Source organism: Lissotriton helveticus, chromosome 11, assembly GCF_964261635.1.
Source record: "Lissotriton helveticus chromosome 11, aLisHel1.1, whole genome shotgun sequence".
Lineage (NCBI taxonomy): Eukaryota > Metazoa > Chordata > Amphibia > Caudata > Salamandridae > Lissotriton > Lissotriton helveticus.
The window spans coordinates 780,251,187-780,395,365 of record NC_136072.1 but is presented as its reverse complement, the minus strand read 5'-3'; the positions used below and the strand labels follow the sequence as shown (position 1 = coordinate 780,395,365).

Sequence of the window (144,179 nt, the reverse complement as noted above, 5' to 3'; positions counted from 1 at the left end):
CGACGACACCCTCAGCACCGCCGAACACCTACACTTCCAGATCCACACCGATCCCAACACCACCCTCAGAGGAACCCTCGTCTACAGACCCCCCGGACCCCAGCCACAGTTCAGCGACTCCATCGCCAACTTCGTCAGCACACACGCCCTCGCCTCCACAGACTACATCCTCCTCGGGGACCTGAACGTTCACCTCGATAACAACAACGACACCAACTCCACCACCTTGTTCAGCAACCTCGGACTCAGACAGCTCATCACAACACCCACTCACTCTGCCAGCCACAAGCTTGACCCCATCTTATCCGCAAGCTCCCACATCTCCCTCAGCCACTCCACCGTACTCCACTGGATCGACCATTGCTGCATCCACTTCACCTTCCAGAAACCCACCATGCACCACCACACCCAACAGATCCCTCGCCGATGCTGGAGCAAAGTCACCGAAGACCAACTAACAACCACCCTCGCCCGGAGCCCACCCGCCGACCCCACCGACCCTGACACCGCCGCCTGCAACCTCAATCAGTGGATCGACGACTGCGCCAACACCCTCGCCCCGATCAAGATACCCTCCAACAGACACAATAGCAAGAAAGCCAGTTGGTTCACCAAGGACATCCAGGCCTCCAAGCAAACTTGCAGAAAACTAAAGAAGCTATGGCTCCATGAACCAACACCGGACAACTACGCAGCCCACAAGAACGCCATGCGCCAACACCATCACCTCATCAGATCCGCCAAAAGGGCCTCCTTCAAAGACCGCCTACACAACAACACACACAACAGCAAAGAGCTCTTCAACATCGTGAAGGAACTCACCAAACCCAGCTCCAAAACCAACCACATCCCACTTCGCAAGACCTGTGCAACTCCCTTGCCACCTTCTTCCATTGTAAGATCGCAGACATCCACAACAGCTTCAATGCCACGACCGCCACTGAGACCCCCGTCCCCATGGCCACCATCCGCACTGATCCCTTGCTCTCCTGGACCAACCTAAGCGACGATGATACCATCAAAATCATGAACACCATCCACTACGGATCTCCATCAGACCCATGCCCACACCACATCTTCAACAAAGCCAGCATCACCATCGCTCCCCATCTCTGGAAAGCCATCAACATCTTCTTCGAGACAGCGACCTTCCTGGAGAGCTGGAAGCTTGCCGAGATCAACGCCTTACTCAACAAACCCAAGGCCGACCCTAAGGACCTCAAGAACTTCCGGCCCATCACCCTGCTCCCGTTCCCGGTGAAGGTCATCGAGAAGACCGTCAACAGACAACTGACCCGCTATCTCGAGGAGAACAGCATCCTGGGCCTGTCCCAGTCTGGGTTCCGCAGCAAGCACAGCACCGACACTGCCCTCATCGCTGTCATTGACGACATCAGGGCCCTGCTGGACAACGGCGAAACCACGGCCCTCATACTCCTGGACCTGTTAGCCACCTTCGACACTGTCTGCCACCGCACCCTACGCACACGCCTCCACGACGCAGGGTTCCAAGACAATGCTCTGAACTGGACCACCTCCTTCCTCTCCGGCAGAACCCAGAGCTTCTGCCTTCCCCTTTCCACTCCGAAGCCACCAAGATCATCTGCGGTGTACCCCAGGGCTCATCCCTCAGTCCAACATTGTTCAACATCTGCATGGCACCGCTTGCCCATGTCGCCCGACTACATGACCTCAACATCATCTCCTATGCTGACACCCAGTTGATTCTATCCCTCACCAAGGACACCCTCACCACCAAAGCCAACCTCCACGAAGGAATGAAAGCCTTCGCCGAATGGATGAAGAACAGCCGCTTGAAGCTAAACTCGGACAAGACAGAAGTCCTCATCCTTGGCTCCAACCCTCGGCCTGGGACGATTCCTGGTGGCCCACCGCACTAGGAACAGCACCAACACCCACCGACCACGCACGCAACCTGGGGTTCATCCTCAACTCTACTCTCTGCATGACAAAGCAGGTCAACGCCGTCTAGTCCTCTTTCCTTAACACCCTCCGCATACTCCGCAAGATCTACAGATGGATCCCCACCGAAACAAGAAGAACGGTCACCCAGGCACTCGTCAGTAGCAGGTTGGACTACGGAAAAGCCCTCTTTGCAGGAGCCTCTGCTAAACTCCTGAAACGACTACAACACATTCAGAACTTCTCTGCACGCCCGGTTCTCGACATACCTCGCCGCAGCCACATCACAACCCACCTGAGAGACCTGCACTGGCTCCCCGTCAACAAGAGGATTACCTTGAGCACCTCACCCATGCACACAAGGCACTAGATGACACCAGACCAGCATACCTCAACAGACGACTCACCTTCTACACCCGCAACCGCCAGCTCCGCTCCGCCGACCTCTCCCTCGCCGCCGTCCCACATGTCCGGAAAGCGACCTCCGGCAGTAGATCATTCTCCCACCTCGCCGCCAAGACCTGGAACACGCTCCCCATCCTCCTACGGCAGACCCAGGACCTACTAACCTTCAGAAGACTACTCAAGACCTGGCTATTCGAGCAGTAGCAGCTTCCCTCCCCCCAGCACCTTGAGACCCCCACGGGTGAGTAGTGCGCTTTACAAATGTTCTGATTGATTGATTGATTGATTGATTGTAGGTGGTCATAAGCTCTTGCCCTGCACATTCCACCTAGGACCCACTCAGAGATTTACTCCTCTTAAGGATAGTAAATCACTCCACTGTACGGATGGTTAGGCTTACATTTCACAACAAAACTAGTTCCACGCTCGACATTAGTCTTCCAGTGACGTCTGACACGAAACTAGGGGGCATATTTACTAGAGTTTATCGCCAGAGAAACGTCACTTTTTATGACGGTCCTGTGGCGATAAACCCTTCGCCTTATTTATTTGTGAATAAGGCCCTCTTTCACGTAGCCCTTAGTGTGAAAGGGGCGGGCAATGTGCGTTGTCGTGGGCGTTCTGCCGCAACACCCATTGCTTTTTGACGCTGCCCCCTATTTACAAGGGTTGCGTAAATATGGGGCAGCGCCAAAATTAACACCAAAAAAACCTGGTCTTAACATGATGAAATGAGGAGAAATTAATGTATCTTAATTTTTGCTGTTTGTATGTGTGCTACTGCATTGTGAAGCACAAATAGAAACAGCAAATCGGCATGAATGATTGTTTATGTGCAGGAAAGTGTCCTTTCCTGCACACAAACAATCATTAAAAAAATGACGATTTGCAACGTTTATGTGTGCTGCACAATGCAGCACAAATAGGAGTTACAAATCACCGTTAGTGATTGTTTATGTGCAGGAAGGGACACCTTCCTGCACATAAACAATCATTCCCTCAATGCATGCACCCTTCGCAAGGGTGTCTGCGTTCGCGCTAGGCAGCTGAATTCAGCACCAACGCTGGGGAAAACGTAGGGGTGAGCCCTATCATTGTAAATACGGCGCCTCCCTGCATTCTCAGAATGGCGAAGCGCAGGGTTCCAAAGGTTGGCTTACCGCCCGGCCATTCTCTTGTAAATATGCCCCTATGTTTGTTGTGAAGTGTTCCTTTAATGTTTTTCAGTTGTCTTTAAAGTTATAAGAGAAAGACATGCAGTAGGCCAAAGACAAGAGTCTCTGTGGCAGCCAAGGTGTAACATTCCAGACAGACGCCACCTAATACGTTGTTTTAGAAATGTGTCCAGAAATATAAAATTGTTAACTGGGTAACGTTATTCATTTTTAATTTGATGCAACGTTAACTTTTTATAACTTTTCCAGTCTTATTGTGCTTACAGCAGCCACCAAATTCGAACTATTATTTGTTCCTTGTCAATATTACGCCTCTACATGCGTTTTACTTTTGCACTACGAAGCCCTCAAGCTTATTGACACTTATGGTACGTTTTGTCAGTTACAGGCGATGCTGTTCATAGTCACACAATTAAAATATGAAAGCCTGAGGACAAAGCACCCGGAAGGAATTAAGGGTGTCCGGTTAATACAGTCATCAGTTAAAGAGGAAAGATCTTCTGTCCATCATACAGGCTTTTTTGTACCCACAGGATTCTGTGGGCCCTTAAACACCTAGATTATGCACCACAGTTTAGTAAATAAACCATAGCTACAGAATAAAGACAATGAACAGGACATAGTACCCATAACACCCATAAGTGCTGCAAGGCCCTACCAATGGCAGAATGTGCACTGTACAAATACGATAACATAACAGTAAGCTGTTGGCACACTTTGAATGCATATTGTGGGGCGGTGGAGGCACAAAGAATGCCTGTGGTGCAAGGGGAGAGCCTTATTGGGTCATGAAGGAGCCCAGGGGAGGACTCAGGCGGCAGTGGTTTTTCCCGCCTGAGTTGCCCTTCAGCTCGTATCAGTGTTAGTGAGCTCTGGTCTTCCTGTCGTCCTACTGCACCCCCAGCACGGTGCCCACTGGGCCCTGGTGCGGTCGGCCTCTTTAATGCGACATGACTGGCGCGAAAGTAGGGCAGCCTTCGGGAAGAGCCGCACATGGAAAGTCCGCCAGAGGCTAAGTGCTGCTGTCTATCTACAGGATCCCTTTGTCTGAACAGGGTGTGTGTCAATCCACCGCTGCCCGGCTCCACAAAGATGCTCCATCCGAAGATGCATGAAATCCAACAGTGTCTGTGCAAGCCCACATTTGTGCCATTGCTTTTCCTATGTTGTGCTACTACAGTGCTTTAAATGGACAGTCAGAGGCTATCAGGTACTCAATACCAGCACTTCTCTAATTTAGAAGGGATTGTACCGGCACTTCTCAGGACTGCTCCACTGGATTTAATTGGAAAGTACCATCATTTTGCAGCAGAAAACAAACTCTGTGACAAGGAGTACCTGCACTTCCATATTTCCATTCAAAGTACTGGTGCTATAATATGTTAAGGTGCATGTGTATAGCACATTGACCGCCAATTACATGGCCTCTTGGTGCTTTATCAGATAGACTTTGGTCAGAGGTTTTGGGTTTCCTCAGTATTGGTTCTTTTTGGGGGTGGAAATGACTTCAGTTTTTCATGATCCCAGTGGATACATCTGATGCGGTTTGGCAGCGATGTGTTATCCCCCACGGTGGTGCACCATAGGTGGAGGTGGAGATTGGAGTACCCCAACATGACTTGTGCGATTGTGGTTCATGTTGTGTGCTGTCTCTGCAGGGTGGTTCAGGGGTGGGATATTGTTGCAAGCAACAGCCAATATTGAGAGCCTCTGGCTAAACAAAATCGGCTATTGCGTGGTGGGCCTGGTGGGCCTCTTACAAGCAGCAATGATGGTGTTTTTTCCTGCAGACTAAGAGGTCAAATGAAAAAAAGGCACTTAAGACTTCTGTAGTACTGTTTTTGTACTCTTACATGCCTTTGTGATTTGGGTGCACTGCAAACATCCAAAATAGGAATAAAATGGAAATAAAATAGGACTATCCACATGCAATAAGAGCAGATTGAAAGGAATGATCCCTCTTTGCACTTTCATTGATAATGAGAATGTAAATGGTTAATCCTGGAGTACTCAGATATGGTTTTATGAATAGGCCCTCGGTGTGGTAGGTTTAGGGCAGTCCTGTCACAGGGTTCTACTAGTTCCTGCTGTTTATGTTGATTTAAGAATCCATACTTCATGTTTTATGAATGTTATGTGAATATATAATTTCTAATGGCATCTTATCTGTATAGATGGTCTTTCAGCGCAGAATAACCAGACAACTCAACAGAGCCAAATATGCATACCCAGTCAACTACACTTCTGAAAGGAAAACATTTGGCCTCGAGAGCCACTGTGGATCATCAGAACTGGAAGGTGAACGATGAGTCCCTATTGTACGGTAGCCGGTGTTCTGTAAAAGCATGGTGCTCGAAGAGAAAAGGACATGCAGTGTTTGAACGTGTCCATGGTCTATTGAATGTTTGCTAGATGTGGACAGTAAGATGGTACCAGTGATCACAACTGTGACCTGTATGTGCTTCATGACAACCGTTAAACTCTAGAGGTTCTCAGCTCTCAGACGAGCAATCATCTATGTCTTTTGTACGCACGCAAGTGGATCCAGAGGTCCTTTTCAGCACCAACTCACAGGAACAACAAAGCAACTGATGAACAGGTAGTTACAAATGTTGTAGTGGTCGCTACAACAACCCTTTTTTTGCATATGCTACAGTGTGCTTTTCAATTTTTTTTTTAGAGTGGCATCAAAAGCGTTGAGGTGTCGTTTCTTGTTAAGCTACTGGGGCCAAAGGTCATGGCTTGCCACTTCCTTTTTTGTTCAACAGAAGGCTTTTTTAATTTTTAATTAATTTATTTATTTATTTTAAAGGTTTTATATAGTGCTGGCTCGACCCGGAGGTATCAGAGCGCTTTACATGAGTATCAGATCATAGTTACAAGTTACATCGATTACAAAGGTTACAAATTTATTAGAGCATGGTGACATAGTTACTTGTAAGGTCGAGATAAACAATAAGCACAATGCATAAGGGGAAAAGCAGGCAAGGGGAGAGATTCAGGGGAGGGGGGTAGGAGCAAGGGAAGTAGACAGATAAAGAAGTCGGGAAAGAGGAGGGGAGGGTGTTGTAATGATGTCAGTCCTACTGCACAGCAAGCTTTCATTCATAGGCTCCAGCACCGGAAGTCAATCAAGGACTTATGAACAATGGGGTTAGACTTTACATGGAATCACGCTGCAGAATTGTGGGTGATCAGTTCAGGAAATACTGGGAGGTGATTAGCATAATCCTGGCAAAATGACCCAAGCACAGTTACCATCATCACCTGCGTTCAAATACTAAAGTTTTGACCACAGGGATATTCAGATGAATAAGTGATAGCTGGCTGTAAAATTAAAACCCCGTTTTTCACCGTTATAAATGTTTCCTCGTTAAGGGCGTCCTGCCTGGTGAGTTTATGTCAGCTGTAGTCAAACCCCGCCTGAAAGCACTTACAGATACGGAAAGCTTTAGACCTATTTCCATGCTGCCATACATCTAGAAACTTATTTGAAAGCACAGTCACTTCACAACTACAGTTTAACCGCATGCGCGCTAGCGGTTTTCCCGCAGCGTTTTGCAAAAAGCCGCGTTACATGACGAGCTCAGCTCATCATCAGCGTGCGAGCGGCGTAACTCATGACGAGCTGAGCTCGTCATGAGCGCTGAAGTGGTTAAAAAAAAATCATCTTGATTAGTTTTACTGCTTTTATGACAAACAGTCCCATTCCTTACAACCCCAAGCAACCTGGGCTGGACCATCAAACTTTGCTGCTTGCTTTGACTAGATGAGTTTAGTGTTAACTTTCCACAACTAATTCAATTTGAGACTGAACGTGTGCTCATGAATAAGCTGAGGTGTTCACATTTTAATCTGGCATCACCACTGTTTTCTTCGAGTGATTTTTTTATTTCAGAATATTTTATTTGCATTTTTAGGTGTAACCTGTACAATTATGCATCATTAAAAGCAGAAGTAAGAGAGATCAATAAAATGGACACCACTGTGGGCTAGAGTTAGGCACAAGGGCACCTCATCCATAATGGTGGAGGAGCTTCACCCCACTGCCAGCAGATGATAAATAAAACGATAATAAAACATTGCTAATATTGATTTATGTTTCTCTGTCTGAGCTGCTTACTTTGTAGTCCGAAGAAGATGGAGTGAGAGGGGCAGGGATTAGCTACGGTAGGAAGGAGTAGTGTGCACTTATAAGCACACATGTCAGTTCAGCTGGCCATCTTAGGCCGGCCAAACAGACTTGCTCACTTATGTTTCTCCAACCCAGCTGTGTTCTACAGAAACACCGCAGGCTCCCAGGCACTGTTTGAGTAGCAAACAAGGCCACTCAGACCAATCCTGGCGCTCCTCCCATCCAGGGAAGGCATGGCTTGGCAGTTGGGCTGGACTGTTCCAATGAGGCACAGGGTCAGACTGATTTGCATATGGCCATGTCTGCACTGGGGTGGCCGAGTGGGCTAAAGAACGGTGATGGATTAAACCCAGATCTTTTGACTGGGTGTGAGTGTTTGATTGGTTCAGTTGCTCCGTCCATCACCACCCCCTTTTGTACCGCTTTGGCCGCCATAAGTGTGGCAGGGTATGCTCAGACGTGAGTCCCTTGCTCACTTTGCCACTGGATTCAAGCAAGGCGGGCTGAAGACGGCTGTAATGCCAGAAACCGGTCCTCGGAAGCTTGTTTCCGGTCCAGGGAAGGCATGGCTTGGCAGTTCGGGCTGGACTGTTCCCATGAGGCACAGGGTCAGACTGATTTGCATATAGCCATGTCTGAACTGGGGTGGCAGAGTGGGCTAAAGAACGGTGATGGATTAAACCCAGGTCTTTTGACTGGGTGTGAGTGTTTGATTGGTTCAGATGCTCCGTCCATCACCACCCCCTTTTGTACGGCTTTGGCAGCCATAAGTGTGGCAGGGTATGCTCAGACGTGAGTCCCTTGCTCACTTTGCCACTGGATTCAAGCAAGGCGGGCTGAAGACGGCTGTAATGCCAGAAACCGGTCCTCGGAAGTTTGTTTCCGGTCCAGGGAAGGCATGGCTTGGCAGTTCGGGCTGGACTGTTCCCATGAGGCACAGGGTCAGACTGATTTGCATATGGCCATGTCTGAACTGGGGTGGCAGAGTGGGCTAAAGACTAAAGAACGGTGATGGATTAAACCCTGATATTTTGACTGGGTGTGAGTGTTTGATTGGTTCAGATGCTCCGTCCATCACCACCCCCTTTTGTACCGCTTTGGCCGCCATAAATGTGGCAGGGTATGCTCAGACGTGAGTCCCTTTCTCGCTTTGCCACTGGATTCAAGCAAGCCGGGCTGAAGACGGCTGTAATGCCAGAAACCGGTCCTCGGAAGCTTGTTTCCAGTCCAGGGAAGGCATGGCTTGGCAGTTCGAGCTGGACTGTTCCCATGAGGCACAGGGTCAGACTGATTTGCATATGGCCATGTTTGAACTGGGGTGGCAGAGTGGGCTAAAGAACGGTGATGGATTAAACCCAGATCTTTTGACTGGGTGTGAGTGTTTGATTGGTTCAGATGCTCCGTCCATCACCACCCCCTTTTGTACGGCTTTGGCAGCCATAAGTTTGGCAGGGTATGCTCAGACGTGAGTCCCTTGCTCACTTTGCCACTGGATTCAAGCAAGCCAGGCTGAAGACGGCTGTAAAGCCAGAAACCGGTCCTCGGAAGCTTGTTTCCGGTCCAGGGAAGGCATGGCTTGGCAGTTGGGGCTGGACTGTTCCCATGAGGCACAGGGTAACACTGATTTGCATATGGTAATGTCTGGACTGGGGTGGCAAAGTGGGCTAAAGAACGGTGATGGATTAAACCCTGATCTTTTGACTGGGTGTGAGTGTTTGATTGGTTCAGATGCTCCGTCATTCACCACCCCCTTTTGTACCGCTTTGGCCGCCATAAGTGTGGCAGGGTATGCTCAGACGTGAGTCCCTTGCTCACTTTGCCACTGGATTCAAGTGAGCCGGGGTGAAGACGGCTGTAATGCCAGAAACCGGTCCTCGGAAGCTTGTTTCCGGTCCAGGGAAGGCATGGCTTGGCAGGTCGGGCTGGACTGTTCCCATGAGGCACAGGGTCAGACTGATTTGCATATGGCCATGTCTGAACTGGGGTGGCAGAGTGGGCTAAAGAACGGTGATGGATTAAACCCAGATCTTTTGACTGGCTGTGAGTGTTTGATTGGTTCAGATGCTCCATCCATCACCACCCCCTTTTGTACCGCTTTGGCCGCCATAAGTGTGGCAGGGTATGCTCAGACGTGAGTCCCTTGCTCACTTTGCCACTGGATTCAAGCAAGCCGGGCTGAAGACGGCTGTAATGCCAGAAACCGGTCCTCGGAAGCTTGTTTCCGGTCCAGGGAAGGCATGGCTTGGCAGTTCGGGCTGGACTGTTCCCATGAGGCACAGGGTCAGACTGATTTGCATATGGCCATGTCTGAACTGGGGTGGCAGAGTGGGCTAAAGACTAAAGAACGGTGATGGATTAAACCCTGATCTTTTGACTGGGTGTGAGTGTTTGATTGGTTCAGATGCTCCGTCCATCACCACCCCCTTTTGTACCGCTTTGGCCGCCATAAATGTGGCAGGGTATGCTCAGACGTGAGTCCCTTTCTCGCTTTGCCACTGGATTCAAGCAAGCCGGGCTGAAGACGGCTGTAATGCCAGAAACCGGTCCTCTGAAGCTTGTTTCCAGTCCAGGGAAGGCATGGCTTGGCAGTTCGAGCTGGACTGTTCCCATGAGGCACAGGGTCAGACTGATTTGCATATGGCCATGTTTGAACTGGGGTGGCAGAGTGGGCTAAAGAACGGTGATGGATTAAACCCAGATCTTTTGACTGGGTGTGAGTGTTTGATTGGTTCAGATGCTCCGTCCATCACCACCCCCTTTTGTACGGCTTTGGCAGCCATAAGTTTGGCAGGGTATGCTCAGACGTGAGTCCCTTGCTCACTTTGCCACTGGATTCAAGCAAGCCAGGCTGAAGACGGCTGTAAAGCCAGAAACCGGTCCTCGGAAGCTTGTTTCCGGTCCAGGGAAGGCATGGCTTGGCAGTTCGGGCTGGACTGTTCCCATGAGGCACAGGGTAACACTGATTTGCATATGGTAATGTCTGAACTGGGGTGGCAAAGTGGGCTAAAGAACGGTGATGGATTAAACCCTGATCTTTTGACTGGGTGTGAGTGTTTGATTGGTTCAGATGCTCCGTCATTCACCACCCCCTTTTGTACCGCTTTGGCCGCCATAAGTGTGGCAGGGTATGCTCAGACGTGAGTCCCTTGCTCACTTTGCCACTGGATTCAAGTGAGCCGGGGTGAAGACGGCTGTAATGCCAGAAACCGGTCCTCGGAAGCTTGTTTCCGGTCCAGGGAAGGCATGGCTTGGCAGTTCGGGCTGGACTGTTCCCATGAGGCACAGGGTCAGACTGATTTGCATATGGCCATGTCTGAACTGGGGTGGCAGAGTGGGCTAAAGACTAAAGAACGGTGATGGATTAAACCCTGATCTTTTGACTGGGTGTGAGTGTTTGATTGGTTCAGATGCTCCGTCCATCACCACCCCCTTTTGTACCGCTTTGGCCGCCATAAATGTGGCAGGGTATGCTCAGACGTGAGTCCCTTTCTCGCTTTGCCACTGGATTCAAGCAAGCCGGGCTGAAGACGGCTGTAATGCCAGAAACCGGTCCTCGGAAGCTTGTTTCCAGTCCAGGGAAGGCATGGCTTGGCAGTTCGAGCTGGACTGTTCCCATGAGGCACAGGGTCAGACTGATTTGCATATGGCCATGTTTGAACTGGGGTGGCAGAGTGGGCTAAAGAACGGTGATGGACTAAACCCAGATCTTTTGACTGGGTGTGAGTGTTTGATTGGTTCAGATGCTCCGTCCATCACCACCCCCTTTTGTACGGCTTTGGCAGCCATAAGTTTGGCAGGGTATGCTCAGACGTGAGTCCCTTGCTCACTTTGCCACTGGATTCAAGCAAGCCAGGCTGAAGACGGCTGTAAAGCCAGAAACCGGTCCTCGGAAGCTTGTTTCCGGTCCAGGGAAGGCATGGCTTGGCAGTTCGGGCTGGACTGTTCCCATGAGGCACAGGGTAACACTGATTTGCATATGGTAATGTCTGAACTGGGGTGGCAAAGTGGGCTAAAGAACGGTGATGGATTAAACCCTGATCTTTTGACTGGGTGTGAGTGTTTGATTGGTTCAGATGCTCCGTCATTCACCACCCCCTTTTGTACCGCTTTGGCCGCCATAAGTGTGGCAGGGTATGCTCAGACGTGAGTCCCTTGCTCACTTTGCCACTGGATTCAAGTGAGCCGGGGTGAAGACGGCTGTAATGCCAGAAACCGGTCCTCGGAAGCTTGTTTCCGGTCCAGGGAAGGCATGGCTTGGCAGGTCGGGCTGGACTGTTCCCATGAGGCACAGGGTCAGACTGATTTGCATATGGCCATGTCTGAACTGGGGTGGCAGAGTGGGCTAAAGAACGGTGATGGATTAAACCCAGATCTTTTGACTGGCTGTGAGTGTTTGATTGGTTCAGATGCTCCATCCATCACCACCCCCTTTTGTACCGCTTTGGCCGCCATAAGTGTGGCAGGGTATGCTCAGACGTGAGTCCCTTGCTCACTTTGCCACTGGATTCAAGCAAGCCGGGCTGAAGACGGCTGTAATGCCAGAAACCGGTCCTCGGAAGCTTGTTTCCGGTCCAGGGAAGGCATGGCTTGGCAGTTCGTGCTGGACTGTTCCCATGAGGCACAGGGTCAGACTGATTTGCATATGGCCATGTCTGAACTGGGGTGGCAGAGTGGGCTAAAGAACGGTGATGGATTAAACCCAGATCTTTTGACTGGGTGTGAGTGTTTGATTGGTTCTGATGCTCCGTCCATCACCACCCCCTTTTGTACCGCTTTGGCCGCCATAAGTGTGGCAGGGTATGCTCAGACGTGAGTCCCTTGCTCACTTTGCCACTGGATTCAAGTGAGCCGGGGTGAAGACGGCTGTAATGCCAGAAACCGGTCCTCGGAAGCTTGTTTCCGGTCCAGGGAAGGCATGGCTTGGCAGGTCGGGCTGGACTGTTCCCATGAGGCACAGGGTCAGACTGATTTGCATATGGCCATGTCTGAACTGGGGTGGCAGAGTGGGCTAAAGAACGGTGATGGATTAAACCCAGATCTTTTGACTGGCTGTGAGTGTTTGATTGGTTCAGATGCTCCATCCATCACCACCCCCTTTTGTACCGCTTTGGCCGCCATAAGTGTGGCAGGGTATGCTCAGACGTGAGTCCCTTGCTCACTTTGCCACTGGATTCAAGTGAGCCGGGGTGAAGACGGCTGTAATGCCAGAAACCGGTCCTCGGAAGCTTGTTTCCGGTCCAGGGAAGGCATGGCTTGGCAGGTCGGGCTGGACTGTTCCCATGAGGCACAGGGTCAGACTGATTTGCATATGGCCATGTCTGAACTGTGTGGTGAGTGAGTCGCTGCCTCTGCCCACAGCCTGCCTGCCTCGCAGGAACCACCGGACGCTCTCTGCTTGCCGCCGCTGCCCCCTCCTCACCCGCTGACCGCCGCCGCTGACCCGGTCACTTGACCCCCGTTCTCCCGCCGCCGCCCCAGTCTCCTCCTCCGCCTCCAGTCCCGCCTCCCCTCCCTGCCCATTGGCCACCCCGCCTGACCCTCCCTCCCGGCTCCTTATTTATGACGCCCCCTCAGCGACCGCGCAGCGGACGCGCGCAGCGGGAGCACCGATTGAGCGCCGAAGGTGCGCCAAAGGTAAGCCCGTCTGCGCCCGTCCGCGCCTGGACCGCGCCCAGCGCCAGAACCCCTGGCCCCCACCGACGGAAGACGACCCGACGACCCTACAACGCCGCCGAACTCATCGCACTCAACACCGGCGGCATCCCGGGGTGCCACCGAGCCACCCCGAAGCACACCCACGGACCCTTCAACTGCCACGCCTGCAATTTCTCTTGCATCCGGACCTACCCTGCACCAGCCAAGCCGAACATCAGCAGCAACCACCTCAAGTGCATCCTGCTCAACACCCGCTCCGTCCACAGACACGCCATCGAACTCTGGAACCTTCTCGACACCACAGCCCCTGACATCGCCTTCCTCACGGAGACCTGGATGAACGCCTCCTCAGCGCCCAACATCGCCATCGCCATCCCAGAGGGCTACAAGATCACCCGGAGGGACCGCACCGCCAACCAGACGGGAGGAGGCATCGCCATCATCCACAGAGACACCATCCGCATCACGACCAACACCGACGACACCCTGACCACCGCCGAACACCTGCACTTCCAGATCCACACCGACCCGAAGACCACCCTCAGAGGCACCCTGATCTACCGACCCCCGGGACCACGCACACGATTCAGCGAGGACATCGCCGACTTCATCAGCCCGCATGCCCTCCCCTCCGCCGACTACATCCTCCTGGGGGACCTCAACTTCCACCTGGAGAACAACAGCGACCGTAACACCATCACCCTGCTCGACAACCTCGCCAACCTCGGATTTAAGCAGCTGGTGTCCACCCCCACCCACCTCGCCGGACACACACTCGACGCCATCTTCTCATCCAGCAAAGACATCGCCTTCAGCCACGCAACAGAACTCCACTGGACGGACCACAGCTGCGTCCACTTCACCTTCAAAAGAACGACGATCCACCACCACCAGCAACAGGTTGCCCGAAGAAGCTGGAACAAGATCACAGCCGACCAGCTCACCGCCTCCCTGAGCCAGCACCCTCCTGCCGGCTCAGCGAACCCCAGCCAGGCCGCCGACAACCTCACGAAGTGGATCAGCAACTGCGCGGACGAACTCGCCCCGCTGAGGACCCCGCCCAGCAGACCCGGCAGCAGAAAAGCCCCATGGTTCACCGACGAACTCAAGAGCTCCAAGAAGAACTGCCGAGCCCTCGAGAAAGCCTGGAGAAGGGAACCAACAATGGACAACATGAACACCCTCAAGCTCGCCACCCGGAAACACCACCAACTGATCCGCGCCACCAAGAAAAATGCATACAAGGACCGGCTGGACAACAACGCACACAACTGCAAGGAACTCTTCAACATCGTGAAGGAGCTCTCCAGCCCTAACGCCGGAAACAACGACATCACCCCGTCGCAGGACCTCTGCAACTCCCTCGCCTCCTACTTCCACAACAAGATCGCGGACATACACAACAGCTTCAGCATCCAACCGACGCACGCCACAACCGCAGCAACGCCACCCACCACCACCCTCCGCGCCTGGACTCCGATCAGCACCGAAGACACCGTCCGCACAATGAACTCCGTCCACTCCGGATCTCCGACCGACCCCTGCCCTCACCACGTCTTCAACAAGGCCGACGTTGTCATCGCACCCCACCTGCGGGACATTATCAACACCTCCTTCGACACCGCCACCTTCCCGGAGAGCTGGAAGCACGCAGAACTCAGCGCTCTACTCAAGAAACCTACAGCGGACCCCACCGAACTCAAGAATTACCGTCCCATCTCGCTCCTCCCGTTCCCGGCCAAAGTCATCGAAAAGACCGTCAACAAACAGCTGGCCGCCTTCCTCGAGACGAATGGATCCCTCGACCCCTCACAGTCTGGCTTCCGAGCCAACCACAGCACCGAGACCGCCCTCATCGCTGCCACCGATGACATCCGAGCCATGATGGACAACGGAGAAACAGCGGCCCTTATCCTCCTGGACCTCTCCGCGGCATTCGACACTGTCTGCCACCGCACCCTAGTGCAGCGCCTCGGCAACATCGGAATCCAGGAGAAGGCACTGGAATGGATCACCTCCTTCCTCGACGGAAGAACACAGAGAGTCCGCCTACCACCGTACAAGTCAGAGGCCACCGAAGTCATCTGCGGCGTCCCTCAAGGATCCTCGTTGAGTCCCACCCTCTTCAACGTCTACATGAGCCCCCTCGCGGCCATCGCACGCCAACACAACCTCAACATAATCTCCTACGCTGACGACACCCAGCTAATCCTCTCCCTGACCAACGACCCCGCCGCCGCCAGAGCCGACCTACACGAAGGGATGAGAGATGTAGCCGAGTGGATGACGACCAGCCGCCTGAAACTGAACTCAGACAAGACAGAGGTCCTCATCCTGGGCTCCTCGCCCTCCGCCTGGGACGACTCCTGGTGGCCCCCCGCCCTGGGCACCGCACCCAAACCGACGGACCACGCACGCAACCTGGGCTTCATCCTGGAATCTTCCCTCTCCATGACCAGACAAGTCAACGCCGTCTCCTCGTCGTGCTTCAACATCCTGCGCATGCTACGGAAGATCTTCTGGTGGATCCCCACCGAGACCAGGAAGACTGTCACCCAGGCCCTCGTCACCAGCCGACTGGACTACGGCAACGCCCTCTACGCCGGAACCACCGCCAAGCTCCAGAAGAGACTCCAGCGGATCCAGAACGCCTCAGCCAGACTCATCCTCGACATCCCACGAAACAGCCACATCTCCGGACATCTGAGAGACCTGCACTGGCTCCCCGTCAACAAAAGAATCACCTTCCGCCTCCTCACCCACGCACACAAAGCCCTACACGACCAAGGCCCGAGCTACCTCAACAACCGAATCAACTTCTACGCTCCCAAGCGCCACCTCAGATCAACCAGTCACGCCCTCGCCGCCGTCCCCCGCATCCGAAGAGCGACAACAGGAGGAAGGTCCTTCTCCTACCTGGCCGCCAAGACCTGGAACTCCCTCCCAACCGACCTGCGCCTGACCCAAGACCACCTCTCCTTCAGGAAGAAGCTCAAGACCTGGCTGTTCGAGCAGTAACGGCACTCCCCCCCCCCCCCTAGCGCCTTGAGACCCTACGGGTGAGTAGTGCGCTCTATAAATGCCTTGATTGATTGATTGATTGATTGATTGATTGAACTGGGGTGGCAGAGTGGGCTAAAGAACGGTGATGGATTAAACCCAGATCTTTTGACTGGCTGTGAGTGTTTGATTGGTTCAGATGCTCCATCCATCACCACCCCCTTTTGTACCGCTTTGGCCGCCATACGTGTGGCAGGGTATGCTCAGACGTGAGTCCCTTGCTCACTTTGCCACTGGATTCAAGCAAGCCGGGCTGAAGACGGCTGTAATGCCAGAAACCGGTCCTCGGAAGCTTGTTTCCGGTCCAGGGAAGGCATGGCTTGGCAGTTCGGGCTGGACTGTTCCCATGAGGCACAGGGTCAGACTGATTTGTATATGGCCATGTCTGAACTGGGGTGGCAGAGTGGGCTAAAGAACGGTGATGGATTAAACCCAGATCTTTTGACTGGGTGTGAGTGTTTGATTGGTTCTGATGCTCCGTCCATCACCACCCCCTTTTGTACCGCTTTGGCCGCCATAAGTGTGGCAGGGTATGCTCAGACGTGAGTCCCTTGCTCACTTTGCCACTGGATTCAAGCAAGCCGGGCTGAAGACGGCTGTAATGCCAGACACCGGTCCTCGGAAGCTTGTTTCCGGTCCAGGGAAGGCATGGCTTGGCAGTTCGGGCTGGACTGTTCCCATGAGGCACAGGGTCAGACTGATTTGCATATGGCCATGTCTGAACTGGGGTGGCAGAGTGGGCTAAAGAACGGTGATGGATTAAACCCAGATCTTTTGACTGGGTGTGAGTGTTTGATTGGTTCAGATGCTCCGTCCATCACCACCCCCTTTTGTACCGCTTTGGCCGCCATAAGTGTGGCAGGGTATGCTCAGACGTGAGTCCCTTGCTCACTTTGCCACTGGATTCAAGCAAGCTGGGCTGAAGACGGCTGTAATGCCAGAAACCGGTCCTCGGAAGCTTGTTTCCGGTCCAAGGAAGGCATGGCTTGGCAGTTTGGGCTGGACTGTTCCCATGAGGCACAGGGTCAGACTTATTTGCATATGGCCATGTTTGAACTGGGGTGGCAGAGTGGGCTAAAGAACGGTGATGGATTAAACCCAGATCTTTTGACTGGGTGTGAGTGTTTGATTGGTTCAGATGCTCCGTCCATCACCACCCCCTTTTGTACTGCTTCGGCCGCCATAAGTGTGGCAGGGTATGCTCAGACGTGAGTCCCTTGCTCACTTTGCCACTGGATTCAGGCAAGCCGGGCTGAAGACGGCTGTAATGCCAGAAACCGGTCCTCAGAAGCTTGTTTCCGGTCCAGGGAAGGCATGGCTTGGCCGGTCGGGCTGGACTGTTCCCATGAGGCACAGGGTCAGACTGATTTGCATATGGCCATGTCTGAACTGGGGTGGCAGAGTGGGCTAAAGAACGGTGATGGATTAAACCCAGATCTTTTGACTGGCTGTGAGTGTTTGATTGGTTCAGATGCTCCATCCATCACCACCCCCTTTTGTACCGCTTTGGCCGCCATAAGTGTGGCAGGGTATGCTCAGACGTGAGTCCCTTGCTCACTTTGCCACTGGATTCAAGCAAGCCGGGCTGAAGACGGCTGTAATGCCAGAAACCGGTCCTCGGAAGCTTGTTTCCGGTCCAGGGAAGGCATGGCTTGGCAGTTCGGGCTGGACTGTTCCCATGAGGCACAGGGTCAGACTGATTTGCATATGGCCATGTCTGAACTGGGGTGGCAGAGTGGGCTAAAGAACGGTGATGGATTAAACCCAGATCTTTTGACTGGGTGTGAGTGTTTGATTGGTTCAGATGCTCCGTCCATCACCACCCCCTTTTGTACCGCTTTGGCCGCCATAAGTGTGGCAGGGTATGCTCAGACGTGAGTCCCTTGCTCACTTTGCCACTGGATTCAAGCAAGCTGGGCTGAAGACGGCTGTAATGCCAGAAACCGGTCCTCGGAAGCTTGTTTCCGGTCCAAGGAAGGCATGGCTTGGCAGTTTGGGCTGGACTGTTCCCATGAGGCACAGGGTCAGACTTATTTGCATATGGCCATGTTTGAACTGGGGTGGCAGAGTGGGCTAAAGAACGGTGATGGATTAAACCCAGATCTTTTGACTGGGTGTGAGTGTTTGATTGGTTCAGATGCTCCGTCCATCACCACCCCCTTTTGTACTGCTTCGGCCGCCATAAGTGTGGCAGGGTATGCTCAGACGTGAGTCCCTTGCTCACTTTGCCACTGGATTCAGGCAAGCCGGGCTGAAGACGGCTGTAATGCCAGAAACCGGTCCTCGGAAGCTTGTTTCCGGTCCAGGGAAGGCATGGCTTGGCAGTTCGGGCTGGACTATTCCCATGAGGCACAGGGTCAGACTGATTTGCATATGGCCATGTCTGAACTTGGGTGGCAGAGTGGGCTAAAGAACGGTGATGGATTAAACCCAGATCTTTTGACTGGGTGTGAGTGTTTGATTGGTTCAGATGCTCCGTCCATCACCACCCCCTTTTGTACCGCTTTGGCCGCCATAAGTGTGGCAGGGTATGCTCAGACGTGAGTCCCTTGCTCATTTTGCCACTGGATTCAAGCAAGCCGGGCTGAAGACGGCTGTAATGCCAGAAACCGGTCCTCGGAAGCTTGTTTCCGGTCCAGGGAAGGCATGGCTTGGCAGTTCGGGCTGGACTGTTCCCATGAGGCACAGGGTCAGACTGATTTGCATATGGCCATGTCTGAACTGGGGTGGCCGAGTGGGCTATAGAACGGTGAAGGATTAAACCCAGATCTTTTGACTGGGTGTGAGTGTTTGATTGGTTCAGATGCTCCGTCCATCACCACCCCCTTTTGTACCGCTTTGGCCGCCATAAGTGTCGCAGGGTATGCTCAGACGTGAGTCCCTTGCTCACTTTGCCACTGGATTCAAGCAAGCCGGGCTGAAGACGGCTGTAATGCCAGAAACCGGTCCTCGGAGACTTGTTTCCGGTCCAGGGAAGGCATGGCTTGGCAGTTCGGGCTGGACTGTTCCCATGAGGCACAGGGTAACACTGATTTGCATATGGCCATGTCTGAACTGGGGTGGCAGAGTGGGCTAAAGAACGGTGATGGATTAAACCCAGATCTTTTGACTGGGTGTGAGTGTTTGATTGGTTCAGATGCTCCGTCCATCACCACCCCCTTTTGTACCGCTTTGGCCGCCATAAGTGTGGCAGGGTATGCTCAGACGTGAATCCCTTGCTCACTTTGCCACTGGATTCAAGCAAGCCGGGCTGAAGACGGCTTAATGCCAGAAACCGGTCCTCGGAAGCTTGTTTCCGGTCCAGGGAAGGCATGGCTTGGCAGTTCGGGCTGGACTGTTCCCATGAGGCACAGGTTCAGACTGATTTGCATATGGCCATGTCTGAACTGGGGTGGCAGAGTGGGCTAAAGAACGGTGATGGATTAAACCCAGATCTTTTGACTGGGTGTGAGTGTTTGATTGGTTCAGATGCTCCGTCCATCACCACCCCCTTTTGTACAGGTATAGCATGAAGGCAGTCTCTGAATTGGGTTGGCAGCCTATGTTTTCAGACCTATCCACTTCTGGGACTAGAGGAGCAGGCGCAACAAGGTGTCCGGCAGCGGGAGCAGAGTGAAGCTGCAGGTAGGTGATTATTTCCCAACACTTCTTCAACCCCCCCGCTGTCCTACCAGTTTCGATTGGTAGCAGCCGTCACTGGTTAGGCACAGAACTCACAGTTATCATTCTACAATTGGCTAGATCATTTTCTCCTCTCCATGCAATGACCACATGTTCACCCAACCCTTTCCTCCCTTTCCCCTCCTTCTGACCGCACATTATCATGGGCCTGTCGGGGTTGGATGAAATTGATCTGGTCCGGGTGTATCAGTGTGGGGAGCACTCATTTGAGGCGGGTCGCTAGGATCTTCATGTATAGTTTTGCGTCAAAGTTCAGAAGAGCTTTAGGTTAGTAGGATGCATAGTCTGCACAATGGTTAAACAGAGCAGTAATGTTTGGGATCAGCCTGGGTGCAAATATTTTGTAACATGGGGCCATAAGACCATTTAGCCAAGGGGCTTTGTTCGGCTTAAGGGTTTTATTAGCTAACTTAACCTCTTCTGAGAGGATCGGGCACTCCAAGGAGTCTCTTTGATCGTCTATGAGTTTAGAAAGATGTATGTCTTTTACAAAAGACTCTTCTTGCCCGGTGGGTGGACTGTGCCTCAATAAAGGGTCTCATAAAAGGACTGGAATTCATCCCCCTTGTCTGCAACCTCCACTGTCATTACCACCAATTTTGGTCTATCAAACCCACTGATACAGGACAAACCTGGTTTCCTGTGATGCCAAGGATCATGGCTCTTCAGGTTAACTTGTGGCAGTAGTTTTTACCAAATTCAAACTATTCTTTGCTTCCTCGCCGTTCTCTGATAATGGATGAGGCTTTTAATATCGACCTAGATTTTTGCCATTCTCTGTATGTGGGTCTCCCACATACATCTTTGGAACAAATTTTAAAGAGATCAGCAAGTTCCCCTTCAGGCAATTTTTGGGTTTCATAAAAGGGACTGTGTGAAGTCAGCCTGCAGATCCCTGCATTGGTGACCAATGAATGACTGAACCAAGTTTAGCATCATCTTTGCCTCCGCTGCAGACATCTTCATCGACAGGGTCCTCTATTTCTGCTCCATGAGCGCTCCATATTCCCCTTCCTGGGATCAATGGAGAAGTAACAAAATCAAGTAAACAGACCCATGTTCAATCTTAAATCTTGTGGTGTAACCCAGATTGTGCTAGATCCTCACTCCTGATGGAAAGTACTCTACTTTATGATTACTTAAGGGAAGTGAGAACTTGTTGTATGGTTAGGTAGTATTTAAGCTCATCATTGAGAGACCCCTCAAAATGGTGGGTTCCGAACAAATGTGGGCAATCAATTAGAAAGGCAGGTGGCTGGACCACCTTAGATAGTTTCTTAGAACTGCATTGGCTCTCTTTCATGATTCATGTTGAACAGCTGTGTTAACCTCCTACTTTTCTGGATTAGCTCCACTTCTTCTAGTTGAAGGGGACATGGTGGGGATCCTTGGCCACTATCAGATCTACAACCCCTCCCCCCCAGCATACTGCTGTATCATAACTAAGGCTCCCTGTTTTTAGTTTTACGGATTTTTACAGATAAATACGGACAGAAAACAGTGTCTTTTCTGTCTGCATTTATTTTTTAAAGTGGATACGTACAGAAAATGGTCCTCCTTTTAAGTGACTCTCCATGCTGTCTTTCATGAATTATAGGCCAGCAGCTGAGCATATGGACAGCATGGGAAATTAAAAAACAGGATGAAATGTATTTAAATAACAGCATATGTCAACATACATTTATGGTATAATGCTAGTATTTACCAGTGGAAGTATTGTATGTAATATTTGACAGCTTAAATAGCTAAAACATGACAGACATCGAAGTATGAGGGTTCATCTATCAGTTAAATAAATATGGAAATGTATAGTTTTTTAGCTTCATTTATACACAACACACAAAATAAATATGGATAAATACAGTTAAAATGTCCCAAAAATAAATATGGATACAAACAGATGGAAATGTTATAAAAATAAATGCCATAAAACCGGGAGCCTTATTCATAACCCACTCCTTTGCATCTTTGTCTCTGCCTTACATTTTTGTTTGTTATTTTGGGTTGGGCAAGGATCATCTATGTTTAGGTTTCCATCATCCTATATTTGGCCAATTGGTCTTGTCCAGCAGTGCGACCCACCCATTCCTGGTTGTGAAAGGGTCTCGGAGGAGAACAACGGAAAATATTAAAAAAAAGGCTAAGGAATGAGTGTCTACTGATTTAATACAAGTGAGTTGCCATGGGATTAAGTCATGGACATTATGCCTCTGTGCATGTAGGAGGTATTTCCCCTCCATTTACCTTTTACCATTGTCATGGTTTAATATTATTTTATGAAATTGCTTGGAGTGGAAGTGGTTGAGGCAATGAACATAAAGGCATTAATAAGTTTAGATAGACTGCACAAAAAGTGATGGATGAAATCTATCTTAGTCACTGGCAATAGCATATCTTAGTGAGTACCGACGGGTAGGCTGGATATGACAGTAATAGGTAAAGCTCTTTGCTGATATGAGTGACTGAATTAACCAAGTTGAAATTAGATCCCCAATAAATGGCTAACATTTCATGTTGTTGCTTGACAGTGTTGGTCCTGAACAAAGGTTTTCAATCATGCCTGGTGTACCCTTCTGTCATACTGCAGAATTCCTGGAATGCAGAATGTTCCCTGACACTCCTAGAGCTTTCCACCTGCTACCACTGTCTCCTAACTTGTACCATTCACAGCGGCCTGAGGAGTTCACTGCGGCAGTGCGTGCTACCACTGTCTCCTAACTTGTACCATTCACAGCGGCCTGAAGAGTTCACAGCGGCACGGCGTGCTACCACTGTCTCCTAACTTGTACCATTCACAGCAGCCTTAGGAGCTCCCAGCTGAATGGTGTGCTACAACTGTCTCCTAACTTATACCATTCAAAGCGGCCGGAGGAGCTCCCAGCTGCACGGCGTGCTACACAGGGCCGGACTGGGAACCAAAACCGTCCCTGGCAAAGTGCTCGGCCGGCCCCCCCAACCCCCAGGGGGGGGGGGGGGGGGGTTGTGGGTGTGACCACGCTCTTTGCCAGGGCCAGTTTTCGGTCGATTTTGTTACAGGGCCGTTTTTGCAGCAATGCTCCAAAAACGGCCCTGTAACAAAAACGGCCCCCAGGACCCCAAAACCGGCCCCCACCCTTGCGGCGCACCGGGGGATTGCCCGGTGCCCGCAACGGCCAGTCCGGGCCTGGTGCTACAACTGTCTCCTAACGTATACCATTCAAAGCGGCCGGAGGAGCTCCCAGCTGCACGGCGTGCTACCACTGTCTCCTAACGTATACCATTCAATGCGGCCGGAGGAGCTTTCAGCTGCACGCTGTGCGACCACTGTCTCCTAACTTGTACTATTCAAAGCAGCCTGAGGAGTTCCTAGCTGCATGGCTTGCCACCACTGTTTCAAAACTTGGACTATTCACAGCGGGCTTAGGGGCTCCCAGTTGCACGGCGTGCTACTACTGCATCCCAACATGTACCACTGCCTCCTAACCTGTACCATTCAAAGCGGTGTGAGGAACTCCGAGCTGCAGGGCATGCTACCACTGTCTCTTCACTTGTACCATTCACAGCGGCATGAAGAGCTCCTAGCTGCACTGCATTGCTACCACTGTTTCCTAATGTGTCCCATTCACAGCGGCCTGAGGAGCTCCCAGCTGCATGGTTTGCTACCACTGTCTCCCAACATGTACCATTCACAGGGGCCCAACGAGCTCCCAGCTGCACGGCAGGCTAAGACTGTCTTCTAACTTGTACCATTCAAAGTGGCCTGAGGAGCTCCGAGCTGCATGGCGTGTTACCCGTGTCCCTTAACGTGTACCATTCAGAGCGGCCTGAGGAGCTCCCAGCTGCACGGCATGTTATCACTGTCTCCTAACATGTACCATTCAAAGCAGCCTCAGGAGCTCCCAGCTGCAGGGCGTGCTATTATTGTCATCTAGTGTGTGTCATTCAAAGCGGCCTGAGGAGCTCCCAGCTTCACGGCGTGCTACCACTGCCTCCTAACATGTACCATTCAAAGCGGTCTGAAGACCTCTGAGCTGCACAGCGTGCTACCAGCCTCCTAAGTTGTACCATTCACAGTGGCCTGAGGTGTTCACAGCGGCACGGCGCGTTACCACTGTCTCCTAAGTTGTTCCATTCACAGCGGCCTGAGGAGTTCCCAGTGGCACGGCGTGCTACCACTGTCTCCTAACTTGTACCATTCACAGATGCATGAGGAGCTTCCAGCTGGATGGCGTGCTACCACTGCCTCCTAAGTTGTATGATTCACAGCAGCCTGAGTAGCTTCCAGCTGTATGGCGTGTTACCACTGTCTCCTAAGTTGCACTATTCACAGTGGCCTGAGGAGTTCACTGCTGTACGGCATGCTACCACTGTCTCCTAACTTGTACCGTTCAAAGCAGCCTCAGGAGCTCCCAGCTGTACGGCATGCTACCAGCGTCTCGTAACGTGTACCATTCAAAGCTGCCTCAGGCACTCCCAGCTCCACGGCATGCTACCAGTGTCTCCTAACGTGTACCATTCAAAGCGGCCTGAGGAGCTCCCAGTGGCATGGCGTGCTACCACTGTCTATTTACGTGTACCATTCAAAGCGGCCTGAGGAGCTCCCAGTGGCATGGCGTGCTACCACTGTTGATTTACGTGTACCATTCAAAGCGGCTTGAGGAGCTCCCAGTGGCATGGCGTGCTACCACTGTCTATTTACGTGTAACATTCAAAGCGGCCTGAGGAGCTCCCAGTGGCATGGCGTGCTACCATTGTCTATTTACGTGTACCATTCAAAGCGGCCTGAGGAGTTCTCAGTGGCACGGCGTGCTACCACTGCCTCCTAACTTGTACGATTCACAGCAGCCTGAGTAGCTTCCAGCTGTACGGCATGCTACCAGTGTCTCCTAACGTGTACCGTTCAAAGCAGCCTCAGGAGCTCCCAGCTGTACGGCATGCTACCAGTGTCTCCTAACGTGTACGGCCTAAAGAGCTCCCAGCGGCATGGCGTGCTACCACTGTCACCTTACTTGTACCATTCAAAGCAGCCTGAGGAGCTCCAAGCTGCACGGCGTGCTACCACGGTCTCCTTATGTGCACCATTCAAAGCAGTCTGAGGACCTCTGAGCTGCACAGCATGCTACCACTGTCTCCTAACATGTACCATTCAAAGCAGCCTCAGGAGCTCCCAGCTGCAGGGCGTGCTATTATTGTCTCCTAATGTGTGTCATTCAAAGCGACTCCTAACATGTACCATTCAAAGCGGTCTGAAGACCTCTGAGCTGCACAGCGTGCTACCAGCCTCCTAAGTTGTACCATTCACAGCGGCCTGAGGAGTTCCCAGTGGCACGGCGTGCTACCACAGCCTCCTAACTTGTACCATTCACAGATGCATGAGGAGCTTCCAGCTGGATGGCCTGCTACCACTGCCTCCTAACTTGTATGATTCACAGCAGCCTGAGTAGCTTCCAGCTGTATGGCGTGTTACCACTGTCTCCTAAGTTGCACTATTCACAGTGGCCTGAGGAGTTCACTGCTGTACGGCATGCTACCACTGTCTCCTAACTTGTACCGTTCAAAGCAGCCTCAGGAGCTCGCAGCTGTACGGCATGCTACCAGCGTCTCCTAACATGTACCATTCAAAGCGGCCTGAGGAGCTCCCAGTGGCATGGCGTGCTACCACTGTCTATTTACGTGTACCATTCAAAGCAGCCTAAGGAGCTCCCAGCGGCATGGCGGTCTACCACTGTCTCCTTACGTGTACCATTCAAAGCGGCCTGAGGAGCTCCCAGCTGCACAGCGTGTTACCACAGTCTCCTAACTTATACCATTCAAAGCAGCCTGAGGAGCTCCAAGCTGCACGCGTGCTACCACGGTCTCCTTATGTGCACCATTCAAAGCAGTCTGAGGACCTCTGAGCTGCACGGCGTGCTACCACTGTCTCCTAACATGTACCATTCAAAGCAGCCTCAGGAGCTCCCAGCTGCACAGCATGTTGCCACAATCTTCTAACGTACCATTCAAAGCAGCCCGAGGAGCTCGCTGCACGGCGTGCTACCACTGTCTCCTAACGTGTACCATTCGAAGCGGCCTGACGAGCTCCCAGCTGCACAGCATGTTACCACAGTCACCTAACGTACCATTCAAAGCAGCCTGAGGAACTCCCGGCTGCACGGCTTACTACCACTGTCTCCTAACGTGTACCATTCAAAGCGGCCTGAGGAGTTCCCAGCTTCTTGGTGTGCTTTGGGAGTTCAATAAATACATATATCACATACAGACATATGAATATGTGAATCTAATCCTAAAAACTTGGCATTCCCATTGATATGTTCACAGTGTTTACCAGTGTTTGCTTCTCAGAAGCTGATGAGAGGTATTGGCAGCATGAGGGCACCGAGGGGCGTGGTGAGAAAGTCTACTCGGAAAGCAGTGTGTACCTGGAACTGCACCAACAGTAACACACTCTCTGAACACAGTGGTTTGCATTTGCGAGCTAGAAAGTGGTGTGAACTCTAAAACCATGCGTAGAACCAGAGGAAGGTGGAGGCTGTCAGTCACATTTGAGTCGTGGCAGACCTGCAGGAGGCGAGGTTGAGGAAGCCAGTCTCTACCAGGTGCCAGAGTATAGAATCTAAACCCTAAACAAAGATCTACACAGAGACTTTCACTGCAACTGACCCTAGGGTAGCTAAGCAGGCCTCTTTTGCTCTCTTTACATGCACATATGTGTGCATTAATATGTCATTTTGTGTGTGAGTGATTGTGGGTCTTTGTAGGACCTTCCAGGTGTAGTACGTACATACCATTCCTACTACATATAGTAACCATGAAAATGGAAATACAGTTGTCAGTTCCATTTTTGGTGTTCTTTTCAGGATGCTGTTGAATATGGTCCGAAGATCTTCCCTGACCTAAACCTCTGCCTGGTCTTCAGCCCTGGGCTGCAGCATGTCCTCTGTTGTTGCAAGCTTGTCATCTGACATACATTCTCCCTGTGGTTCAGCCAGAAACGTGTCCAATGCTGATTTGGTTTTCAGGTTCTGGTATAGGGGTAGTGGAAAGGAGAGCAGTGGAGATTGTTAGGGTTACTTAAAAGACAATCCAATATATTACAGAACGCAGCACAGCAGGCAAAAATGCTGCTCTGCGTTGGGTGACAGCGAGGTAGCAGGAGAGCGCCATATCTACTGAGATATGGCGCTCTCCTCCCCTCTCCCTAGCGCCGGCACAGAAATTTGCTGAAGTGCACCACGCGCACAGCTGTGCGCCATAGTGCAAGCGTGCATGCGTGAGTCTAGCATACGTTTTGTACGGGAAGGGTTCCCTTCCAGTGCAAAATACCATGCCTAGGCAAGGTTTAAAACGTTTCCTACTTTATGTGTGCCATACAGTGCAGCACTCTGCAAAGTCAGAAAAGAAAAGAGAAATTAAAACATTTTTCCTTTTAACGCCTGCTTTCATAAGGCGTGAATTATTGGCGCAAAACCCTGTATCCTTTTTTTGGTAGATAGGGTTTAGCTTAAAAGAGCATGGGAATGCCCATGTAACGTCCCATTCATGGTAATTAATGCAAAGAAGCACCGGTACCCAACTATTTACTAGAGAATTCATTTATTGGGGGGGGGTGCAACAACCCATGCAGCACCCCTGAAACTACACCCCTGCATACCACCGGTAAATTGCAATAAAGATCCTAATCCCCTGCAAGGTACTGTCAAGATGTGGCCCAGCTTTAAGGGACGGACCACAGTAAGGAAGATTTACATTGCTAAGAAGACTTCATATTTGCTGCGGTAGAGACACCAAATGTTGCTAGGTTTACTTTAGATTCCATTGCGATTGACCCTTTCTTGTTAGTAGACAGAACCTTGTGTGGAGAAAGTACAGGCAAGGAATTCCCTGAAGGTTTAACAGGCAAGTGCGGTCTTCTTCCCTCTTCCAACACCAAATCAAGCCGATGGAGGAAGTGATTTCCGTAATGCGTAAAACATGTGCCATTCCTCATCGAATGAAGGAATGTTTAAAATCAGAGTTAAGCTGAATTTTGGAGACAGGAGTCATAGAACAAATTGAATTTTCTGTATGGGTAGCCCCTGTGATAATGGCTTCTGATGGATCTTAAACTCGAGATATGGGGAGACAACCCCCCCCCCCATTAATGAAATGCTTACTGTGGTAGGAGATGATAGCTGTTTCTCTGTCCTTGATCTTTCATCTGCCAACCACCAGGTAGAACTACAACCAATTCCAGATTACTCACCTCCTTCTCCACACCCTTTGGTGGCCACCATTTTTTCAGAATGTCATTCAGTTTGGCCTCCATCGCGGCTTCATTCTAGCCGTTACATAGAGTATACTTGATGGCTTCTGAATGTGCTTTGCTTTCAAGACAACATTTTGGTATATGGCAACATGATTCATGCTAAGGAAGCTATCAGAAAGACATAAAGAGGATGGTATGACCATCAAAAGTGACACTTGTCAGATTGGAGTGGAGTCAGACGCTTGATACTGAGACAAATATTATCCAAACATGGCATCAAACTCAAGAATGACTTAGTGGAAGCAGGGAAAGAAAGTCCTGCCTCACCCTCCCCTCTCAGGACAAGGATGAGCTCAGATCGGGGGTTTTGGCTTTATGGAATTTGCTAAATTTGTTAAAAACAATCAGACATTGTAGACCTTTGTGTTTATCGCTAAAGAAAGGAATGTCATTTGTGTGAGAACCGGAGTGTGACAATTTTAAAGCTTTCAAAGTGGTCAACGCTATTGTTATGACACCATTTTTTGGAATTTTGATATTTGTAGATGCACCATTTTGATGATGGATGATAGTAGTAAAATTCTAAGTGCAACCTTAACACAAATTGTTGATGGTAGGGGACGCATAGTCAAGTTTGCCCTCCGGATCCTGAGAGGATCAGAATAAAACTAGTCCCTAATTAAAAGGGAGACCAGAGCATGTTAGAAAGAGATGACACTTCCAAATTTCCTTGTGGGGAATTCTGTTTGCCTTGCATGTAGATTACAAACCTTTGATCTTTGCCCTCACCTAGAGGTGGTCGGAAACACCACTCCTAGAATTTTTTTTCTCTGGTTGCTGAACACAGAAGTTCAAGGCAGAATGCACTGGGAACCTGCAACTTTGTGGCAGACAGCTTGTTCAGGATGCCCTCAGAAAAGGTAAAATTAGACATTGACCTGAGATGGTAAATGGGACAGGGGTATGAAAATGGATGAGGTGTTGAAAGCTCTGCCAAAGACACTACAGGTAAGTTTCCTCATCTTACCTTACCCTCCCAGACCCTTCATTATGCCTCCTCCCATCTCTCTTTCTCTCTCTCCTCTGCCCCCCCATCCCCACCCCCCTGTACTGTCCCCCAGAGGCTCTTCTCATTTCTTGCTAGATCTGTCCCTTACATCTACTCTCCCATATTCTGTTTTAGAACTCTCATCTCGCCCCAGACTCTTCCCTTCTTTTTTTGATTCTGCCCTCATTCATCCACCTCTTCCCATTCTTTTACTTTCTCATAGTATTTCTGTCTCAGTTACACCCTCCTTTCTGCTACATGTTTTACTCTTAACCTCTCATCTCTCCCTCAGCCACTTAGCTTTTCAGGCTAGTTCTGTCCCTCTTACATATTCCCCTCCCCATCTGCTCTTCTATTTCATGTAGCTCCCCCAGCCTCTTCCCTTCTCTTGATGATTCTGCCTCTCTTGCATCCACCTCTTTGTTTCTAGCTCTACACTTCACCTCTCATCTGTCCATGAGCCTCTTACCTTATCTTTAAGGTTCTGCTCTTTTTATAGCTACCTCTCACTGTATCCTAAGCCTTCTGCAGCATACCATTTTTGAATTTGTAGTATTGGACATAGATTTTTATTTTACCTGTTCAACATAAGGTCGTGATGACAACAGGCTCACTCATATAAAGTTCGGCTAACATGTCTTGCCCAGGGCCTACACTGACATCCCTGCATGTATGTCAAGTGCTTATGTATATAAGGCGGACTGTAGCAGGACTCTAGGTTGGTTGTCAGTGTGTGAACGCTGAAGCCGGTGAGATCCCTTTTGGATAGCCCCTGGTTTGATGTATCAGAAGGTGGCAGTTGTGATACAGCTTCCCCAGACAGTGAAAGTGGTTTGCCTGAATTTCCATTCTGAAAAGCGTAGCCCCTAGACACTACATTGTGGAGGGATGGAGACGTGCCTGACTTTAAAATCATTCATAGCTTTTTAGCAGGGGAGTGCGAAGTTGTGCCTCCTGGGCATTGGCATTTGGTTGATCTGGGAAAATGAGGATGAGTCAGCAGATTCAGTTGTAAAGGGACAGTTGTCTCTGGTCAAGGCATGATCTTTTTGTCTTGCCCTTGAGCGACCCCTCCAGGAAAGCTGATGACAGCCTAGTGCAGAGCTTATTGTTCTCATTTTATTGGTTCTCCTACTTGGAGCCAGCCTTATTACTTCCATCTGGAAGAACCATCACCCTACACAATGACCGTCTCCATAGCATCTGGAAAAGAAATGCACTAAACCGGTTCTTAGACTTTAGACAGTGGGTTCACATCTCCTGCCTGGAAATCATGTTTAAAAGTGAACACAAGTCTTTCCATTTTGCTCCATTTCCAAGCCTCTTCACTGATCAAGGACATGGGTACTCTGCAGAGTACATGGAGAGTGTAAATGATCCAGGGATGGATTTAGCTCATAGAGGTGAGTGGGCCTCAACTCAAGTCTCCACATGGTACTGGAGAGTTGTGTCTGCCTGGGAGTCTGGCAGTCTGCTGAGAGGGGAGGAAAAAGTGCTTGTCTAAAAGGAGCTGATTGCCCAAGGGTGAGGAGACTGGCTGCAGAGTCGCGAGAGAGGAACGGTAGAGGAGAAGAAGACTGTTGTGCCTGTGTTCCCATAGATGTTTCTATAGTGCCATGGGTCCCTGGGCATCTCGGTGAACCTGCGACATACTAGCATGCCTGCACCAGCGACCACCCCAGACTACACTCGAGAACCTGTGCTGACTCTGCCTTTGCTGCACTCCAAGGACCAAAACTCTGCACCCTAACCATAGGAAGCAACCACCTTTTCATGAAAGGTAGACTTGCCTGATCAGAGTGCCTTCGCCCACGGCACAGTGACATCGATAGCCTGACACGGACAGAGATGGGGCCACTGGAATGAGCCCTTTCGACTGTGAACAGGGTGGCTTGCACAGTGTGGTTACTGACTGCACACCCTCACTTGGAGATCCAAAGTGCGCTTCACCTCAAGTAACGCTAATGTGTGAACAAAACATTGACTGGGAACTTTACTGATGGATTTTGGTGGGACGTTTGGGAGATTATTGCAACTGGCTTAGGAGAACAGCCTAGTCAAATCACAAAAAATGACCTAAGGATTAGAAAACTAAGGAAGGCGGCTCTATTTCCCTATAGTGAGGGTGCACCTGTGTTTAAGTAAAAACACTTTTGACTATCGTAGCATTCATAAAATACCTTCAGTGTAGTGCCAAATATTCCCTAAGTATAGTATTGGGCTGTGGTGTGATTAAAGTACTTCTTTTTTGTTACAAGAAAACCACTAGGCTAGACATTCACTTATTGTGTCTTCTCTTTGAGTTCCAAGTCTCTACCCTCCCATTCTACTTCCTGGGGAACTTGGACTGTTACTGTCACAACCTTAAGAGTCAAGTGTGACAGGGGCATACTTGGCCCAAGTTGCAGATCCACAACCGGGCAGACTCCGGGACCCAAGAGGCAAAAGGACCCAACCCCTATGGCTGCCCCCTATTAGCCACTGACACCTCCCTGGCCCCCTGAACTGGGTCAAACACAGGCCAACAAGTTGCATGTGGAGGTGCTGCTTCCCTTGGGATGGAAAAACTTTACCTCAGAATGGATTTTTATGACAGAGGAATGAGATTTATTTGCATGTTGTTTAGAGCTTCAGAACCTGGTCTTCCATTGTAATGTTTATGCCAGTGCTCCATATGCACTGGGGTTTGCAGGTGGTGGGTATTCCTACACATTGTCGAGGGCTTGAACTTATTTTCATCAGCAGACTTACACAGAGGAAGAAAGAAATACAGAATAGGAAGAAACAAGAGGTAAGGAAGAAAGAGACACAGGAACAAATCAGGGATGAAAAACAACCGGCAAGAGTGACGTAAAGGTCAAAAGACGTGTAGGGTGGTGGACGAAAGAGACATGATATGGAATGAAGACTAGACAAACTTGGTATTCGTCTACGCCGGCAGTAGACTCACAAGAAAAACGTTGGCGTTACTGTTTCTTTTTTTTTCTTTAGAAATCAAGCAGTGGTTTGTGCCAATATGTCTAAAATATAATCAAGGATATTGGGTTGTCTACGTGACTTAATGGGCATGCCTCTATATACTATCTATAGAAGTTTACGATAAATACCAGCGAGTACCACGTCAATTCGCCCGGTCTGCCGGTAACAAGAACTGTTAGTACTTAAAAAGGAGTGTTGAAAGTAACCACTAGATAATGTTTCAAACTCAATTGAATGAAAGTTACTAAAAATATTTCCGGCTTGTGGTTTAGATGAGTTGTGAAGTCTGATCTCAGACTTCACAACCCACAGCAGGCGGAAATGGTCAGATTTCAAAACGATTTGTGAGGTTGAGTCAGCTGTAGGGTGAGCAAGCACATCCGATTTCAGACAATGGCTGTCACAACATGAGAGAAACAACCTTTTCTAGGTAGTAGACTTTAAAAACTTTCTGGAGTGGAATTACCCTGGTCCTGCGGTCTATGAAGCTCTTGTGTTTGAAGCATTAGGCTTCAGTGGTCCAGAGAGGTTGGGACCTAACATGACACTGGCAAGCACAATAGTGTCAATAAGCACAAAGGTTGGATTCATGCTGATTTACAGTGTATACTGCAGACAGGTAGTGACTGCTTCGGAGAAGTAGATAGTTATAGCATGTGCTTGTGGTTCATGCTCCTGCTTATGTTTGGTCCATAACGTTCCTATGTACCCTAAGGATTAACCTTGGCATCAGCAGGAAGGCGAATGTGTGACGTTACAATGCATACATTCACAACGCATGCCATCACAACGCAACTTTTACAACGCAAAATCCATTACCACGCATGCTATTACAACGCATGCCATTACAACGCATATGCTATTACAACGCATGCCAGTACAACGTAAGTATAGGTAAGTATTTAATTTTATTAATATTAATTTAATTTTAATTAAATTACAAAAAGTGTTTATTAATTATTTCAATTCATTTTTCATTTTTTTTAAATATATTTTAATTTACAATTCTAACTCCTTGGGGGTGTAATAGTAGGGTAAATGTTGGATAGTGTAGGGGTTAAAATTACTATTCTAACTCCAGGGGGGTGTAATAGTAGGGTAAGTGTTGGATAGTGTAGGAGTTAAAATTACTATTCTAACTCCAGGGGCTTTAATTTAAATACATTATATTAAAATTAAATGTAATTAAAATATAAAAAAATATTTAAGTAAATTAAATTATAATTATAAAAATATTAAATGTAATTAAAATATAATTTAAAATAAATTAATTCAAATGTAAAAAAAGTAATTAATTAAAATGAAAAATATTTTAAATCATTAAATTAATTTTATTAAATTATATTAAATTAAAATTAAATTAATATTATTTAAATTAAATACTTACCCATACTTACGTTGTAATGGCATGCGTTATAATAGCATCTGCGCTTGTACTGGCATGCGTTGTAATAGCATGCGTTGTAATGGATCCTGCGTTGTAAAAGTTTCGTTGTAATGGTAGTGCGTTGTAAAAGTTGCGTTGTGATGGTGGTTTCTCGCCTCCACAGAAGTGACAGCAATATGACAATAAAATATTTATATGACATCAGACATCATTGCACATCCAACAGCAATGATGGAATTACAGCCACCTGCACAACAAAACCAGTCTTGCGTACAATTGGAACAACCACTTATGCATCATGAAGAGAAAAACGTTCAGTCACTCAGGTCAAATCTCCAGTGTGTAAAGTCATTTCAGGGGACCCTACTGGATACTCACCAAATTCCACTATCCCAAGTGCACCACCATAAAGTATGTCATTCTTAAGCGTTCTCCTACTCCATTGTCGAACACTGTGTACAGAGCAGAAATGCTGGAGTTCAACCCAGACACCCAGCCCTCCAAGGCAAAGATAAATAAGATAATGCTGACCAAAAGACTCCGGAGCATGTCCTCCTTTCAAAACATGTTGTTTCCAAATTGTATGATTTGATTAAGGTCAGTGTACTTGCAGGCTCAATATCACATCCAAGAACACCGCAAAACTTAAAGAACATCTTACTGTCACCTGCTACCATAACCCTAGCTATGGCCATCTTCAACAACTCTATCACCAAGCATCTTCCTAGATGACCTGTTCTTAGCAAAAGTGATTGAAAGATTGTCTTTCATTCAGAGCGGACTTCCTGGAAGAACACAACGTACACTCAGATCAACAAATGAAACCCCATGAATCCACACAGGCTTCCACCTGAAGACCACGGTGGACAGGAATGGAGTAGCTAGACTTCGGACTCTGGATCCAATACCTGCTTTAGACAGTCAACCACCACTCCAGTCTACAGACACTACAGGAATTCTGGGCTAACATTCACAACTGAATCTGATCTTACCTTTCAAAGAGATCAACAGACATCTTGTTACCTACATTCACATCGATACCATTCGATATTGATGCACGTTTACCTCAAGGTTTGATCATCTGACCACTTCTTTTTCAGTGCCTCCCCCAGTCCACTTCAACATCTCAACAAATCTATTAATCAGACAGTATTCAACTAGAGCGATGACACCCAGATAAAAAATACAGCCAGAAAACCTGATGGAGCAAAGACATCTCAGCACTGGAAAACTGCCTCTGAGTTGTGAACTAATGAATGCTAAAACATGAGCTTAAATGTAACCTGTCCAAAACAGATCCTGCCATATATAGACTGGAGGAACTACAAGCCACTGGCTATCTGATCCGAGAAACATGGTACCACTGGCAACACTGACAGAAGTGAGAAACCTATAGGTAACCATGGACTCCAGCATGTCCTTGGGACGCTAGCGAATCACATCACGAAAAGCGCAGTGTAAACCATATGTGTTCTACAGAAAAACTTTCAGCATCTAGGTTTCCTGGAAAAGGTCCAGGCTACCATCAGGCTACAGGAGTGATTCAAGCGCGTTATAAACCCGCAAATAAATCTCTTTTGCCCTGCCTACCATGTTCTTGACTATGTAAATGGACTACACTGGAGGTCCCACTTTCCGTAAAACAGAAAAGAATCCAGAAGGTTGTGATGAGAACATTCTCACACATCAATCCCCTTGACAACATCCCACCAGCCCTCCAAACAGTCCATCGGCTCCAAAATGCTGAATGCTCAGCTTCGTAGTTCTCAACATCAAACCTAAACCCATTCATCAGTCAAATACAGTTGCCAAGATATTGACCCTGCACTATAGACTAGTATTTCAATTGAGCAACTTCCCTTTCAATAAGAAACGCATCAGAAGAACCTCCTATTTTGAAAAGCAAATAAACTCCTGAATTCTTTCTCGGCATCCAAGACCACAAAATACAGCAAGAGGATTGGAACCGTGACCTTACAATTAGCACCCCAGTCCTGTCCAGCTGTGTGGAAGAGGACACCACACGCCTGGACAGCTGGATTCAGGGGACTGTTAAAAAATTAGCCCCTATTATAAAGAAATCTCAATCAAGGTTGAAACCATCTGCCCACTGGTTTAATGATGAGTTTGGATATGCAAGAAACTCTGTAAAAGCTAGAAAGGGTATAGAGACCCAATTTCCATCCAGAGGATGAAACAAAATAGAAGATCTCACTGAAGAAGTACCACAGGAAATTGTCTGTAGCTAAAAAGACCATCTTTGATATAAGGATAGAGGAGATAGACAACAAAGCCATTGAAATCTTAAAAATTGTTAATTCTTTCTGTGCCCTGTTGTCATATCTAGAGTATTTACACCTACTGCTGAGTGATGCAGTGAACTAGACTCTTTTCCAGGAAGTGAAAATATCAGGACCATTCAGAACAATTTCCCTAATAATGCTCAAATCTACCAAGCATAGATATCTCCCCAAAAGGATTCTTTTTCCCTTTCCACACACTTCTCCATAGACAAGTTTGTCCCCCCTTTCTCGAACTGTCACTTTCAGCATTGGAGGCCCTAAAGCCGGCTCCCCTTTAGACCCTTGCCCGACTACCATGCTGACTATGGCTGCTCAATCTATGAATCCTTGGTGAACAGCATATTTAACCTCACTGGCAACAGGTATGGTTCCAAATGGTTGGAAAAGGGCAAAAGTGCTCCCTCTGCTGAAAAAACCATCAGCTGATCCCAAGCAATTGGCAAATTGCAGGCCCATCTCCCTGCTTTCTCAAAGATTCTGGAGAAGGAAGTCAACTGCCAACTTTCCCTTTAAGATAATATATTATATCCCAGGCAATACGACTTTCTACCCCATTTCAGCAGTGAGACCGCGCTTCTGGAAGCTGTTGAACATGTAAGGAACACCCTAGAGAAGGGAGGTATATCCATTCAGATCCTCCTGGACCTCACTGCAGCTTTCGACACTGTGCCCCATTCTAAGCTTCTTGAGCATCTTCAAGAGATAGGGATCAGAAATTCGGCCTTGAAATGGCTAACAACATTTTTGAGCAAGCGTACTCAGGAAGTATGGCTGTTCACTTATGCCTTGCTAGCTGGGAACCCTGATTGTGGGCGCACCCCAGGGTGCGGTCCTTAGCCCTACCCTGTTTAATATATACTTCACGACCTTGGTGATACTGGCTGAGTCCCTGGGTGCTAAAGTCATTTCTTATGCGGATGACACACAGCTACTCTTCTCCTGTGAGAAGGGAAGTGAAATGGATGGGGACCTCATCTTGCGTTGTCTCACCAGGGTGTTTCAGTGGTTGGACCGGCATCTACTAAGGTGCAATCCAGATAAAGCCGAGATTGTGGTCTACAGAGATGTCCCCCACAATCTGGTGGCCGAGGAATGTGCCTCAGCCTGGTCCCCTCCAAAACTCTGTGAAGGACCTAGGTATTAAAATTGACAGCACCCTTTCTTTCCACAGATTAAAGCTCTAGCTGGCTCTTGCTTCAGCACTCTCTGCATGGTAAAGTTATTTTACCTCTCCTGACAAAGGGCCAGATTCTCAGAATCTGGCCCTTTGCGAGCGCAATTTTTGCATTTGGGATTCATCATCCCAAATGCAAAAATCGGTAATAGCGAAATCGCATATTTGCGAGGAATTGCATTTAAGGAATCTCTATTTGAGATTCCTTAAATGCAATTCATTAACCAATTTTAAATTGTGAATTCGCAATATTTGGTCGCTATTTACCACGAAGTCAGACTTCGTGGTAAATAGCGAAAAAAACTAGAAAAAAGCACTTTAGTGCATTTTTTTCTGTTGCATGTTACACACACACACATGTCCTTTGGACATGTGTGTGCGCAACACCTGGTTAAATTTGCATTTCAGGGGTGCTACAGGGTGTCCTTTGGACACCCCTGGCACCCTTGAAATCGCATCCTTATTTGTGATTAGCAAATTGCTAATCGCAAATAAGGAATAACTCTCCATTCATTCCTATGGGCCTGTAGGCCCATAGGAATGAATGGGAAGTTATTCCTTATTTGCGATTAGCAATTTGCTAATCGGAAACAAGGAATGTGTAGGAATCGCAATTTATTTAGCGATTCCTACATGAATCCCGTTTTGCAAGTCCTTAATAGCGATTCCTTATGAATCGCTATTAAAGACTCGCAAAACGGGTCTTTGATGAATCTACCTGTTAGTCTGCAGGCAGAAAGGTCGTTCAGACTTGGATCACAATGAGACTGGGTTATGGGAATGCCCTTTTCCTCGGTCTCCCAGATTTTTTTCTCAGTAGACTCCAGGTGGTGCAGAATTCGGTGGCTAGACTGCTACACAGACTCCCACCCAGGTCCCACATGTTCTTTTTTCTCAGGGCCCTCCACTGGCTCCATATAAAAAAGAAGATTATTTTTAAGGTCATGTCCTTAACGCATAAGGTGTTGCACGACCGGGTGCGATATACCTCAGAGAGAGGATCAGCGAATACATCACACCGCGTACCCTTTGTTCGTCCTCTGTGCGCCTTGCAAGTGTGCCCTGGATCAATTACCACCATAGATAAATGCATGTTAAGTCCCCTCTCCTAATAAATGGAATAGTCCTATGTGCGCATCAATTAATCCGAGGATCTAAGAATTAATGTAGCAGAAGTGGAGCAGGTGTCAACATTTCTTTGTGTCACTAGTACTTGAGACCATCCTGAGGACCATATATGTTGAAGGAGTTTCACAGCGACCCACAATAGTAAATCTAACTGGATCTAGTTGGCTTAATGGAATAATTTTTATTAAGCTAAATGAGTGAATCAGCTAAGGGCTAAGCGTGTATGTTCAGTTGCCGTTGAAACTGGTTTGTTATCAAATGGAGCTCCCCTTAGTTTATTGATCGAGAGAAGTTATCAATCACCTGACATAAATTGAATGAATGATGGAGGAAACGCATTAGAGCAACACTCAACAGAGATGAAAAAATAACCCTTGGTATCTCATTTGATGAAGAAATCATGATTTGACAGCTAGAGAAGACTTACGTTTCATAGGTATAGAGTCCCTTAGAGTCGATTGAAGAGGGAGGGCTATAGAACAGAGAATGAGAGCAAGGAAAACATTCTGCAAAGACAGATTGAAACAGTTCTTAAAGGTTTAAATATTGTTAGGGAACTCTTTACCCTTCTCTAGATTTGCAGTATGATGTCAGATGGTTAATAGATTCTCTGATCGTAAGAGAAGAAATAGTAAGGATACTTGCATTCAGGAATAACACTATACAGGGAGTTTGCCTTGTTTCTATGCTAATTTGTTATTGAGAACAATTGATATAACGTTGGCATGATATGGTTTTGTTTCGTACAAGGAGGAGGATATGAGATGGGGATGGTTTAGAGAAACTGGTCCAGCATGTATTTACCTTGACATTTCTCATTTATAATACAGGGAGTGGGAATCATCATCCAAAAGTAATTCTGAAACAGTTCCCCCTTTAAGGAAAATGAAGTTTCTTTTTACTTAAACCATTGACTGTTATCCTTTATAGCTTAAATAAATTAATTTGGCCGTGTTTGGAATGAAGAATTTATCTCTATCTGATTTGATTGAATAGCAAAAATGATTGGCATGTCTGTATTTTGAGGTTTTAAAATTTGATCCATAAATTATGAAAGATAATTAGAAGCCCAAGTAGCTTAGAAGAATCAATCAGGCCTTTTCAGACCATGAAATCTATTACTTTGAATACAGGGACCAGGGAATATATTTTATCAGCGACTTTTTTTAGTGTATGTGTCTTTCCAGTTGCAAACTATTTTCATTTGGAGAGCAATTTTTATGTCAGGTCTTTATTTAGGATATTTCAATAGAGCTATAGATATACAGATAATATTATGTATATGAAATAGAGATCATGAGCTATGCTGTAACATCAGCTTTGGGAAGTCTTTCCTTTCGTTCTACCTGTAGGAAATGTGGGTTAGAACTCTTCCTGGAGATGTGCCAGGATATAAAAGGGCCATCAAACATGGGACTGCATTTAAACACAAGAGGTACTACTACGGAGAACTTGCTGATAGAGCATTATTGCTAGTAAGAATTTATATATATATATATATATATATATATATATATATATATATATATATTTATCCACATAAGATTAGTGAGGTATTACATTTTCCAATTCTGAAAATATATTTAAAGACTATGTGTACAGTAGTGGGATACTATTGGTAGCATTTCTTCACAACATAAAGACAACATTGACATTTACACCAATTTAGAGATATATTTCTCGTGGATTGCTTGTTGTCTTCTGTGGGGAAGACCGTAAATTAGTTTGTGTTGGTCTATATTTTTTGATATGGCACCAGAAGTTCTGTGATTGCTAAGAAAAGCTATTAAGTTATTTTCGGTGTAAGATCAGTAACGAGCAAATGTTCATTGGCCACTGCTGTGGTTTATAACTTGGACCGGAATTTGGTTGTTCTGAGGTTTTTGTGGCCTGAGAAAAAAAGGTTTTTTGGGAAGTGATAATGCAAATCCAAATCACTCACATTTTTTGTTAAGTAAAGAAAAAGATATTAAACTTTTGAGAGTGAGTGGAGAATGTTGTTCTGAATAAGTTGCAATTGGAAATTTCTATGATGTTTATGTAAGGTGGGGTAAAGTTTTTTCCTTATAATTGTTGGTATGCAGATATTTACTTATATGGTAATCTGACCCTTTATTTATTGTAGAAATGTGGCAACAAAAATCTATAACATAAAATGTCTGCAATAAGAAAAGAATAGATCTTAATCAAGTTATGTATTCGGATTATCAGGCACTATTTATTAATTTGAGGATATAGCACCGATGTATTTTGGTACATTTGACTATGGTAATTTTGTAGTATTTGACCATTGAATTTTAAACATATAATTAGCATTTCTGAGTTGTTTAACACTTATGTAAAGAATGATCAGGGTATGATACACGGATATAAATACTATTTATTCGGACTAATAAAAGTTGTTGGGACTATGATAACCTGATTTAGGGTAACTGTAAAACATGTTACTGTGTGTACTAATAGAAATGTATGAAAGAACTAAGAATCTGTAATTTAGGTAACACCAAAGTCTTTGATTGTTTATGTTTCTTCATAAATTTTGATCACTCCTTTTTTCCTTCTTTTCTTGTTTTATTGTCTGTATTTGATTTTTTTCTTCTTTATAATGTAGAAATGTTCATATTATGCCTTCATTTAAATTGTTCTCATTATATTATCTTATGGTCTCCTAAACTGTGTAGGTCTTCTCATTGTAATAGGAATTTTATCTTGAGCTCTATTCCATTTGAAATCAATTTACGATATGTTTATGAATAAGTTATGGATGTTGTGGACATGTGATTATAATTGTACAATTTTGTGAATTTAATTTTTAGATTATTACATACATCCCTGAAGAAGAGGGTATATCCCCTCGATTCACATGTTGTCTGACTATCTTCTTTTCAGTAAATAAAGGTGGATTTGTATAACATGACAAAAAAAATGTGATGTGAATTCATTTTGAGATTAAATATTGCCATAATGAAATCTGATAATTTAGAATTAGGGTATACTTTATACCTCTTTTCGTGTTGGATTCAACTTAAAGGTGACTAGTCGGGCTGGTCCTGGAAGTGATGGTGCCGGGCCAGCTTTTTCTAGTTTTCTTACTAATACTCGGGGATAGTTCAGGAAAACTGCAAAAAATATTTTTCTATACAGGGAAAGTATTTTCGACCTTGTAAACACACTTACTGGCCACAGACTCAAATTTCCCTGGTACAAACCCTATAGTTAGTAGGCTAAAAATTGTTTTATATTCATTGCTACATCTCTTCTATAGAACTAATTCTTAGCAGATCTGGCTTATGGAAGGTACTATCTCTGAATCTATACCAGCAGATTAATGTTTTTCTTTTTAAGGCCCTAGTTGTGCTTATGGGAGGAACAATGTGTAAGCCTGGCCCCAAGACATGACGGACGTGAGTGCCTGGAAGAGGAGTGTAGTGGCACAGGTCCTGGGAAGGGGGGATGAGGAAGAATGACTGTCGGTGTGAGCAAGGAGAAATCCTGGGATTCATTGTGGAGGAGAGTCCTGGAAGAAGGGATGAGGAGTGAGCATGCACCAGAAATAGCTAAATCTCGGTCTCAGAGAGACAAGACTGAAAAGGATAGTCAGGCTTGCCTAGGTTCTGAGTGGTGAGGGCACCTAAGAGAGAGAGAGAGAAACAGACCCCAAAGGAATAATGGAATGGACAGGGCACAGGGAGAATAGTCGGTCCAAATGAGTACTGGGACAGCCCAAGATCAAATGGAGGGGAAGGCCAGAAGCACGGGTGAAGCAGGCAGCCGTCAAAGTAGGAATAGCCTCAAAAGAGGCTTGAGATATGCCAAGCTCAAAGAGAGAGGATAACATCCAGAAGGAAAAGTGGAGGAGTCCAAGCCAAAAGAAAAGTCTTGGTTCGAGGCAAGAGCTGAGCATTCCGAACATTGGTCTAGGGAAACAGCGGGACTAACTTGGAGGTAAAAGTAGATGCTCAGGTGGAATGCAGCACACCAGGCTCTGAGGGGACTCAGTCTGGAAAGAGTAGAAGCTCTGTACATGAGAGAAGCAGCCACCTGTGTGAAAAACACTGCTCCTTGAGATTTAAGAAAGGCAGAGGGTCAGTGAAAAGGCATCACAAAGGGTCAGTTAATGTCCTGTGCATGCGCTGTTATGCATGAGTGATTGGAAAATGACGCAGGAGTATTTTCTTTTAATTTAATTTTCTTTTAATTTACTGATCCAAGGTGAATAGCAAATTAAAGAGGTAGTGCAAAAGTGATTTTAAAGCAGATCGACTCGCAGCAATTTGCTTCCTAGTCCTCTACCAACAACAAAAAATATATATATATATTTTTTTTAAAGACTGCGGAAGGGGATAGGGGCATCAATGGGGAGCAGGAGAGTGGTCAGGAGTGGGAGGATGGGAGGGGGCAGCACCAGGATCAGGAGGGTAAGAAGAGGGTGGCAATGAAGAGCAGATGAGACTGCACTTGATGGGGAAGAGCGGGCAGGTGGGAGAGGGGCACACATGGGAGATAGGAATGCGGGACACATGAGCACGGGGACAAAATAGATGAGTCAGGGAGAACCACATGAGAGTGAGAGCAACACAGAGTGCAGTGGAGGGGGTTGGGAAGAAAAGTACATGACGGAGACAACTCGAAACATTATCACTCTTGTGAAGTGCTGAACCAAAAAGAAAAAAATTGTCCTTGAAAAGTAAGCAGTGGAAGGACGCAAGTAATCAGAGTATGCACCACTGGAGAGACACACACAAGAAAAGGAAGGAAACCATTCAAGCTAGTCAATAAAATGCTATCAAATGACAACGCCCAAAAAGTCAACCAATGGTAAACAAAGGGCACTTTCTAAGCCCACTGTAAGCTGACACTAGGGGCCTGATTACGATGCACTAAGGAATGGCTCCGACCCTCGGTTGGAGCCATCCTTACCGCATCGTAATCTCCTGTTTGTAATAATTACCGACTGACCCATTTTGATGAAGTCGGTTGGAAATTTTTACAAACAGGAGTTTTGAATGGCTGGCGATGGGCTCGGAGAGTCCGTCTGCCATTCAGAAGGCCTGAGGTAATCCCTCGGCCGGCTCATTCCGGCCGAGGCGTTACGATGGCAGTTTCCCACTGCCTTTCTGTGCCAGTCTTTCGGACACAGAAGGCCTTGGGAATCGGTCTTTGGAGGCCCCCAGCAGGGCCCTTCTGGGTGCAAGGCTGCTGAATGGTGCTAGGCCGCCTAGGCCCTTTAGGCTGCTGAATGGAGGTGTTGATCCCTGCACCCCTAGGCAGGCACCTTGAGGTGCCTGCCAAGGGGTGCAGGGATGAACTGCGCCCCTGCTCCGAACAGAATACATGCTCTCATAGCAAAGTATAGGATTGCGACTGAACAGGATTCGGTCACATCCTAATAGCTGGGTTGGAACAGACGACAGGAGGTTGTTCGGTTCCATTTCCAGAGCGATGTCAGACAAACTCAGGTCCGTTCGACATTTCCTAGCTTACACTGTTTAGTAGGCAAGACCTAAAAAGGAATAGACAAAAACTACTTTACTTTTTTTTCCCGAAGGAGAAGTTAAACAAAATGCAGATTCAGCAGGATTTTCGAAAAGAACTTTATTTATTAACACTCATTTTTAAATAACTATTAGCCAGAGTCCCACGACAAAGAACAATCACAAACGTAACAAATCAAAAAATTAATTTACTGCATGTAATAAATAAAAAAAAAATTTCAATACCAACTTTTTTGCTCAGTGCAACATCTTAAGAAAATGCTAGGGCAACCAATTCCAAAACAGGGTTGTCTGGTTATGATATAAAAGAAAAATATTTTGCATTTTATAAACATTTCACTACTTCTTTTTTTTTTTAGCAACCAGCAGTAAATTTTCCAAAGTAGAAAAAGCCCTCAAGTAAAATTCACTTTTTCAAATTTATGCTAGTCATAGCAGCACTGTTGTCTCAAAACTAAAAACAAACTACTTTGTGAAATAGATATGCTCTTGAAAACATGATCTAAAGCAGAAATCAATCTTAGCATTAAGTAGGAGGGTCCTACAGTGCACCAAAGCTAACTAACTATTTAGGTGCTCTTGAAAGTAACAAAATGTTAAGATAATTACTTTAAGCAGGTCTCCAATTTCTCTTTCCAATGCCTTTTTTCAATAAATTTGACAAGCCTATATCGAAATGTATCTGGTGAGCTAAAAATCCAAGAATAGCTCTACTCAAACTAAGGCTTCCGGAAAGATCATGGGAAGAAGTCTTGGGGATATCCATGAATAATAAATAGCTTTTTCTGAAGACCAAGTACCCAATGGTTCTCATTCAGAACTTTACCCTACCCACCCCAACTAGATTAAAAACTGAACTAAGTGTAGTTCATTTGCTCAACGTATTCTCATTAACAATTAAAAACATCAGAACACTCTTCCATTGTAGCTACAAATACAATTCTGCCCTATGCCTTTTAAATAATAAACTTAAAAACAAAATTAAGCATTCAACAATAGCCTCTCTGGCAAAATCAAAACATCAAGATTCAAAGAAAAACCTTGCTTCTCGAGGACTGAAAAGGAAACCGATTAAACACTTTAGCACAAAGAGTGATCCATTACCATTTCCCTCCATTGAGACAAAGTACAACTCCAATGAAATGGCCCTTTACTTGCTCTTAAAAATACAAGGGGTTTGACCAGCCCTAAAATAAGCCATGAATCAACATTAATCAAACATTTCAAACAAGGTGGATACAGTAATTCCAAAAATTGATTACCCACCCCCCCCAAAAAAATTAAGAATGTCCAGTAACATACAATCTAAGTGGGAAAAATTACTTTAAGAGAAAAAGAACACTAGGTGAAGGACCCCACCAAAATATTGAGACTGTCCAATAACATACAATCTAAGTGGGAAAAATTACTTAAAGAGAAAAAGAACACTAGGTGAGGGACCCCACAAGTCTGTGATAATATTAGATGAAGATTAACAGCCGACAAAATTGTCCCCTCCTTGATTCAGTGTAGGTACTAGGAAGCACACAATGTACGTTGGACCCTGCTATGTCAACAGAAGTTAGGCTTACTGGAAACAAACCTCTGCTGGAGTTGCAAGGAAAATTAAGGAAACCTTAGCATATGCTACTGGATTGCTGGTTTACTAAAGCCACCTAGGACAAAATTAGTAAATACATAACCGTGATTTAAATATAACTTGGTGGCTGTAGACACCGCAAAACAATTTACTTAATTCTCTGCAAAAATGACAATGCTATGTTAGGTATCATGATCACCATGGGCGGCAAGTAAATTATGTCAGAATAGAAAGACTGCAAACAACTCTCTATCCACATGTGAAGGGGTCTTGGCTCAGTTCACCAGATGTGCTGACAATTCCTTAAACTCTTATCTAAAGAAAAGCAAGTCACAAAAAATTTACAGAAAAAACTAGACAAATGTATTAACTTACTGAAGCCCCCATAAATGCCCAAATGAAATTGCTAACAGGATTGTTGAAAAACCTGAGCATCGTTAACAAGACAAAGGTAGTTGTCCGATCAAAAGTAGTCAGCTGTATACACAGTCCAGCCACTCGCTCTATCCCCTCCTCCACTGTCTCTTTTCTCCCTTATCAGGTCTTTATTGTGCCCTCCCCTTCTATTCTGCTTTCTATATGCATGAGAAATATAGACTCACTCGAAATATGCATCTAAGTTCTCACTTTTATGTTCCTACACTTTGCTTGAACTTTTCAGAAAACTGCATAACTTTCTGTAAACATTGGAGATAAAGACTTTTGCACATGACTAATAGATTCCTTAAACAGTTTTTTGTATAACTAAGTGTACAAGAGTCTTAAGTGTCTAGCCATCCATATATTTCTTGCTGAAAAACTTCAATTAAAATATACTGAAACTAAAAAAATAAAAATAAATCATATAGACTATAAGAACGAAAGTATGAAAAAGAACTCTAGATGCAATGTAATCACAGAAGTCATCATCCAGGGAATCTAAAAGAATATTATGAAAGAACGGGGTGAAAGTCTAATTCTCATAAAATCAATGTACTCACCCTCAACAAAGCAAAGCCATGTTCATTGAACCATGATGCCTACAGTGGCCTTAGGCAGAGAGAACAGCAAAATACTGACAAAAGCAAGACTAAAGAAAGAATTGACGTTATACACAATGCACTCAGATATTCTGTATGTTAGATTTGCTCCAATCATTCTAAAAAGAAAACATCATTGAAACTGAGAAGGGCAAATTATGTAAAGTGAAAAAAATATATAAATATATAGTTTGGGTATAATAGAAAACACCTGCCGGATATGAAAGTTGACAGATGATACACTGTTTGTTCTAGTGAAATCATAAGTTTGGGCACTGGCAAAGGTTCAATTCTATTTTAGATCGCTGTTATAGATCATTTAATACATTGATGTTTGGAATTGGTAGACACATGCAAAAAATACATTTGGATAGGATAAAACCACTGCTTTTATGCAAAGGTCCTTTAATAAATATGTATGCTCTCAATTATTGGTAATATGTTTAGGAAACATCCATGTTCCTATATAGGTGCACAATACAGGCGTTGGTATGGTATGGAGTAAGAAATTATTTCTTACTTGGGAACAAGTTTATTAAAGCTCTGCATGCTACATTCAAGAGAATCGATATGGTCATATAATAATAAAAATGTAAATTTGTCTTGGAACAGACCAGTTGATCCCATATTCACACCCAAGTCATTGGTTGTGTCTTGGGTCTGGTCAAGGTAAGGATGGGGTGAGGAAGGGGAAAGCGGAGTGAATTGGAAGGGCTGATTAAAAATAGTTAATCCCATGCCTCATTTGTAGCAGTTAGACATGGCTGAGTTTCAGTAATAGGGATAAAGTGTTCCAATGCAAAATAGTCTGGAGAACGTGAACTGGTCTTGGTCGATGTGATTGTCCAGATAGTTTATTTGTAAGTATTCAAAGAGGTGAAAGAAACGTAATTTTTCCTCCATTTCTAACTAACTTCTCAGTGACTCAATCAATTGTATACCAATATCAAATTTCAGTGCAAACGACTGAGTGAATTATCAAAAGCCTCCACATTTTAATATATGTATGATGGCATTTGGGAAAACAATCTTATTGAAAACCAACAATATCTCAAGTATTCAGCTATCTGCTGACCCAAGGATTTTCATACTGAGAGCTACCAATTAAGAAGTCTAGTGCCTCTTGCATTCCCCATAAATTAAGTTAATCACACTTTCTTGTGGTGATTGTCTGTTGGCTCCTTTAACATACACATGATCAAAGATGAGATATAGTAGTGGATGGTGTAACATACTGCTAATCTAAAAATAAAGTTATGTTTGTGCGGCTGCAAGATTTGCCTAACTATCTTAATGTTTATCTACACTGCATTTCACATCATTAAGCTAAAAATAAAAAAGTACCTGGACATCTGAAACAATATTTTCTTTAGTACAACAAATAAAGAGGTTAAGCTTTGTTGTCTTGGTCATGTAATACTAATGATATGACTAATATTTACTATTACACAGAACACACACTACACATTAAATTGCCTCCTGGCTATTTAACAGCAGGCCTTGTTATTATAATACACATCAATGGTACTCATTGTATTGATCTGAAAAGGATTTGGAGTCCTGCAGAGATCTGAAACAAGGCATATAACTATGCGCAACTATGGAGCAGGTATTTAAGCCACTGAGCTATCATACTGGCACATAATTCAACATCAGTCTACTCCAATCATAGCCATGTGCTTCAGGTGCTAGAACTTTACCGGCGTGATGGGATAATAAATATTGCAACCCTTTGGGCTCACAGGGGAAGGTACTGGATGATAATATATAAAAGTTCTATGTATACTCATTTTCTTCTCAACAATATCTTCATTTACTGGAACTCACTAATAACTTGACGTTTCTAAAGTACACATTTGGATCTTCATTTTAATGAAGTGATGTGATGCACAGTAAACAAAGACAGGTGCATTATGTTAGTTGTAAATATCCATGAACAATGGTGGCAGACCTTCATGTTGCAGTCAGTATGTGCCCTCAACTCGATTTCGTTAGTTTGCCATAGAAAATACAATGGAAGTCCCACAACAAATCAGCAACAGGACCGGAAGGTTCTTCAGATTACACATCAGAGTGTCCATGTTGTCTTCATATTCCACTTTACAGCGTTCTCTGTGCACACATTTCTGGCAAGTGCCCTGCCTTACACATTACGGCTCCATCCTGCAGACAAGACTGCTCAGTCCTTCGCATCTCACATGAAACCATAGAGAATGAAGATGTCCCTGTCCAGTCTAAGACTTCTCTTAGTGTAATTTTCAGTCTACAGATATTCCAGCCCAGTCTACCATGTTCCACATAAAACACAGTGCATGCAGCTATTCCTACCCAAGCCAGTCTACCATATACTATCCTGAAAGCAAAGTTCACACAGCTGCTCCTACCCAGGTCAGTCTATCATACACCACCTGAAAGCATAGTTCATTCCAATATGGATACCTCATCCACAGACATTAATTAGCAGCAGGTATGGATAGGAGTTGGTACCTCTAGTTTCCCCCTTCGTTGCCACTAGTCTCATGGGTTATCGGGGCAGCGCAGGTATTTGAAGAAGAAAAGGTCCCTCGAGCTTTGCCCCCTTTATGCAGATTGCAGCTAAAGCCATTCTCTTAGCCCCTTAAGAGCACATAAAATACTGGATAGATCTGGGTGAAATTGACAATCCCGTGAATTCATTAGTGAGAAAATGTCACTTTCCCTAACCCATGAATTTTCGTGAATTGACATCTCTATACAGTATCTCTTACCACATCTGAATTGATACACCCTGCACTTACTACAGCCATAATGTCCCCGATTACAAAATGTGCATGCATGTATCCCTGACCAGCCAATTGGAAACTTACAACAATCAGCATGTAGACTTTGCTGTGAAGGGTCTTCCTTCATGTCTTACAGCATTCTCCACGTATCTCAAACACAACCCACCTTATAGCAACCCGCTTGCATCTGTGGTTGTCTGGTCCACAAAATTCAGCTTTTAAATATCTGGCATGCAGACACGGCTACACGCTCTACCACATTGCACATTTCAGTATTCTGCATGTAGACACAGCTGGCCAGTCTGACACATTCCACTCTTCTACATGTTACAAGCAGACATAGCTGCCCAGTCTGCCACAATTTGTGATCCTGCATTAAGACACATCTCTCCTGTCTGCCTCTTTTTGATGTCCTAAATGCTGAAACTGCTGCCCAGTCTGCCACATTCCACTTACCGGTGTCCGGCACAGGGACATGACTGACCAGTAGGAGAATTCGTAAGCCAGGATTATTCAGCATGCAGACACTGTGGCTCATTTGGTCACATCCCACCTTAAAGTGTCTTGCAGATGTTAATGCACCAGTCAGCATTAACCACGTCTGTCCACTCCGTTCCTGAAACTCCTTAGGTTTACACTTCAGACACTCCTCTAGACTCCAGGCTATAACAGTAACACTTTCAGATGCTTTCCTGCTCTTTCTACTTAGGTGTGGGGTCTATTTAGGTGGCATCAAAAATACTTTAGGATTCCCGGTTATCAGAGTATGGTGTAGACACAGAGACTAAAATCAGAGGGATTGGTCACTCTGTACAGACAAGAAGCAGGTTATGGAAAACTATATGGATTTCTGATAGTAGCTGCAGAGAAATCAGGTCGAATAGTGAGTTGTAAATTTTGGGGATCATCGCAGTTCTCCAAGCAAAGAAAGAGGAGAATTTTGGTCACATGCAAGCCACTAAAGCTCCCTCCATTTAATCTAGTCTTCATTTATCATGAAAGTCTTGAGCTTAAATTCTCACAACCGGGGCGTCAGTAAGTCCAACGCAAAGCCAACAATTCAATGCAAGGTTATGCTAGCAATTCTCTGCTAATCCCACTTCATGGAAGGGTTTTTCCCTGTTTCATGATCTTTAAGTCTCTTTATTTAAACCACGTTGGCATGTCCTATCAGAGCCATGCCTCGGAGACTAATATCCATCCATCATAGCAACTTTCCACTGGTGACTGTGTTTCTCAAGGCATTAGTGCGCCAGAGTAGATCACATTTTTACTCACACAACCTCACTCTATACCTTTCTTAAAGGCCCTTGACTTCTTCTTGAATCCAGATGCATCTGCCTGACAATCATCAGCACATGAGCACCTTCTTGACCCTCAGGTAATACTGTCAATGCCTGAAGCATTAACAAGAAGCTTGCGTGATGATCCACCATTGTGTCTGCCCGCCCTCCGACCAAAACAGATGCAACATACTGAAAAACCAAGCATCAGTGCTCTTACACTCACTCCTATTGATACTGACAAGCGCGCTGAAGCAGTCAAATCTCCATATACCACTAGCGACACTGAAATCACTACCTACCACATGGCGGTTGAGTCCTTCAAAGCTACTCTACAAATGTACAAAATTCTACAGACAGGCTTTTATCTTTAAGTACAACACATACTTTTAATTAGCATTTTCGCAAATTTGTCACTGTGAACTCCCAAATGGAACACCACGTCTTTCAAAATAGAACAGGGTAACCCTGATTGAGATCCATTTCACATTAAATAAGGAACAGCACAGACCAGAGACCAGATTGGGGTGGGTGCAGACAAAGGCCACTGTTAAAGCTGCCCTTTGACTTGCATCTATGGGCTTCTATCATTCAGCCAAAATATTCCATCGGCCGCCCACAGCCAGATTCTATACAGACATTAATGATTGGTTATATCACTACAACGTGGTCTGTGCCACAATTGCCATGAGAATATGGCTTAGAATTTTAGCCCTAGATGTTGGGTGGCATCCACTGAGTAGGTTGGCCACAAACCTATACAAGAGACACCAAGTAGGCATTATTTCGAATCTCAAAAAGAGTAAACTGATCAGTGGGGCTGTTTCCCAAAAGCTACAGTATTGAAGAAGCTCCAGCATGGGCAGAGAACAGTGGTTTAGCTCTTGCCCGACTTGTTTGGCAGCCTACATCGTGTTTTCCTTTTACATCGCCAACTTGAGCACCATGGTGACTTCACCGTACAGGTCACCGGCACACTGACAGTTGTATGGCAGTGTCTGGGTGTGTTTTTGGATGAAAGATGTTAAGGAAAGGGTAATGTGAGAGTGTACACAGAGTGCGAACTGTAGCCCGCTTGGGTGACATGTCATGCCCACCATGGAAGTAAATTTTCAACTGGCGTAACCCGCATTTCTCTTTAGTCACTCTGAAACGTTGGACAGTAAAGGAAGTCAACTCTCTCAGAAATTTCCAACTGTAATTGTTTCTTTCTTGAACACTGGCATACATTTTCAGACTCACCACAACCAAGAGATTTCAGAGTTCCCACAAGACCCACACTCCATACATGAAGTGTGCAGATAAGTAGTAACACGTGGTCTCCGCAACAGCCCTTTGGTTATAGGGATTTAGGGCCAGACCTGGAATGTTGTCCTGAAATACCTGCATGCAAAGGCCAAGGTATTACCCATTAGCAACCCCTCCAAGAGATGACACGTCCACAATTAACACTTAAATAAATCAATATTATTAAAATATATTCACAATGAAACCTAATGTTCTCACTGAACGTCATGTTTTCAGCTCCGTTTGAGTGTTCATCGCTGTAAAATGCCCCAAAAGCAGTCTGATAGAGGCCGGGTTGAGGGCATATATTCATGCTTTATAAAATTAATAATAAATAAATGAGACACTTATGTAACAAATCCCAGAACCAGTCAACATCGTCTTATGGGAGCAGTCCGTACTATCCCAGTCTGCTGCTGGCCATGGTAATATGTGGATTTGTTGGCCTGAGTAGTCCCTACTTCAGCCACATCCGGTGGTAAGATGAAAAGCCGTCCCGCGGAAAGCCTCCTATATCCAACACACTGGCACGAATGCGGGCCTGCCGCATCACAAGTCAAGAAAAGTCTTAAGAGCTGGCAGCAGGTGTTGGCTCATCACAGCATTCACATCCTCCACTCTTTGACAGGCAAAGTGTTCTGAGGCCAAGATAGAATCAAATGACAAGTTCAGAGTATGTGCGCAGGCGCATTGAAGTGTCCATGCAGCGTACACTCGCAGCCTAGCCTGGCAGCATTCCTCCATGGGAGTGTGTTGCAGTGATTCTGTGAATGGCTGGAGGGCTCAAGCTCTAGAAGAGCTGGTCCTTTGTTCAGGCTTCAGAGATCGTTGGATTTGGATCCATTCTCCTTCAGACCACTGTGGAGAGAGAAGAAAAAAATATATTAGCGCCCACCTCTCACCAGTTAAGGCATGCACTCTCTTCCTTAGAGTCTGGTCTGAGGGTGACACAGTGACCTTTAAATTAACAGAAAGCTATAGTCTAGGCTTGTGATTCTTAACCTGTGGTTGGAGGAACCTTGCGGGTCTGCGACGCCTATTCTGGGGGTCACAACTGCTTAGAAAATTAAATAATATTAACAGATTAACCAAGAGTATGTAAATAGGAGGAGGGGGCAGCCGCAGGTGATGGGGAGCTACACTCAGATAGTATGGTTATTGCCCTTTTGAGAAAATTAGACCTAGATGTACATCGGGGGTTTGAGGAATCTAAGAGTAAGCAAGATGGTATTAGGGAGGCAGTGGGTGTACTGGAGGCTAAGTTTGATGAGTTAAATACACGGACAGGAAAACTGGAACAAGAGGTCAAGGAGATGCAGGAGGCAGTGGAAGATAACTGTAAAGAGCTCGAGGAGATTAAAAGCAGAGAAAGAGTATACGAAGAGCGGTTAGAGAGGTTGGAAAATATGCAGCGAAGAAATAACCTGAAGGTTTTGAAGCTACCAGAAGGAAAAGAGGGGGAGGATTTAAAAGGTTTTGTAGTTCATTTATTAAAATCAGAGCTGCAGTTGGAGGAGTCTGAAGAGGAGATTGCTGCTGACATACAGAGGATCCATCGTGATCCCTTCAGACTGAAGCCAAACCGCTCTAAGCCTAGAAGGGTGTTGATTAACTTTCTAACGTACAGTCTAAAAGAAAAGATTCTTGCTATGGCATTGAAAAAGGGCTCGCTTATGGTAGGAGAAGTAAAGATTGAGATTAGATCTGACCTATCGGTAGTCACGGCAAATAGGCAGTGGGAGCTGGGGAAGCGAATTGAACCCCTAAGGAAATTGGGGGCGACTGTGCAGTTAAAAGTAATGTGGAACAACAAAATGTATTCATTTAGATTTGTAGAAGATGTAGATAACTTTCTGGAGTACTGCCAAGGTGGGGGGGTATAGTTAACTGGTGTAGTTCGGGCTTATGGCTTGTGTAGCTTGTAAATGTGTAATTAGAATAGAATAACAAAAGAAAAAAAAAAAAAAAAAAAAAAAAAAAATGGTTTTTGCATAGAAGCAAGGGTAGCACGTCTGCTGGTGACCGGCACTTAAAGGGCCTAGGTTTGGGCCTTAGAAAGCTGGAAGGGTTTTCCCAGGGAGGGGGGGGGGAATGGAGAGCGGGGAGTTGGTTAGGGCTTAGAGTTGGGGGGGGAAGGATAGGAAGAAGGGGGGGAGAAAAACATAAATGTTCTCAGATGCCAAGGACCACCCTGAGGGTAAGGATTTGGAGATTAGTTTACGATGGTGGAGGGTAAAAGTGCGAGGGTAAAAACACAAATAGTGAGATGGGTGTCATGGAATGTAAATGGTTTAAGGGTTAAAGCAAGAAGAGACAGGATCTTGAAGTACTTAAGGGACACTCCAGCTAATATAATGATCCTTCAAGAGACTCATTTAACTGGGGAGGAGTGTAAACAATTTTTGGGTCGACTGCGGTGGATAAGGCACTTTTTCAGCTCACCACAAACTAGGGTAACTAAAGGAATACTAGTGATAATTAGATATGGGCTGGATTGTCAGGTAATGAACAGCATAGCTGACGAGAAAGGGCGATGGCTGATAGTGACTTTAAAGATACTGGGTTCTTTATACAATATTATTGGTTATTACGGCCCTAATCAAGACGATGTTACATCGCTGCTAGAACTTACACACGAGATGTCTGGGCTTTCAGGATATATAGTTTTTGCTGGAGATTTTAACACTGTATTGGATGCTAAGCTTGATAGATCCGTTAACAGCAGAGCCCAGGGAAATTGTAAAATGGCGGCTAGTGTTAAAAACATAATAGAACAATTTGGGCTTTGTGATATTTGGAGGAGGCGGGCCGGGTCCGGGCTTGGATATACATATTACAACAAAAAATATAACCATAGATCCAGAATAGACTTTTTCCTGTTAGATGCAAGATTAATTGACTATGTGAAGGAGGTGTTACATATAGGGGTTCATTTGTCTGATCATTCAGCGGTTTCCTTAGAACTGGAAAATGTGTCCTGTGTTGTGGATTCAGTCTGGAGGCTGGACCGTACAGTTTTGTATGATCAGGAAGCAATGCAGTCCCTTCAACAGGAGCTCGAGGTATTTATAGAGCATAACACAGGATCAGCCAAATTAGATATTGTTTGGGAGACAACTAAGGCCTTCCTTCGAGGCAGGTTGGGAGCTCTGGGGGCTAAGAGAAGGAGGGCATACCACCAGGAAATAAGGACTCTGGAACAGAACATCCGAAAAAATGAAATTAGGATTATAAATTCAGGGGGCGCTCCTGTGGGGGAGATCCTTCAAGAGTTGGAAGGGTTAAAGGAACAGTTGACTGATGTAATCAATAAAAGGGTGAAAGAAAGATGGGAGGCTGCTAAGCTGGATCATTTTGAAAACGGGGAAAACGCAGGCAAACTTCTAGCTTGGAAGGTTAGGAAGGATCTGGTTAAAAATATGATAAAAGAGGTTAAGGTGGGTGCAGAAGGAAAAGTAGCCTCAAACACTAATGAGATTGTGGAAGCATTTCATAACTATTTTTCAGAAGTATATAGTGAAGAGCTACAACCAGACAAGCAGGAGATCAATAAGTGGGTTAAAATTCTAAAATCTGCTACAGAAGAACACCGAAAGATTTTGAATAGAGAGATCAGGAAAGAAGAAATAGAGGAAGGGATTAGGAAGGCAAAAAAAGGCAAAGCACCTGGTCCCGATGGCCTCCCTGTAGAGGTATACAAGACTCTGATGCAAGGACTGGCACCATTATTAACAAAGGTGTTAAATGAGGTGTTCTCTGGAAATTTGAAGATTCCGGCATCATGGGATCAGGCAAATATAATCATTATACCCAAACCTGGTAAATCTCCTACAAATATGGATTCATATAGACCCATTTCACTCTTGAATAGTGATTACAAAATGTTCACCAAGATCTTGGCAGATAGGCTGGGTAAAGTGATCCCGTACTTTATTCATGATGATCAAAAGGGATTTGTCAAAGGTAGACACTTAAATGAATTAACATTTTCCCTGATAGGTAGTATAGATGTTGCGGTTGAGCAGGGGCTTCCCCTGGCGGTGGTGGCCTTGGATGCTGCCAAGGCTTTCGACCGTGTAAATTGGGAGTTTTTGAAAATTTTACTTGAACATCTTCAGTTAGGGAAAAATTTTCTTCAAGCGATATCACAACTATATCATACGCCGTGTTCTAGGGTCTTGGTTAATGGAACACTCACAAAATCTATTAGAATTGCGCGAGGAACCAGGCAGGGATGCCCCCTGTCCCCACTCTTGTTCGATCTTTATATTGAACCATTGGCCTGCAAAATAAGAGAGTCAGAGAATATTCCTGCTTTCAAGTTCCAAGGGTGGTCAAAGAAGATAGGGTTATATGCGGATGATATCGTAGTTTTAACATCGAATCTGACAAAATCACTGGGGGAAATTGAAAACCTTACAAAAAAGTTTGGAGATGTCTCAGGATATCGATTAAATTCGGACAAGACTGAAATTATGGCTTGGAACATGGCAATAGACCCTGGGATCGCAAAAAAGCAGATGAGATATTTGGGGGTACAAATTACTCAGGATATAAAACAGCTAACAGTAGTAAATCTGGCCAAAACAAGGAAGGACATTACAGCACTATTGAGAAACTGGAGCTCAATATCACTGTCTATGATTGGTCGGGTTAATTTGGTTAAAATGATGGTGCTTCCGAAGTTGACTTTTTTATTTGATTCTGTTCCCCTTATGTTTGAAAAAGAAGGTCTAGCAAAGCTACAGAGCGAAATTGGTTCATTTATTTGGGGCTCCAAGGGGTCAAGGCTATCTTGGAAAAAAATTCGAAGAAGATATGCTAAGGGAGGTTTAGCAGCCCCAGACTTTCAATTTTATTCTTGGGCTTTTTTGCTCAAGAACTGTAGAATGCTTTTTGGAACTCCCAATGACTCATCAATAGGGGAGCTTTTTGCGGCCATGCTGAAAGTAGAAAATTGCTACAAACGTGGCTTTCTATATGGATTTGCAGATCCAAAATACTTCAAAAAAGTCAGACTGAAGGTATTAAGAGACCTAGCCACGGCATGGTATCGTATTAGGCGCGTGACAAAAATCCCATATTTTAGCATGGCTGCACCAATTTGGGAGGGCCCGGGGGCCCCAAGTTGGACGAAAGATGCTTTAGCAAGGGCGTTAAAATTAGAAGGCCCACAGGTCTGGGGGGAGCTGCTTTGTGAAGGTGCCTTGATACCATGGGCAGTTTGTGAGCAACTCTGGGGTCGCAATTTTGCAAAATTTAAATATCTGCAGATACAAAGCTGGGTAATAGGTAAGGGAAAGTTAATGGGACGACACAATGAGTTTGAAGAAAAGCTGGTCTCGAACATTCGGATGAAGAAAGAAGTGGCAACGTGGTATTGGGAAATAGTTGAAATGGAGGACGGTCCCTTTTTACTTCCAGAGTTCCTGTGGGGAGAGTGCTTGCCGAGGATCGCAACAGAAGAACAATGGCAAGTAGATATGTTGATTCTATATAAAGTGGTGAAACCTGCAAATTTAAGGAGGAATCACTTGTTCACTCTCCACAGGGCATACTGGACCCCAAAGAGACTTGCGAAATTCAAAGATGGGGGCATGGTGCTATGTCCAAAGTGTAAAAGCCCAAATGAAGATGACATTCACATGTTCGTGACATGCTCAGAGATTCAAGAGTTTTGGGCTGCCGTAAGTGAAGTGCTCTCAAAAATATTGGAGCTAGAAATTACGGTAAGCCCTGAACAGATCATCTCGGGTAGATTGGATATACAAGGTAAGGGCCTTGATGATAATACGAAGCTGTTTTTCTATGCTATCTTGATTGCTCGAAGAGAAATATGTAAACTTTGGATTGCGTCTGAACCCCCGACAGTATTAATGTGGACTAGGGCCATGAGAGCAATAGCTAAGCTGGATATGGCTGGGCAAAACAATAGGAAGCACCAATTTTGGAACTTATTTTTAAATCACTACGGGTGAGGGAATTGGGAGTTATAGTTGCTGATTTCAAAGATGGGAGAGAATAACGTTCGATGATTAAGTCACTTCGGATGCTCTTGGAGGTTTAATGAAACCTATATGCTTCCCTGCAACAGATTCGGCCGTGACACTCCACTTTTATCAAACTTCGTTCAAGTTTGTAAGTCTGTAGCATAAGCAGTAGGAATCAACCTCTCACAGTTGAGCTTGAATACCACCAATGGGCGCTATAAGATACGAAGAGGTGGGAAGTGGCGTATGAGGACAAAAAAAAAAAAAAAAAAAAAAAGAGTATGTAAATAGGCAAAATGTAAACTTTGAAATTTTAATACTTTCTATGACTGTGAAGGAAATTGAAATTGGAGGCTAAAAATTAAGTTGGTAACTTTAGATTGATTCATAAGAGCAGTGGAAGTGAATTAAAAAGAATATAGTATGGACAATAGAGGTTTCAAATGAATTTGAAAACGCTCTAACCTTACCATTAAAAGGAACATTTTGATCTCTCTTTGTTATAGTGGTGAATTAAATAAAAATATTCCCTCATTTGTGAATTTGTTTGATAAATGATTGTTTCAGTACTTGTGTATTGTTTTATGGTTCAAATCATTGAAACTGCTTGGTCCAGGGTCCCGGAATTCCACTAATGTTTCAGCGGTGGGCGGTGCCTGGATTCCAGTAATGTTTAAGTGGGAGGGTCTACAGAAGTCAAACGGTTAAGAACCACAGGTCTAAACCAGTGATTCTTAACCTGTGGTCTACGGACCCGTGGGCGTCAGTGACTTCCTACTCAAGAGGTCCGCGACGGTTTAGAAAATTTTATAATTTTAGCAGATTAGGGAACTATTCATACAAAAAAGGAAAATTGAAAAGTTTAAAACGCTCTGCTAGTAAGAAGTTTAAAATTGGAGGCTAAAAATTAAGCAGGTATAATCTAGTATGGATGACGGATGGCCCCCACTTGAGGCACTGGTAAATGTTGACAAAAAGAGAACATATATTTGGAGCAAAAAAGACAAAATGATATGCTGGAGTCGAGCATATCACTTTGTCTTTTAGAAATAAAACTACATTTTGAAATGCTCCAAACTTCCAATTAAAATTAAATAGACAAAAATGTTGATTTTAGCATATGTTTTGGTTTGTGAATTAAATGAAGTATTTAATAATGTGTTTATTTGTTGTACACGTGTTTCTGTATTCTATTTTGTCTTATCTGAGGATCAATTCATGTAAATTGTTAAAGAAGGGGTGCCCGGCTTCAAGTAGTGATTTAGTGCGGGTTCTTGAAAATCAAAAGTAAAGAACCACTGGTCTAGACCAGCTTCAAAAGGTGGGTTACGCATGACATCAACTTAAATATTGGATTCCAAAACATATACTACAAAAGTGTAGCTTTTTTTACATAATCCATTATCTGTTGAAAACTAATAAACGCTGTTCAAGCACAAGATACTTTAACAGAATTATTTTGGTCATTTCCTTTTTCCACAACACCTTTTTGTGCATATATCAGAAGGACTGAAATGAAAGGATTTTACGAAAATAGGGTGCGACTTTGGAGGGGGAACCGGCTGTGTAATTATAACAAAAATAGGTTAAAATAGATAAAACTAACAAATTTATAATAAATAAATTAAACGTGCTGTCAATAATGTGTTTACTACATAATTTACCAACTAAATGCTGCTTAGTTTTTCGAAACCTACTACTTCCACTGAAAGGTAGAGAACCGTACGAAGCTGAGGAGGACACCGTGACTGCCTCTGCCCCAAAGTCACTGGCCGATTGGAAATTCTGATTTCTCTGCAAGGCAGTCCTTGTTCGCTATACATAACCCCCAAACCTCCTCAACCCTGCTGCAAAAGCCAGCAAGGGCCCGGCCATAATCAAAGAGAGTGTTCTTGTTGCAGGATTAGCCGATAAAACTTTTAGCACGTTATTAGTAGCCTAGGACACCTACCTGTTTCTGATTGGCAGCATGAAGTCCCACCCTTCAAGAGGCCTGTCGGCTTTTCTTGCCGGCAGAGGAGGGCACGGCACCAGTTGCAATTTTTTCTGAGACTGCAGCAGCTGAAAACAAAAAAAAACAAAACAAAGGCTTGTTGAAAAGTGTTTAGCTGGGAAATATGCCCATTAAATATTCTCTCGTCCACTAAACCCCTAGTGGAACTAGTCAAACTTCACTTCACTGTCCTGCTATTTTCTTCCTCTACATTTCTTTTTCAGTAAATTATATTTTTTAGGTCCTGCCTAGGCAGCATTTACTCTGTCTCTTCGAGACATGCTGTATTCAGGATATGGGCATTAAGCAACACCAATCTTTCTAATTGTCTTCTTTTATTGTCCTTAGTAAAAGGCTGCTTTTCATTGGTTAATATGGTCACTAGTCCCGCCTTTTTTTTCTTTTGTAACCTAACATGAGGACTGACCTCTTTTTTGCATTTATCCTTCTTCAGGCCCAGGAACACAATCGTGCCCACACTTGCTCCCTCTTCTCATTATTCTCCTTGTAATTATGAACAGCTGCGCTCTCTATTTGCTAATGCTCGCGTGTCTCACTTTCTCTTTAAATATAGTGGCAGCGCCATTTTTTTATTTTACCATTTTAAACCACAATGTCTTTATTTTTCAGAGCGCAACATGCCGCGCTTTCACTGAATTAATAGCGGCTGAGCGCCTTTTTTATGCGAGGTTCGCAGCATCCACTTTTCAAAACATCAAGTCTTTATTAAAGGTGCAGCTTTCACTTTAAGCTTGCCTTTATTTTTTCATAATCTACGCCCTTTGCAGAGCTGAGCACCGCCCTTTAACACACACGCCTTTACTTTTGCACAGCGCAGTACGACTCTTCCTTTGTTAATTGCTTCCTGTTCCAAGCAGCTGCTCTTCGCTCCCTCTCCTGGCTTGCAGCCGTCTCCTCCTCCAAACCCTTTCCCCCCCTCCACATTGGCACTTTAGATGTGACGAGGAAGCTGGTAATTTGTTTTTATCAACTCCATTCCCGTTGGTTAAGATCAGCGCGGCGCGCGCCTCATTATGTGGTATGGGATTACTTATGCTCTACTTCTTGTGTAATAACATTATATTACTTGTTGACACCTTTTTGCTGCTTAAAGGAAACTTTATTTCTATCCTTTTTTTATATCTGTTTTATTCTCAACTGTGTGTTCACGTTTTACGTATGTGGCATATAAAATGTGTCTCTATTGAGCGCATGCTCATTTGTCTCATAACCTACGCCCGCTTAAATATTTTGTGTTCTGTGCGGGATAATGGCTGAGAGCCAGTTGCTTTGTTTACCCATGGTTAGTGTTGAGGCAGATCCACGTTTAGTGCGGCGAGACCGCGGCAGTGTAACCACTATTCGTACCCCCCCCCGCCCCTGCTTTCCACTGTTTGCTCTCATCCCCTTTCCTTCTTATCTCTTTAAATAAATCAAATGATCACTCCACTGCAAATAAAAAAAAATAACAGAAAAACATTGGCATTTGCAACACCAATAGCTCGAACTTTCACTAATGCGAGACCTATTGCATTGCTAATGCTTGTTTAAATGGCTGCCTGCCCCTAACTTCCCAAGGCATGACTACAAGACTCCTTACGGGTCAGTTGTTGGAGGGCTCAATATCGCTCTTTCAGGAGCGACCTTCCATTGAACTTTAGAGGTGGGAGCACACAGACCACAAGCAAAACTGAAAGGGACACTTACAAAGGTCAATTGAGTGTGGGGGCTGACAGGGGCTCGTGGGAGAGAAGGAATGTTTACCTACAATGTTTAAATCTATCCATCTCTTTAGATATAACCACACGTACATACACAGTTTGATTTCAACATTTAAGCAAAAAAAGCTGCTTAATAGGTGAGATAGTTGACAAATTAATGTGTATGGCAAGGGGCAGTGTCAGTTTTTTCTGTGCCACCCCCTGGCACAGTCAACAGCAGTGGTGGTGGTGGGGCAGGACTTATAGAGCTGGGAACCAGGCCAGTCTGGACCCCCCCTAGATGTGCGTTTGTGGGGGGGGGGGGGGATAGCCGAAGAGACAGGACTGGGGATGCTTATGATGGCGTCCCCACTTTTTCAGAAATTCTCAATGAACCTCGATTACGTATAAAAACAGGTTCTAAAGTACACGCTCAATAAACAGAGTGGGGAAGGCAATAAATGTATGTAGTTTACCCAAGACAATCTACCCACCTGTTTTAAAGAATATAATTGAAAGAACAAAAAGATAAAAACATCCCGGCTGGAAGCATATATGGGAGTAAGCGGCATGGAGTGTTAGGGGTGGGTGTAAATTGTGTATTTCAGTAAACACATGGAATTACCCAGCAATTCTGTGTTTAGTGTAAACGTGCCTCCTCGCATCCAAAAAGGGGCTAGCAGTGATGCCATGGCAGAGATGATGCCACATGCAGTATTCACAGAAGGCATGATAGAACCTTGCTTTTCTATTGCATTAGAATTTACAGACTCTTCCACAAACCTACATGCCTTTCTGAATTAGAGACAGTTTGAAAACCTTCCTTTTTCCAGACCATGTCAAGATGATGCGCGGCAGTGCGCACGTGCGAGTTCAAGGGCGATGACGGATAATGCTGCGCACGGCATGTCCAGTGCCTGATCGGGGGCACTGATTGAGGCAAGGATCAGGGCCCACGGCCCACTGCTAACCACAGTGTTCTTCCTGAGAACAGAGATGTAGCAATGTATGCGCCAAAAAATAAGGCAAGTTGTGAAAAAGGCGGTAAGCAATGACTGGCTGCCCCGGGCCACCAAAAGGTGGCCACCTACGAGGGCGGCCACCCTTAGTGCCACAGGATGGCACAGACCTTAGGCGGTCTAGTGTTGGGGGGACCGGATGGTCCCCCAGTGATGTCACTGCCGGGGGAGGGGGCCGAGGGGGGTTTATAACCTAGGGGGCGAGGGCCGAGCGCCCTCTTTGTTCCTGGTCGCGGCCCGCGCTGACACTCTCCCTCCCCCGCCCGGACCCCGAGCTGGTGACTGCCCGTGCGCTGTTTTACCTCCCTTCCGCTTACCCTGCTTTCAGGCAGTAAGTGGGGGGGTTTTGCTATTAATATTACTGTCTTTTGTGTTGCAGGCAGAGTTACAGGGCGATCCAATGCAGGAAGGTACAGAAGGGTACCCTCTACAGGAGCACCGGAAGGGTGCGAGAGCAATTTATCCCCAGGGAGATCCACAGTGGGATCCTGGAGGAGTGACGGTGCCCCGTTAGTCCTTCGGGCGGTTGTGGACCTGAGCAACCGGGGGTTGCCTACAACGCTCTGCCCCTTGGAGGGGGAGGGGCGTGAGTAAGGGGCGGACTGGAAGTCCGCCGGGGGAGGGGTTAGACCCTCCCCCAAAATTGACAACGCCCCGGCGGTTAACACCACGGGGGTTATGGCTCATCAGGTGGGCTGGTCGCAGGGGGCGGCCTGCTCTTGGATTGCCTGTAAGATAACCCAACATCTTGGCATAATGTACATGCTAATAAAGCTGCAACAACTTTCTCCAACAACTCATGGTGTGGTGTTTGTTATTTAGGAAAGTTGGCCGAGGAGCGTCCTGGGGTATGGGCCGATATTGGAACTAAGAGGTCTGGTCTGGGTCAGCATGTGGGTGCAGGGTCTTGGTGTGTGCCATCTCGTGCCCCTATTAAGTGTGCCTCCTATACTCCTATAGACCGCGCCCATTCATTATCAAATAATTTTATTAAACTGAATCCGAGTACACTGGAGGCATGAGTACATATTACATCCATCAAATGACTGCATTCTTTATCATACCATCATATATGTGACATTGCCACTATGAAACAGTCCCGGCTGCTACCTGGAAGCAGCAGTGGGGGTATGGGGGTTGGGGGGAGGGGTTTGGGGGGGTGGGGTGGTGATGGAGGGAAAATCGGGTTATTACAAAAAAACCAAAAAACCACTTACCTCCCGGCCAGCCGCCCCCACCTCTCCTGCATCCTCTTCCTGGCTTCTTGGGAGAAACAGGAAGCACCAGGGCTCCCACGCTCCCTGCAACCAATCCCAACGCTGTGACACGGTGCTCAGCCGGGGGCTGGAGGGGTGGGCATGTTCTCCAGGCAGAATGTAATGCAGCCTGGGTGGAGAACATGCAAAGTGCGCTTGACTGTTTTGGCCGGCCTGAGAGTGCCGGCCAAACAGTCATCGACACCAGCATGATAACACTGGTCTTACTAGCAAATGCACTATGTCAATACCTGGCTTCCATGGATACACTGTACACCAGCGACACCTACTTCAAAATACTGCTGCCCGCATTCTGTTTGGACGTCGGTGATGTAACTAAGTGCCTCATGTCAGTAGTTCATTGCACTGGCTCTCGGTTTAAGGGACAATCACCTCTACCTCTGGTGTGAAAGAAGGGACCTGGAGGTCCCTAACAATGCCATTCTTTCTATCCTTCACTCTACTGCATCACAATCTCTGGCTCTTCCTTGACCAGGTCCCACTGGTGAGCACAGGGGGAAAGCCTCCGGCTCTTTGCTTGGGTTGTTGGCAGGTGTTGTTGAAGTTTTTTTTTTTAAAACACATTAATTCATCGCTAATGTTTGTTGTTTAATTCTTCTCCATGTATTGACCCACTTACTGTATTAGCACGCAGGCCACGATGAGCAGCACGCAGGCCACCACCGACACCACCACCAACACGGTAATCGTCGTCTTCTTCTGATTGGCTGCCACAACAGCCAGGAGGTCATAGTGCTCGCAGCGCGAGCCAATGAACCCAGGCCTGCACCTGTAGAGATGCAAGAACAAGCAGGTGAGTAGTGAAAGTGTTTAAATGAGGTGCCACTACTCGTGTGGTTCATGGCTCTCTGTGGGGGTCACGCCGTGCACAGGTAAGAAGCGTAGATGCAAGTAGAGTTTTTGTGAAGTTTATTTTCTTCATAAGTATCAGACAAACGAACAAGCCATCCTACAGGCCCTGCATTGGGCTGCTAACTGGTGGAACCCCTGGCTCCAGACCACCCCCCAACATTCTGAAAATGCACAACCCCAGTCAAAGATAGATAGGAGCATAGAAGGAAAAGAACAAATTAATATATCAAGTCCCTCACATATCTACATTGCCATACTACAATACATGTTCACAGGATAGCATCTATAGACATCTGATGCATGGCATGACAAAATGGCTGCCACCAAATTGGCGCGTACAAAGACAGACACAAAATGGGTGTACGAGAGAGGTGGGTCAGGATGTGGAAGAGATAGAGAAAGACGGTGAAGAGAGCAGAAGAGGGACGAGCGGGTGGAGGAAAAGAGTGAGTGAGGCAAGAGGGTGTGCGAGATGGAGGGCCTTGGAGAAGAGGTGAGAGGAGACAGAGGAAAGAGGCAGATAAGAGCGAGTGAGAGAAAGAGAAGGTAGGATAAAGACGGTGGGAGAGATGGATGAGGGAAAAATAGGGCGAGAGAAAAGGGAGAAAGACTAAGGGAGAAGGAATGAGAACGGAGAAAAGGGGGAAGAAGAGAAAAAAGAGGGAAGAAGAGATGGGGAAAGATGATAGAGAGTGAAGGAAGTAATGATGAGGGAGGGAGAGAAATGATGAAGTGTATGGCGAAAGATGCTAATCTGCAGGGAAACAGGATTGTGAATACACACCCCTCTCTATCTGAGGCACCACGGGATGCAACAATGCCCATATATGGAGAGGAGGCGGCTGAATGTGAAAAGACATGTCCAGCTTGAGCTCCAGTCACTCGTCATGGAGGCAACATCCGGCAACACGCCTTCTAACGCATTCCCAGAAGGTTAGCACCACTCCCTGCCCACACCCTCCCCTTTCTGGAAGCTAGACTTCAGCGGCTCTGACAGTCTAAGGCCTTCTGTTGGGTGGGAGGTCAGGATATGTGTGTGTACAGTCACCTTGTAAAAATGTGTGTGTGAGTACAGGCTTTTTGTCAAAATGTGGAGGAATGTGAAAGAACAACTTTCATTTTAAGCACGAGGGTGGGGGCAAGTACAGCAATCAGCTGTAGTTATGGTAAGAGGAGGGGCCTAACCCTAATGGGAAAAACTGGGTACTTGACACCAAAGTTTTCCTACTATTTTGGGTACAAAACATAGGTGTGTATGGTACTCAGAATGAAAACGAATGCACAACATATGGTTTTAGGTCCAGCCTCCTACGCAGCGAAGCTATCTGGTTGCAAAAGACCTGTTGTGTGCTTAACAAAAGCTTAGACGGGCTTCGGCCTGCACTTTCTTACCACTATTGGCTTTATTGTCACTCTCATTTGCTTGCTTTTTATTTAATGGCTTTCCTTACCCCCTGCTTGTCCATCTTGTGTTCATCCCTGCCTTGCAGCATAACCTCTTCCCCAGCTTTGCGATTGGATGCCTTCTATGCTTCCACTGTTCACTTTTAGGGAGCAACTTTTTTCTTTTTCGCTCAGCACTGCAAGAAAGTGCATGTGTTTTCCTGCTTTCTCCCTCTTGTCCTATTGTTCTCCAAATAACAGCCCACTGCGCTGTCCCTCTTGTGTGCTGAAAACTCGGCCATGTGTGCTTCTTCCCCTCACCAAACTCCACTGTGCTTCATGTTTCTTTCTCCCTTGTGCTCTTCTCCAACCACCCTCATGTCCTACCCCCTGCCCCACAAGGTCCTAGGATATGAGGGGGTGGAAGAGTCCAAGCCACCTCACTCGCCCCCAAAATGACAGTTGGCAAAATTGTGCAGAGAGGCGAGGCCTGGGGTCCATGGCGAGTAAGGGAGTCTGGGTGGGGAGGAAAATAATAGTATGTGATAGGGAAAGAGAGAGAAGGCAAGCCAGGAGAGAAAGGGCCTATGTATGTGACTAGGACAGAAACAGAGTAGGTGTGTTTATGTGTTGGGAAAAGAATAAGAGAACTAAAAGAGAAAGACTGATATGTGCAATGGGAAAAGAGGGAGAGGAAATAGGGAAGGGGCAGATTGGAGTGTGTGATTGAGGTGAGAGAGGGATAAAGGAGAAAAGACACAGATGTGTCTGATGGAGGAGAGAAAGAGTTGATATATGTGATGGAGTTGGGGACAGAAAAAAGAGTAATGTGTGTGACAGAAAGGATAAAGGCAGAGATAGGAGGGAAAGGCCTGATGTGATATGATAGGGAAGGTGGGAGGGAGAGAAAGGAAAAACAAATGTTGGATGTGTTTGATGGGGAAAGACACTGGATAGAAGGGGATAACCGGGCCGGTGAAGAGGAAGGAAGAGAGAAGTAGGAAAAAAAAGGGATAATGTGAGGAGGAGGCTAGCTAGTGTAATGGAAGAGAGGGAGAGTAAAGTCTGATGTGTGTGTCAAGGATGAGGAGGGAGAGAGAGGCACAGAATGAGTACACAGGCAGATGGACCTCACTGCCCTCCCACCAGCAGTTCCCAGGCTGCCAGCACAAGGATACTCACACACAAGAAGCCACGTTCTCCTGCACGATGAACCTGCACGTGCCATGCAAGCAGAAGCCTGTGTGCGACCCGGGGCAGTCATCGAAGTGAGACCGGACTGCAGCCACCACTGGAGCTAGGAGGGGGAAAAAAATAAAAAATTAGGACCGGCTGCCTCCTCCGTGCTGCAATCACCAGATCACCCGCTACGGTACCATGTTATACATCCAACATCACACAGCATGACCTGGCCCAGCAAAACACGACTGAATGCAACAGGACATCCAGCATACTATAGAGAGGACAGACACTGCGACTGGTAACATTAAACTGCGGTATAATGAGCCCACAAGCCATAACATATCAAGAAACAACATATTAAATACTGCGAATATCCAGGGGATCCGGCTGAGGGGTTTGCGTGCCCATGTCTGGAAGACCCCAACACACTTTGCCTTCAGGTAGACCTGGAAGGGTGGACTGCAGACCACACCAGGTACGCGGGAGAAGACGGGCCCAGGTGTGAAGTCCTGGGGTGGACACCCATGGCTGTGGGAGTAATAACAGTATGTCCCCTTTTTAGGTCGAGTCTAGCAGCAGCGCGCATGCGCTGCTCGCTCTGCCAGGCATGTTGTAGTAGAGTATGCTGTGGAAGCCTCGCCCACTCTTCTCCCATATTTGTAATTGACTTGGGTCATTGTCCTTGGTAAACCCTGGCTTCGGATTCATTATGAAGCTTGTTAGTCCCGCCTTGGTACAGCCCTGTTTCCTTCTGTTACCGTCCATAAGACTGAACCTTTTACTTCGCTCGTTACACGGCATGCTTTATCTAGTGGGTGAGCACTATTTACTTTATTGACAATGGCGGCTGCTTTTTTTTGTTGTATGTGCATGCTGAGCACGGCGCCCGCTTTAGGGACCACTGCGCTCAGTTTATTATTTTTTACTTTAATTGGGAGCGCAGCATCAGTTTCAGGTACACTGCGCTCTTTCTTTATTAAACTTTTACAATGCCAGAGGTTAAACACTCGCAATTGCGAGACCTATAACATTGTAAACGCTCGTTTGTCACGAGATGTCGCTTGCCTGGGTGTGGGGCTAACAGTCTGCCACTCTTCTGTCCCTGGATCTGCAGGCCACCTGGATCTGGGGGTAATAGCAGGTCACCTTGCTGTAGATATAGCCTGAACATATGTGTAAGTAATAGCAGTCAGTCACCTGTGTGACAGTAGCTATGGTCTTAGATGTCGGAGTAACAACACATGTAAGTAAAAATGGAAGGTATCTAAACAGAATGAAGCCTCCAGTGTCAGTCAGCCAGCCTGGAGGCTGCCGTTGGAATACGGTGGAACTCAACGTGGTGCTTAAGGTCTAGAAAATGGCGGCCACTAGACCCATCTTTCATCAGCCAAGATAATAAGGCCCAATGAAAGCCAGAAGTACTACAGCTCATTTCACCAAAATACCATGCCAAAAAACAAGACAGGAGGGTCATGTTTTCGCATTTGTCGTACATTTTGATTCACTAACACAAACCGGTTATCAGTTTTTCCATCCTGTGAGCGTTGGGGTGTGGGGGGATGTGGAGGAGTGCAAGCAATCCGAGTTAGGCGCACACATTCGAAACCCCTTTTTATTTCTCAAAAGGGAAATCAGTGTTTCACAACCTCCAACAAATAAAACGTTGAAAACATATGTTTTGAGGCTGCACTCGCTCTTTAACATCTGAGCCCCCTATCTCCCTTGTTCCTATGCTCTCAGAGCCCCTTAACACCCAAAAATGGCTTCTGTGTTCCCAATTTTAAAGCATGTTTGTGCACTGGTGGCTTCTCGAGCAGAGTTCATTTCTCTTCCGGACCCAAGACAATAAATGTACCCTTCCAATATCCTCCCTCCCACATGCTAGTCTATTCCCCGACTCTGGACAGGAGACTAGCTCGCCCCAATGTTGCCAAAGGTTTAAGCAGTGCTTAATTTGAGCCAGTGGTTTCTGGTGCTCGGCACCAGCACTTAATTGTCAACACTGGCACTTATGACAGTTGCCACGTGGTGGCACTGTTTAGGAGATTTAAATATATGCAGAACAACAGTGGCTTTATTAATTCAATATACATTAAAAAGAATGAATAGCAGCAGCACATGCCATTCCTATAGCTTTGGGGTCCTCTACAGTCTGAATTTTCACACTTGTAGCAGTGTGATGATAAGTAGTTGTGCAGGTACTGTGATGGCTGCACTGACAGGGGCAATGGCTGGTGCAAGCTACAGTGGCCTCCTGGCAAGGGCCCTGGTGCTTATTTATTTATTTACAAATTAAGAAGTGGGTTCAAGGATCTTCCAAGTACCAAAGAGAATATATCCAGCCTCCCCAGTTTCCAACCAGTGGTGGTATGATACATTCCCCATTGTCACACTGTTCCCTTTACTACTGCAGGTGATTTCCCTGTCCAAAGACCAGTGCCAGTGCTTAGGGACCAGCAGAGAGAAGGAAAAAAGGCAAGGAGCAGCAGGGATGATGTCTTCTGAGTAGTTGTGTTCTACTGCCCCAATTGCACTGCCATCCAGTCCCCGTCCTAGTGTCTCCCTGTCCCCCAGTTTTCACTGTCCCATTGAAAGCAACTCTGTCAGTGTGTTCCTTGCCCCAGTCTACTTGCCTCCCTGTCCCAGTGTCATTGTTCTCTGTCCCAGTGTGCATGCTTTCCTGTCATAGTGTCATCTTGTTCCTGTCCCAATGAGGGTGTCTGCCGTTTCCATGAACAGAAAGAGGCGAGCAAAGGGTCAGCTCTGGCTCCAAGAGCATGTACACGAGCCTTGGAAACGTTTGGCAAGTAAATCATGCAACAAACATGTAAGAAAACCACAATGTGGAGGTTTTTCACATTAGTAGTGCAACAACAACAAGGTGATGGATGGAATCCTTGAATAAATCTCAGCCACTGACAATAGCTTGGGCCCCATTCCAAGCCATCGTTTTTCACCCACCATGCCACCTCAGTTTCAATCCAGACACATGCAAATCAGCCGTAACAATGCACCAATCGAAACAGTGCAGCCCGAATTGCCAGGCCAGGTCCTCCCCCACATCAGTATATCAGATAAGTTGCTAAGTATTTTTTTTAAACTGGAAGTTTTTAAAGATTAACTGAAAACCAACCACTACACCGCCCCTCAACTATGCTGCAAGTAGGCCAAAAGGTGTGTACCTAATATGTGACTTGGATTCTTTTTATAGATGTAATAATAATAATAAAGGCTATTAAACTAACACCATAGGTTTTTGCACAGCGTACTTTCAGAACTTACTTATTTCAAGGTGATCCTATATGTGTAATGACCACCAAGGAGCTTCGATGAAATACATTATTTGGCTTGTATCAATCAGCTTGGTCAAGCAGGGAAGCTGGGAATCACCTCAGATTTTCCAGTTTCACTTTGTGCTATTCAGCCACTAGATACGTATGACTTTCTGACATCAAAAGTTAATGTTCTGTCCTTAATTCTTATAGAATGAGATTAGAGGGTGGGTGATAGGCAGAGGCCATATTTTATTTGTGGGAGTTTCACAGAGCGAACCTACACGTTTTTTCGCCACAGGGAGATTTGCCCAGAATCACCGGTTGCTGAGCCGAGGTTGGGGTTATAATCAGATTCTCTGATGATACATGAATCACAGCTGTAGCCACTAGGCCACATTTCCGCGTGGCTCTTTTGGGGCTCGAGTATTTAAGAGGATGACGAGCTGAGGCAGGCTTCTGATTTGAGCATTCAGTGGCTTGCCCACCTCTATTCCTGTCCCAGGGTCACTGTGTTTCTGTCCAAATGAGCATGTGGTTTTCTGTACCAGTGTCGGTATGTTCCTGTACCAGTATGGGTCTTTCTAAGTCCCTGTCGCATTGTGTTTCTGTCCAAGTGTGCATGCGTCTTGTCCTGTCCCAGTACGAGTCATTCTCTGCCCCGGTCCCATTATGTTACTGCCCAAGTGTGATTGTTTTATCCTGTCCCAGTATGGGTCATTCCCTGTCCCATTGTGTTCCTGTTGGAGTGTGCGAGGGTCGTGGCTATACAAGTGTCATGTTACCTGTCTTAGTGTGCGTTTCCTTGAACCAGTGTTTCGGCACATGTCCCAAGTGTCTACGTGTGCCCTGTCCTAAGATGCGTCTCCCTGTCCCAGTGTACATTTTCCTAGTGCACGTTTTCACCTCTATGTGCTCGAATCCCCAGCCACGCTGTAATTATAAAAACTCGTGACGTATCGAATAGGGTCAACACGCTGACAAAGGTGCAGAACAAGGGCAGGGCCATTAATAATAGCAGAGAAGGTAGTTGTGTGTCAGGAATACAGGCCCCAGACCAGGAACATTCTCTGAATTCTGTGCTCGGCCTGAAATGCGATTTCCTTGCCCAAGTCCGCCCAAATCCTACCTAGCAGGGTGAAGTGCTTGCTGGGATAGGGCACGAGCACTGGAGGACGAACCTTTCCCATTTGGAGCACAGCAGCGGGCACTGCACGCGCGCTCAGCTCAAGGGGTTTCTGTTGATGGTCACCTTGAGTGACAGGAGTGCGCGTCACTGCACGCGCTGAGTGACAGCTGGCAGCCCGCCCCGGAAAGAGCCGAGCTCTTAATGTGTGTGGGCTATTCACTGGCCCGGAAACCTCGCTTTTAATGTGAAATATCGGAGCTGGATTTTCCAGGAATGCTGCCCCCACCTCCCCCCCACAGGACAGAGATTACGAAAGGTAAAACCGGCTCACGTGCAGCGTGGTTGGCCTCATGCCCTGTAATGAGTTTTCCGTCCACTGCGGCGTTACCACCAGGGAAGCTCCTTAGGCATGAGAGAGGCACAATGTGGCATCTCATACTGGGAGCTTTTTAACTCGGCATGCAGCCAGATGTAGTGGTTTGCAACCAGGTTCCAACATTCGGAAGAGAGGGGCTGGGAACCGGACTTACAGATACCGAGGAATGAACTCACAACCATTTACAACCGGACAAGAGGCTGAAGACTGGACTCTCGGCCCTTTACAACCTGACAAGAGGCTGGAGATGGAACTTATGGCCCTTAACAACCCGACAAGAGGCTGGAGACTGAACTCACAGCCATTTACAACAGGACAAGAGGCTGGACTCGGAACTTACGGCCCTTTACAACCCGACAAGAGGCTGAAGACTGAACTCACAGCCCTTTACAACCCGACAAGAGGCTGAAGACTGAACTCACAGCCCTTTACAACCCGACAAGATGCTGAAGACTGGATTCACAGCCATTTACAACCGGACAAGAGGCTGAAGACTGAACTCACAGCCCTTTACAACCCGACAAGATGCTGAAGACTGAACTCACAGCCCTTTACAACCCGACAAGAGGCTGAAGACTGAACTCACAGCCCTTTACAACCTGACAAGAGGCTGGAGATGGAACTTATGGCCCTTAACAACCCGACAAGAGGCTGAAGACTGAACTCACAGCCCTTTACAACCCGACAAGAGGCTGAAGACTGAACTCACAGCCCTTTACAACCCGACAAGATGCTGAAGACTGGATTCACAGCCATTTACAACCGGACAAGAGGCTGAAGACTGGACTCACGGCCCTTTACAACCCGGCAGGAGGCTGGAGACTGAACTCACAGCCTTTTACAACCAGGAAAGAGGCTGAAGACTGGACTCACAGCCATTTACAACCAGGAAAGAGGCTGGAGACTGAACTCACAGCCCTTAACAACCAGACAAGAGGCTGGAGACTGAACTCACAGCCATTTACAACCCAACAAGAGGCTGGAGATTGAATTCACAGCCCTTTATAACCTGACATGAGGCTGGAGAGTGAACTCACAACCATTTACAACCTGACAAGGTTCTGGAGCCTGAACTCCTGACCCTTTACAACCCGACAAAAGGCTGAAGACTGAACTCACAACCATTTACAACCTGACAAGAGGCAGGAGACTGAACTCTCAGCCCTTTACAACCCAGCAGGAGGCTGGAGACTGAACTCACAGCCATTTACAACCCGACATGAGGCTGGAGACTGAACTCGCAGCCCTTTATAACCCGACATGAGGCAGGAGACTGAACTTGCAGCCCTTTACAACCCGACATGAGGCTGGAGACTGAACTCACAGCCCTTTACAACCCGACATGAGGCAGGAGACTGAACTCACAGCCCTTTACAACCAGAAGAGGCTGGAGAGGAACTCACAGCCCTTTACAACCAGAAGAGGCTGGAGAGGAACTCACAGCCCTTTACAACCAGACAAGAAGCTGGAGACTGGACTCACAGCCCTTCACAACCTGACAAGAGGCTGAAGACTGGACTCACAGTCATTTACAACCCGACAAGAGGCTGGGGACTGAACTCACAGCCATTTACAACCCGACATGAGGATGGAGACTGAACTCGCAGCCCTTTATAACCCGACATGAGGCAGGAGACTGAACTCGCAGCCCTTTACAACCCGACATGAGGCTGGAGACTGAACTCACAGCCCTTTACAACCAGGAAAGAGGCTGAAGACTAAACTCACAGCTCTTCACAACCTGACAAGAGGCAGGAGACTGAACTCTCAGCCCTTTACAACCCGGCAGGAGGCTGGAGACTGAACTCACAGCCATTTACAACCCGACATGAGGCTGGAGACTGAACTCGCAGCCCTTTATAACCCGACATGAGGCAGGAGACTGAACTCGCAGCCCTTTACAACCCGACATGAGGCTGGAGACTGAACTCACAGCCCTTTACAACCCGACATGAGGCAGGAGACTGAACTCACAGCCCTTTACAACCAGAAGAGGCTGGAGAGGAACTCACAGCCCTTTACAACCAGACAAGAAGCTGGAGACTGGACTCACAGCCCTTTACAACCTGACAAGGGACTTAACTCACAGCCATTTACAACCAGGAAAGAGGCTGGAGAGGAACTCACAGCCCTTTACAACTAGACAAGAAGCTGAAGACTGGACTCACAGCCCTTTACAACCTGACAAGAGGCTGAAGACTGGACTCACAGTCATTTACAACCAGACAAGAGGCTGGGGACTGAACTCACAGCCATTTACAACCCGACATGAGGATGGAGACTGAACTCACAGCCCTTTACAACCAGGAAAGAGGCTGAAGACTAAACTCACAGCTCTTCACAACCCGACAAGAGGCAGGAGACTGAACTCTCAGCCCTTTACAACCCGGCAGGAGGCTGGAGACTGAACTCACAGCCATTTACAACCCGACATGAGGCTGGAGACTGAACTCGCAGCCCTTTACAACCCGACATGAGGCTGGAGACTGAACTCGCAGCCCTTTACAACCCGACATGAGGCAGGAGACTGAACTCTCAGCCCTTTACAACCCGGCAGGAGGCTGGAGACTGAACTCACAGCCATTTACAATCCGACATGAGGCTGGAGACTGAACTCCCAGCCCTTTACAACCAGACATGAGGCTGGAGACTGAACTCGCAGCCCTTTACAACCCGACATGAGGCAGGAGACTGAACTCTCAGCCCTTTACAACCCGGCAGGAGGCTGGAGACTGAACTCACAGCCATTTACAACCCGACATGAGGCAGGAGACTGAACTCTCAGCCCTTTACAACCCGGCAGGAGGCTGGAGACTGAACTCACAGCCATTTACAACCCGACATGAGGCTGGAGACTGAACTCCCAGCCCTTTACAACCAGACAAGAAGCTGGAGGCTGGACTCACAGCCCTTTACAACCTGACAAGAGGCTGAAGACTGGACTCACAGTCATTTACAACCCGACAAGAGGCTGGGGACTGAACTCACAGCCATTTACAACCCGACATGAGCCTGGAGACTGAACTCGCAGCCCTTTACAACCCGACATGAGGCTGGAGACTGAACTCGCAGCCCTTTACAACCCGACATGAGGCAGGAGACTGAACTCGCAGCCCTTTACAACCTGACATGAGGCAGGAGACTGAACTCGTAGCCCTTTACAACCCGACATGAGGCAGGAGACTGAACTCGCAGCCCTTTACAACCTGACATGAGGCAGGAGACTGAACTCGTAGCCCTTTACAACCCGACATGAGGCTGGAGACTGAACTCGTAGCCCTTTACAACCCGACATGAGGCTGGAGACTGAACTCGTAGCCGTTTACAACCTGACATGAGGCTGGAGACTGAACTCGCAGCCCTTTACAACCCGACATGAGGCAGGAGACTGAACTTGCAGCCTTTTACAACCAGGAGACTGAGCTCACGGCCGTTTAAAACCTGACAAGAGGATGGAGACTGGATTCACAGCCGTTTACAACCCGACAAGAGGCTGAAGACTGGACTTACAGCTTTTAACAACTTCATGAAGGAGTGAAGACTGGACCAATGGGTCACTTCTGGTTCAAGAGAGGCGGAGCGTCAGAGCGAAAGTTGTGGCTGAGTTCACTGAGGTCGCCATCATTTCAGATCACAGGACCCAGTACTGCAGGTCTATTGTGCCATTTTTTTTTAGTTAATGTGGGCGCCATTTTGGTTGTATTTGAGTATGACACTAGGATCTTTATGACAGACAATTGCAAATGGTTTAAAGGGTAGCCACCACATTAATAACACCGAATAAAGGATTGTGTAGTTTCATTCTGGGTTTTATTCCATTATGGGTGGGTTCAATAATTGAGGCATGTGGGGTCTTTACCTTCTGACCTTTTTGAGGTGCAGAAAGTTCTGCATTACCGGAGGGCTAAGGCGGCAGCAGTACAAAGTCTATGTTGTGGGAGATGTCACCATCAAAAGGAGTGTTTTTGCAACAAAGTTTTTGGGTTGGAATAGAATATGGCTCTTGTTAACCCTCCAATGGGTGTGATGCTGGTCATTGGCTCCTCTTGGGGGAGGAGGCTGAGAAGGACGCATACCTATACTTAGTTAACACTTCAATTCAAGTTGCACCTGGCAGCAACTGCCCCTGCTAACAAATGTGCAAGCGGTAATAGCATGCTCAATGCTGCTGTAAACACTGTTTGGGCGCGGTTGTCATTTATTTGCCTGCAGGTGTAAATCACGAGCATATATGTCCTGCTCAGGGCGCTAGTGGCATTTGTGCCTATTTTCTGCACCAATGTTTAAATATGCATGCAAGTAAATCGATTAATACACCACTGGGAGGCGGTGCATCCCGGTGCAAAGTAGGCCAGGATTTATACAATCCTCCCACGACTTCCAAGTTTCCTCTTCATGTAATAAGTGGGCACTCCCAGTCCGATTACACTAACCTGGCAACTCTTCCGAAGCTTAGCCCTTCCCCTCTGCTAAAAAGAACAGCACCTGAATCACACACTATTAAAATGATTGTCCTCTTTCCCAGGGTGGCTCGTTGAGTGCTAAAGAGAGCACGAATCTGCAAGTCATAAATCTGGATCCCAGCCAGGCTGATTCAGGCTTCCATCTTTCCAAAGTCGGTAATTTAAGCACAGTAGACTGAATAATCTTAGTACGGGTTATTTACAGTGCTTTGAACTCTGTAGAACTGAAGTGGAAGTAGAACACGTAGTAGTCCAGAGGAGTGCCAGTTCTAAAATTAAGGAAGACTATGTGGTGGCCATGGGCACAGACTGGAAGGGGACAAAATACAAGAAGCGGGAGGGGTGCAGCAGGACACCTGACTTCCTGGACTGTGGCCTAAGAAGTTTGACGAGGGCGGGAGAGGGATTCAGGGATCACGTTTTGAAGGGCCTTCGAGTGGGAGGCCTGTGCACTCCTGGTTAATATTAGGTGGAAGAAGTGGGCGTAGGGAGCATAGTCCAACTCTGCTGACCACTGCCAACTGGACTCAAAAGGACATTTACAGAATAATCAACATGCTGAAAAGGCCTTCAGGGCTGAGGTTAAAGTCAGTTAACTCACAAGCGCCAAGAGCCAGACCGGGACAAAAGCAGGCCAGAACACCTCATGTAACCACAGTTTTGACATGTTTCACAGAACATTGTTTTGGAAGTTACAGGCCTGGCATGTACGCATGTGGAGAAATAAGTGGCCAATGGGCAAGGCAGACATTTTGCTGGCTAGCACTGGGGGAGCTTGTTATGCTATTGACAAACTTAGCCCACCCTTGGCAGGGGCGGCTCTAGGCTCATGGTGGCCCTCGGCAGGGAGCGTAAGTAGGGGGCCCTGGAAGAGGGGGTCCGGGTGGGGCGGAGCCCCCTGGACCTCAGGAAGGTGTTTGGAAGTGGAACAGAGCCGGACACTGCCAAATTCCTGCCAGGGTCCAGCACGCAAATATGTATCCATCCTCAGCGGATTATTATATTAACCCCTTGGCTGAGGGCTATTTTCCCCCCGCTGTGCGGGAGGGAGGGGGGCAGCGCGCGGCGCCGCTGTGCTGTTGACGAGCTCGGCTCGTCATGAGGCACAGCGGAGCTGCCCTCGTGACGATCTGAGCTCGTCACACCACACCCATTTTTAGAACGTTCAGCACAGCGGGGAAATTATCCCTGTGTGCGAACGTTCCAACGGCTGTGACGAGCTCAGCTCGTCATGAGGGCAGCTCAACCGTCCCTCATGACGAGCTGAGCTCGTCAACAGCACACACGGGGTTAAGGATATATATTGGCTTGGTGGCCCCGGAGTTTGGTGGCCCTGTGTAGGTGCACAGCTTGCACATGCCTAAGGCCGCCCCTGCCCTTGGGTACAAGGCCACACATGTTGGCACAAAATACCTGGCCGCACTGGTCTTTTGGACTACCCCTTCCGTCACTGCCCAAAAGCCGGATAGGTTATTCCAAGCTGTGACGTAATGCAGATTTATGGGACTCTCCAGCAGAATCTGGTGAGACGCACCCAAGTAAGTGTCCTCTGCCTTACACAGAATGGGGGACCCAAGGAGGCTGCCTGATCCAAAGGGGGGCCCCTGCGCTGCAGGGACCTGTATTCCAAGCCTGCTGGTGAAAACCTACTAAGGGACTGGTATGGCCAAAAACTATGTCAACTCTGAAACAAGGAAGAGTGATCACCGATGAAACAAGGGTCAATCTAGAGACCTGGCAGCACCAGCCACAACTGACAGGACCTGAGCAGTCTGGGCAGGACCCGGGGGGTAGGTGGGGGGGGGGGGGCTTGATCCATCGCGTGGAGCAGGACTCTTTGCAATTCTAGACGACCGCCCAACCTTGGGGTGAGCCGCGCGGGCTCGCTGGCTCCATGCTGGCAGTGAGATCACACGTGTACAGTACACCCTCTGAGCACACACTTATTACTTCCCCCTCTTTCATCCGCAGCGGCTGGAACTTCAGAAGCCTGCGGCCCAGAATGGAGGTCTTATGTCCCATGCCAGCAGCCGTATTGACAGACTTGGCTCTTCCAAGCGGCACAACCACCCTCTTCGACGCCGCCGCTGGGCAAACAGAGTGGAGTGAGAGGTGCCCCTTGCATGGGCTTTGAGGCGGGCAGGCCCCGGACCCACAGACAGATCTGGGCCTTGTTCGAGGCCTGGCCTGCCAGACCATGCATCACCTGGAGGGAGAGGCCCTTACACACGGACCTTCATGGGGACCCAGCAGCGCCGGCGCCAGCGGAGTGTTTACTTACTTGGCGCGGTTCCCCCTTTGGCTTGCATTTTAAAGTACCCCCACCCCCACTCATAAATAAACCTTAATTCAACCGGTTCTATGAGGGCATCTTGGCACCTAGCTCCATATTCCGTGGACTCTCGGCCTTAACTGGTCCCTACAACGTCATCTTAGCTGGAGAAGCGGGCAACAGCTTTGTGGGATGTTGTCAATCTGCGAAAGGAAGCGCTAGATTAAAAACAAAAAAACGAACTATTATTGTGTTTGGTGTCACTAGAAATATGCGCAGGGCCAAAGAGGAAGGATCTGGGAATAGACGGGTCCCGATTACCTCTGATGACACACACACTTCTGACAACTTCAGTCCTGTCTAGTTTCCAACGTCCATGTGTGATGTGCAGCTCCAGGCCTGGTTTTTATTTGAATTCTGGGACTTGTAGTTCTGTTACTTCCATTATAAAAAGAACTACAAGCCCCAGAATCAAAGGAAACCCCCGCACTGGAGCAGCATATCACACGAACCTGGGAAACTTGGCAGCTATGAAACTTGAATGACATTAAAATCCACCCCTGCGGATCCAACTCTCGTCCATCACGGGCGAAACGCAGACCCTGAGGCGCAGGGGGGACACAACCCTTCAGGGGGCCCCAAACCTTGACTGGGCACCCATTTTGCCCAAGGACAATGAATATTTATGAGACATTTAATGGGAGACTCGGGGGGCCCTTATCACATTCCGCATGGAGGGGGGGGGGGCACCTTTTGCGTTACACCACGGTTGTCCACTATAAATCAAAACAGATTATTTGGATACAGCAACAAGTTGCAAAAAGGAAGTCTGTCCATCTGCATTCAGGACAGAGGCTGAAGAGATAGTAACCCCCAAAAGCCCCAGATCGGACCCGAAGAGTAGCAGCCAGCTAATGTAAATTGCGTGCGCATTTAGCCAATCTTCTCTCTGTCATTCTATTAAGCACTGCAGACATCTTGGAAGCACCTCTCAGTCATGCATACAACACCAAAACACTTGATAATGTGCCTCGATGCAAGGACAACATCCTTCTGACCAAGCCTCACGGCGTAGCACATCATGCTGTGTCAGAGGCGGCCCTCATGTGACTGACTCTGCCCAGGCCCACAGGCTCTGCAGAGGTTCGGGGCCATGGGCTGGTGAAATCTCCCGATTTCGCATTAGACGGGTATGCGTCCCGGAAGTAGTATCACATGAACTGCCTCAGCCAAAGTTTTCTATATTTTTTGCTATTTTGAGTCACAGACAACGTGCTAATTATGACACAGGGAGTCAAAAAGGATAAGAGGAAGTCAGGACTGGTAGTTCGAATTTGGGTTGCCTAGATCTGGAATCGCTCCCAATACATTTTATTTTGCACATACATTTGTGAATTATGTTCACCGTGTATAATATATTCGCTCCCTCGACCCATGCATCTTAAACCATGTTCTAGTTTGGAGCTCGCAGACATAAGTGGCTAGTACGTTTTTTCTCCTCAGAAGCCCTTCGTGTCACTTTAAACTTGGCTGCCGACCAGTTAATCACTTGGAAGCCTCTCCTGGGAGTTCACCTTCGAGGAGCAGCAAACTCCAAAGCAAACAGATTGCGTGTTGGAGAGCGAGGGAGGGAAGGGAGGATTTATTTACCTGTATGCCTGCGGATCAAAGGGCAACCGCTAACATCAAAGGGCGCCGCCATATTGGAGATACTACCTGTTCTTTCCACGGTTATCCATAAAACCCGGACAGTGACCCGCCTTGCGCGACCCCGCCAGCTGCCTGCGCCCCAGGAGACGTTAGGACTTCAAGGGCCAGGTGCACATGAAAGGCAGGCCTCATCTATTTGTCCTTGGGCTTCCGGTCGAACCGGAAGTGAAACACTGAATTGGTCCCTTGGGGGCGCAAGGTGCTGTCTAAAGAGCGTGCATGAGCAGGGCTCTCTAAATGAAGTATTTTATTATTCGCACCTTGGGGACGAGGGCATAGCTGTCACGTGGGAGCACTGACACCACCTCCCATGGGTGAGAGGGCTTTCTCCATCGGGAGCAGACAGACCATTGCATGCAAGGCCAATTTTCACATCTTGACGTGACTCTTTCAAAAAATAGTACTAATACTAGGGGTGAGCGATGAATTCGGGCAGTCTTGGCCACTGTGTAACGCAGTGTTCTAGGCAAATTCCACCAACCGCTGTATTGAGGAGCTTTTTTTCGTGCGCAGCTTGCCAACAGTAAGTTGGCACGAGTGAGCAAGAATTGGCATCCCCTAGCGTGATTTTCGGGTGCTAGGAGGGCACCTGATGAGATTTTCCTCTTACGGGCGGTTGTGGGCTGTTGCTACTGTTCATGGTGAGTAAGCTGCTGCTGCCAGAGTAGGAAATCTACTAGAGCAGCAGCAAAACCAACTCGAGAAGATGCCCTCTGGAGTGCCGCTTAGTGCCGTTCACACAGATTCCTCAGTGTGGAACAAGCTCCCGGCACAAAAGAGCTGCACAATGTGCCAAATTCCACCACTTTGCAGAACTCCACAGAATCTTGTGGAGTTTTCATGTAAATTTGCAGAAATCTGCAAAGTGAAACACCGGGAGTTCTGCCCACCCCTACACACCCTCCAGCCAGGGCCGGACTGGGAACAGCAACCAGTCCTGCTCGACCAGCCCTGGGAGCGGGGGTATGGGTAGTAAGAAGCATGCTTCTGCTTTTGTTACAGGGGGCTGATATTGCAGCACTGTTGCAAACCCGTCCCCCAGTGACTAAACCGGCCCCCACAGCCACATTACCGGCCCCACCCCTCCAGCCCACCGAGGAAACGGCCGGTGCCCTCTATGGCCAGTCTGGCCCCGCTTCCAGCCGAAAGCACTCATTTTTTTAAAAGATAATTTTGGGCAACCACTAAATCGTGGATACACAAAGCACCTCACAACTGGAAGATTGGCCACTATATAACAAGGGTTTCCATGGACCGAATCTCCGGTGTCCACACCCAAGGACATCCAGGGTCACGGTCTTACACGCTTGTAGAAAATTATACAAGCTAGGACTCTTTTCAATTGTCATTTTCATAACAGTAAATATAATATATATAAAATACGAGACCTAACTTGCCACACCCATTCATGAACACAAGGAGTTGTTTACAATATGATCACCACTAAAACCAAACAACAAAGATGTGGCTCTCCCTCCAACTAAATAAAGGGTCATGGAATGCGAGAAGGAAAGTAGTAGGGGTGAGATGAATGCTTACATGTGAGGTTTGTGTGGGGTTGGGGTTGTGCCAGGTCTGAATAGAACAGAACATGACCTCTGCTTGCCGTATGAATTTTTTCAGCCGCTTGGGATGAGATTCCCCCCCCTGAGTTTTCTATAGCGCAAACTTTACCCAAAGCCATCAGTTATCGGAGCGCTTTACATGAGTACCTGCTGCGATACACAAGGATGCATGAATTTTTTGTTTGGCACAGAGAGATTAAGTTATTTGCCCAGAATCACAGGATGTTGAGCGTCATTGCCAAGACTCGAACCCGGTTCCTCAGATTTGAGATCGTCTGCCCTAGCCGTTAGGCTACATCCTCTTCCCTATTTCTAGATGTGGTCTCACTTATGCCAGCACTCTCGGTGGAAGATTCCTGAATTCTTGACATATTTCACCTTTCTGTGCATATTTGAATCCCCTAGGTTACAGCCTCACATCTAGAGCAATGCTATAGGTTTTCATTGTAGCATAGTTTTGTTCCATGGCTTCCCATGTGCTGTTCTCATCTATTGTCTGTAAATCTGTCCACCACCAGGCTGTCTGGTCAGTGGACTGAGATTCAGTGTCAGAGATTTGGAACTGCAACCAAAGTCTAGCACACAGGAGCAAGGCAATGGGGAAGGGTGCCCTCCTACTGCGGCTACACAACTACAATTGTTGGCGATTGACCACTGAACGATTGCACCAGCTCCATCTGCATTGCAGCACTGGTGAAGCACCATTCTATGGTGCACTTCCACACTGCAGGTCCGTTTTTGCCAGCACAAAGCTGGGAGGAAAATCTTGGAAGGCTACCAGGGACTACATCTATTCTGGCCTGTAGGCAGGGTTCATACAGGATAATGGACCTCGTGGTGGCCATGAGCACAGAAGCAATTCCAGGCGCCATCTCACACAGTTGACCATTACACCCTTCCAAAAACCCGTAACATCGTCTACCACAACGATCAACCCCAAGGCCTCTAGTCCGCACTACAGTCTCTCTGCAGGTACTGAGTGCAAGGATGTTACATGCTGTAACTATCAAGTTGTGAGAAACATTGTGTACAACGCATGTCATTACAACGCATAATCCATTACGACGTATTCCCCAAAGTACTGCCGCAGGGGAGTTAGAATAGCAATTGCGTTGAAATGAATAATGCGTTGTAACAACATGCGTTGTAACGACATGCGTTGTAATGGATTTCACGTTGTAAAATTTTTGTTGTAATGACACTCTTTGTATAGTGTGCGTTGTAACGTGTCCTATTCGCAAGTTGCACACTGGAGTCAAAATCACTGGTCATTTAAGATCTGCGTTAGATGGGATTGCGGGGGCAACTCTAAGGAATCTTCCCAGCATGGATTCTCCACATGCTCTGAAGAGAGGATTACAATTTTCTATTCAGGCATTGTTCGCATGGTGGTCCTCTTTCTTTAGGAACTACTTCAGGGTAAGTCAGGATTGGGGTGGGGTAATTTAAAACGGTCATGGGGTAATTTAAAATTGTCAATGCCCCACAAATTATCCGATCGGAATACCTGTGCCTGCGTCATGGGGTTTTATTGTTTTAGATTCGTTAGACGTGGCAATATTCAAAGGATCAAAGGTGGTGGCGGCGAGGGATAGGTACACCAGAGGCTAGAAGATAATACATGAAGGTGTAGTGGTGACCTGCCCTGTGGCAGGGGAGGACAGGTTTTGAGGAAGACGGAGCAAATTCCAACACCAATTAAGCAAGAGAAAGGCTTTAGAGAGAATTCCAACCTCCATATGAGAGAGGGAGGCTTGGTTATTGATCGGCCCTTTTTCAATTAAATGACGTTCTAGCCTTAGGGGTTTCTCTAAAGCCTTCAGGACAGGGAAACAAAGAGTGCAAGGGGGTAGGGTCACAGAGCCTGGATTCCAAGATGGAATTTCTTGTCAGGCAGGGTAGTGAGTTGACCTTTCATTACTCGGCTTTTTAGTTTTTTTCACTTTTTTTTTATGTAGCGCGAGCTCGAATCGAAGGCATTGGAGCCCTTTACATGAACATTAGTTACATTAAAAAAAAGGTCACATTTATTTTTTTAGGCACCGTGAGATGAAATTATTTGCTCAGAATCACAGGGTGCACCGTGCGGAGGCCACGCCGAGACTGCAACCTGGTCCCCCAAATCCAAAATCGTCAACTCCGGCCGTGACGCCACACCCCTTCCCCTCACTCGTTTCTGGAGGCTCGCGCTCACCTCCTGCCCTCAGCACTCCTGGCGCGCGGCCGCCACGTCTAGGTCACGAGCGCGTGTAGGTGGCAGCTGCCTAATCCCGGGCGTTGTGCGGGTATTGAGTAACGGTGACGACATCTTCCTCCCCGGTCTCTTCCGAGTCTTAGGGGCTTAGAAGTAAGAACCGCTACTTAAAGTCAATTAGATATCAACCCTTGGCGTCTGGCTGGCTTCCTACGGAGGGGTGGTATTTGGCCTACTGCCACGCCATGGGGAGGGTGCGTGTATTCAGGCCATTCAGCCACACCGCTTATCAACCGCGCATGGCGTTCCGCGGAGCTCAGTGGGTCAATCCTTGTCACACATTTGATTTGTCTCATGTGTGCAAGAAAGGCATGCCCCAGGTTGTGGCGCCTGCACAGTGGTGGGTGGCAAAGATGGGCACCGCACATTGGCACCCCCTGTCTTTATAAAAAAAAAAAAAACCAGATAGACATCTGTCTCCCGTTGAGCCTCCTGCAGTTCCTGCGAGTTTATACCAGTCCCTGTATCCAGTGCTTTAAATGGGCCGGTACTGTCCGGTACTGAGTACCGGCACTTTTTTATTTTGAGGGGTAGAGTACCGGCACTTCTCATGAGAACTGGTATGCTTTTAGTTGGAGAGTACCGGCCCTACTCAGAAACCAGCAGGTATTCTGCTACAGAGTACCTGCACTTCTATATGTCCATTTCATTTATTGCGGGCTGTATCTCAACCAGGAATGTGACCAGCCTTGCCCCAAACCTATTGGCCATCAAAAGCCACCGCCCTGGCGGGAAACCTCCTGCTTTCCCGATAGGCTGGCCCGCCTCTGCCCTCCAACGCAGTGAGTGACTCAAAACAAGGGAAGGGTGTGATCTGCAGTAATTCCTCCCCCCCCCACCCCCCCCACCACACACACACACACACGGCGCCAGCTGTTAACACTTCGTCGACCATTTTGGTTTTATAGTAAAATTGCACCAACATGACCCAGGGGAGCGTCTGGAGCCTTTTACAGGGTATGACACATGTTGGGCACATGCTCATTTCCTGATTCTGAACCCACTGCTCCAGCCATTCTAGGGGGCCCAGGTGTCTCGTGTGGACCAACCCGAAAACAGTGGAAGGGGCGTTGCACAACGTCGTATAGATGCAGCCCATTTTTGGGTAGGACCTGGCGTAATCCATCAGGGGTTTCATTGAGGGTCCCAAGTTAGCATCGACTGACAAAATCAAAATCTAAATGGATTTCATTTATATAAATATTGCTTATCTTGAACATTTGGCATGGATATGGCCATCCTGGAGACATGCTGGACACTCCTAGTTTAGGCGCTTCAATTGTAGGTGCAGCACTTGAGTCACCCCACCTAGTCACTTAAAGTACCTCTCTTTGCAGCAACCTGATTACTAGAACACACACCCTGTCCCTCAACCACCGGGCCTTTGGGGACATACGGGCATCTCCCCGGCCTGCTCTCTTCTCCCGCCCTACCCTGGCCTTTTCACCTAGTGTGCCTTTTTTATACCTCTCTGGAGATCTTATGCAATTGCTTTCGCTCTGCTTTTGATCCAATTTTCTTTCCCCCGCGCTCTTAGGCGATGCTAAGACCTGCTGCCAAGGAGAGACCACGCTGCAGAGCTAATCCCAGAATCCCCTCAAGCATTTAACTCTCCACCTGTTTTATGCAACAGCGTTTAGTGCAGCATTGGCATCATGCCCACCAATCCGACAGCGTAGCAAGGGTGCTCTGGCCTGGTACATGCAACGAAAATGGGTCCACTTTTCTGGCTGGACAGTAACATATAGCCATAATGTGGGTGCAGTATGTCCCTAACACTGCTGGGCCCTGGTGCCACTGCACCTGCTGCACTAGTGAGAGCTACTTTTTTTATATAGTGTTTTATATAGCGCACACTTGACTCGAATCGGGTATCAGAGCGCTTTACATTGCACCAGTTGCATTACATGAGGATACATTCATTTTTTTAAATTTTGTTAGCCACTGGGAGATTAAGTGATTTGCCCAGCATCACAGGATGTTCAGTGTCATTGCCGAGACTCGAACCCAGTTTATTCGAGATCCACCGCCCTAGCTGTTAGGCCAACTGCTCGCCTCCACCCTCCACCCTCGCCTCCACCCTCCACCCTCCCCTCCGCCCCCCCCCCAACTCGGACCCCAACCAAACGACATGATTTATCGGGCCTGAAAAATCCTTGAAATAACCCAGAAGTGAAAGGGTAAGAGCCTAAGAGGGTAGGTGAAAGGTAAACTAAATCAAATAAATAAATACATACATGAATGCTTCTTTTCGGGACAGGTTGCATTTAGTGGCAGGAGTTGAAAACCCTTGCAACAGCAAACCACACATTTGTGTTTATTTGCATTTCAATGACCGGTTTGTACATAGGTCTCACTCTCCCCGGCAGGCCACACCCTTGCACACTAGGCCAAGAACACTGGTCACAACTCTATAGGATTTAATGACTACTTTACAGCGGAGTTGGAAGCTCTCCTCCAGAATGTGTTCAAAAAAAATCTGTAGGTGGTTCATTTGTAAGTACTTTAAGCAGGTAATACTGGCAGTGGCTAATTTATTTATGGGGTTGTATTTGATGGACCACAGTACCTAATTTTGGGCACCCGAGCGTACTTTTTTCTACAAATTGTGAACGAGAGCAGAAGAGAGAAGCGGGAGAAAAGAGAGGGAAAAAGATAAATAAACTGGGACATAGGGAGTAAGTAACTTCGACACAGGGAGTAAGTAGCGATAGAATGTGAGAGTGAACTGAAGATGCAGGATGGTGGAAGAAAAGTAAAGTCCACATTTGTAAAGCCACAATCACCCGTAAGGGTCTCTAGGCGCTGGGGGCCGTCGGGAAGATTAAGCAAGCTATTGCCCAGAGTCACATGGTGCTGGGCTAATCTGCCGCCGGAGCCGGGGATCGAACCGTGATCCCCAGATTCCAGCGTCAGTCGCCCTGGCCGCGGCGCCACACCTCTCCCAGAGGCATCAGGTGTCATGAGCGCTAGGCAGCTTCAGGATTCAACACCGGTGCCCACCACCAGCAGACAGGAAGCATGCTGCTCACACAATCTGCAAACCAGTTGGAGTGTTCCCAATGGGGAGTGAGAGGGGAGAAGCATGGAAGTCAATTCACCAAAATGCCAGGGGTAGCGGAAGTGACATTGGACGCCATTTGACCTTTACTTTGACTCACACACACAAGCTTACACATACAAACGAATTCACAGACTCTCGTGCACATAAACACACTCTCACACGCAAGCATGCATACAACATTCATTTAGCAGCATTTTTTTACTTACCTTAGCTTCCAGGAAGAGTCATTTTCCAGTTAATGTACTCAATTTTTTTTAGTAGACAAATAGTTTATAACATTATTCACTATTTAAACAATTAATTTAACCCCTTCCATGCTGATGACGGCCCCCGGCCGTCATGCACCACGGTGGGCGTGTGCTGATGACGGCTGGGGGCCGTCATGAACCCGCCCACTCAATAAAAGTGCCGCACAGGCGCAGAATCGCAGCCGCGCCCAAGGGGTTAAAAAAATCAACTGAAACAAGGCAAGTGGAGCTCCAACCAGCGTCCATTAAAAAGAGCTGCCCCTGTGTTCCAGGCACTGATTTTGCCACATCTGAGGACAGGGGTAGCAAAAGCTGTGCCTGGGGTAGCAAGGGGCAAGCCAGGGGTTACAGATGCGACCCCTGGCAACCCCTAAATGACATCCATGGAAGGCTGCTGATTTAAGTTGTCATAGTTTCGTGCCTTGTGCCTAGAGTTGGCTGGATAGGATGATGATGGCAAAGCCTCAGTGTTCACCTCCCCCCAGAATCCTAAGTCTGTGATGGGGAGGGAGAGATTCAAGTGAGACGAGCATTGTGAGTGCCATGCCTGGCCTGCTTGTGGGTTGTAAGGGGGTAGGCCTTAGGTGGGTGGTCAGGTAGTATGGTGTGGACACTCTCCAAAGATAACCGTTGTTTTGACCGCACAGCACAATGTGGCCATGCAAAAAGTCTTAAGCGGTTTCCTCCCCAGACAGAAAGAAAACACTTGTTTTAAGCAGGGGCGATGTGGCAGTAAATTGTAGTAACCAATAGTAACTGGTTTTATATATATATCCAGAGACACTGGAATTTTGCAGCAGGGCAGCACCAAATTATGCGGCAGGGTTGACTAAATCATGGGGCAAGAAAAGAAAAATGATGTGGCGTAATGCGGCAAGTTTTGATAGTAATAACCATTTTATGACTTTTACGTATTGTGATACTGTCTTGGTAAAGACATCGACTTATTTCTGGATTTGTTTGTCAAAATGGTGCCAATAAGTAACTCAAAGATGACAAGTTACCCATTGTGAAGGGCGTTCCACTGCACGCTAACACATAGCCATGTTTTTAGTAACAATTGATTGGTTTGAGCTAGAAACATTTTTTTCCCTTAAATCCTGCAGATTATGCAGAAAATAGATTTTGTGGCAAATCTGGCAAATCCCTATCTATGTGAAAAAAGCAGCGGCCGCAAAATCCCATACTTACAGTGGCCCTGCATATAGCGTTTGAAACTATACGTCTGTTATTTATAAGCGCTATAAGAGTCCGATACTGCAATTACCACATTTAAATGGTATTCATTTTGTAGACTGCGGAAGGCTGCAAGAAGGAGTCATCCTTGCCAGAACGGACTTGCAGCTTTCACATCACTCTAGTAATCAAAGGCGTGCATTAACCCACTGAGCTATCGTGCTGGCACACTGCTGCTGGCCGAGTGGTTTGGGTTCTTGGCATGTTTATTAGGTACGTTGTCGACTTTGTTACAATAGTCCAGGTGGGCCATTACTACAGCTAGCTAAAATTGCAAATAACAGAAATCCTTCTAGCCTCTGAGAGAGGGCACAAAGCAAACAAAGGCAAGAACAGCACAACATTACTTTCCGCCTTTGAAGTGTCTGCCATTACTCATTTGATGGCGCACGAGTTGGCATGGGCCGAGCTCCTTGGGCAAAAGCTGCACTGTGTCCCACGGTATGGGAGCAGCCCTATCCTGGGATTAATGCTGGCAAGGTGGCACAGCGAGTTCACCCTCCCTTCTGCAGTCACCTGAAAGTCACGCGGTATCAGGCTGAAATGGGCAAGATTAACATCTGCTACCAACAGCGCTTCGAGACAGAAGCGTGGTGTGAAGTGCTATGTAGAAAGCCCTTTAATGATAATGCAACTGGTACCGTCCATGAGCATTTTAGCCAACACCCATCCTTCTGGATGATACATCATTTACACACTCATTAGGAAAAGTGCCTCCACCCCTCGTTTGCCAGTGACCATTTACCACAAACACTTGGCACAAGCATCTTTTATGTTGCCCAGACCAGGTTTACCTGCTGAGCTCAGCGTCCGACTCACTTCTGCCCATCACAGGAAAAATCCCTGCAAATGGCACACAGTTTGACCATGTCAAAGTCGCATTAGTGACATCGAGGAAAATCCAGGCCCCTGTCTTGGCCTCAGTTTAAACACTCTGGATGAGTGGAACCACTATGGTTTATCCAAACGAATGAATGAACATGCAAGAGAGATCCTTGTGCACCTTGCAGGAAAGAAGGTTAAATCTTGGTGTTTTGAGTCAGGCCTTCATTAATTACAACTCGGACAGAAATGAGTGCCATTAAGATGCGTAGTAATAAAAAACAATTGTTTTAAGCGCTATGAGGCTACCTCTACTAGGCACAGGTCCCATTTATGGGGCTTAGAGAATAACACAGGAGCTTTCAGTTTGTGTACGCAGAAGTGTGGTAAAAGGCTTTGCCATCTTTTCACTCAATAATACTGAATACCTCTACCTCATTAGGGTCTAATAAAGTGTGCATCTGATTCCACATCTTTTCCACAGCAAGTACATTAACCAACTGAGCTATCATAACTAGAGTGGACATTTCATCAGAAAAGGCGCTGTACACGATTAATGGCCTAGTCTGGAAAGCCAGTGGTTGACTAAGAAGTATATCTTTCCCTTCTAACCCCTGCAAGAATACTCTGCCTCGAGACAACCCCTCCCCAGCAGCTACGTATGTCATTGCTACCCAGACAGCAAGAGATCTGCTTGACATGTGACACACATGTCTATGTCTACAAGTCTCAGAGACAGCAGACTGTGGAACACTTTCCTGATTTTAAAGCCCAGTCTACTTCTGCAACCATGACACATTGCATTAACTTGCACTTTTATTTAGCGCTTTATGCTACACCTCTGCCACTTCTAAGCTCTATAAATAACTGAAGCTATTAGCCAACACATTGTCAGGGAAAGGATGCCAACCTTTAGCTTTTTTTAATCTCACTGAGCACCCCTCCAAGATTTGTTTGGCATACGGACCCACAGAAATAATTCAGTCATTATAAAACTCAGTAGTAGCCACTGAGTATTAAATTAGAAACTCACCACTGAGCTCGGACGTTGTATTTGTGTTGGTTGTGTTGTCCAGCGCATGCGTCATAGCTGCTACAAGTCCTGCAAGAGAAACAGATTGCATTAATTCAGATAAGCAAATCTGTAAAACAGTACTAGAACACAAAATAAGAACCAAAACAAGCTAACCAATTGGAAAACTGTTAATAGAGGATTCAGATGGACACAAATGGGATGCAGTTTATCTGTACATTTCTTATAGGATTTTTAAAGGTGGTCAGCAGAGGCGGCCAGCTGGGTCGGACTGGCCTATCCACCAATGAGGCAGTGCCTGATGGGTTAGTCTAAGAGGTCAGTGGATGGGTCGGTGTTCTGGCTGTTTGCAGGTCTGTTTTATGGTCACCTGGTTCGGTTTTTACTGTTGATTGCCTGCAAAAAATGTCAATCCATGCAGTTTTCCATACCTTGCTAAACAGTTATACAGCGGGTCTTTACATGTACAAAACAGCCCCAATTTCCTAACATGTGCCACTTTTTAGGCATATAATTCACTAACGTGGCCCGCTTTTATTTTTGGTGCCCAGGCATATTTTCTGTACCAGTTCAACCCTGGCGGTCAGCCTGTCTGGAAATCCCCAGAGGTGTAAACAAAACTGGTTCTGGGCTTATTATTAACACATGCTAGCAGTTACACTCTCTGCTGGGGGAGGCTGTGGACAGGAAACAAGGGTTTGTACGTTTGATTTCAGATGCTTGACCCTGGCCTGGTCTGTTGCTTGCTATTACCATCAGGGATGGAGGGGAGTACATTTGCAGTTTTGGTTTCAGTAATAAAGAACGGGACCTTTATAGTTGCTCAATGCCATAAATGTTCTAAATTAAATAGGTTGTATGACAATGTGGTAAAACACCAAGCATTCCTTAAAAGAAGAAATTATGTTTCAAAAAGGTTTTTCTACTAAAGGGCTACATTTTTGGGCAACTTGATACAAATATGTGAAGTTACATAATTAATTAATTTATTTATTTATGGGATTTTTAATGCGCAACTAATACCCTGGGGTGTCTAGGCGCAATGAGAACTCTAGGATACACAAACTTCAGGGCACAAACTTATTGGTTGAATAACCAAGTTTTCAGGGCCTTACGAAAGGCAATGAGTGTTGGTGCTGTTTTAATATACAAGGGAAGTGTGTTCCACAGTATGGGGGTCGCTACCAGGAAACGTCTGTCTCCCCATGTGGCCGTTCTTGTTCGAGGAACATGCAATAGGTAGCTTGCTGCTGATCTTAGATTCTTTCCAGGTATATACACCTGAAAAGCTTCCTTTAAGAACTTTGGTCCAGTCTGATGTATGGCCTTATAGGCGATGCAGAGAGCCTTGAATTTGATTCTGCTCTCCACTCTTAGCCAATGTAGATGGCGTATGGCTACTGAAGTGGAGTGTCGCCAAGGGATATTAAGCAGAATCCGTGCTGCCATATTTTGCACAGACTGTAGTTTGTTCTGGATGTATTTGTGTGTGCCAAGGAAGAGGGTGTTTCCATAATCCAGTTTCGAAAACACTAAGGTGGTGATCAGTGTTTTCCCTGCCGAAGCAGGTAGGTATGGCAAGAGTTTTTTTATTTTCTTCAGCACGAAGAATGCGGCAGAGACCACCTTGTTGACATGATAACCAAAAGATAGCCTGTTATCAAAGATCACTCCCAAATTCCTAACCTTAACAGTTGGAATCGGGGGGAACCCATCTGACTGGGCCACCAAGTTGGGGACCATTCGGGAGAGATCTTACCGAAGGTCATGACTTCGGTTTTCTCTGCATTAAGTTTCAGGCAGTTACTGTGCATCCATGATTGTGCATCCAGTAACCCCTCCTGAAAATTAGCTGCTACCACTGGACCGTTCTTGTGTACCGCCAACACAAGCTGGGTGTCATCCGCGTAGGTAGTTAATCGCATCCCATGTGATTTAATAACCCTCGCCAAGTCCGCAACATAGATATTAAAAAGCGTGGGACTTAGCGAGGATCCTTGAGGGACTCCACAAGGCAGTTCAGAAGTGGGTGAGTAGTAGTTACCCAATTTGACTGCCTGTTTGCGATTAACTAGGAAGGAGGCTATAAGATCTTTAGCCAGATGGCTAATTCCAAGGGCTGCGACACGGTCGACCAAGATGACGTGGTCGACCGTGTCAAAAGCAGCTGACGGGTCCAATAAGATGAGCACTGCAGCACCTCCCGAATCCATGATCTCTCGAATTTCATCCGAGGCCTTTATCAGTGCTGTCTCAGTTCCGTGTCCCTTCCGGAACCCGAACTGAGCGTCATCTAGGAGTTTATGTTGTTCAATAAACTCAGAGAGCTGTTTATTCATTACTGCCTCCACTATTTTGGCAAGGAATGGGAGGCAGGCAATTGGCCTGTAGTTAGAAGTGATGGTAGGGTCTAAGGATGGCTTCTTAATCAAAGGTTTAACAATAGCCTTCTTCCAGATCTGTGGATAGACACCCATCTTAAAGGTGGAGTTACATATGCTGGTCAGCGGCTGGGTAACCACATTGTGTAGTTGGTTCATTATGGTCGGAGGACATGGGTCCAACGGAGAGCCTGATTTAATCTTGCCAACAAGTGCGTTGACCTGATCTTTGGTAAGATATTACCAGATATATTTGAGAAGCGCATCGAGTGTTGTTGAATTGTGGCAATACATTTTGTAATAAAAGAGTTGACAGTTGTCAGATTGGTGTAACAAGCCTCTGACTGATTTCTGACTGCTCCTGCCTATAAAGAGGCTTAAACAACATATTCTGTAGATATTGGATCACATCCCATGCTCCTGAATGTCTCAGTTGATTCTCTTGACATCTTATGATTATTGCCAGATACATTTACTGAGAAGGTATATACAGTAGGGGTTTGTGTTTATTCTTCTTTTTTAAGCTTGTTGGTTTGTGTTGCTTGGAGTTTCAAAGTTGGGTTTCCATTACTTCACATTTTAAATAAACAAACTAAACTCAGCATTGGATTTTGAAGTATTAAAATCAGTGGATAAAAAATTAGGCCTAGAGGTGCAGAATAAGGCCTGATCCTCACAGTTTCAAACTGTAAATTAATTTCTATCTGAATTACTGTACAGATATTGCTTAAGTGGCCAATTGTCCCGTAGATTACCAGGGCCAAAATCGAGTAAGAAGTTGAATTGGGGTAGGACATAAGTTGGGTTGAATATAAAAGTGCTTGGGTGTCCAGCGCTGGCTGAATCCATTACAGAATTTCCAGATATCCGCATGGGATGAACTTATGTACATCTAACCTAAATCAGCTAATCAATGGTTATCCTCATAAAGTGTCATGGATCTAACCCGGGTGCCAATGTTGGACACAAGTAAAACTTGACAATTACACCAGCTCTGACCCTATCCTTACCCCCTGTAATTGCTACGATAACAATTGAACCATAACCTTAATGTGATATTTTTGTTGAACACACTATTTGGTCTTCGAAATTGGAAGATTGAAAGAAAAAAACAACTTACTTTCGAAAATAGGTATATAGTGCTATGGTGTCACCTTGGGGGTGCTTAATTCAGGCGTTTGGGACAGAGATATAGGGGGGGGGGGGGAGATTGCTCGATATCTGCCTCAGTATTTGGTACAGATTAATTTGCGTCATAAGAAGTCTCCAAAGGTGAGAACCATAAAGAGACCTCACTGGCCCTCTCCTAGAGGTGGTCACAGCCCTTCTCCGACCACTGAACTCGAATAGGTTCTGACCAGCATGTATGGTCCCTTAAGCATAAATAGTAAAATACTATGGACTATTTGCACAGCCTACACAAAAACAGGTGCTGTTATTACACAACGTTAAGGAACGTGTTGATGGACCTCAGAGGGAAGGCAGCCGTGATTAAAACCAGATGCAGATTTTTGCAACAGGCGCATTAGCCGACCGGGCTGTCTAGAACACATGTACCTGAAAGGGGGAGGGAGGAAATGGATAACTGTGCACCTGCGGTAAACCGACGGATGACAAACTGTGCAGACACAGAACTGCCTCCAGGTGGCACTTTGAATCGCGCTGATAGAGGGTGGTTACGTCTACAAAGAGGGAAGCGTGCGGCTTCCACGGGCGGGAAGTTCAAAGTACCCCCCGGGGGCCAGCGTTTGAAAGGCCGGATATGGAATTCCCACTGGCACTAGGCCCAGCATGGGATAGGGGCTAACTGCACAGGAAGAGCGTTGACCCCGCCCCGACGGCCCCATCTGAAGTGGAAATGTAGGCAAATGATGCTACAAAGGAGCCGTTTCCGCTGTCCCGACATCTACGAAGGTACGGCACTTACAGGGCTCGGGTAGCACTTTTCGGTTCTCCTGGATACATCAGGTTACGCTATTCGATGTTTTGTCCCTCCTATAACTTCTACATTTAATCAACATGGTAAAATCTTTCACTTTTTTTGCATTTTTTTTATAGCGCCAACTCTACTCGAAGGTATTGGAGTGCTTTGCAGGAGTACCAGTTCCCCATTCTAATTGTGTCAAACGACTTCACATTTGACTCGTTATTGGTTACCTTGCTGGCTCTCAGCTGAGAGGCCAAATATTGTATGAACTTATTGGGTTTGGAGTCTAACGCCCTACTCGCCCGCTGTAGTGGTTTTGATGTGCACTGGTGGTGGGCAGTATGACAAATAGGCGCTGGGTGGCAATGTTAGGAGTTCGCACTGAGTGGTAGTGGGCGATGCCGGTAATATCTGGCAGTCTAGGCTGGCCCTGGGCTTTGAGTACAAGTCTGGTCTCAGACGCAGGCCCCAAGCGGAGAGAGGCCATTCGAGTTAGGTCACAGTGGTGCCCTGTACCTCGGAACTCACTCACTTCCAGGACATGACTGCTTTCCGTTTCCTTCTTTTGTAATTTCCCCTATTTGACATCACTTCCACATCATGTGACATCATTTCCGGAAATGAACATCAGTTTTTTTGATCAGAAAGAAAAAGGTAAGGAGCTAGAAGTCAATGGGGGAAACGATACACATTTTTTTTAAATGAGAACCTTTTATGGAGAAAAAAAATGCCAAAGCTCCACGAGACGAATTCAACTCAATAGTCTCAAAGTGATTTCTGAAAAACAGAGGTGAGACTTGAGAGGGAGCTAGGTTTCAGAAAAGATATGGCTCCATTTGAATTTTTAAGACATGGCGAATGGTCTGAAAAGCACTAGCCTGCTGTATCAATAGATAGAGTCCATCCAGACCTCCTTTCCGGATTTATAAATAAATAAATTGACATGTCTGGCCACAGTATCCACAAACCTGGGTTCCCATCCAGCCTAGTGTACCCACTGGCTTGGGTTCGTCCAGGCTTCCTTGTCCACTGCAACCACAGATCTGCTTCTGTACACGGCTGCATGGATAGGGAATATATATTGCGCAGTAAAGGCAATCCCCTTAGGGCATAGGTCTCACGGCTAGGCCCTCAAATGTATTAAAAAACCCAATTCTAATAAGGGTACACCAAAAGGGCCTGAAGGACTAGTCTTCGACTGTATCTGTAGCAATATCCGCCACAGGGCCCACGGTTAGGCTCTTCCACCAGGGATACAGTCCTGTGTAACATTGGTATCCTTAGCTATCATAGTCCAGTCGCACAATGACCTACTCGCACAATGACCTACTGCAAGGTCATATTACGGGCTATCGGAATGAGTCATGGTGATGGACTTCCATGGTGGTAAAAGTCTATAAGCAAATGCTGCCAAGGTTAGAGTTACAGACAACTCAGCCAGTGCTTAATTTGTATAAAAAAAAAGTGTCAGGGCCCTTCTTGAGAGACCCTTGCACCACTTATTGCCCCTGTGAGCGCTGCCAGTGACAGTAACAACCATCTCAATTCTGCAGGTGTGACAATTTTGACCATTACAGGTCAACCAAATCTAAAACAATGGTATTGGTGGCAGACCTTATTAATTTTTAACTTATATTGAATGATTAAACAGTGCTGCTCATTTAAGAATCGGATAGCGTCACTAGGTGGGAGACTATCATTAAAGACGGTGTTGGGAATAAAGTGCCGGAGCCGAGCACCGGAAACCACCTGGTCAAATTAAGCTCTGACCTCAGCCCAGCCACCTCATTACAGCAAAATGTGAGAGGTTATGGAAGTGATTTCACCAAACCTTTGGCCTCCCATGGCATCACAGGAAGTGACATCACAAAATATCACCTGATGATGCACCATGTTAATGCGCCTCGGCTCTTAAAGGGCACAAACTACCAGCTGCTGAACCAGGTAAACACATTGGCATTTTTATCAAAAACTGTTTTTTCCCACTTTTGAATGTAAGCTTTGTTTTCCAGTCACAAAAAAACAGTTGTGTATTTAAAAGAACTAGCTGATTGGACCTTGTGTCTTGATTCTAGTTACTTCTGTGGCCAGATTAATGAAATCACAGGGATTGCCAAGCAATTTCCTGCAGTGAGAAGCAGCAACACAAGGGAAGCAGGTATTACTGGCACTATCTCTGCATGATGTCCTTGGCTGTCTTCAATTTCATTTTGCATAATATTCGTTGGTCTGAACACCTGCTTCCATTTTATGGTGAATGCATTTTTGATCTGATCTGATAACACATTTGGCTTAGTGAATTAGCGGTGCTTCATTTTCATATATGATGAGACTATTAGTAATTTACAGTGTTTTTGTGACACGCTGTTTAATCATTAAAGTCCACGTTTGAAAATCAATTTGCATAATTTCTTTCATTGCTCAAGGTGAAACATTTTAAAAAGCCTCGAGTATATGGAGCTTGGTTAATTGTACTGGTTAGGTTCCCGACGTTATTTTGGCTTCCAACATGAGAAGTCCTATTTTAGGAAATACCTATAAATAATGTATGGCTCTGGTTTAGGCAATACAAGGTAGGATACTATGTTTTACAGGGGGTGGGGAATTGGCTAGGTTTTCCCTGCCAAATGTGTACATTGTAAATGAATTGCCTCACTAGGGCATTTAGTATTTGAATATATTAAGCATTAAGTTGCATAGGGCTATAGTGTGGCCCTTACACATTTGCCTGAATGCTCCCATTCCACCGGGGACATAATGGGAGGTAGACACAGCCTTACTTTTGTTTACCATTCTAGTCTGGTACATTACTCTTTGCATGCCAACTCACTCGTCTTAGGCGGGTGTTGCCCTCTTTTTGCTTTTATACACCCACCTGACAAATAAAATACGTTCATAGACTTTAGTGGTCTTTTCAAACCTATATCAACCTGCAAAAACAGTGTTTGACCTCCATTCACCCTAATGGGATCACCCACTTAGACACCCGACTTCACCCACATTTTTAACCCAGGAGGATGACAGGTATGTTAGCCCAAAAGGTTGAAGTTAAGTGAACGACACCTCCTCTCCCACAGAAGGCTTTAAAGCGGTCAATGGATGCCTCGTATTGAAAACATGGTGCTCCCAAAGATATATAGTCATAAGTACATAAGCACTGGCGGCCGCTAGCATGAAAAAGTGATGGGGCAGTGCGGGGGGGGGGGGGGGGGAACGAAAAAAGAACAACCTACTTCCTGACACCCGCCAACTTGCTGCGCTCTATAGCTCTCGATTCACAGGAGCTGCACACAAGCTACCAGACTCCCAGGCGCCAATCTAGACGCTGCTCTCATGCTGGTACTGCCAGGATGAAAGAAGCACCGGGACCGAGCCGAGCAGGCTGGTTTCATGCTCCAGCAGGGACTGGGAGCCTGTGCTCCTGAGCCCTGCTGAAATCTCCTACCAAGAGCCTGGAGATATTCAAGTGCGCATGTCGGTTTGGCCGTCTACAGATGGCCGGCCAAAACGACATGCACACTTGGCGCCCTGTGCCCACCACTCATCCTGTTGCTGATGGCCCCGCCCTTATGACTTGGCTGCGGCTCCCTCCTATATGTAAAATAAATGATAATAAAGCAGTTTTATTAATTGCTTTATTATCATTTTATTTTACATGTTTTCATGCTGTTTCCAGCAGTGGGGAGACATTCCTCTGCCATAACGAAGGAGACGCCCCCGGTCACACGGTATCCCTTGGCAAGTCATGTCTGCACCCGAGGTGGGTCAATGGGATTGCATCCGGGCTGGACTAGGAACCCAAATCAGCCCTGGCAAATTTTGTCAGATCAGCCCCCTAACGGTGCATATCGAGTGCGTCAAGCGAGCCTGACCACTACAGATGGAGCTTTTGGGGGGGATTCTCTCCCCAAGAAAATTTGAGGGGAAATGGTGAATTCTACAATACATTTGTCAATATATATTCAATTGTATTCGCTTTTAAAGCGCAGTAGCGCCAGATGTTCGGGAAACGTCAGTCTGGCCTTGGATTGCACGCACCTAAATTCCCAGATGCTGTCTGGAATTCAGGCCGAAGCTGAGTCAGGCTCTCGGAGCCCGGTCTCGTTCCGGAGCAGGGAGCGTCCGCGGAATCACTGCCTGACTTCCGGGGCACGTGTAAACCAAAACGTGCCGGCGTGGCCTCAGGTGAGAGATAATGAGTGCAAAGATACTGACGGGACGCTTCCCATTTGCCCCCAAGAGAAATCCGAACATTGTTAACCCGACCCACGCCCCAGGAAGCACTCCACACGTCAAGCACTTAAAGTATTCTGCTGCTGGGCCAGCACCTCTCAAATGTGATGGCCGGTATGAGAGCGGGAACTGTCATTTTTTTTATACATAAAATACGATCACAAAAAGCACACCACCGAGGAAAGTCACTAAAGTGAACAGGAAGACCTGCACCATTTCAAAATTGAGCCCAGAACGTCGATAAGCAGTAGCTGGGGTAGCAGGTTTTACCCAGGACTTTCCTTTTTGAGCTCATGGCACTTCATGTGTTAATGCTGGTCTCAGAATTCACGACGGCAGCAGCTGGGACAAAAAGCGAATAGGCTTCATATTTGCTTTTTGCCTTTCTATTCTAGCCCTTCAGCAGCCAAAGAGTTAGGAGGAAAGCTGGGAAAAGGGGATAACCGATGTCATCAGTTACACAAAGGGTGCATGACGTCACTTCCGCTAGCCCTGCCATTGTGATGAATTGACATTTGAGCACTGGCTGCACTTCACTGGGCCCCATAATTGGGCACAACAGAGAGACTGATGACATTGTATGAATCACTCAAACAATTTATGAACCCACTGAATAATGACACCCCCCTCCAAAGACAACCAGGTGGTTCCTCACTTGGGGAACCCATGTGAAGGGGTGCCATGGCCACCTCTGGGCCCGAGGCCTATGGTAGAGCTTGAAAACAAATTCTGAGGCCTTCCCCAGACCAACGGTAGTGACAAACACATCCACTCCTTCGGGAATGGCCTGCAAAGCACCCTCTCCCAATACATCGAAACTGCAATTCACAGATTGGGGGTGGCTTCTAAACCAATGGACGAGGCTAGCTCTCCCATAACTCACACCAAAACAAACAGCAGTGACCTTCAATTCACAATCCTTTAATCTAGCTCAGTGGGCTAGGCACTTGCTGCGAAGCTGGGCACTTTGAAGTCTGGCTGTCACTGGTTGGAGCTCGGGAGAGGGGAACCAAGCCAGTCATTTTTCTGCATCAGATACCGTGTGCCAGTAAGATGGGTGATATTGAAACAATGGGTGCCAATCAGTTGGGTACTAAGAATGCCCATCTAATAACATTGGGTTTCTTTTGTACACTTCATATAGTTATGCATAGTGATGGATGCCAAGCCTTTAGCTCCATAGACAGCCCACGTGCCCCAGGGTTCAGAGGGTCGGTTATCTCCACAGTTTGTTCTCTTAGTGCAGGTTGGTGCATGACTCAGCACTGGCCCTGGAAACCTGTGGAGGCCCCGAGTTTAGCACTTATGAACCATGCCCCGCCTGCCGCTGCTATCCAAGGACAAAACAGGCGTTTGTTTACACCTGTGGATGCCTCGGAGTACCTGTCATAGCCCGGGGGAAGAGAGCGGACAGCATTATTGAAATGCCTCTGTCCCAGACTTTGAGGCACTGACCGGCCTGTGACATTTCCAGATATTCTATTTGCAAGTCCCTCTCTGACCAGGAGGTCTATGAAAGGCCTGTGGGTTGCTCAGACACCCAGTCTTCTCCTACCTTCAGGAGTCTCACTGTTTGCCTGGCATTATATTTGCAGCCTTTTTAAGAGCGCAAGACACCCATCAAATCTTCAGGTCCTGGTATCATGTTTACAATGTGCGATTTGCCACCACAGCTTTTTTGGTAGAAAAATCTGTAATTTCACACATTTGTATAGAAAATTTAGACATATAGAAAGTGAGAATTTTTTTTTTTATAAGGCACTAACAGGCCAGACTGTGGTACTTGGTTTACTTCAGGACTACAAAAAGAGTTAGTGATTGAAAGATGGAAACCTCTTCAATGGCGGCGGGGGCTTCCTTGTGTGGGTTGGATTCAGCTTCAACCTAGAAACTTGTATTTATGAATGATACTATGCCCACCATGCCTACTTCTCTTCATTGCTGCACCCTTGTTTTTGCATTCCCTCCTTAGAAGGCAAGCATTGAAACTGCTCACTTTAATTGGGCCCTAACTCAGGACCCGACAGCCCTTGCATCCATGTAATGTAAGAGATGTTGGTCTAGACCTGGCTTTTTCAATTAGTTTGCTGTGTAGACCTGTCGTTTTCTACTTAAAACAGAAAAAGTAAAACCACATGTACCAGAATGCAAAGCAAATGAAGTTAAAAAACTGAACTGGTTGAGACATTTACACTTGACATCAGCTAAATTGAGAGTTCCGGGTCCTGCAAGAAATAGGTGAAGTCAGTCACGCTTCTCTTCACCTCAGCGATGTCACACTCAGTGACTGTTTCTATGGTGTTCGATGGAAATTATTGAAAGCTTCCATAGGACCACCCATGGCACACTCACAAAAAGGTCAATGGATCCTATATCAATGTAAATTTCGCCGAGATCACACCCGCTCTTCGCTCCCAGAGACTTTAAAGTGATCACTAGGGGATCAGTCCAACAGCGTTCATGGGGATCTCTGAACCACAGCAGGGCTCGAGTCGGGGTACCACGCGGGTGGACGGCGTCCCCCCACTTATTTTACTGGGAGCTTGATCACTATAAACTGCAACTGAGTGAAAGCCACCTTTCATGACGTCACTTCCTGTCGTGACGTCAGCGTCCTCCCCCCAACTTCTTTTTTTAGGACTTGTGCCCTGCCCACAGACTTTAAAAGGGTACCTTGACGCTTACACTCAGACTTCAGTGGGATTCCTCGAGAATAATATCTCTGAACTTAATTGGGATCCCTCGATTATCGACCCCATAGACTTTAATGGGGTTCCTCGATGGTGGCACTCATAGCCCTCGGTGGCTTGCGGACGGTGACGCTCACGCTCCCGGGCCTTCAGGAGAGCTCCCTCGCCCTCACCTGACAGCACTCCTGGGTGCAGGCCGCGGTCTCATTACCGTGCTGGCGGGACATGAAGGGAGGTAATTGTTGGGTAGAGCGACACCTGGGTAAACAGATGCACTCCAAGACGTCTACCGTGGGAACAGTGGCGCATCCAGGGTGTGAGAAAAACCCAAAAAGATCAGGGCCGGTCCCACCTTCCCCGCCCATGTCCCTGCCAGGCAGTCCCTCCTCTGCCAGGAATGTGCCCGTCATCGCAAAGAATGTCTTAGCTCATCACAATAACACCAGCCGGACTGCGTCATCCCAATGCCGGAATAATAATGCATTCAAGACTAGAATAGCATCACCTCTCTCAACTGACAGCACCCTGCACGGTTCTCCCATGAAAGCCAGGCACCGTCTCTGCAGAGGGCACCTTCCTCCTCAAAATTACACTCACCCTCGTTCTAGAAGGCATCTTGGGTCTTCCTCCTCAAAATTAAACTTAACTATTTCTGCAGTCAGTAAACTGCGGCTTCCCCATCAAAATAACACGAACCATGGATGCAGAGGGTACCCCGAGCCTTCCTCCTCAAAATTACACTAACCCTCGCTGCAGGTGGCACCCAGTTCTTCCTCCTCAAAATTACACTGACCCTCGCTGCAGGTGGCACCCTAGTTCCTCCTCAAAATAAAAGGTAACCATTTCTGCGGTCAGTAAACTCCGGCTTCCCCATCAAATAACACGAACCATGGATGCAGAGGGTACCCCGAGCTTTCCTCCTCAAAATTACACTGTCCATCACTGTAAACAACACCCCGGGCCTTCCTCATCAAAATAACACTAACCACACATACATAGGGCAGCCCTGGCATTTCTCCTCAAATTAACCTCAACATTCTTGGCAGACAAATAGACGAGGTCTTTCTCCTCTCTCAAAACACACCCACCTTCACCAGACAGCACCCTAGATCACCGGTTTCATAAAAGTCGCACCACCTTCCCTGAAAGGACCCTGGAGCTGCCTCTTTGTAACACCGCCAACCATTTCACATGGCAGCACCCTGTACCACCCTCCTAAAGAAAACCATCACAACGTCTTCTAACAGAACCCTGAGCCTTCTCACGGTTTGTGGCCTGTGTTATTTTGTAGATTATATAAGGAGGGAACTAGGGCAGATCACTTGATGAGAGAGGCACGAGGCCCAATTTTCTGTGATCGGGAGACTGTCCTGTAAGAGGTATTGCCTCCTCGTAAGTCTTTCTCGCCACCGGAGATACAGAGGGAGCTTCAGCTCCGCACCATGTGGCGAGGAAGACAATACTCGGAGTGATGAAGATTACTGGTAAGTAACCAGGGCATTCCCTGTATTCAACATGGTGGTGCCCCTGGTGCTGGCACAGTTAAACGAAGGAGACGGAAGAAGGGATGGTTTTATTTCCAGGTGAGGTTCAGCTTTTGCATACTGGGAAGCCTCTCTACTGCAACCCTGACAGCACCCTTGCTCGAGTACTTATACCTCACTAGGCCTCCTGCACCTCAGGCCCAAACCTCAGTCTTCCCAAGAGCCTCATTTCCAGATCTTCGGAGCCCCCTCTCAACCAGAAAGCACCAGCTCCCTCCCTTTCTCAGTATGCAAGGCCAGTCTTTAAAAAAAAAAAACTCAAAATAAAACACGCTTCGCTGTGGAAAGTGCATAGGTTTAGAATTTGTCTGCAGTCATGACTGCTGTAATGCAAGGCTACAACACCTGAATGTTTCCTATCACTTATGTTATTCACCTCCTGCTAGTAGTGTATGCAGGGCCTTATCCTGGGTGGGAAACAGCAATAACAACTGTGCTAACCACGCGTTGTCTTTGCAATACGATCGGAACAATGAATGCGCCTTAACCACGCATGCCCTTACAACGACATGCCTTAGGTAAAGTGGTGTTGGACTTTCCCTACTGTTGCACGGACTGGAGTTGGAATAGTAAATTATACCGTCCCAAAGTCCAGCGCTTTCCCTAAGACAAGCGGTTGTAAAGACCTGCGTGGTAAAGGAAGGAGCGGTTAAGACCATGTGTGGTTTTGTCATACAACTGTATAGTGGCCCTGGAAGGGATGAGACAGTCCTCTGCAGAGAAGCACCACTGACACAGATTACAGATATCCACATTGAGACATGGGGTGGCTTACTGCTGGACATGGGGTGCCCCCGCAGGGCCAAATGCTCTCAGAACCACCCAGCCCGTAGTATAATACGGGAAGCTTGACAGGTGCCCCCTGCCTTTGCCTCACTCTCCTCCACTCTCATTTTCAGTGCTGAGGTTTGTAGGGCAGGACCAGGGGGGCAGGGGCTAGGGTGAGATTATCTCGAAGTATGGGGAGGGAGCTGAATAGTCTGGCTGTAAACATGGAACTACCTCCTATCACCTCAGCCCGTGGCATCACCTCCAACATGATCCCATCTGGGGATCACAGTGCAGTGCACTACTTCGACCACCCGTCTCCAAACAAAGCGCTTGGCACTACATGTCAATCACCGACCACCTCAACACCCTGCCTGGCCTCTAACATGGACCCTCAGCCTATCACAGTACTCAGTGCTGCCTCAGAGATCAACCCCTCCACCAATCACAGCAACCGGACTGTCTCTTACAAAACCCATCGACCGGCCACAGCAGCCTGCGCTACCTCAGACACCAACCTGTCCACCAATCACAGCAACCCCTCGGCCTGTCACAAAATGGACTACCACTGGTATTACCCCCCCCCCCAGCCGTCACAAGGCATTGTATAGCTCCATCACTCACTTGCATCACTGCTGCACTGCCTCTGACGTCACCACGGCACACCCATCACTGTAACAGCTGCAGCATCCATATATATTACTTCAGCGCCCCCTGTAACTTCGTGCATCACCTTTTACAACTTCCTGCACTAACCCATACATCACTCACCTATCAATGCATGCAGCACTGCCTCCAATGTCACCCCTCCACCAATCACAGCACCCTGTGGCACATGTAGCATGACCCGTTTACCAATCACACCACCCTGTGCTACCTCATACATCAACCCTCCAACCATCATAACCTATACTGCACCTAATAACACCGGACTTCACCACTCACTGAGCACTGCACATGCTCTCACCTCAGCCTGCACGAGTTCTTACGCCACCTTTCCTTCTATCACAGCAGCCTGCACACGCTCTGACGTCTCCTCGTCAATCACAGCACTCCACAGTAATGCCTGTGTTACCTCACGCATACACATATTGCAACACCTTGCCCTACTTCTATCAGTGTATTTATTGAGTGTACCGCCCATACTGGATGCACAAAAATACACCATGTAGTAATAACAGGCAGTGGGGCTTCGGACGTGCACTCTACCAGCTTTGCAAGCAGGGTGCACCAGAAGCAGCTTTCAGGAGCATTCAGTCAGAAAATTGGGGTCTTTTAGGCTGGCCTTGAATACTGCATCTCAGTCCGTGGAAGTTTCTGATTTTCAGGGCATTTGTGAAGAAACCCTATTGCGCAACAGAGTTTTCATTTTACTTAAGGAAATATTGATGCAGAGATGGCTCCACCCCCCCCCCCCCCCCCCCCCCCAAGTCTTTGCCGCTTCGGTCGGTTTATGTGCCAGGTATTTCCGGGTATGCCCGTGCTTTGCATCACAGAGGAAGAAGGCATTCTGTGTTCCTTAAGCCTCTATGGCAAGGCCACTGAAATTATACGAGTCTGTCGATTTTTTTGCAGAAGTATGCATTTGCCACATAATCCATCACCAGCTGCATAGTTTGCAGATTTTAACACGAATGATTCTAGCTCAAACGGATCTGCCGTGCAAGGCCATTCACAAAGCTAGACTGGTCGCCTTTCAGTTGATTCTTGCTTGATTTGGACTTCAACCGGTACTAATGAAGTGAACATTTTGCACAGACAGTGTTAACATCCAGAAAAGTGTCAAGATACTGAAGTAATCCTATCACAAAATGTGGCACATTATTTTGTAGTTTCAGGCTCAACAATTTAGTCAATACTGCTGCCTAATTGGGTCTTCCAAGGCCGCATAATTCCAGTGGCCCAATGTACCGGCTCTAAGTCTAGCCAATTTAGTGGAAAAAGGGATTGATATATTAATCTTTCCTATTTCCGGAAATGAGAGTGCAGCACTCATTCATGCAGTCAGTTGGGTATTAAGGAGGCCTATGAACAGATAAGCAGTAGGATAGGAATGACCCGGCAGACATTACAAGACGATTGCAGAGTTAGACTGTCGGGCGATCCCATGAAACATGCACCGAGCTGTACTGTGAGGGCAGTGATGGCGTGGGGCTGCTTCAAATGAAAGGGGGTGTCCGAAGATTCTCACTGCTTGGGAGCAAATCATAAGGAAAGTGGGTGGGTTGTTCCAGTTGAGGGTGCCATGTTCTAGCGGCTGACAATCCGAATCACAAGGCGGGGCAGACGAAGATGACCCATGAGGCAAGATGGGCAAGGGCATGGACATTTTGGGTTGTGAGAAGATTTTTTTAAATAAAAAATAGTGCTTAATACTCCATTTTGCCATTTCTAAGCACTGTACAGAACCGCAATTACCTAAGCGCTGTACAGAACAACAGTTACTGCTACCTGTATTAAAAGTACTAATTTCATAGACCTACAGCTACATTGATCTTGCCAATATCTGACCTGCAGGTCCCACCAGGCCCGGACTGGCCGTTGCAGGCACCGGGCAATCCTCCGGTCGGCCGCGAGGGTGGGGACCGGTTTTGTTACAGGGTCGTTTTTGCAGCATAGCTGCAAAAACGGCACTGTAACAAAATCGGCCGAAAACCGGCCCTAGCAAAGAGCGCGGTCGCACCCCCCAACCCCCCGGGGGGAGGGGCGGCCAAACACTTTACCAGGGCCAGTTTCGGTTCCCAGTCCGGCCCTGGGTCCCACAGATGTAAGCAGCGCGCGCTTAACTCACAGGAGCTTCCTTGAGAAACCTGCAGATGCTCCTGTGGCCCCCACCGGCCTGTTTAGTGCCAATGGGTTACCTGTGACTGAGCAAAACCCAGATGATGAAGCATGACACCTAGCTTGCTGGGTGTGTGAGGGTTTTAGTTCCGAAAGGGGGCTTCCCCCTCTTTCACCTTCCTTGGTTCTTCCATTCCTCCAAACTTTGGGAACCGTGTATCCTTTTTGGTCTGACTACTTCAGGGGCTTATACACTGGACCCCGGTAAACATTAGCCCCCCCCCCCCCTAGTTCCCCCATTTGTTGTTCAATTACCTGTGAAGGTACCAGGGTTCGCGTGGGTCCCTGGAACACTTTTTCCAAGTAGGCTGACATAGTGGAACAAGCACAAAGTCAGACTATCAATGTGTGAGTCAGTCTGACAAGATGGGAGAGGCAAGACATCAGTCACACAGTATAGAGGAGATAGCTTGTTATTTTCACAATATAGTGGAGTCACAAATTCAGTCTGACAGTATGGGAGAGTCAGTATATCATTCTGATAGTATGCGAGATGAAGTATGTCAGTCATGCAGAATGTTGGAGTCAGTATGTGTCTAGAAGTATGAGAGAGTTGGGGTGCCACCCTGTAAGTACAAAGGTGTCAGTATGAGACAGTACGTCAGTCTGACAGTCGGAATGTCAGTCAGCCGGTACAGGAGAGGCAATATTAAAGTCTCGAGGTATTTATCACAAAGCAATATGTCGGCATGACAGTGCATGAATAACAGAATTTCAGACGGACTGTGAGAAACTGTAAGAAAGGCAGCAGATGAGATAGCCCAGAGGGATAACGGCCTTGCTGCAGAGGTCTGTATGGAACCAGCTGGTTGGATTTGTTATTGAAACCAATCAGAATCACTGAAACTGGTCACAATAACATTTGTCACAGATAGTTCTGTTTGTAGTGTGTGCTATGAGTGGTCGACAGTATGACAAACAGCCTTTACGGACAGGTTCCCTCCAGCCCGGGCAGTTACTTCCATCCTGAGAAGGACAGTATAAGAGAATCCAGACATGGGGCGCAGGTCATCCTAGCCTCCTGGTCCTGGTCCCAGCCCGATCGGCCTTCTGAAGCACCAGCCTCTTTGGGAATCCCATTCCAGGCCTGCCCTCCTTCACTCAAAGAGATAGTGAAATGCTGGGACGGACTGGACAATAAAAGGAGCGCACCTTTTATTGCCTCCTAAACCATAGGCACAGTCGGAGAGTCGAGATCTGTTATGGAAAGGAAATGTGGAGGGATCCCAGGGCTTAAAAGACAAAACAACTATTACATGACCTCACTCTCCAGGCCCCAACACAGTCATTACAGGTACGCACCAGGCATTCCTTTCCGGGGAGATCACAACGCTAAAATTACAGGGCTGAGGCGCATTAGAGGACTCGTCAAGAGCAGCAGGAAGCGATCATGTGTACGTCAGACAGCCCACGGCTGCTAGGGGTTTAGGGAAGCACCCCAGAATGATGGTTATTGGTGTATAAAGTCCAAAAAGATCAGAAGCTAAAGGGGATTGGCGCACTATGCAATCTGACCTGCACGCCAGATCAGATGCCAGCAGCGAGTGTTTAATTCTCTAAGCCTCATCCCAGGGCTTTAAGTGGGAAAAATAAACTGGTGGTGCTCTAAAAGGGGTGTGGCACATTTCTTAAAGGGGTGTGGCCTATCCAGGTAGGGGTGTGGTCTAAATCAAGATAACTAGAATTGTGTGCTTAAGAAAACCATGAAGTCGCATCCAGCAAAGGATAATAAAATAGGCAAAAAAGTATATTTATTAAGTATAAGCCCCTGTCACTCACAAACCAGACCGTCAATACACAACCAGGCAAAGGCACACAGAAAAGTTGAACAGGAAAATAGCCGCTTTCTAAAAGTGCTATTTCCAAACTTAGAATTTAAAAACCATCTTCACTAAAGGATGTGTTATTAAATTCGGAGTTCATGGATACCAGATTCCATATGTCTATCTGGCCGTGATGGGAAGATATGCAGGTAAACATGTTACACAGCATTCCCCATGTTATCATATAGGCAAGATAGCCTTTCAATAGTGAACAAGGAAATTGGCAGTATTTCACTATCAAGACATGTTACCCACACTAGTAACACCAAACAAAAACCGGGATGTTTGGTCACCCTACCATTGACCTTTGAGGCCCGAAAATAGAGCCCCCCTTTCGAGGCCCCCCCCAAAGAAAACTGGGAGGGGGGCTCAGACCCCCACCACTTAAAGCCCTGCCTCATCCTATGCTTTTGACATGTTGTGGGGGCCACATCAGCCACCTATTCCCTGCCCCCCCCTCGCCGTTCTTATCTCCCCACCAGACCCTATCCACTATTTCTTTGTATACACTGAATATTATTGTTTTGAAACAAATGACACGAGATTAGATAGCCAGGTGAATAATGGTGATAAAACATGTACACAACTTGCATCACAAGACAATCCTCACAGTAGCATTGGTCTGGAGCAGTCCTCAGTATTTTAACCATTTCCTCCATAGTTTCCCATGTTTCTTGGGGCAGCCGCTTAATTCAAAGCACCTCTTCCCCTTTGGCGTCCCAGTCCATCGCCTGTTTCTAGTGGACGCGGGGAGGAGGCAGAATTCCACATATTCGCCATTTCTCTCTTGGCCAGCACAGTCCCAACTCCCACCAAGGTCCTGTCCCCCACTGTGTCACTCACCCCACCTAGGACTCCTAAGAGCCTTACCTAGCTCTGTGGCTGGGTCTATCGGCTTCCCCAATACTCTAGAGCAGTGGGGGAAGGTAGCCTGCCAGCATTGTGCAATTTGAGGGCATTCCCATACCAAGTGGAAAAAAAGTGCTTGTGGTTCTGGGCAGCGCCAACAGCCTGATGTTCGGTTTTCAAACTATTAAGAAAACAAGCCAGAAGCCACAACCTACAGGCTGCAGCCTTTGAACTTGACTTTGCTCTCTGTGTCGTTCAGGTTGATTGACAGGTGTGGCTGGTGAGTAGACGTTTTCCCACCCTGCTATCATCCCAGACCCACCTCATCACATTAAATGAATTATGCAACAATTATAATAATAAAAGCATTAAAGCCTGCTTCTGAGGGCTATAATTAATTTTACAACTGTCTCCCAGAGTGACAGGCCTGTGCCACAGTTGGGGGTTCTATAACGAGGGGGGGGGGGTGAGTTATTAACTAGCTAGAGTGCTCTAATTGGATCCCAGCCCTTCTGCCAGACGCAGACGGGCTATAATGCTATTAGAACACTCGTCCCCACTGTGGGCATAATATTATAGAGTAAAGACTTAGAAACTGCAGGTAAGCCTAGGAATGTTGGAGCAGGCCTATATCAGCCATTATTGAGCCGGAGCCTCTTCCTTGTCTTCAATGGAGCTCTCAACATTCCAATGGTCTAATCACAATTACAGCCCCTGTTAGACCCAGATCCGGTACAGAGGCACTGAATTGTCAGTTGACCAACTCTAGAGGGCAATTATTTTACCTACATTGCAGAAATCAGGTTCTCCGGCCCAGTAAAGGCACAGGGACTTCGGTGAGATGTCCAAGATCACACAGTGTGTACGCTAGGATATGCTGAAACTTCCACCAGGTGTGTCATTGTGCCTATAGCTGAAGTGGCAGGTCTGAACAAGGTGGTCTTACTGGGACGTACATTTACCCTCCAAATATTGCGGATCCAAGGAATAAAATGTCAAAAGACTTAGAAAAACCCGTGTGTGTTGGGGTGTGCTCTAAGAACTCACAGACAGTTTAGAAATGTAGAAGGTATTTGAGGCAAGGTGGCAGTGGCTTACCTTATCCTGAGATATTACAAGATTTTATGCTGAGTTTTCACCAAGAAGAGGGATCTCAAACCAACCCCATTTCCCTAGTTCACAAGAGACATCGAGACATTCCATGCCAGGTATAAGTTGGTCACCAGATACGGAGCCCTTCCATGGTACTCGTGAATAGCCCATTCGTACTGTTGATTTACACATGCATTCTGGTTCTTTTGGACCTCTATTAACAATGGGAGGCACATCCAATGATAATATTACCCACTGATACTGTACGTAGTGCCCCTGAGTTCTCTGCACACACAGGAAGGCAGGTCCTGCACAGTGCACACTCTTGGATGTACACACTGAAAGGCGGAAGCACCGACTGCACTGCGATGTGTGATTTAAATGACATTCTGTTCTGGGTCACTACTACCATGATTTCTTGCGCTGTAATGTGATGGGACGGTATACAGCTCATCACAGCCACACAGGGCCAGCTTTAGGGCAGTGCGACAGGTGCGGCCGCACAGGGCGCGGACCTTGGATGGGGAAGGGGGGTGCTGTGTTTAGCAATAACTTATGACTGGAGAGATATGGGGCACTTTTGCCTGGAGGTAGTGAGAGAACCCGAGCAGGTGGTCCTGGGGTGGGGGCACCACAAATGACAGTCGCACCGGGCGCTTCCAACGCTAATGCGGGCCCTCAGCCACACTCCGGATACTGACTACTTTTGGTGGGCTTAGGTGGCGCCTAGAAGGCCTCAAGAATGCACAGAAAAAACACACTGTGGCACAGTGGGTTGGGGCGAGTTGCAGCGCTCCTTCCGTAATATGCAGGTCATGGGTTTCCATCTCTGCATTTCATCGTCTCGATAGCAATGACATGCAGAGGCGGCGCTTCCATTGTTGCAGCAGGTGCAGTGGCACCGGGCCAAAGACCCGGTGGACCACGGACCCTGAATATTACTGTATTTTATCATTCAAACAGCAGCCGGGAGTGGGGGAGGGGACATTTCCTTCCTTGCACACTGGACACGCTACTGAAGATAAACTATCCAGTACTTTTATTAAGGACTTGTCCCAGCAGAGAACGGGTCAGGACCCTACGTGCGCTGCACTGGGACCGGTGTGGGGTCAGCCCTTACACAAATGCACAGACACACGTACATCGACGATCCAGATTTAGCGCCCTAAAACTTACCTAAAAGGAGCAGCGCTACGTCCCTCGCCGAGAAGCGCATTGTTGCAGTACTGGGACTAGGGCACGGGGCTCCCTCTTGCTTCAGTGCAGATCGAGAGATCGCGGGCGGACCCAAGAGGCAACCGCTTCACCTGGTGGCCCGGGGCGCGCAGCCCACGCGCACCGGTGCCGGGCACGTCTGGCGAGAGTTTCCAGCCTTCGGTGCGATCCCAGGAGATCAAAGTTGTGGAAACGATTTGAAAGAATCCATATGAAAATCAACCATTAAAAAGTGTCAGCGCTTTGAGGAACGCCGCACTTTCGGTCACCCCTGGTGCTGTGCGTCGGGGAGCGTAAAGCGCTTTAAGCGTACTCCTGAGAGGACCGCCCCGGCGTCTTCCTTGGACACAGCCTTCAAAACACACACTCAAGTCCAAAGACGTGGATCGCAGTTCTCTGCTGCTCCTTTCCTTGGAGGTTTTGTTTTCTAACCCGCAGGTGGCTCCTCTTTCGGACTCGAGGGTTTCTTTTGGATGAAGGAGGGGGTTCGTTCCCTTACGCCACCTCTGGTGCCTGCTGCGTCCTCCCGTGATCACGTCCGCTCGGCTATCCTGGAGATGTGTGGCTGGCTCCTCGGCTGTACCTGCCCAAGGCTTACTCAGCCGAGCCCCGCCATCGCCCCGCCCCTCGCCCCGCCCCCAGCCAGCAGAATCCTGGCTGGAGGGGGCGGGGAGGCAATCCTCAGGCACTGAGCGGACGCCTCCTGGGCTAGTAAATGAGGCATATTCATTCATCTAGGCGGACCTCAGCCGGACCGCCCCAAGATATTATGCTTTTTTTGTGTATATATTCCTCCTTTGTCATCGCGTTTTACTCATCCTTAGGATACTCACTCTTATGCATCTAATGTAGTGTTTAACGGACAGGTGCGATACCGCGCTTCACGCGGCCACAGATGCACGTTTTAATTACCATCTCTCTGGTTCTCAACATTAGAGCGCCTATAAGTCATTCAATTGAGAAGGACGGGGTAGGAGTAACGAAGGCACTCGCTCTACCGATCTTGGAAGGAAACCTGTGGCTGGTAGATTGCAGACATAGCTCAGCAGTACGTGCTTAAATCCACTGAGCTATATACAGAAGATACTGCTACTGAGGTGGTAAGAGTGGTATTTTATGTGTATGAATGAACGCGCGAGGTTCTCTCTCTGTGACACTAAGAGTCTCGCAGAGGTCGCCCCCTAGACCTGTTATTTTGCCACCAAACAGATAAGATACTGCCTCCGGGAAGTAGGGTGACGACTCTGTGGGCCAGTGACACTCAGCGGCCACCCGGACTGTGGCGATGTCTGACTACAGTAAATAGTCAAGAGTATTGTACTGGCAGTAGTCCTTGGAGGAGAAATCAGACACTTGTGCAGCAGCGCCACCCAGCGACCAAGCATTGTTTAAGATCCCAGGAGAAACAGGTACATTCGGTAAATTCCCAATGAACAGGCACAGATGGGCTCCCTGAAAGGGGTAAACAGACTCTTCTCCAGCAGTGGCGCCCAGTGCTCAGCCTCATAGTGGGGTGGGCTAAAGCTCTCTTGTGGAGCAGGCTCAGATTCTGAAGAAAGCGATGCACCAAACACACTAAATGGCTAATCTCACAGTGACATTGTATAAAGGGGGCAGCCATGTCTTTTTTCCCAGGGCATCACAATCCAAAATGTGCAAGTACGTTTTTCTTAGTTGTGAGTAGATTGCAAACCCCCCAAAAACCGAACAAAGAGACAAAGTCTAGCCCAAACTTCAATACAAACAAACAATGCCATGTCCTCAATACAAATAACCCACCAGCAACCCAGGCTCCTCCAGACTTTAGTGCAAAACTGCTGAACTGAAACGGTTGAATTAATCTGAACCACTGTATCCAGGATCCATTTTTATTGCAGTATTTAGAGATTGTTTATGAAATTACAGCCATCGGCCAACCATATGCAAATCAGCGTTGCCCCTTACCTAAAAGTAAACCCAGATCTGTGACTGGGGGTGAATGTTTTGCCAATGTGCAACATTCCGTCCATCATCATGTGGGAAGGGTATACCCAGACGTGGGTCCTGTGCTCACTACGCCACTGGAGTCAAGCTATCCCGGCTGATGACTGCCGATAGCCAGAAACCGGTCCAAGGATGCTTGATTCCGGTCCAGGGAAGACATGGCTTGGCAGTTCGGGCTGGACTGTTCCCATGAGGCACATGGTCAAGACTGATTTGCATATGGCATGTCTGAACTGGGGTGGCATGGTGAGCATAATAACAATGAATTAAACCCAGATCTGTGACTGGGGGTGAATGTTTTGCCAATATGCAACATTCCGTCCATCATCTTGTGTTTTTTGCCTTACCTAAAAGTGACAGCTCAGCTCAAACTTCTAGGACGTGGGTCTCCTGAACAGAAACTTAAGCTGGCTCAGATAGACATCTTTTGGCCTTGGTGGGCCTCACTGATAGGGTCTAGCCATTAATGGTGCAGCAGATGCAGTGACACCAGACTAATTGATATGTGGGGTTCCCCAGGGCTCCTCTCTCTCTCCCCTCCTTTTTAATTTGTATCTCTGTCCTTTAATTCGTTCACTGAGGGAAAGGGAGATAGGAACATACAACTATGCTGATGACCTTCAGTTGGTGCTTGACATCAATTCCTCAGTCTCCTCAGTATCCAACCTTCAAGACACAATGACCTTCATTAGCAACTGGATGAATACCAACCAACTTAAGTTGAACCCAGATAAGACCAAGCTTATTCTCACGGATGGTGCTTCCAACCGGTGGCACTCTAACTTTTGGCCATCCTCTTTGGGCAACCCACCTGAGCTCTGCTAAAAGTCTGGGAATAGTGATCTCAAAAGACTTGTCTCTGAACGCCCAAATTGGCTCAGTGGTTTCAGCTGTCTTTTTCCAACTACGGAGAATAAGAAAGATCAGCAGATTCTTGTCCAGGGAAGCTTTGGCCTTGGTTATCTTAGCCTTAGTTATTTCCCGATTGGACTATGCTAACTCACTGTATGTTGGCATCCCAGCTTATCAACTGAGATGCCTGTAGCTGGTTCAAAATCAAGCCGCTAGACTTATTTTTCATCTACCCTAGTGGCAGCACGTCAAAAATCACATTGGCTACCAGTGGCCGAGAGGTGTGCTTTCAAGTTGGGATGCACTATCTTTAAAGCCCTTCACGGCAATAGCCCAACCTTCATCTCCTCCAAGATCCAGCGCTACATCCCCTCTCGACATCTGTGATCCTCCCACTTGAACCTGTTGGCAAAGTTCTCTTTCAAACACAAGAAGCACGGTGGCTCTAGATTCGCCATCTTGGCCCCTCAATTTTGGAATTCCCTCCCTGTGGAGTTAAGATTGGTGACCTCCTATGCCCAGTTTAGAAAATTGCTTAAGACACGGCTATTTAGTCAAGCATATGGTGATCTAATCTAGCTCCTTGCTGTGCTTCTCCTCTGCCCCCAGCGCCATGAAACCATTTGGTGAACGTGCGCTCTACCATTATTTTTAACATAACATAACATAACATAACATAACATAACATAACAGACTCCAGTGGCCTGAGGGCTACACTGCACCTTTAGAGAGCAAAGGGGTTAGCTTGGTCAGTAAGATGGGGGGGGGTGAGCTTCAGATTACCTGACAATCACGCTGGCATATCATGTTAAAATACATTATACAACAAGCAGGGTGCATGATAGGGGCTAATGGGGCAGCAGAAAGGGAGAGGAATGCAGATTGGTACGAGTACTAAGTGATAGAAAGACAATATTTTGAAAAATTATCCACATTTTTTAGGACTTTGAAAACAGAGATGAGCGAGAGTGCGTGAGTTTTTGTCAGTATGCAAGAGCAAAAATCCCAGGTGAACTCCAACTGACACCTCACCATACTTGACTAAAAGCACCTGAATTCAACCTGAATTCACCTGAAAATAGATTTCTTAGGGGGTGTCACACCCCAAACACCGCCCCTGAAGCTACACCCCTGTTAGAGAGTATTTTACAACCAAACTTGTGGGCGGGGGCACCCATTACCCTTGCTAACATCAGGGTCCATGCCACCTTTTACTACACTGGCTTCATTTGTGAGTGTGAGTCTCTGTTACACTGCAAGCTCGGAAGGCAAACCTGGGCGTACACATGCCAATTATGATATTCTTGAATAGGACAAAAGTGAGGAGTAGAAATCCCGAAATCAATCTGAACTGCGGGTTATGGTTCCGTCCATGTTATATGTCATAGTCTTTTGTAGTCTGACTGTTGCACTAAATACAGGGACCATATGAAAATCATCCTGGGGGGTGAGGGGGGGACCTGTCCTAGAAGTTTGTATTGGATAAAATGGACAAAAGCTGATTTGCACATGCCTAGACCAGAGGTCTTCAAACTTTTTGAGGCCCAGACCCCCTTGTCAAAAGGTTTTAGGCATAAGGACCTCCTCTTGACAAAAATTTCTAGAACCTGGTACCCGATCGACAATCATAGATGCCCCCAATTCCCACAGAAAACCATTTTTATCGCAAAGAAATAATATTAACCAGTGTTTAGCCAACCAAAGGTCAGTGAGCTTTGGGGCATGGTCGAAGGTGTAGCTAAAAACCAAGGGCCGCATTTATGAGGGATTGGCGTAGGGCAGCCCCACAAGTTGTCTTGCTGCACTGCTCTACGCCAATGTAAAAGGGCAGGAATGCACTATATTTATGAAATGAGGTGCATTCCTGTACTTTACCCTTGCATTGGCGCTCAAATTGCTGCCTAGCACCAACATAGGCAGGATTGTTTTTATGCAGGAAGGGGCACTTCCCTTCACAAAAACAATCCAGAGAGGTGTTTTCCTCTTTGTATGTGAACTGCAGAATGCCGCAAACATGACAAGAGGAAAAAAAGAGATGAAATGAAAACCTTTCTCCTCGTTATGCCTCAACTGGGAGGTGTAAGGTTTTGGGGCTGCCCCAGGTTTACACAATTTTGTAAATCTGGGGCAGCATCAAAATCCATGGGGTTTGCATGAGAAACCCCACACAACGCCTATGGAACGCCTCCTTGATGCAGAGCAAGGCAACACAGTGACTTGCACTGCTTTGTCTTACTCCTTATCTATGAGGCCATGCAAACTCATGCAGGATGACTTTGTACCTCTTCATAGGTATGGTTGAGACGCTTGCACCACCAGAGCGTCAAAAAGAGTGATGCTCAGGCAGTGCAAGCCTCTCACAAATAAGCCCCAAAATATTCTGTAAGTTTTTTTGAGGTCTTTCACATATAAAATAATGGGCAGCTTAAATGAAAAATAAATTTAAAAAATTGTTGCTCAGTGGGAAATGCACTGTATTACATTATGAAACATCTATTAGTTAATACACTGCAGATGTATGTGTGTAACCAGAGAGCCACATAATTACATCTTGGTTGGTGCAGTGGAGAATAGTGATGAGTAATTTTAGTGCTATGAGGTCACAACCTTTGACAGAAAGCACTGTGAATATGTAAGTCATTATTTTGATCTTGCATTACACACAGTATAAGATAGACTGATACAAAATGTGCAAATAGTTTTACGATAAAATGGTGCCTCCAAAATGTAGATTATAGTAATACCAGGATGTATGTAATGCAATTTCTTTTACACAACTGTCCCTGCAACACCTCCTTAGGGGTACTAAGGGCTGTGTAAATACAATTACAATTAAAAGCACTCAGTTTACAGCCCAGTTGTTAACTCTTTGCACTACCACTCAAAAATCCAAATCTTTGTCATCACAAAACTTTCCAAGCACCCTTTACGCTTGCAGATTAACTGATAGCGCACATTTGCATTGCATTCAGATAAACAGGCAGCCTGGCACAAAGCCTTTTCACACCACAGGAGACTCAATTAATGAACTTTCAGCTGAAGCATTCAATCTAAATTAGCAGGGACGGTTGTCTTTTTCCAAAATGAAAGAAAACATTTTGGATTATAGGTACAAGTGAGGCTAAATGAATGTGCACCCCCTTCCCAGGACTCCACGGCCCTCCTGGCGTAACTCTCCACAGATTGAGGACATCTGGCCTAGACCCTGTCTGTAATTGTACAGAGAGACTGAAAATCATGCAATGGATGTGACCATGGTAATACCAGTTTTCTGATTAATTCAATCATTTCAACCCATCAATTTAGCTTGTTACTAGTCACAGAGGTCTAGAATCTGTCTCTCAAACACAATGGTGGTTACCAATAATGCTAACAGAACCTCTGTCAGATAAGCATGTCATAATTGTGGCCAGTGCCTTTTCAATAAGGGATCATGTTACGGCCTATAGATGCCCCATTCCTAGTTCAGCTACATGGCTAACCTGCAGGAGTGCAACATATGAAATAGCTCGTTGGGTACCCGAGTATGCTGCCTAATTCATTTTTAGGTCTTGCCTAAGACAAAGCATGGGTGTCACTTGAGAGAAATGTTGTGAGCTTACAGTGGGCTTAGAGCCCGCCACTTCTACCATTGGTTGGCTTCATTGTCATTCTCATTGACTTGTTTCTCTATGGCCCGTGGTTGGCTTCCTTGTCATTATCATTTCCTTGTTTCTCTTTGGTCAATGGTTGGCTTCCTTATCATTATCATTTCCTTCTTTCTCTTTGGTCACTGGTTGGCTTTATTGTCATTTTCATTTCCTTACTTCTCTTTTCAGTGGTTGGCTTCAATGTCATTCTCATATCCTTGTTTTTCTTTGGTCAGTGGTTGGCTTCATTGTCATTCTCATTTCCTTACTTCTCTTTTCAGTGGTTGGCTTCATTGTCATTCTCATATCCTTGTTTTTCTTTGGTCAGTGGTTGGCTTCATTGTCATTCTCATATTCTTGTTTTTCTTTGGTCAGTGTTTGGCTTCATTGTCATTCTCATTTCCTTGCGTCTCTTTGGTCAGTTCGTGCTGGCTTCCTTTCTTCTTCATGTATTTGTCCCTCGCATGGAGAATCCCTAGTACTTGTATCTTTCCACTCTCTGTGCTTTCAGAGTTACTTTTTTCTTTTAGCTAAAGCACTCCATAAGAGTACCAGTTTTTGTATGCTGCCTCCCTCATTTGCTTGCCCCCCCTTTATGTGTCAGCCTCTTTTTCTTGTGTGTTTTAGTTCCCCATCATGTTGTTGCTTGCCCACCTACCCTTTGTTGTGCTCCATCTTGTTGCTTGCTTCTCTCCCAATTCACCCTTCCGTCCTGTTCCGTTTTATTACTTACTCCCCACTGACCCTCCTGCCCTGCTCTCTGTTTTTGCTTGCCCCCATCCTCTATAGTGCTCCGTGTTGGTGCTTGCTCCCACCCTTTGCTGTGCACCTTGTTGTTGCTTTTCCTCCCATCTTGCATTGCTGCTAGTACTCACGTATCTTGTTATTTATTGCTTGCTCCCCTCCCACTATGTTTGTTGCCTGCCCCTTTCCACTTAGTTTGTTGCTTGCCTTGTCTCTTGTTGGATGTTGCTTGCCCCCCTATCTTGCAGAGTTTGTTGCTGGCCCTCGTCCCACGCTGTTTGTTACTTGCCTCATCCCATGTTGTATGTAGCTTGCCCCGTCCCACATTATTTTTCGCTTGCGCCCAACGCTGCATTGTTTGTTGATTGCCACATGATCATGCATTGTTTGTTGCTTGTCTTACCAACTCTCCATACCGTCCCACCAGCAAAAAAAGAAGCACTATCACACAGCCAGAGCTGGACACATCATAGTGCTTTTTATCTCATTTTCAGCCACATTGTACATACATACAGCATAGCTAAAAGACATTGGCAAGGCCAATAGCTCTTGTAGGAAAAACCTATTGGCTTTGCTAATGCTTGTTTGTGGTGTTTCCAAGAAGAATGGTATGTAGGGCTACCGCCACATTGCATGGTACACATTTTGAGAGCACTTAGTTGCCAGGTTTTGCGTGTGCCAGGGTGTGTGTGTCATTATTTTTAGACCCGTAAAAGTTGGATATGGGGTTCTCTATTTTATGGCCCTGGTAATTCTGATGGCAGCCATTTTGCAGTCCGTGGCCGGACGCCTTTCATCTTTACAGATACCCGTTTTAGCCTGGACTGAGCCGCAGCCTCTGACAGATCAGGCAGTCACTGTCCCCAAAGATGCCTCACTCACCCCGATGATTTCACTTCAGTTATTGCACTCAGTCGCGGTGAACGGCCCACAATGCGCCTATAGTCATCAGTCAGTCGGTATCAATGGACGCGGCTCCTCCATCGACAAAAAAAGCCCGGAAGTAGGTCAAGCATCACGCTCCACAAGCCCCTTGCGGTCTAGAGAACTGAGAGGCCCTGCACTTTCATTAGTTTTCATTATTCACAACAGGGCTTTGAGCAGTTACGGTACGAGGTGACTGTGCTGTATCTATTTTTTGCTGTGCTTTTGGCGTGCACGTGTACCCATGATTCAGTGTGTGTGTGAGAGAGAGACAGACTGTGGACTTGTGCCGCGCTTGTTCAGCTGAATTAAGTGCGCTCTTTTATTAGCTGCCAGCACCGGTTTGTGTGAGGAATTCTTGTACTGCACTCTCATGACAGAACCTCAGTCCTCTGCCCCTGAAGTACCGCTACCTGTCCTGTGAGTGTTTTAGGGACGCGTGCACATTCCTCTGCCTCTGGCATGCCTGTGCTGGGCGTGCGAGCGCCGCGGTGTGCGGACTACTGACATATATATGCGGCACTTATCCGTTTCTTGATGTCTGTTATTCTAGGAATCCAGAAGTGTCCTGGATCAGTTCTGTGTATGTGATGGAAGCGTTCGCCTCTGCTGCCTCGCTGCACTTTTACCTACAATTGGGTTGTGCTTCACCAGTGTGTCTGTGAGGGAAGCTTACACTGGTGATGCCAGAACAGCACCATCTCGGTGTGTGAGTGATCACTGAAGGGCTACACCCTGTTCTGTACCATTTCTAAATGTGAGTGTATTGTGTTCTGCTCCCATTATGCTGTGCCTGCTGTTTACAAGATGGAAACTTGCACCGCTGCAGCCTTTCCTGTTTAAGGGAAGGAAGCTTGCGCTGCTGCAGCCTTTCCTGTTTACAAGAAGGAAGCTTGCACTGCTTCAGCCTGTGCTGTTTACAGGATGGAAGCTTGCACTCCTGCAGCATTTCCTGTTTACAAGAAGGAAGCTTGCACTGCTGCAGCCTGTGCTGTTTAAAGGAAGGAAGCTTGCGCTGCTGCAGCCTTTCCTGTTTACAAGAAGGAAGCTTGCACTGCTTCAGCCTGTGCTGTTTACAGGATGGAAGCTTGCACTCCTGCAGCATTTCCTGTTTACAAGAAGGAAGCTTGCACTGCTGCAGCCTGTGCTGTTTACAGGAAGGAAGCTTGCACTCCTGCAGCCATTCCTGTTTACAGGAAGGAAGCTTGCACTGCTGCAGCCTTTCCTGTTTGCAAGATGGAAACTTGCACTACTGCAGCCTTTCCTGTTTGCAGGAAGGATGCTTGCACTGCTGCAGCCTTTCCTGTTCACAGGAAGGAAGCTTGCACTGCTGCAGCCTTTCCTGTTCACAAGAAGGAAGCTTGCACTGTTGCAGCCTTTCCTGTTCACAAGAAGGAAGCTTGCACTGCTGCAGCCTTTCCTGTATACAGGAAGGAAGCTTCCACTGCTGCAGCCTTTCCCGTTAACAGGAAGGAAGCTTACACTGCTGCAGCCTTTCCCGTTTACAGGAAGGAAGCTTGCACTTCTGCAGCCTTTCCTGTTCACAGGAAGGAAGCTTGCACTGCTGCAGCCTTTCCTGTATACAGGAAGGAAGCTTGCACTGCTGCAGCCTTTCCTGTTTATAGGAAGGAAGCTTGCACTACTGCAGCCTGGAAGCTTGCACTGCTGCAGCCTTTCCTGTTTACAGGAAGGAAGCTTGCACTGCTGCAGCCTTCCCTGTTCACAGGAAGGAAGCTTGCACGGCTGCAGCAGTTCCTGTTCACATTCACAAGAAGGACGCTTGCACTGCTGCAGCTTGTCCTATACCCGTTCTCTGAGCTAGGAAAGTCTGAATTCTGCACGAAAAGAGGGGTTTGAAGCCCCTTAGCAGGAACAAAGCTCCAAGGCCTGGGCGCATCGCAGAGTATGTCAAAACGCAATGGTGTAGTTGGCGGGCTCTGTCAATCCTCCACCATACGAGCCTGGGGTCGTCCTCGCGAAGGGCCGATGTTTGGAGATGTAGCTTCCAGTTCCGACCGAAAGCTAATACATCATGATTCAAAATCGTCGGCTTAATAAGGATTTATTTCTCCTTTAAAAATTGCAACTTAATTGCCTTAGTTGACAGCTTGTATCTCGCCGCTGGCAGAGCAGGCATGTGCTGAAACACGTCTAACACCAGCTGAAGTTGTTTAAGTAATCTATACCTTATGTAAGCAATGAATAGAAGCACGGCTTCCCTTCGGCAGAGGGCCGTATAGTAATAAAACACACATCTTCCCAGTTTTAGTGTTATTACGCGGCCAGTTCTCTGATCTTGACAGAATTGCCCCATTCGCCATGTCATGAGGACACCGCATTTCTAGTTGCTGGGCTTCTCTGTTCCAACTCAGTGTCATCAGATTTGTCAGCGCAACTGTCTAAAGGAGGCAAACACAGACTACAAGTTCCAGAATGCATCAGTCCAATGCATGAACATATGCTCTTTAGATGGCATGGAGCACAATGACAACTCTTATCTTGGAGGCGGTTTGACATGTAGGCCAGCGTGGAACACGCTTGACGCTTCATTAGCACAGTCTAGCTCCCAACTCTGCCCAGACTACATTAACAAAATGGCTGCAGCGGTCTTCCCGACACAGACCTAACCATCGCCTCAAGCATTTGCAACATGATGCACGAGCTGCCCAAGGCTTGAGTGATCATGGTCTTAGCCACTTCTAAATTAACAAAAATAACTATTAATGCAGGGGCCCCGATTGTTTTTAGGCGTCAGCTGTTGGCGCTGGAAAAGGCTAGGGTTGCCGAATGCCAAGGCTGCCTACTTTTGATTCCACCTAATTCCTCTCCACTCCACCACCCTACATTTCTTGTCTTTAGGTCACCCTTGTGAGTTCTTTATCACACCTGCTGTCTCCCTTTGTCACTGGGATCCATATTTCCCTTCTTCCCCATCCTTTCTTCATTTTGTACCATTCTGTTAGTCAAAGATTGATAGAAAATACGTTCTGGTCCACAAAATTCAGAGCTTTTGGCTTCCACCTGCAACCAACAACACAAATGAATTACGGGTCCTTTACCACCAGTATTTAACATCTTGCCCTGACTCCCGCCTCCCAAGAGACCTTTATTAGGTAAGTGTACGTGCTACATGTGACACAACCGCAGAGGTCGAATTCCTTATCAAGAAGCTAAGGCAGAAGGGGTTAGAAATGGGACTCCTGTCCAAATTGAGTACAATTTTCTGAACACCAGACATTTCAGAATGCCCATATTGTATACTTTGCCATAAATTCACAATAACCTCTCTAAACCTACCGGGCGTCCCAGTGGAGAAGTGTGGCTCACTGGTTAGAGGAGGCAGACCTGGAAGCAGAGGTCAGCCCAGGACCAGGGTTCAATTCCCGGCTCCGCGGGGTCTTGAGTCCTAAAATGTCCATGGACTCGACAATTCTTGCTCCAGTGCCTACTCGATTCATGGGTTCACACTCTGCGACTCTGGGCAATAGCTTGCTTAATCTCCACAACGGCCCCTCGCGGCGGGATGCCTGGCTTTCACCTTGCGGATACCCTGCCGGGGTTATCTCACAGGGGAATACCAGGACGGGTTCCCTAAGCAAGCGCTTAGAGACCGCTTGGTGATTTGCGCTATATAAATTCCTGTACATTTACATTGTTTTCGACTGAGGTTCTTTAATGGAACCCTTATGCCAATATGTGGATATTTTTCTCGAATTATTTGTACGTCTGACGCCGTCATATGTCAGGGACAACATGGATTTTAACCAACAAACAGTAGGCATGACTTTTGACATTTCGAATCAACTATTAGTGACTATGGACATACAATCTTTGCATACTAATATCCCACAAAAGTAGGCCCCTAGGGTTGTTAAACCGACTCTAGACACTAGGGAGACCTCCCATTGGGTACCCCCCTAATTTTCAACACAACTTATAGAAATTGCCTTAAATAAGAACTTTTCCAATTTATGAATGCACACTACTATCCAAGAAAGGGAGTGGCTATGGGGGCCGGAGCTAATCTTTACATGAGCGATTATAAAAAGACACATCTTTTAACGACCAGAATCCCTACAGACAGAATATTTATTTCTTGCGTTGCTATATAGATGATGTCTTTCTAATTTGGGATGGAAATGATTAGTACTGAACTAGTTTGTTGATTGGCTCAATTCATGCTCCTCCAACATTCAATTTACTGTCGATTATAACAACACCAGCATTACATTTCTTAACTTGACCATCAAAGTAGACAGAGGTTCACTATACACCTCATTGTTCAGGAAACCTACTGAGAGGAACTCCTTGCTTATCTACTCAAGCCATCACCCGAGAGGCCTGCGAGACAACCTTCCCTATGGCCAACTACTGAGGATACGCAGGAATTGTACTAGAAAGGAAGACTTTTTCAATGAATCAGATCTGTTGATTAGATGACCGGCTGATAGGGGTTAGCCATTAGACTGCTTAAACAAGCATGGAAAAGGGTCTGGTATATAAACTATATACACAGGGAACAGCTGCTAATAACCAAAGTACACTCCATTGCAGTGGTCTGTGTTATATTTGTGAGTACATTTCACATGGATAGCAATGCCATTAGGAACATTAGTTACAAAGATTGGTATTTTGATGAGGGACACTGTTGAACATGAGGATTTACCATTATGTTCTTTCGAAAGGGGACCAAACATATGCCACAAAGTGGTGAGGGCTGCTTTACTGGACTCAATCGCCCCACACTACAATCTCAGTGGGGCCTTGCACCCATATAGGGCCATTATAAGTGTGGGAAAAGCTCAGCGTGTAAATATTGTCTTTTTTTAAACACAAACTTTATTGAGTTTTTCAGTGCACGTTACAACAATTGTGCTCCCGCCAGTACTCGCATATGCCCATGTGGTACATCGACATACACTTCATAAAACGCATAGGCACATTTATAGCAGTCCCACATAACAGGGCACATGGTTATTGATCTCAACATGTTACATGGTATGAACTCTCTTTTGGTCTATGCCATATTCAGGAACTTAATCTCACAGTTGCAGTTTTACACCATCAATAAAGAATCACCATGGATCCCTCTCACCGCCTCCCTCCCGCAGTTAGCTAACTGGGAGCAACATTCATAGTCGCTCCATCATACAGATTATCACATTTATAATCCGCAATTTGGTATGTAAGAAAACCCAGACAGAAGCACACCACAGTATACCACAGCATTTACCCGTGTACCACATGAACAGTGTCCGACTTCTACACACATTTGTTCTCCCCATCCGGGAACTCCGCTAGTAGTATACCTCAGAGTTGTTATGGACCTGAGACCACGTCTGAATAAACCCTTGCAAGTGTCATACTTCCGCTCAAGGCACAAGTCCTAAAATCAGAAGTGGGGGGACGCTGACGTCACAACAGGAAGTGACGTCACGAAAAGTGGCTTGCACCATCAGACTCATTGCCTCCCCTCGCTCACCCTCTCGATGCGCTATCTCTCAAGGGCTTCTTTGAGCTGTATATCATCTTTTAGTCAATCTTTTTGTCACACAACGCTAGAAAAAATATGAAATGTGAATGTGTGGCTCCATTTGCTCCAGTTATCGCACTCCCTGTAAAATAAGTGGGGGGACGCCGTCCACCCGTGTGGTACCCCGACTCGAGCCCTGCTTCCACTGCCTCCGTTGGCTCTTCCCAGCTTCTAAACGCTGTACAAAGCATATCCCACACCATTGCAATCAGTATTTTCCTCTGCCCCCTTTGCTCTTCCCTACGCAGCGCAGCGCTTTCAGCCAGACTTCACTGTGTAAATATTCTCTTGAAACTAAATTGTTTGTACACGAAAATGTTTAGCATGAACTACGCTCCTTTTCTAATTGTAATTTTAATAACGTGATCAATGCTGTTTGGTGCTAAAGCTCCAAAATCTTATAACTGCAAAACATCCGGCGCACCATCGGTGGAACATTTCGGACAACATGGCCACACAAGGGAGGACATCAAATGGCAGATGCTGGAGGTGTTGAAATGTTACTCTCGAGGTGGAAATTCTATGAACAGACTATCGAAACTTGAATGCAGATGGACTGAATGAGCGCAATTCATACGTTATGGATTAAATGCTCAGTTTATCGCTCACAGAATGGTTTAAATGCCCTCCGGCACAGCATGATTGATCCTGGAAGTCTGTGGCCAAACATGTGTTTGCTACACAGCTGACTGTTTTTTGTCTGTATGTACATTAAATGAAGTAGGGTCTATTTTTCTGGTATCTTTACCTCTGTATGACACTACTCTATGTCCAGTGTGTGGGCCCTTTTGTTCTCTTCTCATATTGTTTGCCCATAATATAGGATCTGTTACTTTATAGAAGGGAGTATTTGAATTGGTCCCCTGTTTATTATTTTTTCAGTCCTTTGCGGTAAACATTCAGGCACCCCTTTTTGATGAGGTCATGAATGATACATCTCTTTTCAGAAGAATGAACAGTTGTATTTGCCTCTTTTTGCTTTCGATTCCTCTTCGATTCATTCTAAATTCTTAGACACATACACGAATTGCTGTGATGGGTTCTAGTTTCCATAAGTACATATATTACGCTCTTGATCATGTGGCATTTTTCTTCCCTTTAGCCCACACTTGGGGTATGCAAAGAATCATGCTCCTCAGGCGGAGTTCGCAAAGTTTTGCCCACAAGCTCTGAAATTTAGTTTTTACTCGTGAGAGGCTCGCCAACGTTAAGTTAGCGGGCCCAAGAGAGAGAAATTGCTCTTTGGACCTCCTCCCGGCAAACATAGGCAGTGGAGGCAGGCCACTACCACTCGCATTGAGGAAGCTGCTGCTCAAGTAGAAAATCTACTCAGGCGCAAGAAAGAAGCAGCGGCTTCTGGCGCTCATTGTGATGCAGTTTGCTCTGATTTGACAGCGTGGGATCAACTACTGGCACTAAAAACCAGTATGAACAGCGCGAAATACTGGACTCTGCTGTTCGCGGAACTCCACATAGCGCAATGGAGTTTTTTGGGCACTTTGATGAGTTCCGCGTATCGCGACGCTGCAAATTCTGCCCAGATCCAGGCAAGTTTCCTGACACACATGCATTGTAGTTTACTGCTACAGGAATGCATGGCTTCTTCTCACGTGACACTCTCAACCTATTTCTATCAGAGATTCACTGCCTCGGGCAGGCCACGCGTTGTCAGGAGCTCCATACTTGCACGCCTCAGGTACATACTGCTTGGCTGCGTCCATATTAAAATCAGTTTTGTTCTTACCTCTGCCCATGGTGATTTTTCACGTTTATTCATGGGTTGACATACAGCCTTTCTACCTCACCATCTAGGGCATTTTTTTTATTTGTTGGCATGCAGTATTGGCCTTATGAAACACATGTTTATTCTTGCCCCATCTAACAATGACTTCTTTTGCTCAATACATGGGCTGACATGCAGCCACACCATTTATTGCATGATCTCCTTTGTTTCACAACAGCATGACACTCAGCCTACAGCGGCTGGACCATTGAACATACTTTAATAACAGAATTGTTTTCGGAATGTTTCCCGGTGTTTTTGCATCACACTGTAGTAACACATAGTGCATTCGTCCTTTGTTATATCAGAGTTGCTTTCTCTGTTTTCCTCACCATATTAAAAATATATTTTTATACTTATTGACCACTGGATTGACTTTTACAGATTGTTTCTGTCCTAAATACTCGTGTGAATAGAAACCAGATTGTTTTGGTCAGGTGAGATCTAGTTTCCTCGTAGATATATTTATACTATTTTGGTACTGACAGTTACCATATCTTCCCTTGTAGATTTCTACCTTTTTTGATGTGATATACTTTGATCCGATGAAGATCCCATGTGATATAATTTAAGGGGGTCAAAATGTCGGTCTATTGAAACTGAAATGCTCATAACAAATGGTTTTTCAGAAGTAATGTTGTGTCCCATGGTCGGGGAACGTTTGTACATATTGTAAATATTGTAAATATTGCCAGTGTTGTTGTGTAGCATTTTAGAATCCAAGAGTAATTCACCTGTTCATGCCCTTATGTAGGTATAATTCATATTGCCCTTATATAGACATAGAAATCATACCCATATTTAGACATAACCCATCCAGTCCAAATACAGGCATGGCTACTTCCACTTGCTCCAAAAAGCCACAACGATTTCTTGGATGGGACATCCCCTTGCTTGAATATTGACTTGTCCAAGAAATCATGGAGTTTTCAAAGAACTACCATTCCCTTGGGGTTCTCTGATGACGTTATTATGTCTGAATTTACGTCAAACTGTGCACCTTCAAGGTATAAATATGTCTACACTTGCCCTAGCAAACACACAATGGTTCGGAGCAGCTCGACTATCTACTTGACCGACTCAACTCGCTATAGCAAGTGCCGGAGGAATCCGACCCTCCAGCTGACGCACTAATTGAGAAGCTGTTCTTTCTCTCGCTGAGAAGCCAGGTCCAGTGTTTCCAAGCTCCCCTCGCGGGGTGTTGGGAAATCAAATCCGAGACAGAGATACCAGACCTCCTTCATTCTAAAACCAAGGTACGGAGCTGATTAGACCCTAAGAGAAATCTTGGTTAGATTCTTGGCAAAGAAAAACTAAACCTATGCTACACCTCACTTACTTCTTCCCTCATACCAGACTTAGGTTAGGTACATTGGGGTAGGCGTATTTTAGAAGCACTAGTTGAGTACATTTTAGCCTTTGTTATTTATGTATGTATTTATCTATGGTTTAGAAACCATACAATGCTTTTACAGTATTATTTTATAATACTCTTCTTACTATACGCATTATACTTTGCAACCAGTATTACGATTGTAGCAGTTCACTTTACTTGCAAGAGAAAGAAGACTGTTCAATAAAACCCTTTTATTGAAAACGCCCATCTCTCTATTTCTCTGCACCTCTGATGAAACGAAGCATGCACAATTGACTGAGTCAAAATATCTATCAATTGTTTCCACGACTCTGAAGATATGTTTATTCTTGGGGAAACAAAGTTGTCATGTTTATGTGGTTGTCAGAAACGAATCCCTTCTTGTGTATTCGAGAAAATTTCTAGTGACCTCTAAGCTAGCTGGCACTCACAATTAAGTCTCATATATTCGATAGAGACCTAGTCGATCTAAGTCCTACGTCAAATCCATTGCGCAGAGCCTATTGGGAATATAGGAACTATACTACAGTGTGATATATGTTTGTTTCTGTGTGGCTCACTTAATTGCCTTTTCACTGCGCAGCCACTTGGAGCACTGCATTGATTTTGACTACTTGGATTACCCCTTGATCTTTTTTATATGCTACTTTAAATAAAGAGCATAAATCATCATTTGTGTTAATTTCATACATTTTTTATATGTAATCATATCGGCCATGTCTCAATTATTAATTGAATGATTCCTACAGGAACATAGTTTCATATGTAATTAATCATCCTGGGCAAGGGTCACCTTCAATAATCGGAAAATGCTGTTTAACAAATCACAGCACTAGACAGCACAACATACAGTGACACAGTATAGAAAGTCAAATACAATACAGCATGACATACTGTAACAAAATATAGTAACCCTGCATAGCATAACGCTGTACAATACATTGCACCTTAGCACAATGTAAGGCAAAATAATTCAGTGTTTCCCAGCACAAAACAACACAATGCAATTCACCATTGAACAAGCATAGCATAGGTTTAAATATTATGGTGTAGCATATAGAGACAAACCTAAACAACCTTCTATCAGACATACCACATAAACCAGTACACCATGTTAAAATATGAGTACAAGGTCAAATGATTTAATTAATGTTCAATATCTACTTAAAAAAACGGACAGACTCTCAACACCAACAATAGCCAAACAGTAGACCGTAAGAACACTACTCCCGTCCCTCCAGTCATCGTCCCATTCCTTAACAAAGTAGAGATGACCATCTCCACAACAGAAAAAAAAGAGCAGGAGAATGCTGGGATACCTAAACCCACCCCCTCCCACTTGGAGTACATGAGCTGTACTATCCCAGCATTCAGCCTGTTCTTTTTTTCTGGCTTCCAAACGAGCATGCTGAAAGCTGGAGAAGATATGGCTCCACAACGGCGCACCAGACAGCCACGCAGCACACAAAGATGCAATTCACAGACATCACCACCTCATCAGAACAGCCAAAATATCGTCCTTCAAAGCCAGACTGGACAACAACGCACACAACAGCAAAGAACTTTTCAACATAGTGAAGGAACTCTCTAACCCCAGCGCCAACACAACGACATCCCGCCCTCGCAAGACCTGTGCGACTCACCGGCCACCTTCTTCCATCGCAACATCGCCGACATCCACGACAGCTTCAACTCCTCACCCGCTCCGCCCATAACTATTCACCCCCGAACACCACCTGCACCAACCAGCTGACCTCCTGGTCCCACGTCAACGACAAAGTGACATGCAAGATCATGAACTACATCAACTCAGGGTCTCCGTCAGACCCCTGCCCACACCACGTCTTCAACAAAGCTGCCGCAACCATTGCACCCCAACTGCGGAAGATCATCAACATCTCCTTCGACACAGCGATATTCCCGGAAAGCTGGAAGCACGCCGAAGTAAACGCCCTCCTCAAGCAGCCCAAGGCGGATCCCAAAGACCTCAAGAACTTCCGGCCCATCTACCTGCTCCCCTTCCCAGCGAAGGTCATCGAAAAAATCACCAAATGCAGCTGACCCGCCACCTCGAGGACAACAACATCCTAGACCTATCCCAGTCCGAATTCAGATGCAACCACAGCACCTAGACTGCCCTCATCGCCGCCAGAGACGACATCAGGCGCCAGCTAGACAACGGCGAAACTTCAGCCCTCATCGTCCTGGACCTGTCAGCCACCTTCGACACGGTCTGCCACCGTACACTAAAAACACGCCTCCACGAAACCGGTATCCAGAAAAAGGCCCTGGACTGCACCACGTCCTTCCTCTCCGGCAGAACCCAGAGAGTCCGCCTCACGTCCTTCCACTCCGAAGCCACCGACATCATCTGCGGCGTACCCCAGGGCTCCTCCCTCAGTCCTACCCTGTTCAATGTCTACATGGCCCCCCTCGCACAAGTGGCCCGCCAGCATGACCTGAACATCATTTCCTATGCCGACAACACCCAGCTCATCCTCTCCCTCACCAAGGACCCGCACACCACCAAAAACAACCTCCACGAGGGAATGAAGGACGTCGCCGAGAGGATGAGGAACAGCCGTCTGAAACTGAACTCGGACAAGACGGAGGTCCTCATCCTAGGTCCCACCCCCTTGGCATAGGACGACTCCTGGTGGCCGACCACACTGGGAGCAGCTCCAACACCCACGGACCACGCACGCAACCTAGGATTCATCCTAGACTCCTCCCTCTCCATGTCGAAGCAGGTCAACGCCATCTCCTCCTCCTGCTACAACACCCTTCGCAGGATCTACAAATGGATCCCGACCGAAACAAGAAGAACAGTGACCCAAGCACTCGTCAGGAGCAGAATGGATTACGGCAATGCACTCTATGCTGGAATCCCGGCCAAACACCTGCGATGACTACAACGCATCCAGAACGCCTCAGCCCGACTGATCCTCAACGTCCCCCGCCGCAGCCACATCACCTCCCACCTAAGAGATCTACACTGGCTCCCCATCAACAAGAGGATCACTTTCAAACTCCTCACCCACGCACACAAAGCACTCCACAACGCCAGACCAGCCTACCTGAACGACAGACTCAACTTCTACACCCCGCCCGCCAGCTCCACTCTGCCAGCCTCGCCCTCGCCGCTGTCCCGCACATCCAACGTACGACCGCCGGCAGCAGATCCTTCTCATTCCTCGCTGCCAAGACCTGGAACACCCTCCCCACCCACCTACGACAGACCCAAGACCTGCTCACCTTCAGAAGGCTCCTCTTCGAGCAGTAGCAGCACCATGCCCCCCCCACACAGGGCCTTGAGACCCTCATGGGTAAGTAGCGCGCTTTACAAGTTCTCTGATTGATTGATTGGATTTGCTGGTTCTTACATGCTGGAGTCTTCTTGGATGTCTCGTCTGGCTGCTTGGCTGTCCTCGACGTCCTGTTCTGTGGTCTCCTGGCCTGCCGGGCTTGCCAAGAGCCGCGTTGTTGGGTGGCCGGTCCTTTGTGGCTGGGGCGCCGTTCCTCCCGGTCTGTTCCGGGTTGAAGGGCATGTCTTCCTGTGGCTGGGCCAGTCTGGGAGACGTGCTGCTGCTTGGGACACCTCGGGCCGGTCTTGGGAGTGCCCCTGGAGTTCCTGGTTGCCAGTTGGGGATGGATTTAGGCCTTTTCCTCCTGGATGCTGCATGGACGCCTGGGGGTGCAAGTTGCTCCTGGTTTCCTCCTTTGCTCGGCGCTCGTTGGTGGATGGCATTTGGGCTGGTGGTTGGGGGTCAGCCTCTGTGTGGTGGTGTTTGAAGAACAGCTTAGCCGTTTCTTTTCCTAGCTGTGCTGCCTGTCCTGCTGTGCTGGCCTGTGGCCTTAGCACCCTGTTCACCCCTGATGTTGTCTGTTTCCGATGTTCGGTGAGGTTGGGCCTGGTTGGTTCCTTAATGGGTGACTGCCGGGGAATGCCTGGTGCTGTGGGCTTTCTTTGCTTATCCCCGTTGATTGACGCAAGCTGCCCTTGTTTTCTTCCAGCACACGTCCCTGTTGAGATCTTGGTATCCTCTGCGCTTCCAGTTTCACGCTGGTCTGCCATTTTGCCTTCCTGTGCTGTTTCTTGCTTGTGGCTGATTTTTGCGTTCAGTCTGTGCCGCTCTGCGGCTGGTGGGGCATGTCTGGAAGCAGTGCTGGTCGTCTGAGGCTGCCTTCATGGCAGTTTTGCACTTTCCGCGCCCTTGGTCCCTGTGCTGGTGGCGTGCTGTTTCCTGGGCTCCCTTCAGCAGCCTGCTGCCTTTCCGCCCTGTTGGTTCCTGCCCTTGTCTGCTGTGTGGTGTTCGGCAGGTTCAGCGTGGTGGGTTTCTGGTTGGTTGCTTGCCTGTGCCTTTTTTGTGCTGTGGGCTCCACGGTGTGTCTTTTCCTGGCCTGCGACCTTTCCTCACTGCTGCTGCCTGGTCGTGTCTGTTCTCGGTCCTTGAGCGGGTTCAGACCTGGTTCGTGCCTGTCTGGGTGCCGTTCTGGAGCTTCTGGTTGCTATGCGCTCTTTGGTTCTTTAGTGGACTGTTTGCTTGGCCCCTGCTCGGGGGTGCCTTGCTTCTTCTTGGCCTCTTCTGTAGGTTGGCTGTGGCTGTTGGCCTTTGCGTGTCCTGTTGGTCGGTGTGTGGGTCTTTGTTGGTTCCTCTCTCTCGCTTGCTTGAGGGGTTCTGGTTTCCTTTCCCTGGGATTGGCTGCCCGGGGCTGGCGGTTCGATGGCTGTTCCCCTGCCTCGGTGGTGGGTACCCTGTTGCAGTTGCCTTCCTGTTCTGGGGCCCTGTCCTTTGTGGTTCCCTGCCTTGCCTCCCAGTTGCTGGGTTTTGTTTTTCTGACTGTTGCCTGGGCTGACGGTTGTGGGGCGCCTGTCCCTGGTGGTGTTGTTCTTTTCCTGTGGCTGGGTCACTTCTTGCGTCCTGCGTTGGGCCCTTTGGGTTTCCTGCCTCCCTGTTTCTTGGGTTCCGTTGTTGCCCGGGGGGGGGGGGTTGTGCCCTCCCTCTGTCCTGGTGGGTCCTTGGCCTTGGTTGGCTGTTGTGCTGGTGGTGCCCCTGGTGGGTTTTCTGGCTGGCGTTTGTGTTTGCCTGGTGCTGGGCTGTGTTGTGCTTGGTTGCCTGGTGGGGTTTGGTTTTCCTGTTGTGATTTCCTTCTCCCCTCTAGTGTTTCTTTTTGTGGCGTTGTCCGCTTTTTGGGGTAATTTGCCTCTCAGCTACCGGTCCCTTTGCCGCCTGTGGTGTTGTGTCCCTGGTTGGGCGGCTGCCTGTTGGTGCCTGGTGCTGTGGGCTTCTCCCATGGCTGTTTTCTCGCTGGTAGGTTGCCCTTAATGGCTTGGTTGTACCATGTGGTGGCTTAGCTTCTTGTGGGCCCTCCTTCTGCTGGTTGTTTGATGGGCAGGGGGGGGCGATTGTTTTGGCCCCTCTGGGAGTTTGCTTGGGGCTTGGCTCCGGGTACTGGGCCTCGTTCTGGCTTGGCCTGGGGTTCTTGTGTCCCTCTGGTTGCGGCCCTGGCTCATTGGGCTGGGTCTTCTTCTGTGGTGGCCTCGTCGCTGTTCTTGTGCTGCCCCTTGGGTGGGGTCTCCTTGATTGGGCTCCTTGTGTTGGGGTTTTCCTACTCGTCTCCTACTTGTTTTGGGGTTTCAGCTCTGTTGGCATGGGTGGGGGCATGGCTGGTTGTATGCTCCTGCCTGTGTTTTTCTTTTTTCTTCTGGGCTCCCCTTTGCTTCTGTTGGGTGCCGCTTTCGGTGTGGTGTCCCTGGTGTTGGTGGGTGTCTGGAAGGCCGGGTTGTTTGCTTTGGTATTCTCCACTTTGGGGAATGGGACGAGGACTGGAGAGACCAGGGGATAATGCCTTATTACTTACTGGTAATCTTCATTACTCCTGGTCCCGTTGTCCTCGTCCCATTCCTTACGCCTCTCCCTCCCTCCCAGATGGCCGGCCTTCCGGTTGGTGGTGTGGTATTTCAGGCTGAATGCTGGGATATTTTATTTTATTTATTTTTATTTTAAAGGTTTCATATAGCACTGGCTAGACCCGGAGGTATCAGAGCGCTTTACATGAGTATCAGATCATATTTACAGGTTACATTGTTACAAAGGTTACACAGTTATTAGAGCATGGCAACATAGTTACTTGTAAGGTCGAGATAAACAATAAGCACACATACGTAAGGGGAAGACCAGGCAAGGGGAGAGATTCAGGGGGAGAGGGGGGTAGGAGCAGGGGAAGTAGACAGATAAAGAAGGCGGGAAAGAGGATGTGAGGGTGAGAGACACAGCATGGAAAGAGGAGGGTAAGGGCGATGGGGACACAAACCGGTAGATGAGTCAAAGCAACGTCCAAAGTCCAGTAAGCTGTGATCCCAGGGGAAGTGGTATCACTCCCTATCTCTGTTGCGTGAGGCTCCCTGTGAGAAGTTGGCCTGATATATAGTGCTCACTATTCTAGTGATCACTTTGTATCATACCAAACAACCCTTATTGATGATTGGTTGTAAGTCAACCTTTCAGACCAGCTATCCTAGTAGCATGGACACGAGCAGTCTTCAGGCTAAACTCTAGAGGGCGTGTTAAGCCAGCTGTTTTACCATCACATATACCCCTTGAACACCAAGTGAAAGGACACCACACAAGTTGTTATAAAAATATAGGATATTTATTAATAACAGTTCTACCCTGAACTCTTTATGAGTCAGGGAGCTAAGCACAATACAAAACTCTTACGAAAATACTTTAAGTTGCACAATTTACACAAATGCCCGAGGGGCACGAAAAACCATATTCTACAAAAGTGGAATGCGAAATACTAGCAGGTAAGTAACAAGATCCAGAGGCTTCCGGATCGCTAGGACTACACTACTGAACCTTAAGATTACGAGCAGGAGGCCTAGGGAGATCGGGTGCAGAGTGTGCACTCTCACGCGGGATGCGGGACAAAGTCTATGGATGCTAGATTTCGTAAAGTTAGTGTTATCGGACGAATCCGACTAGTTAGGCTGAAAACGAAAAAGGATCTGGACCCTTAGATAGTGAACCTACGTTGGAGCACCGAAATGCTCGAGTTACCTAGCCCAGGGCCTGCGGCTGCATAGGGTTCAAAAGACGTCGGGAATCCTCGTTACAGTCTATGGAGCCTGAAAGAAGAAGTTGCTGGCAGGCGACCAGTGATGAAGTTCGATGGGATCCAAGCCTGGATCGGAGTTGAAGATGACCTGAAAGCAGAGGGGACTCAGTTCTTGATCACTAGCCAGTGATCAGATGGGCACCAGGATGGCACCGGATGAGGGCACCTCGACCAGGTGAGTGGGCGACACTTGGCTCTGCAGTCTCTCGGACCAGGAGGCGTTGTCGGTGACCAGGATGGAGGGGCGAGCTGTCCCACGAGGGTGTCTGCTGTCGGCGCTGCTGAAACCAGGATTGGAGCAACAAACCATGGCAAAGGCAAGCCCACGCGGTGGACTCAAGATGGCGTCTGGAGTGGACCAGGAGGGTCCAGGGTGCTCCTCTGTTGGAGGGGAGCAAGGGCCAGTCTGGAGGAACCAGAACAGCGATGGAAGTGTTGTGGTTCGTCGTCAGGAGGGCTACAAGCCAGCAGGCAAGTGGCCGGACAACGCGGTGAGCAGCAAAGAGCAGAAGGGCCCCACGCAGATCTCGTGGATGCTGGGGGGGCTGGACTTCGGTGCTGGAGCTGCTCAGGGTTAGGGCTTCTCAAACCCCAATGCACTTACTCGAGGGTCTCTCGGGGGTCGTGCTGGTGAAGCGTCGTGCAGGTCTTGAAGATGGCCGGTCCCACGGGTCTCGTCGCACCCACGAATCTCAGCTGTGCTGGATGATGTAGGTAGAGGTCAGAGATGGAGGGAAAACCGGGTCTCGTCGAGCTGGGCAGTCTTGATCCGGAGGATGGACTTCAGCAAACCGCAAGAGCTTCGATGGTGCCTGCTGGTGCAGGGTGGCTACTCCTTAGCCACAAGGGAGAGTCTTCAGAAGAGTCAAGAGTTCCTTTCGTGGAAAGTAGTTTCAAGATCCAAGATTATCTAATTTGGGAAGGGGGCCTGCTCCTATCTTTATACTAAGAAAAGGGGCTGGCACAAATCATTAATAGAATTATTTTATATTATGGAAGTGTGACTTTGCGAGTTTTAATAAAAAGTAATTTTCTATCTCGCTCCATCACACGCGACTAAGTCCTGCCCTATGGGTGGGACTAGGAGGGGGGTGGTTACACCCCTCTCCTTTGTCCGGTCTCTCCACAGCTCAGGGGCTGGTGTGCCCCAGGAACTGGTTTGAGCCGGCATATGCACAGTGAGCACCAGGGTGCCACTTGCAGTCACCTTCCTTTCAGCCCTGCCTACCTGGAATACACAAAATCCTGTCTGGGATGGTGCTGGCACCGCCCCTGACAGGAAACCCTTTGTCCATGCCTCCGTTGCTGGAAGGACTCCCAGCAGCAGGAGGGCAGACTTGTGTCTCGGTGGCAGCATCCATTTTGTGGAGCAGAGGCTATGTCTGACTTTAACCGGGGTTATTATTACGAGTTTTAATATAGCGCCTGGTTACCATTAGGCATCCCCGCGCTCTTCCAGAGAAAAGCCACTACCACACCAAGCACCAGGATTAGGCAGGGAACAGGAAGGTTTTTAAAAGTTTACGAAACCGTAAAAAGCTCGCTTCCGAACGCGGGTTCACAGTTACATACATGTCGTGTCCCTCTAGAAGGGTGGAATGCTAACCCCGTCGCCAGAATTGGCGAGGGGTTAGTATTCCAATTCGTATGACACCTTACTCGACATGTTTTGATAAAGATATACCAAAGTTAGCATTTAACCGCGAGGATTATAATGCACTTAAGAGTATATGGTATAGCGTTATCATGGAACAGCTATTTGGACTTGGTTCCGCAGGCTGCAAACGGGCTCAGCTCATGCCAGAGCACCATCTCACATAATTCCAAGCACTCTGCCTTCAGGATTGATAAGGCCTGACATAGGAGTGACTGATAGGAATATATGTGTCCATTTTAGGGTTAGATATAGGAATACTATATCTAAAGCAAAGGGTGTTTACACCACCTTGCCCCAGCTGTCGTGCAGCCAGTTGTGTCAGTTTTGGATTGGCCAGCCAGGGGTGGCATAATACATGCTTCAGCCCCTGGTAGGCCCTGGGTACACCTATGCCCTGGATACCTAAGGTATAGTATACAGGGACTGATAAGGTGACTCAGTATCCAATTAGATATGTACCTAGGGTACATGGAGTCCATTTTAACAGAGAGAGCAGGAAGCCGGGGGTCCTGGATAGCAGGATCCCAGGCCAACTAAGTCAGAAACCAGCAAAACACTAGGCAAAAAGTTGGGGGCAACCAAAGTCAGGTATCCACCTTCCTACATAACCCCCCCCAAACGAAAGGAGATAAGGCTATCCTTGACCAGGTAAGCCTATATTGCCTGAGTGGCCATATGAGGAGGTGCATGCACTGGCATGGTTGCCCCCTATCTCATGGTCCACTAAGCAATCCCTCACCCTAAGGGTATCTGAGGGTCTCCACCATAGGGAATCTCTACCTGTGGTGTGTTTTGGTAAAGAAAAAGGCTGGTGCTGATATGGAGTACTGAAGTGAGGCTCCACTAATTTTGGGCTCAGCTTCCTCCAATCACTATCCACCATACATGCCTTTCTTTCCAGGACTGAGTTGCTGTATGCTCTCAGGGTCAACCTCTGGCTACCTAAAGCTGGAGGCTGGGTCCCTCTGGTTGGCTTACTGGAGGGACAGGTCAGGTTTGGGGCCCTTAGGTCCCAGGTTTGGCTGTGCCCAACAGTGTCCATCTGTGGGAGGTCCCTAACTAATTTTAAGGGGGATCCCTCAGGAGTTTGTTTTATTTTCACTAGGCTAGGACTACTAGCTTCAGTGCCCTTAATCTGCTGATTGTGGAGTTCTTTTGGACAGGGGGCCCTTTGGGGTCCACCACTGGCCTCCCTGACCTCCACAGCCCTGGGCTGACTGAGGCAGGGTAGAGAGGGGCAGGTTACCTGCTCAAGACTGGGTCCCACCTTGGAAGGGTCCACTGACATCAGGGGCTCTGCCAGGCTAGGCCTGACTACCTCTGGGGCAGCTCCTTCACAAGGGGCAAGATCAGTTCCCTGAGGAGGCTGATCCTTTCCTAAAGTCTGGTGGGAGGGAGATATCTCTTCCTCCCCAATGCTCTCTGTTTGAGTGGAGTGATCCATAGTTTCAGGCTTCACAACACTATTATCAGTCTGAGTTTGGGCTGTGGCCATCACAACCCCACCAACCTTTTCAGGAAGGGACTCAGTTTGGGTATGGGCTGTTACCATCACAGCCCTGCTAACCTTTTCAGGGAGGGAATCTACTTGAGATTGGGCTGAGACTGGCACAGCCCTCCTAACCTGTTCAGGAAGATTTACCATTTTAGAATGGGTTTCTTGTTCTACCTCAGCCCAGGCTGAGATCTCTAAATCATTCCCCAGTAGGCAATCTACAGGCAAGTTTGATGACACTGCCACTCTCTTGGGGCCAGTGACACCTCCCCAGCTGAGATTTACCACTGCTATGGGATGACTCTTCTGCACTCCATCAATGTTTGTCACCTGGTATGTGGCACCAGGTATAAGTTGCCTTGAGGGGACTAGGCTCTCAGTCACCATAGTGATGCTAGCCCCTGTGTCTCTATAGGCCTCAACTTTTGAACCATTGATGAGGGGCTCCTGTCTGTATTTGCCCAAAGTGTTGGGACAATCAGTGAAATTGGCAAACCCCATGCCATCCTCACAGACAAGAGTATCTAAGTTAGGGGACCTGGTTAGGCCAGAGTCCCCAGGAACTCCCAAAGTAAAACCACCCAAATTCTTGGGGGCACTCCCACCACCTGGGGGATTACTACTAGTAGTAACAGGGGGCTTGGGAATGTTACTTGGAGGTATATTCTCCTTATTGGGGTTCTTTGGGCAACTGCTGTCAGTTTTCCAATGACCCACCTGCTTGCAGGTTTGACAATAAGGTTTCTTCTGGGTATTGGAAGGATTCTGGGACCCACCCCCCTCAGAGGATTTTTGGGGCCCTGATGTGGTTTGATCTGTAGATTTATTCCCACCTTTCTCTTGAGGCTTGGTTGATTCCTTCTTCTGGTCACCACCTTGGCTCTTAGGCCTAATCCTGGTTCTGACCCATTTGTCTGCCCTCTTACCCAATTCTTGTGGAGAGGTCAGATCAGAGTATACCAGGTGCTGGTATAATAACTGGTTCTGACAATTATTTAAGACTTGCTCTCTCATAATAAGATTATACAATCCTGTGAAGTCAGTAACTTTACTACCCAGTAGCCAGCCTTCCAGAGCCTTAGTGGCACAATCAACAAAGTCAGCCCAATCCTGAGACTGAGTTTTCTGGGTGTCTCTGAACAGCAACCTGTACTGCTCAGTTGTTAAGCCAAACCCATCAATCAGTGTATTCTTCAGGACTAGGTAATTGTTAGCATCCTCAGCTCTAGTAGTGAGGAGCTTATCTCTACCTTTACCTTCAAAGGAGAGCCACAATATAGCTGCCCACTGATTTGGGGGGATGCACTGGACAGTGCAGGCCCTCTCCAAAGCCGTCATCCACTTGTGGATGTCATCCCCTTGTTTAAAGGGGGGCACTATTTTACTCAGGTGTTTAGTATCAAAACTCCTGTCTTTATCCTTGGGGATAATGCTGCCACCAGTGGGGACTACCCCACACAACTGTTGCTCTCTAGCAAAGGCAAGCTTCTCCTTGGCAAGGGCAAGTTCTTCCCTCTGAATCCTCAGATTAGCCTGTTTCATCCTTGCTTCATGTTCTCTCCTCTGAGGGGAAGTCATTCTCCTCTGGGGAGAAGTCATTCTCCTCTGAGCAGAGCCATGAGAGTGCACAGATCTATTGGAGTCCCTAGAATGAGACCTATCTCTTCTAACTCCCAAGTTAGGCCTGCTTAGGGTCAGTACTGGGGGTCCCCCAGATCCTTCCCTATGTAGGTCTAAGTTGGCCCTAGTAAGCCTTACTAGCTCAGGGCCATTGTCTGCCTCATCCCCAGAGACTTCCTCTTCCTCCTCCTCCTCTTCTACATTCTCTGTTTCAGGGAGGTTGGAGTCTGGGTCACCACGAGTACCTTCTAAGGGGGGCATGCTCCCATCTGTCTGAGAAGCTTTCCTGGCATCAAAAGTCTCTAAGAGACCTAACAGAAAAAGAGTGGTAGGGTTAGAACCCTGTTTTAGTTTCCTGGAGGTACACAATTGTCTCATCTCCTGGAAGCTAAGGCCTGCATATCTGGAAGTGACCTGTGGATGGTCAACAGCCACAAGGGGAGTCCCTGAAGACTCTCCATGGGTAGACATGCTTCTAGTGTGGTGTAAGTGATGCACCTACCTACACTATGGGTTTACCTACTGATCCCTTGCTAAGAGTTGTAGTCAAGGTGTGCTAAGCCTTGTTGCACTACAACAGCTGGTTCAGTAGAACTCAGAGTATTCTAAGTTACGTTATATGTACCTGGGTACTTATGTGATATTTCAATTGATATTCTTTAGGATACGTGCGAGGTAAAACAATAGCAAGCTCAAATCCCAACCGCTGCACACCAATGTGAGAAGTTGGCCTGATATATAGTGCTCACTATTCTAGTGATCACTTTGTATCATACCAAACAACCCTTATTGATGATTGGTTGTAAGTCAACCTTTCAGACCAGCTATCCTAGTAGCATGGACACGAGCAGTCTTCAGGCTAAACTCTAGAGGGCGTGTTAAGCCAGCTGTTTTACCATCACATATACCCCTTGAACACCAAGTGAAAGGACACCACACAAGTTGTTATAAAAATATAGGATATTTATTAATAACAGTTCTACCCTGAACTCTTTATGAGTCAGGGAGCTAAGCATAATACAAAACTCTTACGAAAATACTTTAGTTGCACAATTTACACAAATGCCCGAGGGGCACGAAAAACCATGCACTACAAAAGTGGAATGCGAAATACTAGCAGGTAAGTAACAAGATCCAGAGGCTTCCGGATCGCTAGGACTACACTACTGAACCTTAAGATTACGAGCAGGAAGCCTAGGGAGATCGGGTGCAGAGTGTGCACTCTCACGCGGGATGCGGGACAAAGTCTATGGATGCTAGATTTCGTAAAGTTAGTGTTATCGGACGAATCCGACTAGTTAGGCTGAAAACGAAAAAGGATCTGGACCCTTAGATAGTGAACCTACGTTGGAGCACCGAAATGCTCGGGTTACCTAGCCCAGGGGCTGCGGCTGCATAGGGTTCAAAAGACGTCGGGAATCCTCGTTACAGTCTATGGAGCCTGAAAGAAGAAGTTGCTGGCAGGCGACCAGTGATGAAGTTCGATGGGATTCAAGCCTGGATCAGAGTTGAAGATGACCTGAAAGCAGAGGGGACTCAGTTCTTGATCACTAGCCAGTGATCAGATGGGCACCAGGATGGCACCGGATGAGGGCACCTCGACCAGGTGAGTGGGCGACGCTTGGCTCTGCAGTCTCTCGGACCAGGAGGCGTTGTCGGCGACCAGGATGGAGGGGCGAGCTGTCCCACGAGGGTGTCTGCTGTCGGCGCTGCTGAAACCAGGATTGGAGCAACAAACCTTGGCAAAGGCAAGCCCACGCGGTGGACTCAAGATGGCGTCTGGAGTGGACCAGGAGGGTCCAGGGTGCTCCTCTGTTGGAGGGGAGCAAGGGCCAGTCTGGAGCAACCAGACCAGTGATGGAAGTGTCGTGGTTCGTCGTCAGGAGGGCTACAAGCCAGCAGGCAAGTGGCCGGACAACGCGGTGAGCAGCAAAGAGCAGAAGGGCCCCACGCAGATCTCGTGGATGCTGGGGGGCTGGACTTCGGTGCTGGAGCTGCTCAGGGTTAGGGCTTCTCAAACCCCAATGCACTTACTCGAGGGTCTCTCGGGGGTCGTGCTGGTGAAGCGTCGTGCAGGTCTTGAAGATGGCCGGTCCCACGGGTCTCGTCGCACCCACGAATCTCAGTTGTGCTGGATGATGTAGGTAGAGGTCAGAGATGGAGGGAAAACCGGGTCTCGTCGAGCTGGGCAGTCTTGATCCGGAGGATGGACTTCAGCAAACCGCAAGAGCTTCGATGGTGCCTGCTGGTGCAGGGTGGCTACTCCTTAGCCACAAGGGAGAGTCTTCAGAAGAGTCAAGAGTTCCTTTCGTGGAAAGTAGTTTCAAGATCCAAGATTATCTAATTTGGGAAGGGGGCCTGCTCCTATCTTTATACTAAGAAAAGGGGCTGGCACGTGATCCAGCGGCCTATAGGAAATATGCCATAAACTACGCTACCCTACTTTACAACTCACTATAAAAATCACTATTCAAACACATGGACCCATTAATCAAACATGACATATTTTGACCAACTGAATCAGGTGGCCTAATTAAACCTATATACACTTTATATACATTTATATACATCCGCGGTAAATGATAACATTATTTAAACACACCTGACTATTTAATTAACCACCATGGCGATGGCATCTAGCTAATAGTAATCTGCACTTCTGAATAAACAAGACCAGCTTGATTTAAAAGTAAGATTTTATTAACTATTTATTTGAAATATAAGAATATGATTTTATTAATTCAATTTTATTAGAATCATTGTAAGTATATTTAAAAGTATCATAGAAAATCCAGAATTAATGCAATGAATTATAAGTTTAGCATTTTTCAAAACCTAAGTCCCTAACTAAGCTAAATAAATGGAAATAAAATAAAGTCTTTGAGGTTCTTACGTGCTCCAAGCAAGTCCGTCAGCACGACACCCTCATCCAAAGGTTAGAAAGCAGCAGCGTGACCCATCCACAGGGCATGGGTCTTTATACCTTTCTGCGCTAAGCTAATCTAAGTAAAAGTAAAACTTTCTGCAAAAGTCGATGTCCTATTGGTCCGTGAGTGACAAGTGACATGTCACCCCATATTTCAAAACCTCAATTCCGTCATATTCTTTAGGACCATTGTCTCTATTGTACGTGCTCCGAGGCTTCCACTGGTTGCAACATTTTTGTGTTTCATTTCACTTCCTCGGATGCCAAGTTATCAAATGTTCCTTCTGCCGGTTCCTGGCCTTGACCACGTCCGACCAGAATAATGTCAGAGCCCCATCATAGTTCAGTAAATGTTACTTCGATGGAAAACTTTAGAATGGACATCTCGTGTTTCGTGCAGAAATTGAATTCATCATTTTAGTAAACTCGAGTAAACTAGGCCCAAAGCAGTCAAATTTATTTCTCTAATGAATAAACAAACACAAAGAAATAATTATTGAAAGAAATATTGTTCATTCTGTTTCCACCCTTTATTTGCTAATTATTTAACCCACCCATTAGTCTAATGTTACCTAGCAAAAAGCAAACAAATAAAGCAGCATTTTATATCTACCAGTCTTCAAAAATTCAC

General features: G+C 47.1%; 1 protein-coding gene across 1 annotated transcript; it reads right to left on the bottom strand.

Moving 5' to 3' along the window:
* Positions 1-51,860: 51,860 nt before the first annotated feature.
* Positions 51,861-112,468, bottom strand: TGFA (transforming growth factor alpha). The gene is made up of 6 exons (XM_078666695.1): positions 111,867-112,468; positions 90,543-90,611; positions 67,099-67,213; positions 64,301-64,450; positions 59,644-59,753; positions 51,861-52,560 (listed from the first exon to the last, which is right to left on the bottom strand). Exons 1-6 carry the CDS (start codon positions 111,904-111,906, stop codon positions 52,553-52,555), a joined length of 492 nt encoding a protein of 163 aa, XP_078522821.1. The 5' UTR covers positions 111,907-112,468; the 3' UTR covers positions 51,861-52,552.
* Between the last annotated feature and the right edge of the window lie 31,711 nt (positions 112,469-144,179).

Excerpts from the sequence above, each read along its gene's own strand:
- TGFA (XM_078666695.1), bottom strand. The coding sequence starts at position 111,906 with ATGCGCTTCTCGGCGAGGGACGTAGCGCTGCTCCTTTTAG. Across the intron at positions 67,214-90,542 it reads TACAACGTCCGAGCTCAGTG|CTCCAGTGGTGGCTGCAGTC; the intron begins GTGAGTTTCTAA and ends TCCCCCTCCTAG. Across the intron at positions 59,754-64,300 it reads GTGGCCTGCGTGCTAATACA|CTGCTGCAGTCTCAGAAAAA; the intron begins GTAAGTGGGTCA and ends TTTTGTTTTCAG.